Here is a 106,693-nt window from a genome sequence, read left to right on the forward strand (position 1 = left end):
TTGTCCTTTTTAAATTTTTCCAGTGTGTCAAAACAAGCAAAGGCTACATGGAAACGGCAGCCCTGTGTAAATATTTATGATGTAACATCTCCATGTGAATAGACTTTCTTCCCAATCCATCCATCATTACCGGCATATCGTGAAAGCCCACCTCCCGGTGGCGGCTTAGGGCCTTAGGAAGCTCAGACAGGAGCGGCGTGTCCCCCTCTCATTCAAAGTATTTGTTTTTCTTTTGACTTGGGGCAGCCCAGCTGTGAGGGCATTTCATGTGTCAGCCCCTCCATTTTCATTCAGGGCTGACTTCAAAGCCCATTTTGCTCCATTGTTTGTGTGACGTGGCTGCTGGACCTGAAAATGCCCAAACAGAAAAATGCGATGTAGGTCAGGTGCCCCTGGAAAAAAAAAGTGATTCTTATGGTCAAAACATAAAGCCCTGGTTACCGCCTAACACTAGCTCCTCTGCCTGTTGTTGCTCACATTCCTCTTTATTTGTTCACAGAGGAGCTAAATGGAAGTTAAGAGTAAGAATAAAAAGGCTGTACTTCAGAGGGCTTGGCAGAAAATCAATGTTTTAAGTCTAATCCTTTTTTTTTTCTTTTTCTAATTTATAACATTCCACTCAGGAACAAAATGTCAAATAGCTTACTTGCTGAAGATGTTCGCTAAATTATATTAGGTTGGAGATTGCGCTGAAGCTCTGATATTTTTTGGCTTTATTTGCTCCTGCTGCTGCGAGGGAGACTAACAGAGACACACAGAGTATCTGTCGGGGCCTGTGCGTGCACACTTCTTTACCTTGTGCAACGGTCTGAAATGTGAAACATGTCTTCATTTGGTGCAAACAAAGTGGGATGAAGGATCTGCTGTAGTTTTTTCAGGCTCGACAGTCTTTAAGAATGTGAAGGTGCAGTAGATTTATGAGGTTGTGTGTTTGCAGAAGTAGGTAAGTCTACTGCCTTACCTAAGTGGATTACAAGGTTTTAGGCTTTTCTTCTTGCACAACTTATCGGCAGAAAATAGGCGTTGCAGACGTTAGCGAAATATTGCCACCCAGACTCTCATAACATTATCATTAGCCATGGAGGATTGCTGAAATGTGATTAATACATCACCATTTTGACAGAGTGAGGCTGAAAAGGTAATATGGATTATTACAACGGTTGTAGAGCTCAATACCGCCATCCAAGTTTATCCATTTATCTGCAATGATGAGACTCCTTTGTGTTGTATGGCATTGTAACATCTATCTAAATAACAAAAGATATCTCTCCCATACACAATTGTTGTGCTGTTAATATTCAGCCCATGCAACAATGCACATGGGAATGGAGTGCGGAGACAAAACTTGACTCAGAACGGGGAAAAGTCCATAGAACGTTATGAGCATTACGAATCGATGCTCAAGCCTCTAGTACTGGCCACTTTTTCCTTGGCATAGGTATCTGATTACCTTCAAACAAAAATATTGCTCCTGTATTGTTCAATTACAACTGGTTGAGTGCTGGATGATGCAATTCGCTATCTGAGAGCTATTTTTTCTTTCTTTTTGTATACACTTTGTGTGTGTTTCATTTAGTTGGCCTTGGACGATACACGTTGAATAAATGCCATTTTTCTGCCGTTTCAAGTGCCTCTTTTCTCTCTGGATCCATTCAAGCTTTCAATACCTTTTCTCCCCCACTCTTCTCCTGTCTCTTTTTTCCACGAGCAGGAGGGTTTTACTTTACTCCTTTGTCATCCTAATTGATTGCATTAACCTTTTGAGTATTGAATTTCCTGTGCATCACGCCGAGCACAATGTGGAATATTATCATAATCCTTCCAAGTAATGGACACAGGGCAATCAACAATGCTTTAGGAAAAGTACATCTTTGAAAGATGGAGCGTCATATTATTTTCAGCCCAAAGACCTGGATAGAGTAAGACTTTGAGCTTTAAGAAACTTTGTCAATAAGTGAAGTATGCTTGTTTTTAACCAGTTAAAGAGGTTAGGAGGGCTGCTGCCAGTGTTTGTTTTGCAGGAGGTAAAAATGTCTTGGCTTAATGGAAATTACCTGTGTCTAAAGACTTTAGATTCACTTAAACACAGTTTTATCATTTGTTAGTGTGAAAATAATTTTAAAAACAGTTTTTTTTTAATGTCTCAGAAAAGCGTCTTAGCAAAAGAGTTTTGCCAGCAAGAAATAGGATAAACGGTGGGGTATGACTCGAAGACTGACATCATCATGAAATGATCCCAAAATAACAGTATTACAAGGTTATAGTTGGGCTCACCATTAGGCAAAGCACTAGGAGTTCCAAAGTTCCCCTTCCTGTTGGGATCCTGTTATCCAACTATGTGCACAATGTTCCAAACTGAGCAATTATATGTTGGAATTGGAGGGTCACTTGGTGTGTGAACACTGACTGTTGTTTGTCAGTGAGAAACACTAATGTGGACCCAAAAGTCAGAGTTACTGTCACTGTGAATGACCTTCAGCAGTCCCGACTGTTCTCAGAAATCTCCATCTCTTATAGGCTTACTGTCTAAATCTGGAAAGAATTTAATTGTGGCCTAAATAGCACGACAAATTTTGTGCTGGTTCCAGATATCTCGGAACTCGGATGTCACAACTCACTTCAGAGTTAGCGTGTTTCTGATTGGGACACACCATTACATTTAGAAACTGAATGACATGACAGTTATTGCTAACTAGCCAGGTAGCATAACAGTCAGCTTAAGTATATTCGGTACATTCAATTTATTTTTAAGATTTCAAAAGAATTACACATTTTCCCGCTCTTTCTAGCCAAGTTGCTTCTATCTTCTCATCAAATTTACTGTGTCACTGTTGGCTTTCCTCAGGTAGCTCCTCTAACTATAGCGATAATGAACCAGGACGGTGTTTTACTTCAACAAAGTGTCACAAAATGTTTTTTATGATGACACTTTGGTGTGTTGAACCAATGGCAGCTCTTTGAGTGTATGCACTGCCACAGAATGGTTTGCATAGATGTTGAGTGGATGATACTTGTGACACACCTGCCAAACTAGAGCAAAAGTAATACAAGTGCCTATTATTGTGCACTGCTAAGTTTTGAACTTGCTACAATTGAAGTGAAATTAACACGTTATTCAAGGCAAATTATTCACTAATAACTCGAGAACAACAGGCAGACATTTGGAAGAATCAGTCCAAATAGAGTTGGTTTCAAAGCATTATGGGGTCACCTTGGTTTGAAGCAGAATAAGGGAAGACAAACCAACTAATGCAAATGACCTGATGAGTGGAAGTATAGTCAAATCCTTAAATATTAACAGTCAGCCTGTTAAGGAATAAGGGAGCACTTACACAGATGTTTGTTGTTTGTTTATTTGTTTTGTTTTTTTGTTTCTTTTTTTTGCTTGCGTCATCGTCATGGCATTAATCACACATTGATCACAAGGCAAGCTAGCCGAGCTTCACTTAGCAGGTAGCATTAGCAAAGCTAGCTGCCTGAACCAGCGACGTCGCTCCGTGATTTCATTGGCTATCGGCTGCACTGGCATTTTTTTCATTGGCTGACGCCTGACTTCAGAAGTAGAATTTCTCTCAACTTTCAGTGCAAGCAGCAGAGCAAAGTAACGCATCATTATTGTCATTATTCAGTTCAGCAATGTGTGACGTGACACTATTCAAAGTGAATGAGAAGCGAGAGCACTGAAGCCTAAAAAGCATCCGCATGAGTCCGGCTTGTATTTAAATTCATTGTATTTAAATGAAATGCCTTCATTTAAATACAATTTTTGTATTTACAGAACTCATTTGATTGATTTTTTTTTAAAATATCTTTAATTATGATATTAAAATGTTTTTATTTTACAGAGATATTTGAAAAAATACTATAAAAATAAATGCTAAAATATACTATTATACAATATCAAGTTGCATTACATAGTGATTGTTTGTTTGGGAGGTTTGTTAGAGTGACAGTGAATTAAAATGAGGACCCTCACCCTGCATTAAAAAAAGATGTAATCCTATTTTTATGTTTTCATTTTAAAGTTTCATGTTGATGGGTCAACACAGCCAAGCTTTTGTCCCAAGGTAACCCCGTGATTTAACACAGACTTTAATCTCTTTACCTGCTTTACAATAGGCTGTTTTGGTTGTGCGGTGGGGGTGTAAGTTGATTTTCCCTGTTTTCTTTTCCTTCGAACTATCCGGGGCAAATCTTTCCATATTGTGTTATTATTATCTGTCTTATCTGGCCCAGAATGATATAGATAAAAATTTGGGGAGGGACAGTGAGATAAATGTAAATGGACATCATTGTATTCCTTGTATGAAACTGCACCTAGGCTATTTTAATAATATTAAGGCCCCAAGCCTAAAACCTACAGAAGACACTCCAAGGATAACAGTACAATAATTGCCTGTTAACAAGGATGGAGGTAGCCTATTGGCCTATTGAGTTTAATCTGTTGCTTTAGCTATTTTATTTAAACGCTATGGTAAAGGAATAAAAAGTAGTTTATGTTGCAAGACCAATGTAATACCCATAACTGTCTTATAAAGGCTTAATGTCAGAAGGCTTTAGGGGAAGTGTCAGTAGAATAACACTGATCAGCCTTGAGCTTGGGAATTAGCGACAGCAAATCTTAGAGCATAATGTGACAACTGGGAGAGTTTGGAGTGCGCAGAAACTTTTGCTGAACAAGTTATTTTATGTAGCTTATTACAATGTATTGTATTTATTCTGAATATTATACCTGCAAAAGGCCACCACACTTGATGGAGTGTTGCAGAACAAAAGCATGACAGTAACCTGCATTTAGTCAACAGCCGGTATTATGCTGCGTGTAGCTGAACATTAGTGGTAAGCAAAGATATAATTTTTTTCTTGCAGTGGAATGAAATGTTGTTGATCATCTACGGCCCATTCACGTCCCCCATATGTTTATCGCACAAACAGCCTAGTTGTTGTGTTGCTGACTTATACAGAGTGTTGTTTGCTTCTGTGTAAATATCAGCATAAATGCATTAAAGTAATTGATTGTTGAAAAACAGACAAAAACTGTTATCATGTTTCCCTGGTAACGGCAAGTATTATCTGGGCTGTGTTGATGAACTGAAGCAAAACACCCTGTAATTCATATCAACTCTATTATGTTTTTCAGCTCAAATAGGAAAAATCAATTGAAACAAGCTCTTATGCATGGATAGATGCTCGTTATGATCAATACTATTTTCACAGGGATGGTGCCTTTGAGCTTGATTGAGGCCAGCTTATACAAAGCTAGCCAGTGGTGCTCGGGACAAGTGTAGACACGCAGATATTCAGAGGGGATACAGTCACTATTTGGCAACATCTTTTGGTACATCCCACCTGAGTTATATTGATCAAAACAGAATCATGTGATTGAGTGTGGATGTGGGTCAAAACATAAGTCAAGGTCAGTCAGTAGCACAAAGCATAATCCCGGTCCATCTTTTGTATTCCATCAGGCATCAGTGGTATTCCACTGGGAACCTCTGTGCCCTCGGCATATGAAAACTAAAGCCCCCCCCCACAGTTCAATTATACAAACCCATGAGCTTCAGAATATTGACATATCTCTGTATTCTGAAAATGTCATGGATAACGATCAGGCTGTTCACCAGAAAATGTTTCCACAGAAACCAAGATTTTGAGTCAAGATGTAGAACGTATTGAATTTGCAAACCGGCTGTAAGGTCAGGGATACCTGCCTGCAGGTGTGTTTGATAAGCACGAGAGCTTGTTTCTTCCAAGGCTATTGTTATCGCACATCCTTAGCCTCGCACGGCGTTCGCAAAATAATACATATCTTAGTGTAAACCAGGTGTTTTGCAGAAGCTGTGATAAGTGGGTTGAGTGGTGTGTAGAGGTTACATAACAGATCTAGTTATGCTCAGTGATCACTGTTAATTTCCATTATCACCAGCCCGTTGCACAGAGATAGACTTTATCCACAGATATAACAAATTGTAAAACTTGAGAAATGTATTTCAGTTCATTGGTCAGACAGAGCTGTCTAATTGCTGACTATTGTAAAGAGGACAAGGTTGTTAAGTTTTCTGAATCAATTAAGACTTCTCAAATTTAAAAACTAAAATTAAAAAAAAACTACGCCTGACCACAGAACGTGGTCAACCGCTCGTGCAGAAAAAATTTACCGCATGGAAGAAAGTGGCTTATTTCTGTTTTACCTGTTGCACTCCCGTTTGTTAATTTGTGGCGAAGATATGTGGAGAATTTCAAAGACACGGTTTATCCCAGCGTGGAAGCACTTTCTATGAGCTGCCCTTGCAAAAAGAATTGGCTTGGTTATTCACATACCTTAACCTGGCTCATTCACAAAAACATATCAACTCCCCCCAATAAAGTGGACAATGTGGACATTATTTCTCCTGCTTGGTGTTTTGGTTGCTCTGTGTTTACATGTTTAAAGCCTCAGTCTTGCTGTATGCAGCGACAGCTACAAACAGAATCTTAATTGATCTAATCTGGTTACTGCAAGCTATTTTCAACAGTTCCATTAGAAAACTCCCATCCTCCCCCACTCTTTCTCTCTCCCTTCACCTCCCACACTCTCTACCCCCCATCTGCCCTGACCTACATGGTTGTCACATGGCCCCGGCTCCCTGGCTTGGCATTTTATGGAAAATCTGCAGGAGATAAAGCCACAGGGTTTAAAGTGTTATCCCTGCCTGTCCTTTGAGAAGGGCTAAACACTGAATGAGGTGTTATTGCATCAATGCTGTTGGACACACACAGGCACCAAAGAGGATATCTTCCTCCCTCCTTCCCTCTCTCTCGCTCTCCCCGTGTGTGTGTCTCTCCCTCTCTCTCCTCAGTTTGATTGGATTTAGTAGAGTGTCACCACTGTGACTTTGGGGGATTTCTCTTTCCCTGTCACTGTCTTCTGCATGCTTGCTTGGGTTATTTACTTAACTTGTCCAGAAAATGGACTGTGATCTGCAGCTTAACGCCAAAGCTAGGGAGAGACAAGTGCCTCGTGGTAGTTAAGATATGCTTGACAGGCACCTAGACACTCAGTTGACTCTCTGGCTTGCTTTACTCCCTTGCTGGTGCTGAGGGCTTAGTTTTGCATTGTGACCGAGTCCCCTTCACACTGTTGTCTGCCTGTAAATTTTCTGCTGCCCTTGCTATTCAGCCAATTACAGCAAAAGAGCTTTAGTGATTTTTTTCTTCTTCGTTTTTTTCCACCCTTCTCCCCTTCTCATGGTGTTTTTATATATTTATTTTACAAGGGAATGACAAGCATTGCTGAAGGTTAAAAAAATGCTGAATTTCATAGTGCGTATAATGTCATCCTTTTTTATTCTGTAGCCGGACTAATCAATAAAAACCAGCTTCATCTTGTGCGGAACAAACACATACGGCGCAGGTTAATATAACTTCCTGGCCTGTTGCGTTTAAATTTTGAAGCTTTTGTGCTCCTGTCGCTCCTTTAAATGAGTGAAAGAACAACGGGCAGCTTAATACAAATTTCAGTTATTTGTAAGCTTGTAAGCTTTCACTTAATTTAAATATGAAAGATGTCAATATTCATGAATCCCAAAGGTGAAGCACATTCATAAAATAATCAGTTTACTTTTTGGAAAAGTGAAGATGCAAACTTACTGAAAAGTTTCTTTTGTGTGGGACTTGAATGGAAGAAACTGTTCACCTAAAGTAAGTATTTAGTTAAAGTTTAAGTTTGTCAGAGGTTTTTCCATCGGCATATATTTTAACCATTGTTGTCCTCCAAACATTACTCTGCTGTGTCCCTGGCCGCCAACCTTGCTACTCATAGCTATATATTCAGAAAACTGGTTCAGGAATACACACCCTTAAACCTCTCTAAACAATAATGAGGTGTACTGGATTTCAGCGCATACACCATATGTTCCTCTCAGGTAAGGTTTCTAAGTTGTTTAGTCTCTTTGGCACTAGATCGTGCTGCAAGATAAGATGCGTGTTAAAGGCCTCTGAAAGACTATCAATGCAATGTCAAATGTAATGCGGAGCCACAAAGCAGTTAAAGAATGCATCCAGAGTGCTCTGCCATGTTGCATTCTGGTGCTAAAATGACCAGAGCAAATATCTTCCCAAAATACTGGATAAGATAAGGCAGTCGGCACAGCTTTGCATCACTGTGGTGGTTGGTTGTAGTAACGCCGGAGCTATACTTGACGGGGTGAGTGCAGACTTACAACAGTCCCTCAGTGACCAAAAAAGGAACGTCACATAGGTTTTATTGTTCTATCTCTCATAAAAACAAAACCAGAAGTTACACAAGTGATAATTGTGCATAAAAGAAGTGACACCACAAAATGCGCAGTGTTCCAAAACAAGAGAACAGAAGAATAAAAGAGTCTTTCCACCAGTGTAAAATGAGCCACGCCTAGCAGTGGGAACGGAAAGCAAAACTGCTTAATGTGACAAAATAAAGACAGAAACACTCCAAGGGAAAGTTAGAATTAGGATCCTGAAAGATTTATGCCTCCTTTTTATTTATAATTTGTTTTCTTTTCCTTATTGGAATTGAGTTGCAACTGAATATTTGATGAACACAGCCTAGAAGTAAGGATGTTATGTCAGCAAGGAAACAAAAAGTAAAGAGAAACAACCAAGAAATGTATTTTGCAAAGTTTGCACTTTGGAATAAACTAACATGCCTTTGCTTTCACAAGTGGCTTGTTAATTGACTGTGGGTGGGGGGAGGTTTGGGGGGGGAGTTCGCTATCTGCAGGTTGTGCTGAGCCCTAGCGAGGCTAGCTGCGCCTTTCCGTATGCACCGCGCCGAGTGCTGGGTACTCTCCGTGCACAAAACACCATCTGCATTTTGCTGTTAACGCGCCTTCACATCCAAGGGAGGATTAGGAGAAAATCCCCAGGTTTTTTTCAACCAGTTGACAAATATCAGATTTGTCTCTAAAAAATTAGCTCCATCTATATCTCCCACCATATGACACACAAAAAAGATTATCTGTAATACCCAGCCAGCTTGGGTGGGGAAAAAGCAGATTAAAGTTTCAGTTTGGTCATATTTACGCAGCCTCTTCAAGTGCGAGACTGTCTGCAATCCACAGTCGACAGACCTCTTCGCAAAGAGTCCTCCCCTCGTGTGTACACCCACCCCCAAGCTTTACCTTCCAGAAACAAGATGTCTGCCTTGAAACAATTAGACATCATACTTAAATAATTCATCATTTCCCGGTGACTCTTTCTCTTCTACGTGTCCTTTAAACAGAGAGAGTGAGCTGCCAAAAGGGCTAAAGTGAATAACAGCAGCAGGTGCCTTTTCAGATGGAGCTTTGTAGTCTGCAGTGGGTGCTGAGCTGTTATTTTAGTGGCCCACTGGTGAGGAGCAGGGGAGGGCTGGGAAATGGACCTGCTAGCTGACCCCCAGACCCCAGAGCTGTCCTGTTAGCACTCCCCCCTCCGCTCCATGTTACCAGGAGTAACTCCTGGCTTAAGTTGTTCTCACTCCTCGGACGAATCCGAGTTAAAATCTAACAACGCAACATGCAGCTGTGTTCACCTGTGAAGTTTAAGAACCTCGCTTCCTAAAAATAAACTCCTTTGACCCTCAAGGAGGTCGTTTGTGTCTGCAGCGACAGATTGTAAGGCTGGGCGTGCATGATTATAACACATCAGCATGCATCAGAGGGATTTAAGCATACGAGTAAGATGCTCCTCTTTAAGCCTCCACTAAGTCAGTGTGTTCTTCCTGACCATTTCATTATCAAATACATAATCGTCATCTGCCGAGGACAGAACCGAAGGCCTAAGGCCCTACCTGGTGTCCTGGATGCTGACTTCCTTGCTTCCGCTCAAGACCACTGCCCCACCCAGAGGTTGCTTTATGAACACAGGAGCCCCATAAATGAAATTAAGGTGTCAATTAGTCAATTACAGCATAATAACTCTGAGGGCAGACATTTAGAGACAAAGAGAACCTCAGCTAAGTTCATTTCCTCCAGCCCAGGAGCCTAGCGTTTGGCACACGTCACTCCCCACCCAGACTCGCTGAATAAGGGCCCCAGTGCTCTCCCTAATGTTATTTTCCCCTGGATATCTTTTTTGATCAACAATTTCCTTTCATGGGTTTGTTTTTCAGATGCAGGGGATGCACTTTTTCTCTCCCCAATTTGGCTAGGGAGAATTTTATAATTTAGTAATTAAAATCTTTGTTAGGCTTTAGAAATTGCAACTAATTGAATTTAATGGGAAGATGAATTTCAATTTTATTTGATTAGCAAGACCCCTGGCATAGGTATTTATGGAAAAAACTCTACAAAAATATGCTGTGTGGGCTAAGATGGCATAATAGAATTACAGATAATCGGATTTCACTGTCATGAATTTCACTCTAATTTCACTATAATTTTCCATTAGATAGCTGGTTTACAAATATTTGCTCATCTGCGATGGGAAAGGCTATCTGTCTAAAATGATTACCGAGCGAGCCTTCAGAAATATGTCCCTTTTTTTCTCCTCCCTTTTAAAACCAGATTGCGAGGGATCAAAATTAGGAAGATTGCATTATGGATGTCTGCATCCGGGAGAGCAATGGGGGAGATATGATGATTACGGCCGGGGGATGAAAGCGGTGTCAAGAAAAATGTATGACTGAAAAACATAGGCCTATTCTATCTACCGAATCTCTGCTCTCAACACAGTGCCGCCAAGCAACATGCTATATCGTGATTCATGTAATATCAGCGCCCCAAATATACCTTCTACTTTATACACGTTAATTGCTTTCAAGTATGTACCTTTAATGAGATTTTCACTGCGCTTTTCCTAGCGTATGTATGTAGACGCATATACAGCTACACAGCAATTATGAAAATCAAATGAGATTCGAAGGAATCATCGTCATGAGTCATGCAAATGATGATCATCAAAATGTGGTGTGTTGCGATCATCACTGTTGTGGCTGCATCTGTGTGTAAGTTTAATATTCCGCTCCTTCTCCGCTTAAAAAATAAATATATAATGCAATATAAACAGACGTGAGAGGGAATAATATTCCACATCATAGACAACCTCGAGGAACACTGAGGTGAACTCTTGTTGAAAAGCCCCTGCTTCAGAATTAAGCTTTTACACGTTCAATTTCCTGCCAATTTTCAACAACATGACAGTGAATATCAGGAATAAACTTGCTTCATTGTCTGCTGAAAAACACAAACTGTTTTTAATTTGTTGTGTTCAAACTTTAAGGCGCAGAGTCGGAGCGGTTCGCGCCGGACTGTTGCTCCTTCTCTCTCTCACACCCCCACCTGTGCACTCCACCAGTCAGGACAGACCCCTATACCCCACGCCAGCTCACACCCACTCCAGCCTATTCGCTCAGTCACTTTTTTGCCCCCCGAACTGCCAGAGACAGCAAGAGGGGTTCAAAAACACAATCTGACTTTCGGCAAAGGTCAGATTTCTCACTCGGCATGTCTCTGGGCTTTGGGCACAAAAGCCGCTGAATTCACATCTTTCAACTGGGCAATGGCTTTTGTCCTGGGGAATGGAGGACTCGGAGTGGGCCCTGCACCAGACCAGCCCCTCCTGGAGCGCACTGTCAGGGGCAGCCAAACGTCTGGCCCCGGCGGCCCTTTGACTGATGTACCCCTACCATGTCACATGCATAGGAGCGCGCGCACACACGCTCACACGCATACACACTCCACCTTGCCCTCAACATTCTCCCGCATGCACCATACAATACCCTCACGCCACATCAAACGAAAAGCCCCACAGCTCCTTTTGAAAAGTAATGGTTTCGCCCCCAAAGATGGCAGCTCGAGGGTCCAGAAGGCTGTAATGCATGGACGACAGACCCTGCCTCCTGTGGACATTGTTACATGAATAGAATTCACCCTGCACTCGCCCCCTTGATATCAAGTTTTTGAGATACTGTGGAAGTTTTTATTGTTATGCTCCACCTATGTGAGACAAAAAGCATCACAGCGTTAGACCCAGGCAGATGTTCTCACCACTTCAAAAATTTCTACCACATCAGTGGCATGCGTTCATTTTTAGTAACTATTATATTTTCAAGTTTCAATCTAGCAATTCACACGGGGCCACAAATCCATTAAAAACATATATATTTATTTATTTGTATGGAGACTGACACAAAAGATTTTTATCCAGCAACAGAACAAAAGACCGGTCGCCAAGTCAGATCGTGCACAACAAAAACAATTCGATTTCATTAGATCACGAGCTAATAAAAGTAGTATTTACAGTACAAAGTTAAATCGAGGGTGGAACCTTTTGATAGAAACTCTTTTAAGGTCATTTTCCTTTATGTGGGTTAGGAAGGAGGAGACAAAGCCTTATTTTTTTCCATTATTAGCCAGGATGAGTCATCATAATTTCAGAATCAACCAAAACCAGTTTTATGTACATACTTCAGACTAACAGCACTCAGGAACTGAAGCCCGACCTATGTATTATTGTATTATGGTCCAAAGCCATAAAGTTGTTCATTTCCTCTTTTCTGTGTCCAGTAAATGCTAGTTATACAACACCTTTATTCAGAGTAAACCTGCCGTGGAAAACAGGAATATCCAGTTACCTTTGAAAGTTGAGACTTTCTTGTTATTTTGTGTCGCTCTGTAAATTCCACATTCTTGACACACCACCATGTTTACAGTATATGGGCATTATGTACAAATGGTCCCGAGGCGCTTTGCATGCTGCTGCGGAAGAAACTGCCAGGCAAATAAAGGGTTTGTCTTATAAAGTATTCATTGTCACCTGGTAACGGCCGTCGTTTATCATTTCACCTGAAATTACAATGAAAACTGATAGCTTATCAGAGGGAGGGAAGGAGAACCAGAGCGCTCTGAGTGAGAGAGAGAGAGAAGCAAAGAAAGTATACCATGCAGGGCTGAAATGGAGAGGATTGCTATATTGTGAGGGAGCCAAAGAGTTATTCGCTTCAAGCTAAAGGGCTGGAAAATGTATTTTGTGAAATCTTTTTCTAAGCTTAACGCTTCTGTGATAGACATGAGGACAAGCATATTCACCAAATAGAAATGTGCCTGGCTTTATTCTGCCCTTTGACTATGTACACATCAAACATACAGCCTATGATTTAATAAGTGAGGACAAAATTGTGGAAATATTCTTCCACTTGCTGTAGTTGCACTTTATATATAGAACACTAATTAAATATGTGTTTAAAAGCAGCTTTTACATGTAGTCACACTGCATTGGATTTAAATAATTAGCCTCAAAGTATAATATGTTTTAATAAACGTATACTCTTATCCTCTAGAAAGCCCTTTTTCTTTTTTTTTTAAGTGTTGTGTGCCCCCCCCTTTGCTCATTTGAATAGAGGCAGTGGAGGCTCCACCCAAGAGAGTTGAAAGGCTAGAAGACCACAAAGATGGAAAGGCCAGCCCACTGAGGGAGGGAGAAAAAAAACTGCTCCGGTTCCTCTGCCATAATTTCCTATCAGCCTATTCAGACAACATCACCAACAGCTTTGTCTGTGTGTGTGTATGTGTACGGGAGCAAAGCAAGAGAGGGAGGCAGCGCACGAGCGGCAGAGAGAGAGCGCCACAGAGAGAGAGAGAGACAGAGCAGGGAAGGGGGAGGCTCCATATTCTTTCACCTAACCCCCCCACCACCGTCAAACCACAGGAAGGAGGGGCCAGACCCTAAGCTGCCAATCAAATCCGCTCGTGGCAGCCGGCATTATCTCAGCAACAAACTATTGACAGATTACATGTCAAGGAGTTTAGTGCTTGATTGAAGGAAGCCTCTTTTTTTTTTTTTTTTAAATCTAGTTACTTTTCCGCTGTATTCCCCCCCTCCACCAACCAACATTCGAATGACTTTCTAACAGAGTTGAGTAATATTATGAAAGTTACATGTCTGAGAGGATTTAACTTCGACTTCCCTGAATATGGTGAGTACTCTTCTTCTTTTCTGTCTTTGTCAGATGTGTTTTATTAGCTGACAGTTTAAGGTGTGCCTTTATCTCTGACTAAATATACAGAGAGGGGAAGTTGTTCATGATTAAACTATGTGCCAGCTCGTACGTATACCCAAGTGTTGCGACACCATTATTTATAGCTCTTTGACAGTGCCCAAAGGTGACTGCAGTATCAAATATGATTGCCTGTTTCCTCAGCACACGCTTCATGACACTGTGTTACATTCAGTACACATGTGAGGAAAGTTCACACAGCAAGTTTCATTTTCTCTTGACAGAGTACGTTTCTCTTCTAGAGAGCAGCACAACTCCCTGTCAGCCTGTTTTTTCTTCTTCTTCTCTTGCTTATTAGTTCTTTCTTTCAGCTATACTTTTTTTCTTTTTTTGATAAGCCACAGTTTGAGTCTGTAGAAATAAAGATATTGGTTTGGCACACACGCAGGAGCTGGCAATGCCATTAGGGTAACCTGAATGGCCTAAGGGTTTGTTGCTAAGGGGACAAAGCAAACAAACTGTTGTGTTGCTTATGTTGTCCACATGTAAAGGGAACAGGAGCAGTGTTAACACCTTGCCAGGTACTTCTAAATAGTGTACATACAGTGCACGGGCTATTTTCATGCATTAAACAGAGAAATTAAATGCATTAGAGGTGAGGTAAAACTGTAACCAAACGATCAATTCGTTTGAGTGATTTAATACGATGATTCTGATTCATCTCCCTTTCTATACACATACACACACCTGTGAGGCAGGTTTTTTTTATAAAAACCTGTAGCTGCCAGGTTAACATCAGTGATTCTGCGCGTACTTTTAGAAAGATAAACTTGTCCTGTTGTAACTGGATTATACGTGTAAGCGTCACTCTCCTCACCACTTATAAGAAGGGGTTTTTTTAGTGGGATTTAAAAGAAGTCACATTTTATGGTCACATTTAGTTCTTTCTGTTTTGCGCGTGCAGTGTGTTCTCGTGTGTTTTCCATTCGCTTGCACACCAAGTGGTGTCTTCCTTTCATTGTGTGTGTGTGTGTGTGTGTGTGTGTGTGTGTGTGTGTGCGTGTGTGTGTGTGTGTAATAATACTCTCAGTATATTTCATTATTACCACATATAAATGTTACTGCTCGGTAACTGTACAGCAAGTTCTTATAAACTCAATCGGTCCTCTTTGATCAGTCTTATCTACCCTATTTTTGAAACACCTTATTTTAAACTCACACAGTGTGAAAATATTTAGCAGACGTTGTGGTATTTTTTTTGAGTAGGGTATTTTTAAACTGATGTCAGTGTTGTAAATTACAGAAAGGTTACCATGAAAATATATTTATTCTTTTTTTGTCTTTTTTAAAATATTCCCTGAAAAAAAAAAAAAAACTACGCAAGTCATATTTCGAGCGAGCTTTGCACGAGGCTGTTATTTTTAATATGTTTGTCAGTTATGTCTGTTTTTATTTTCATCCTCTTCTTTTTTTTTTTCTTTTCTCCTTTTTTCACGGCGCTGCGTTGCACTTCAGACACTTTTGGCACGACATCGGCTTTGACTTGTGCATCGCAGGATTAATGTAAATTAAAGATGTTTTTTGCCTTATCAAATAAAACGCTGACAGACTGTATAGTAGACCACTGTGACCACAGGGTTTCACAAACACTCAGGAGAGGCAGACGCGAGAGCTCGGTTATTATGTCTGGTTATTTAAGGTGTCCTGCATTATCGTTTGAAATAACAACAAACAAGTTCAACTGTTATTGTGACACACCCTAATTTCAAACTTTTCGTCAGCTTGGAAAATGTTTTTCTCCCCTCTTATGAGTCATAATGTTGATTGCCTTCTCCCTCACTGAGTCGTCTCATTAACCCTTTGTGGCCCTCTCCATCGTTTACGGCCCTCCACAAAACTAGGATGAAATGAGGGAGAAAAAACAAGCCCAGGTCTGAAGGCCTTCAATAACCTTTTATCACAATTTAGCAATAACCCGAATCAATTTGATGTCTTAAGCAATAAAATATGCTGTTGCACTCCTATTTCTGCAGCTCCTTGGATGACAGTAAATTTACATTTTTTAATTAAACTAGCTGGAATTTTTATTAGGGGGCCGGGCTATGCTAATGGAAATGTTGTGTACAGCAGATTAACAGAGTTTTGAAATAAATTTAACAGGGAGACGTTTGGAGGGAAAAAATGCGAGTCATTGTCTTTAACCTCTTTCGTGCCGATTTCTCCTGGGGGATCCTTGTATTCTAAGGAGCCTTGTCAGGGAAGAGTGCTTCTCAGCAACGAGGTGATTAGTATCGCCTTGTCAACCGAGGAAAAACACTCGCATTCTCCACATTTATTTATTTAATAAATGTTTAAAATTATACCAAAATGTGAGATTTTTCTTATCATTCACTTATGTTATTTGAATGAAAGGAGACCTCACTCTCTGCTACTGAATTTAGAAATAGATGTGTGTTGTTGAGGGTTTTTTTAAACGGCATCTGTTTTGTTTTCTTCTCAGTGTTAAAAATGAACATATTTTATTTTAGCATTTTAATGTATATTTAAAAAAAACTTTAAAACAACCAACCCCTTTTATTTTTCCTTACCCTTTAATTCTTTTTAGATCTTCAAATTCATTTTCCCTATTTTGCAAAGTGTCACATGCGGTAGTTAATGGCAGCGTATAGTGTTTGTGTAGTTTTATGGTCCGCTCTCGGTATTTGATTGATGTTATGCGAGGCTGTGTGCGTTATCCCTGGTTTTAGCAGAGTGGCAGGGGTAGAGAAGGGGGGACACAGACAGCAGACAAGGGCAGGGAGGTGTGTGTGTGTGTGTGTGCGCTGGTGTCTGTGCACGTGTATGTGTGTGTGTAAGGGTGGGGGGGGTGAAGAAAAAGAGAGGGACAGCTGAGTCCTGATTGAGCCTGTGCCCAGTCACCAGACACAAACCACCCAACACCATAATTACCTTAACCCCCATCTTTTAATACACAAATCACACCAACTGGCCTTTTTTTTTTTTTTTTTTTTTTCTTGCCTTCACCGACAGGAAGAGGAAACATCAGAGATCAAATGATCAAATAAACTCCAGATGCACGTGGGCTGCTATGCATCTTGCCGCAGTAGCCAAAGTGTTCAGGGCTACTTGATATGGGCCAGGAGTAAGGCAAGTGGCATCACCACCCCCTTTCTTCACTCCTGTGCACTCATGCAGTGGCCAGCACCTAATTAAAACCTCAAAGCTCCCCGTCACCAATCTGGAGTAATGGCCTAATTAATACTTGGTGAAGAAATATTCCAGAATGATAAACAGGTTGCACCTTGGGTCTTCATTGCCTTTATTATCTAAAACATAACTTGCTAAGTTTTTATTGTCACGGATATTGCGTGTTTGTGAAGCTGCTGTACTCAGAATAGGAGTAGTGGAAATGCTGAAATATCCTTCGTAATTATGTTCCCTCAAAATGGAAGGCAGTCACTTATAAATTATACTGTGAATTAGAAAAGCACATAAAAGAAAAAAAAAATTGTTTTTAATATTTCCCCCCACACACACATTTTTATCATCATAACCAGCAGAAAATAAATCTTTTCTTTTTGTCTCTCAGCTGAATGTGCCGTGTCATGTATTCTGGTGCGCAGCAGAGTCAGGAGAGATGCATCCAGTAACTTTTTTTTCCCCCCTAATCTTACATATGAAATTATAATTTCATGCAAAGTGAGGGAGTAGAATAATCTCTGCTTGTTGATATGCTATATAAGAGGGGAAAACGGGGAAAATGAAGAGGTAATTAGCAGAGTGCAAGACTTTGGCGCATTTGTCTGAAAGCATGGTCTCCAATGGCCATGAATGAATTTGCATGCTTCGCTTATCGAAGCGCACTTATTAGGCCAGCTGAAAGAGAGATTAAGCCGGCACAAAATGTGGTGACTAATCCTTTTAAATGTGGCAGGGGGTCTTTAAGGTGTGAAGCAGGCCGTACGTAGGTTAGTGGGCATGGAATGTGGCGGACCGCAACTTCCAGCTGAATGTGTGTGAAAGCAGACAGCAAACATGGGGTTAACTATCTAATGACAAGGACAGTGATTGACATGGATAATAGATTAATTGTCTATCTCCTGACCCTCTTATCTCTGGAATAAATACAGCAGGTGGGGTCAGACTGGTTTGAGATAGTAAAGGAAATACTTTGCGTAGGCCAGTATCAATTGTTTTCCTTTACATATATGTATATTTACCACTGAGTGCAATTGTTGGCAAGTTTAGTCAGTCATACATGTATGGAAAAGAAAAGCAAAGTATAAAGAATAGTAGGTGTTGAAACAAATTGGTCTTCACACCTTGCTGCTGCTTTTTAGTGTTGAGCTTATCTCTCAGTTCTCTCAGTTTCAGTTTTCTGTCACCTTTCTCTTGACAGGAATTCTGGGCCTGCCGGGATATCTCTGATTTTATTTTTGATTGGAGGAAAAGAAAAGAAAAAAACAAACATAACAGGAACAAACATTGAACCTTTTTTTTTTCCTGTCACCTTCACTGCGAGCGACAAAATGTTTGCTCTGCCGGGTTACAGAGCCAATATTCCTGTCCTCAACCATAATTGACTGCAAACAGGAGCGTAGTGACGTTTAAACACTGCCCTGCTCTGTCTTTTGTGTCACCGACGCATCTTCCGCACGGTCCCCAACCCGGCACCCCTCGAATCCGGCTCCCCTTCTGCTGCGCGCGCACGCGCGCGCGCGTGTGTGTTTTCATGTGACATTCTATTCACTTGGGTCAGTAGCAAGCAGCACCAGCAATAATTACTGTCTGTACATGATAAATCTGAAGCCCAGCTGTTCATTTCTGTCACAACAGAAAGAGAGGGGGAAGAGAGAGGGGGAGAGGAGTTCAGGAGTATGCAGTTTGCCGGATTTCTTTCTTTCTTTTTTTTTTTTTTGCTGGGTAACTTGATAGGATTACATGATTCTAGAGTCCACACCTGTTAAGAGGCTGTTAGCAGAACAGTTGGCAGTCCCGTAGTCACAGCTTAGCCTTTTTTCTGTCCATTCTGTATCGCCTTCAGGGGATTTCACCCTGCATGTATGACGAGAGTGTGTTTCTCCAGGCTCCTGCCTCGGGGAGGAGCGAAGAGGGGAGAGCGCTCCTTGTGACACGCGAGCGGTGTATGTTTGATGTTAGAGTGCGTATCCTACGTTTGCGTGTGTGTGTGTGTGTGCGCGCGCGTGTGCGAGACCGGGTCGGCTGACATCTCTTTTTTCCCTCCCTCTCCGGAGAGATGTTGCCTGCCAGCAGTCGTGCTTCCCTCTCCAACCTCAGTCGCACCGGAGCCATCCGGGCAACAATGTATATACAAGTAACACGACAGCAAACAAAGAAAAGAATTCATTTTGGTTTGTTTCTCACAAGGGTGTGGGGGACAGGTGTTGGCGGAGTCGCAAAATGCCCAAATACAGGTTAAACCAGACAATTTAAATGATGATGGGTTAGGTTGAGACGTTTTGTACATATTTTAGGAGTGCCAAAGCCGTGCTGTCAATTAGAAATAGTTTTGGAAGGAGTGGAGAAATGAGTAATGCATAAAAATTGTTGCCTGTTTTCGCTTGTTCGGTTATTATTAAAGTGGGGAAACTGTCCGAAGCAGCACACTCGCGTATAGGGAATACAGTCAGAGGGAGAATTGTTGACAGTCATCAGACTTAGAAAATGACATTACAGTAGGGTGTTTGGTGCTTTGGTGCAACGTGTCTCACTGCCTTATTTGGCATTCAGCAGCTACCCAGCTCTTGGGCTTCGTCACTTTCTGTGGGCCCTCAGCACCTGTTCCCCCTATTGTACCGGAATTTTCTATATTTGGCCAGAAACTGGACTCTCTCAATTTGTGTGTAGATCACTGTCAGTCTGAGAGCAATAAACTCCATAATCTTCAAGGTTGTTTTCTTGTTTTCTTCTGCCGTTTCTCAGTTTTGCTTTGCTTTGTTTTTTTCAGACGACAATAGAAGAAAACATCATTCAACTCGGGAGGACTGCGAAGCGTTTCTCACCAGGGCTTTTAAATGTCATGCTGTCCCCTTGCATGTTATTGACACGTTGCGCTGCCAAAAGTGCAAATTATCTAGCCTCTCGAGCGCAGGAGAAATAAAAAAAGAGCAAAGTTAATAGATATCTCGGGCTAACTTTTAATTGTTCTGATATGTAATCGCTAAATGACAATAAAAAAAAGGAGCAGGGCCACGTTAAAAGCTTTATCTCTCCTGCTCTGTGCCCAAAGTGTCATGTCCATAACAGCACCACCTGATCTACAGAGTAAAATAACCGCTAAGGCTTATTGTTTGGACAATATTGGAGCCCCCCCGCCCCCCCGCCTCCCTCCCTCTTCAACACTCACCCCACCCACCCCCGCTCCCCCCGCTGCTCCTCTCCCCTCTCCCTTGATTCATTTCACCCACTGTCCTCGGCTGCTGGAAAATGGCGTTAATTTTTTTATTACCTGTTTGACTCTCCAGCCTTATTACTGTAGCCCCTTAATGTTCTCTGTAACCGTGGAAACCAGATGAATAAATGTCCGCCAAAGAAAATGAGATGATTAAACAGGTCACCCTTGCAAAACAAATTCGCTTGGTCGAGCGCAATTTGTGTACCAAGCGGCTGTCTTAACAGTTTGCTAACAAGGGGATTGTTTGCCAGACTAACTGACAGAGAAGGGAGGGGCGAGGGGGGGATGAAGATATCGGGGGAAAAGGGTATGATTGAAGAGATAATATTTTAGATCACTGTGTTATTTTGTCTCATCTCTTTATTTTTCATCAGAGTGAGAAGTCTGCAAAACGGGTGAAGTTTAACCTTCCTTTGCCGTGTATTACTTCAATATTAGAGAGACAGTCAGACGCCGCAGAAACGACTGTTTTTTTTCCGGCTCTGCTGTATATTTAACCAGCATTTACAAGTAAGTCTAAAGCAGCCATCCATATTATTGTCAGAGGCATTTGGTCTGTGATCATCCGCAAGTGCACCAGCAAATAGAATTCCCCTCATTTATGTGGCAACCAATCATTACTGCTAATTGTCCTTGAGGCCATCTGTATAGAATGGCTCGTCCTCAATTGGTGTTGGAATGGTACTGGTCATGGATTTACTAGTCCAATAATGATACTTAACTCCTCCATAGTCAGCGCAACCGAGTCGCAACTGCAGTAATAAACATGAAGGAGGTTTTCTTCTCAAATTAAACAGTAGCCCGAACAGCATCCTGGTACAAAGTGTTACTTAGTTTCTTTCCCATGATGCTCCCGCCCTTCCCTTCCCTTGTCCAAGTGTAATGTTCTCATATAACTTGTTTTAAGCAAAGCTCCCTGACAGCCATATGAAACGTCTGGTGTTTTCATCTGGGAAAATAAGAGAGTAGGTCGGGCAGATTTAGCCATGTAAGGATAGGGCAAACATGCAGACTTGGATTAGAATCAGGCCTGCGTTGCCATTCTGACCACAAATCATAAATGTCGGAGACATGGCGGTGGTGTTGTTTATGGAAGGATGCCACGCTGCGCCACTCAAGGGTGTTGCCTGTTTGCATTGATGCACCACCACCACTTACCGCCTCTCGCTTTAAAACAACTTCCGCGTCCCACTCAGCCCAGCCATTTTGTCCCGTTACCAAAGCAGATCCCGACTGTTCGCCGCAGCTTTAGCCTCAAGTTTAAGCGAAGGAGGGGTTGTTGCTCAAAGCGGGACTGTGGCTTCTCTAAGTCGTTTGTGGGACAGAAGATGGCGAGCTAGAAGTTTTTCCACTGACTGAGGGGGTATTTCATCCCAATACGGGGACACTATAGCTCAAAACTGAAAAGCACTTATGCATTATTGATGTTTTAATTTGTGCAAATGCCCAAGTCTTTGTTAAGTGATTATAGTGCTAGGGAGATAACAGGGGAGCTGCTTCTCTATGAAACAAGAGCTCGCTCGCTGGCCGCACTGGGAAGCCATTGGACTAAATCTAACAAGTCCACGCTCCCACTCAGCGGAGGGAGAGAGAGCGAGGCGGGGGTTGGTGAGGGAGTGACAAGAGTTGACTCAAAAATATCAACGTGTCTAAGATAAGGAAAAATTCAGCCGTTGATCTTTTGTCCTTATTTCAGCTACACCTCTCCTGTTTATGATGTTGGGTTTATAGGTCTTTTACATCCCTTATCAAAAATTATTTGATGTAAATACAATGGAACTGACCTGAAAAAGCCCCATGTGTAAATAGTCCTCGTGGCACAGTAGAAACTGACCTTGGGAGAAGAATGCAAAGTTATAATGCTTGCAAAACAAGCCAATAAAATAATACCCCGCTGAAAGAGGGGGAGTTTGGGTAAATATAAAAGAGGAGAGAAGCAATTTTCTTTTGCTGCAATGATTAACTCAGAACAAAGGTTATCAGGGATGACATTTTTTTAAACTCTGTAATTTATGTAATCACCTGCTACACTTACCTGCCAGATAATCAGTGATGGTAGGAAAGGTTGAAATTTTCCCTTTGAAACAAATGTGTGTATATATGCTGCAAGCTGAGCTAAAAGCATTTTTCCCCCCATATCCCTGTTGAGCCAGTCTCCAACTACATCTTAGCTCATTGTCACCAGCACATAGAAACCTATGTTTCCTCTATTGTGCCATTTGGTGTCTGTGATGCTTGTCCAAACTCAGCCTCAGCCTGGCTGCTCCCACACCTGCAGCTGTTCACACAGCTTGCCTTCCTCCAGCACCTAATGCATGTATAACCTGTAAATTATGCTGTATTCATTTAGCTCAGACTGCATTAATATGGGCTCTATGAATGTCAACCCATGAGATAAGTGTCTTACTTTTGGCTTTGGTTTCTGTATTAGTCATTCTCTTTTGTTCTCTGGCTTTATTCTTGCTTTATTCTTTTGGAAAATCTGCTTGAGTGTGTGGAACCAGGCTTTGCCTTCTGCTTTGAGGTCCCTGGTGGAGGTAAAGCACAAGAGCACGCGTGTGCACACGGGCACACACACACATACACCCGTACACAGTAGGCTCTCAGGCTTCCCCAAGCATTTACTGCTTTATTAAGCTGTCTCATGAACCCACTACCAGAACATGAGAATACAGGAAAAAAAAAAAGAAAAGCCCATATTACTTAGATGATTTGATGTCATTTGTGGACTACAAAACACTAGGCTTTATTGTGTGTGCAGGGAGAAAGAGCGGGAGCAGGGAAAAAAGAAGTTGGCTTAGAAATTCAGAATTTCAATTAGGGTACGTAATCTGAACCTGCCGGCTTTGATAGAGGCTTTTTTTTTTTTTTTTTTTTACTAAGAATACAGCAGCACTTGTAAAACATTAATTAAGCAGGCTTGTTTTTTTTAAAGCATGGAGTAAAGTGTGCTTTATGCAGTCCTTTTCACTGAACAAAAGGCAGTTACCTCACACAGAGGCCCGCTTCACCCAAAACCATTTGGAAAAAAGGGCAATTTGAATTGAAGAAAAACACAAAAGACAAAAAAGACAAGCCACTGAGAGTAATGTTCTGAAAGAGATGATATCATATGAGAGCGCGCAGGCTTTTGCTGAAGAATAGAAATGTATCCCTGCCTCAGTGAAACCTAAGCTTGGTACAGGAAAACGAGCCCCTATTTTAATGACTTTCTACCTGACAGATGACTTTAGACTGCCTTTTGGATCACATTGCTCTGACTTTGTCTCTTACATCACCAAATCATTGATTATTAATAGTTTATATGAATTGTTAATTTGTGGTAATGTGAGGTTTTTTTTCTTTTTCTTTTGACGACCGCCTTCTAAATGTAAAGAACCAAAATAGTGTCAAACATACATATATATATATATATTTACTTCATGGTGATGGTTTGTGGCAAAGCCATAGTGCTTCTATTTGTAGAGCATGAGCCCATTTGCAATTTCAACTTTTTTTCTGGTTACTGTGGCTATGTGGAAGTGAAAGCTGACATGAACGCTCTAAACAACACTGATTAGCATTAAAGAGGATTACAGTTCATTCACACGCTTTGGTTTTATTTTCCGTGAATGTATCAAGATAAAAAACAATGCTGTATATTCCCAATAGATCATTTACTAAGTCCTGGAGCAGATAATAACCAAGGTGATTCTTTTTTCCACCTATTATAAAAATATGGTTTTATGGTTTCTGCTTCTTGGAATTTATAATAATAAAAAGAAAAAGCAGCAGAAAAGGATAAAGTCCCTGTCCCACGTTTGCACATGGTGCTGTATATGCATTATCCACAGACTATTGTAAATCCTCTTGCAGAGGGTGATGAGTACACATACAGATGATACATTAAAACTGCCATAACTCGCACACCCAGCAAAGCTAAAAATCAATTGGAATGGATAGTTAAGCTGGCCCCTAAAAATCAATGAGCAATTCATGTCCTTGATCACAGAGTGTCATTCCTCTCAATGTTAGAGGCCGATGAGGGCTGAACATACACACAAGTACCACAAGTACTGACATTCAGCACAGATAGGCAGAAAACATGCACACACATTCTGTGTACTGATACAATGAAGTTTACAGTAAATTAAATGCACCCTTCAAGGACACGATCATTTTAATGTACTTTTTAAAACCAGGTTCCAAATGCGCTCACTGTAAGACAGTGTCGTCCGTTTGAATGTTTAGGCAAACGTGACTTAGTTTTGCAACTTTTTCAAACATATACTGTGATGGCGTTAAATGAGGTTTGGGCCACATATCGAAAATAGCAGGGAGTCAAATATCAAAGCTCATCTTGTTGTTTTTAACCATGCAAAATGTTGCAATCCAACGACATTGTACACCAAGCCTGGAAAATAGAGATGACCTTATAGCCATTACATGGTGGGGGCAGAGACGCACTCACAAACACACACACACACACACACGCACAGTCACAGTCACCGGCTTCCATGTAGGAAGAGTAGAGAGGCGATAAGGTTAGCCAAATGAAGAGGATGAAAATTCTGTTTCAAAATAGCAATTTTGCCCTTATTAATGCCATTAGTGTAACAGTCATAATGGATCAAATCAACGGATGACCGAAACAACTCCCCTGTCTCTTTGCTATGACGGGATCACGTCGAGAACAATTTAGGCATTTTGTGTTGATGAGTGAAGTTTCGAGTGCTGTAGCGTCCTGCAAACCTCCCCTGAATTATGCCCATAGTTGCCCGCTTTATCCGTTTCTCCTTGTATGTCTTCCCCTTACGTCCTTTCATTTTTTTTCTCAGCTCTTTGCGTTCGTTTTGTTTCCCAGTTTTCATTTCTTTAAACATCCGGTTGTTCTTCTCAGCTTTTAATTTGGGCCACATATCAGTAGAAGTGACCCCTTTGTTGGGAACTACTGTATTTTTAACCCTGATTTAGAGAATGACGCTGTGACAGTCATTTTTGCTCCTGGGCCATTTGCTGCTTTGAGGCCTCTCTTGTCACTCACACTTTGTATCCCTTCGTTACCAATTATAGCCACACTGACCAATTCAGAGGAACGCCACAATAGAAGCTGTCTCAGTGCAACACTGTATGTTCAGCTCGGAGTCTTAATTTCTTGTCTTTTTGGACCGTTTTCACTATCCCCTCCCACTGGCTGTGAGTTAGCAGTTGCTTGACCTTAACAGGTGGTCCTCTTTTTTACTCTGGTAACACTGAAAGCGTCATTCAGCCTCAGATTTGGGGGAGAGGGCCTTCGAAACAGTTGTCGCCTGTCAGGGGGAAGCAAAGAGTCATAAGAACCGGTGGAACAGTTGCTCGTCCCCTCGTCGAGGTGGGAAATTTTCCGGCAGCTGTCACTCGACCTCTTTACCTCGAGTTTTTTTAGGAGGGGTATTTTTTTTTCTCTCATTTCCAATAAAGCAGAAATGACTGTTTGTGGCAACTGCAGGGGGGAGGGCGGATTCCAGTGCTGTGTCCTGTCACTCAAAATCTCACTGGTGTGTGTCCTCCTCTACACGTTTCATCAGCCGCCAATCACGACACGCACGTGAGACGTGTCTTCGCTTATATGGTTGGACGGTTTCAGAGGCTCTCCTTTAATGTTGGGTATCATAAAACTCTTGGTGTTTGGCCACGTAAGGGAAGAAAATGATACGTTTATTTGCCTCTGTTTTCCTCTCTTCTCGACTGCACTATGCCTCTCTCTCCCTTTCCCTGTCTCCCTCGCTCCCCCCTTTCTCCGCCTCCCCCCTCAATCCATCTGCATCATGTCGATCTGTCAGACTGCCAGTGTCTGTTCCAATTAGATTCCACTTAATACACGTAACCTCGATTAACACGCAATCAAGCCCAGATAAATCACGTCCTTTAAGTCCCCCCTCTGCCTCTCCTGTGTTGCTTTGCATTACTCAGTTTTTCCCAACAAGCTTGCTTTGCCACAGTCGCCGGTCCCGATGTATAAAATCACACACTGACTGCACGAGCAGGTAACCTTACCAGATGTCTTCAGGGGTGACGCTCCACTTTAGAGACGAGTGATTTTTTTTTTTCTTTTTCTTGCGTCTCACATCTGCCGTTTTCAGTAATGTGGAGTTCCTCCTGCGTTTCCAGCAGACGCTTGTTGGTGCCCTTCTCACCCAGGAAGATGAAGGTGTCTTAATTACATCTTTGGTTAAAAAGCTACAGAAGACACCCTGGGCTTTCTCTACATTGTGGGAGGCTGTGTAGTCTATTGTCTCGGTGACCTTTTTAGCTAGCGGACAATTGGTTTGACTAGATTACAAATTAAGACACAGCACCAGGCACTTAGAAAGCAAGTCTGTTAGAGAGCAGTTCTGTTGCTGCTGGCCTGTGAAAGCCACCAGACCATACATTTTAAGAAGAAGCGGCCACAAAGTCAGGCATCGCGTGCGCATTGTTCCATATCTATAAAATATAAAGTTACATTCGCTTTAATGATGCCTGCAATGCCATTGTGAGTCTTTGCCAGTGGCAGAAAGCGGGCAAAAACACACAAAAGTACTACAGAGCTAAGGATTCATGGCTGATTATAATTCTTTTAACAAAGTTAATAATTTACACTGTTTATGCTAATAGGAGAAAAGAGGACTGTTGAATTACCAAACAGCAAAAACCACTAAAAATACAAACCAAATGAAAACAACCTGGGGCACTGAAAAAGCACACACAGCACTCTTGGGGTCTTCTTTTATTAATCGCAGCTAAAAGTGCTAACATTGACATGTTGAACAGATTAGCCTCTTTAATAACTGGGCGGGTCAACATGGCTACCACTGCTGATCCGCGAGGATATCCTGTTGGGAGGTAGATAGCCTGTGCTTTTCATATTCTGACCCTTGCCTCTGTGGGGTTAGCCGCTGTGCTAAATATACACTAAATTAGGAATAATAATAATAATAACTCCTCTTAATGCATGTGTAGTTTTTACATTTTTCCTCACATTTAAAAAAAAAAAAGGCAGGTTGAGGTATTATCATAATATCCGAGTACCTGATAAGAATTTTGTAGCTACGCTTTGTTTGAAAGTGGAATCTGTAGCAGTTAGACTTCTGGCTTTGCCTCATACAGCAGCAGCTTGTGTCATACAGGTTCAGGCTGCCGCTGTACAGCATTAATGGTTTTAAATATCTCAATGCTAGTTAGAGCTGACAAGGCCTGTCGGTGTGCCATGTGTAAACAGGGCTTGGATTTAAAATAAATTAAGCTATGAGAAAGGCTCACGTTGATCCATTTCTTATCTCCTCCGCTACCTTGCCAGCCCTAAGCCATTACGAGATGTGTGGACAAGTTAAGGGAGCAGCAGTACTCATTCATGCAGTTTCTAGCGTGGTACTGTTACATATTACTAACAAGCAATGCATACATGTAGCCACGCACTTGGAGCTTCCTTGAAATTGTTGTTCTCTGTAGAAGCAGAAAAGAAAAAAGGAAAAAGTGGTGCATGTTTTATGTAATTAGTATTGGGTGCAAACAAATTGAATATTGAATGGATCTCTGATGGGCCCGTCCTGTCTTTTCTAAACTCTGTCCGCAGCCACAACAGTGTCGCCGCTGTCTCTTTAAAAGGGGGTGACAGTTTCGACTATAAGTTGAGCTATTTTCTCTTTCCCAGAGAAAAAAAAATGGGAATAACGCTGATGAGTTTTAACAGCTTCAGCCAGGCGATGGGCAAATATAATAAGTGTTTTCGTAGACGTCACCAGTGATTATCTCATCTGCGCATTTTGGGTGAATGTAGTGGATTTAGAGGCTCGTCTCCCATTGTGCTGACATCACCCTTTAACAAACCAAATTAAATCATGGCTAAAATCATTTGAAACTCTCCCAGAGTCTGTCTCTGTCTGGGAAACTTGTAAAGGGAGCACTGTGTGCATGTGTATGTGTGGGTTTAGTCTCGGGGGATAATGGGGGGGTGTACTGTGGAAATGGGGGCAAATTTACCCGCACGCTGAATAATGGGATAAGAGGAGCTAATATTTAACAAATTCTTCAGAGAATTCAAAGGACGGCCTTTGTGGCGCGGTAACGTGCGCTCGGTGTTTCTTTGGAATCGTGTACTTTATTTTCTGTATTTGATGTATTATTTTATTTAAACTCTAATGGATGTTAAAAAAAAGCTTCAGACAGTTCTCAGTTAGGAAAATTGGAGAAGCCATGCAATACGCAGCCTGAAGTCACTTATGATATGGCTGTAATTGCATGGAAAATATGTTTTGATACAGATACCACTACACACACTATACACACAACAGGAAAGAGAAGACAAAATGAGACCTGTATATTTTATAAACAAATTCTGGTGGCGTGCCATCACAACAGGTGACATGCATACCTGTCTCTTACTGTAACAGCCATCATTAGATGGCCTCTTAAAAACCGATTAGATTGCACGGCAGTGCAAGTTGCATGCAGTCTGTTTGCAAAGAAACCACAGTACTTTTGCTGTTTAAAAAAAATGGAAATATAAAAATATATGGTGATGTCATTAGACATAAGATCACACAGGAACACACAGAGATTCGTCAGCTGTCCCGTCTCATCACTTGCATGCCATAGTCGGCCAAGTGTGACCTTGTTAAATGAAACAAAGGTAAAAGAGAGAGAGAGAGAAAGTGAGTAACAGGAGTCAGTGAAGAAGTGGTGGCAAAGCAGGGAGGTGCATGGAGGTGGTGGTCGTGTGTGTGTGTGTGTGTGTGTGTGTGTGTGTGTGTGTGTGTGTGTGTGTGTGTGTGTGTGTGTTGAGGCGGGGTGGAAGAAAGGCCTCAACTCAGCCAACCTAGCCTGATGTGACAGGATTAGCTAAGCCCCGGTGAACATGGATGGTACTTTGAGCCTGTGTGTGTGTATGTGTCGGTGTTTGCGTGCGGCAGGCAGGAAGTGTGCACAGCAGACTGGAAGCCCAGAACTGCTGCTTGCCACCAGCCGAGCCAAGACAAGACATGGGAGATCAACAGCGCGTCGGCCCATCACTGCCAGCAAGCCTTAGCCCCCATCACCCTCCCCTCCCACCAATGGTAGAGAGCCAGACCATAGAAGATGCAGCCAAAGGAGTCACAGATACACTGGGGGGGGAGACACAGTGGGGGACTAGTAGGCGGGCAGCTGGGGCTAAAGTGAATGTGAGTTGGAAAATGATCCTATTAAATTGAATTAAAGAGGCAGTCTTCATTTACCCCAAGAATGATGGATTTGGATAATTAACAGTGTTAATGGGTACTGGTAAAAGAGGGCAAGGGAAAACCGGTGGTTGCAGACACAGAGTAAAGAGGCCAGGTCAGACCTGCATTGTAGTCAGTCTGCGGGGCCATTATGGATGACACCCCTTCTTCTTCTCTTCTTTTGACTTGCTCCAGCCCATGGTTACTCGTTGGGAATTCTTTTAAGTTCTGAACAGTGTTTCCACACTCCTCATCACCTCTTTCACTTCAAGGTGTTCTCCACCCCCCCGCACATCTCTACCTTTGTAAAAGAAAACCATTCGTGAGATAATATGAGCACAGCAGATCAAACACTGTTGTATTGTGTGGTTTTTCACAGGGCACGGTCAGTAGCATGCACGCGAACAGAGGGGGGAAAAAGCAATAGGAAAGTGTCGCTGATGAGCATCTAGGTTCAGTGTCGATATATTTTGTGGTAGTGTACTGCAGCAGTGAGTGCATTACACCAGTTTAATGTCCTCATCTCAGGACCTAATTATGGCAGTAGTAGCGTGTGCGTGTGTGTATGTGTGTGCACGCACACGTGGTGGTGTGCTTGTGTGTCTGGGTTTTCACTTTGGTCAATGCACAAACCCTATCTGCATGTCCTTAATTCTTGATGATGTGCAGGCCTTAGGCAGTGTGTGTGTGATGGAGAGGATGCCTGTGTGCCAAGTTGAAGCAAGGCAGGGCACGGGCCCTCATCCTGGCGAAAAATCCAGTTGCTTTGCTCACAGCAGCCGACTGTGTCACCAGTGTCCAGAGTCTGGTCAGAGTCTAGTGACACCCTGCCACAAAGGACGCAGATTTATTGGGGACCACTTAGCCTCATTTACATGGACGCTGCCTTAATAATTCAGCTTATCCCTTACGTGAAGCGTATATTTTCCTCCGCTTTCCCGCGCTCGTGCGAGGTCAAACAGTTTCCTTTTGACACGGAGTTTCGCCAGTTGTAGAAGAACCTCGGATGATGTGTAAGACAGCTTACCTGAACCCTGATTAGGCAGGGAATGTCTTAAGTAGGGGGCTCAAATAATTTAATGCTACTTTTCTCCTTTCAAAAAAATTAACACCACAGTCGCATGCGTGTGTGTAACTGAGAGAGTGATAGAGTGTGTGGAAAAAAACAATCTCATCAAGCAGGAGGCCGTTTGCTTAGCAAGAGCTGACAGTCTTTGTGTATGTAAATGAAGAATTTAGACTAATGGAGTTGAACCATTTCTAATTTTGTGATGGCAAGAGGATTTTGATTGAAAGTAATTAAGCAAGCTAGCTGTAAAATTAATTAAAGCAAAAGGAGGGGGGGACTTTTATTGGATTGGATAGCGATATAGCTGCTGTCAGGCAGGGGGACAAATGGGGGTGACCTGGATTCTCTGCCCTCCCTCCTCCCACTCGGGACTTTTATGTCACTTTAATCTCCTTAGAGCGGCTGGTGTGCATTTGTTTGAAATAATCAAGGAAATATGGTCAGAAATTGTCAGCTTTCAGATCTAATTTACCTGACAGCCTCGCGAGTGCGTGTGCACGCGCAGGCATGCATGTGACAGTGGCAGGTCTTTTTTTTTTTTCCTTGGCCTCTCCTCAGCTTTGTGGAAAATGCTTTTGACAGTCTTGAAGCATCTTGGTTGTCGGAGGGCGGGCGGGGGGAGATGAGAAACTTGGGTGGCTTTAAGATGGACATTTCAATGAGGCATGTTTGGCCCAGCTTAGCACCTCTGACACTGTTGTGTGCGTGCACACACACCAAAATGTTTAATTGCCTCTGTAACATATTCCGACTCCATTTGGCCACTGCACCAGCGCTTCTCAGCCTGTGTTGTGTGCAGGTAGCCTAAACAAGCAGAAGCAGATTACAGCCATGACAAAGCCTGTTACAGCTACTTAACCGCTGACAAATAAGATTGACCAATCCCGCACAAATAGAAATGGAACTTATTGATTGGTTAGTTTCGAAAAGTAATAATATCTAAATCATGTTTTGAGTCGCTCCTGATTTCAGAATATTTTTCCTTTGGTGTTTCAGACTGTGGTCTTTTTTTAATATTAGGGGTATAATTGAATAGCTGTGATATTAAAAATATCAACCAACTGTGTAGTTTGTGTTAGGCTAATAACCAGTCATAAAATAGCCCCGCTAATGTTCTGCGACATTTCTATGGCTTTGACCTGCATGGGGTCCATATTACAGGACTGCAGAGTTTCCAGTAATTCCACAGTGGATGAGATGCCACTTCCTCTTTAAGGTGCTGGTGTTTGTGACATAGGTTCTCACTGTGGCCCTCAGTACCCCCTGAAGAGATGGTTAATTAAGGTCTGGGCCCAGTGAACACTGCTGGGACTGTCACCCACCACACCACAGGCTTCCCCTGCTTCCAGCCCTCCTGTGGGAAAGCAGTGCCAGGACAGAGCGCCACCATAGAGGACCCTAACGGGATTAGGAGCCCTCTGAAAATATGACCTCAGTACCAAAAGCCTCTCATCCACCTTCATCTGCCCAACGAACTCCCCCCCCCAGTTCATCCCAGCCCCATTTGCTCCTCCTCCCCCCATAAGATGGCTCCACCCTAGCTCTGTTTTATCAATTAATGTAATAAAAGGTAGAACAAAGAGCTGTCTTTCTCCCACTCTGTAATTAGAGGGGGTGATCTCTTGAGGACTGGCATTCCTTGGGCCTGAAAAACACGATTCTCTCTCTCTCACACACACACACACACACACACACCCCTCCACTCTACCGCCACCACTCAAGTGGAACATGGCTCTTCGATGTATAAGAGTGATAATGTAAATGTAGCGTAGTCTGCCAGGCAAACCCGGCACAACCTATTTTGCAGTAGCTTTATCTAAGTGTGAACAAATGAATGCAACATTTGGAGGAGTGATACATTATTAACTCTAATTGATTCCTCTATAACACTATACATTCACTGTCACCTTCGCTTTGGCTCACATGAGTACGTGCGCTCCGAATCACTCCTGTCGCTGTCCCTATTCTAACACGTTACGTGTCACCACACACTGTTAACAAATGTGATAAAACCACCTGAATTGAGAATATCAGGTATGGCGTTTGCCTATGTGTGTTTTTGTCTGTTAAGGTGAGATGCAGCAGACTGCGCTGTGTGTGTGCGTCTTACGCTCTCCTGTGCTTAACTGTGTCTAGACGGGTGTGAAAGTAAAAGAGAGAGACTTTCACAGTCACTGGAGCTTTCGATTGGAATTAGTTTTACAATATATGCAAATATCCCCCCTTGAAAAAAGGGGTCTTTAAATGACAGGTTGATATGTGATTAAACGACAATTAGAGTGCTGAAAATAAGTGTCGGCAGTAGGTCAAGCACTGGGCGGCTCAGCTAAAAGGTAGCAGACTATTGAGCAGAAAACATTCCCAGGCGGAGGCCGGGAACAAGACCCAAAACAAATTAGAGAGGTGAGGGGGGAAACAAGGGTGGCAGTGTGTTCCAATAAACCCACAACAAAAAAACAAGTTGTGTTTTTGTGCCTGAGTGACAAAAGAGAGACCGTTCACCATTAGATCTGTTTTCAGTGAGCCGTGATGGATGTGGATTCATCCCTGTACTTTAAGTGTGCACAGTGAAGAACCTGCTCTGAGTCCTAACACTGATTCAAAGGGTAAAACTTGAGCAGTGAGATGCAAACCTTTAGTCTGAGGGCTGCACACCTCTGCACTGCCCTTTAAGTTAAAGTACATAGACATGAGGGATTCTCTGTCTTTCTTTCACAAACACACACAGGCACACAAACATAGACGGAGACATAAAAGGGCTCGCGCTTATTCTGGCACCGATGGCAGATGGCCCTGTCCCTATAATCCCCTTTGATGCTGCAGTGGGCAGCAGCTCCTGAACATCTATGAAGCCAAAGCCCCAACAAAACTTGAGCTTCTTTTCCTTTAACTGACCCAAATTGCCAAGGAGCTGTTAGCTGTCAGACCTGGTTAAGAGTGCCTTTACCGGGCAGAGACTGAAGGGCAGAGTTTTCGCTCACTCTGTCCCCACTCCTCTTTCTGCTTCCTGTTTGTTTTCTGCCACAGAAGGTTCATTCCACCTCCACAGCATGGCTGTGAAAGCAGGTTGACTTTGTTACTCTAAGTCACAGACTAGATGACACTTACAGCTTTCTTTCTCATTCGCAAGCTGTATATTAGAGCCACAGATGGTAGGAGGTGAGCTAAGAGGCTTAGATTTTATCAAAGGCTCACCTTACATATTGCCAGTTGCTTAAAAAGGGATATTTTAAGTGCTTGTGTTCAGGTTAAATATAATTACAAAGAAATACAAAAAATGTATCATTTACTTTCTAGTAATTACATTTTAAAAGCAATTTATACATTTTTTACAGATAAAATAAATCTATTGGTTTAGCGTTCGCTACAAATTTGGACTCTTTGATGTTTTTTGAAATTTTTACAGAGAAATAATTTTGAATTTTGTCAGTACTGTCATACTTATTATGAAGGCAGAGAGTTAAGTTAAACACCCCTGATTAAATTGAGGATCGCTCACCCCAATGTAGGAGTGAAACAGCACTACAAAGCACTTTCCTTATTAATTTTGCACTCTAAGTAGACTCGAATGTGGTCTTGTGTTTTAACTTTCACTTAAATCATTTTCTTCACCTAATGTAGGAAACTCCCTGCTCTACCCTCTAACTGGAGGACAGTAGTTTTAACGTATCCTGAGATGCAGAGGCAGCTGTGCTGATCTTGTCTGTTATTTTTTATTTGGAAAGGACCAGATTCTAACCTAAAAGGGGAAACACAAATTAGCTGCGCGATTACAGAGAGGGAAAAAACCCTGTAGCGTTCGATTATGTATTATCATTTGAGAGCTCTGACGGATAATCATCGCTGAGATTTGCTCACGTTTCCAGCAGGTCTGCTGAGATGTACGCTAGCTAATGGGATTGGGGGTTTTTTTTTCCCTAACCCTCTCCTGTGGCGATATGGAGCTGGCAGCTGAACTTGAACGGATGCGCATGGTGCTGAGTCGTGCACAGGACTATTTCAAGACTGAAATGCGATTGTTTTAATACTTTAATCCACCTGTCCTTGGCATTCAGGATGTTGCAGAAGTCGCCTAATTATTTCAGTGCCCTCTATCCTTCCTATTAGAAATACAGCAGAGACAGCAGCACTCTAATATTGATAAATAAGCCCATCGTTAAATGAATTTCTTCTTTTAATGCTTCCGAATTTTTAAAAAAGGTCTATAGCAGGAAAAAAGTTGATAAAATAGAAAAATATACAAGTTCTCTGGGAAAAAAATGCATAACATAATTGAAATTTTAAAAATGCATGTATGCAAAGAGGATTTGAAATACCCCAAATCACTTTAAAGAGCAAGCCATTTAACAGCCAGAATTCTCTGAATTGTTCCAGGTTCCAACAGCGATAGTATGCAAACACAAATATTTTCTTTTAATTAAAAAGGCCTCATCTCTCTGGATCCTCCCCCAAGCCCACTACCAGCTCTCAACATCCGCCTCACCCCCCACGCCCCCCGAAGTGCTCATACACGCACAGACACACACACGCGTGCAGCAGCACAAATGCTTGTGACGCTTCATTCAAATCCAGGATCACTCATAGCCTCATACATTCAGCCAAATCAACTGAGAGCTGGTGACCCTAGCGGTCATGGCTGCCCAGGTCAATAGTAGCCCACCAAACGGGCCCACCCATCCACACAGTCACACACTCACACACACACACCTGAAAAGCAGCTGTTGTTTTATTTTTCAACCATCGGACCCCGAGGTGGCACTAAAAGGTACGGAGCAAGGAGAGGTCTGGGGTGGTGATGTTGGTGTGTTTGGGCCAAAGGGGGCGGGGGGGGGTTGATAGTAATGCATGTTGATGGTTTCTGAGATACTTCATTTCAGAAACAAGGGCCTCATTAACTGTAGTCTTCATCAGGCCAGCAAGCAGCGGGCACATTAGGGGTCCACAGGAAGTTAGAGTACAGCAGGAGAGTGCATTAGGGAGGCCTGGAGAGACACACACTCTCTCTTCCCCTCAGTTTCACTTCCACCTCCAGTGCTTTTCTATATCTTAATGTACCTTTCAGAGGAATTTGGATAGAGGTCAGTAATTATGCTTTTTAAATTATTCAGTCGAGGTCCTCTGTAATTGTGCTTTTTAGAGCTCGGACATTGACAACATGGTTTACTGCACCACTTTTGGGGCACGGTCTGACCGGATGAATGAGTATCGAGTAAGAGGAGCGTCTGAGTGTGTTTCACTGCTCTCACCGACAGTTTGTAGCTGATGTAGGAGTGATCTTTTGAAATGTCAATAAGTGCCAACACCGAATGAACAAAATTAATCCCTTTGCTAACGGACTTTGTCCGCACGTCAAGTTCAGATCCCTTTTCAAAAATTTGGTTAGGCCCAAGCTGTGTGCGGTGGGTATGTTGTGCCGCATGCAGTCAGAGACCCAGCAGACTACCGGCCGCTGTGTGGGAATGTTTAGTTACGAACACAAGCGTGTTATTTTTGTTACATCGACGAGAGAAAAGCCTAAACTGCAAGGGTAGCAGAAAAAAAAATCACCAAACTTTCTCTACAAAGCCAGCTCCGACAACGTTTGACTGCACATGATAACATCGTCCATCCACACAAGTCCTCTTTCAGCCACAGATTATTAACACATCACTGAAAGCGGCACAGACCGTTTCATTGTTGTTACAGGGTCTAATATTTATATTTATCTAGTTGGGTGAGGCACTGACAAACATGTCACACACCTGCAGTTTTGTAGTACGTGCTACTGCAGTTCGGTGTAAGAGAAAGAGCCTGTACAGTAGAGTTTTGTTGGGGCGAGAGGAAGACTGTAATTACTGTCTGGCGATTCATCTAGTCACTGCATAAAATAGTGTTTATCCAGTCGCCCGTGTTTCTGTCGTGGCTGAGGGAGGGGAGGGTCATGTTTTGCAGAACTGAGACAGCTAGGGCAATCAGGAGAAGAATCGTGACTCCAAAACATTCAGCCTTTTCTTTCTTTTCTCTCCCTTTGTCTCCCTCACTTTCCCTCTCTCCCTCCCTCTTTCCAGTTGAGAACTGGTGCCTTAGAAAATGAGATCTGCCCCCCCCTCCAAAACTACCCCCCCACGATACACCCACACACAAATAAACATAAAAAGCTAATTTGTTAGCGCCCTCATTTCAGAGGCATGAGCAGGAGAATATTGTTGGGAGGAAAAGTAATGCTTTGTCAAATGTTGACATGTGTTGCAAACATGAGGCCTTCAGCAGCAGTATTTCGTGGAGAAGCTCAGGCACATTGTCGGCACATGAAGAGGATGCTTTGAAACAAGATTAGCCTCCAAATGCCCTCCCCATCCATACTCCTGTGCCAAATGTGTGTGTGTGTGTGTGTGTGTGCCAGCACTAAGATGCTAAATGATCAGATCCACTGAATATTTGTGGGCCTGTTTTCTCACATAATGAGTGTGCATAACATGCTCTGTATGCCACTGTACAGCTGAAGTTGTGTGTACTCATTTGTCCTGCTGCAAGGCCCCATTGTCTGGTGCGTGGTCTACGCTTGGTTTCGTGGGGCCAGACTGTGGCTACTTCCCCTTGGCTTTGGGTCACGGTGACACCGGGCAGGTGGAGTTTTCAAAAAAAAAAAAAAAATCCATCACCTCCACCCCCATGCAACCCTGCCCCCATAAAAATGAATAAAAATTGGAAAACAACATGCAAGGTCTGCCTAATACAGGAACACTTGCAATATGCTGATGTTTTCTTTTGCACACTGTGTTTGCTAAATTGCCTTTGACTGCGTGCATCAGTAATGAAACTTTATGTCCTTGCGGAGAGGGCAGCAAGTCCGTTCCAGTTAGGACCGGGACCATCTCTCCTGTCTGGCTTTTGTAAGATTTTTTTTCCCTCTAATACACGTCCTTATGAATAAATGAAGCCCATGAAGTCATTTTTTCCATATTTGTGTAAATTGCTTTAAAAGCATTTTATCATGTCATAAAAAAGTGCAATTGATCTGCTGGGCTTAGCCCATTGGACAGCTGTGTGTTTTGTTAATGGCCACTTTGCTCCAAGCAGCTTATTAAAAAATTTATATAGAAATGCTAAAATTGCATAAATTATTTAGATACAGTAAGCATTTTTTTTGTTTTGGTTGGGCAGGGAGGGGCTGTTATCAGTATGGAAATTTACCATAGTATATTATCGGCTGAAATATAGTAATATATCTGCCCAGACACATATGTGTCCTCCTCACTGCACCCCCTCACATGCAGAGGCGCAGGGAAAAAAAGTATATATTTTTTGATGACTTCGTTTCAGCAACCACGGAATGTCACCCATATCCTGGTTGATTGTACTTTCGAGTTTTATGATGTTTTTCCATTGATTTGTTTCCCCGGCGCAGCTGCCGACCTCTATTGAGGGACGAACGTAATCAGCGCTGACGCAAATTAGATGGTTATTCGTTTCGAAAATTGACAGAAAAACAATAAAAAAGATGAAATGCTCCCAAATCAATAGATATAATGAAATTCAAATAATCCGAGAGATGAGGTCTCCATGGCAACTGATAATGTGGAAAAGAAAACAATTTAATAAAGGACAGACACGCTTTGAAAACAGATTGGGGAGGGGGGTGGCTGTAAAGAGGAGAGGAGAGCAGAGCAGAGGAGGTGGGGAGATGGAGGGATAGAGAGAGGGTGGGAGGGTGGTGGTGGTGGTGGAGTGTTTGTGGCTGTAGTGGTTGCTCTATAGCTTGTTTCCCCCGGCGTGTGAAGGATCTGTGTCTGTCCCAAGGACGCCGGAATAATTAGAAAAGCTTTCAGGCCAGAAAGTGCAGATTCAGGTTTTAATACACAAAATTATTTCAGGGGCAGTGAATCGGAAAACCATTTGTTGGTGACCTTCCTGAGAGGCCTCCCCCCCTCCCCGGTACAGGGCAAGATGGAGGCTATGTGGCAGCGCTGCCTGAGTTATGGCATATTTGTGTTTTTATAGAGGCAGGGGGAATGGAGTTGGGGAAGTTGGGAGGGGGACGTGGGGGTAAATGTGTGTGTGTGTGTGTGTGTGTGTGTGTGTGTGTGTGTGTGTGTGTATGTGTGGTTGTGTTTAGGTGTGTGTGTGTGTGTGTGTTTGGGGCAGTGGGGAGGGGGTCATAGGGAGACCTTCATGTCTGTGTATGCGTATGTATGTGTGTGTGTGTGTGTATGTGTGTGTGTGTGTGTGTGTGTGTGTATGTATGTGTGTGTGTGTGTGTGTGTGGATCTGGCAGGAGTTTGGGCAGAGGGAGAGAGAGAGCAAAGAGGAGAAGGGAGAAAGTGAAGCAGCGAGAGAAAGGGGGAAGTTGCAGATCCGGCTGTATTTACAGATCAGTTGTCAAAAGGAGCCATTTAAGGGGAATGCGCCCGTTCCTGTGCTGTGACAGGCGAAGTGGCTGTTTAAAAAGCAAAAGAAACTATGAACCAGAGAGGGAGATAGTCAAACACAGGCTTTTTTTCTGTTGAAGACAGACAGAGCAAGGGGTGGCGAGGGAACGAGTGGGTGTTAAGTGACTTCATTTGTAGTCTATTTAAGGTATGTTTTACTTGTCCTTGTGCTGCTCCTCCAACATTTAATACAGGGGCTGTGTTCTAGTTAGCACAACAAGGGAATAATGATTGAGCGCATCGTTCTTATTTCCTGTAAATACAAATGACTTTCCTTCATGTGCCTAAAAAACTGTATTTGATTTCAGTCTTGCTGTCAAGGGAGATTTGCGACTGATGCAAACAGTGATAAGAGTAAACCAAAAGCACAGCTCTGTTTCCCTCATTAGCTTATCACGACTTTAAGTATGTACACTTTCTGGTGGCTTTATTCAACATCCGTGTCCTGCTCTTTTAACATCCTATTTTCTTTATTGCCCTTTGTCAACGTTTTGAAGGAAGTCTGATTGGGCGTTGGAGGCTTGTCTGTCAAGTCGTGACTATTTTTGTGTCATTAGAAGGCTTTGTTTGACTCAAATAAAGGTGATCCACCCTCTGTTCAAATTATACCTGCGGCAGGTCCGGGATATCGCGTCTTGGGTGCAGGTACCCTTATCCTGTTCCAGGTAGCAATAAATGGAAAAACCTACTCACCTCGACCTGATAATTACTGTTCTGATATTTTAACTGCTAAAGATCCTGATCAAGATCAGGGCTGTTGTACAATATTAACTGTCATAAAAGTTGGGCAATATTTGATAAAATTCTGGGATCAAGTTCCATCCATTGTTAATCTTCTTTCACTTTGTGTCAATTATGACTTAATAAGCGAACAACATTTGAATCGACTCTTCTGTGTACTTTAAGGCGGCAATTTTATATTTGTTTTAGGATAATATTCACTTTTAATTGAGTTGTTAACATGTTGTCGTGCACAAAAGATAATTAAAAGCTTATTTAAACTCGTAGTTATAGTTAGATCTTCGCGTTTTCACCCAGGGGGATTCTGCCCTTATTCAAAGGCAAACGGAGATCTGACATTCTTCAACAGGACAGCTAATATTCTCCAGTATTGATATTGCGATGTGAAAAGTGCCCCACAAGTCGGAGAGAAACTAGAAATTCCCCACTGTACACTAGCTAAGAGCCTTCAAATCTAACATGCCAGTGTCAATGAAGACTGTTTTCTTTTTTTAAAATAAAAAAAAAAAAAGATGGAATAGAGACCTGAAATATGAGAGCCAATAGCCATCTGCTGTGTGTTGAATGTGTGTGTTTATGTGTGCATGTGCGCTGCGACACGCACATAGGGCACAGAGCGCATGTTATCACTGTCAACAGCAGCCGTAGCAAACAGCAGCAGTTGTTCTGTGTGTGTCTGCGTAGCGTACCAGTGAAAGTGTGTGTGCTTGTGCGTGCCCACAATCTCTCGCTGTCTCGCTCCCTCACTGGCTGCTGGCTCCGAGGGACCCACTGTAAGTCAATCTGTGCGCTCATATGCCCATGAGTGTGTTTGCGTGTCTGTGTGTGTGAGGGAGTGCGCTTCTACTGTACTACACTTCAGGAGCCAGGGCCGAGCCTAGCTCAACAGGGCTGGAAAGGGCCAAGGGCCAGCTCCCGGTGCACGCCACCCACTTCATACCTGTCTGTCTCTCACACACGCACTCGCACACACAGACGCACAAACACGTGCACGAGGCTCGTGCAGCCATGCTGCTCTGCAGAGGGCTCTCATAGCAGTGACAGGAGGGCGCCCGTTAAGTGGCTCTCTCTTCCTGGGGCCTGTGTGTGTGTGTGTGTTTTCTTCCCCCATGTGGCTACGGGGTGGAGAAGGGCGCTGAAGGACCCCTACTGGTAAAGTGGGTAAACTCGCACAGCCTCGACATCTGTGAGGAGAGAGGGGGAGGGTAAGGAGGGAGGAGAGATAGACAGCAAGAGAGGAGGACAGAGTGGGAAAGAGGAAAGGAGTGTGAAGGAGAGAGGGAGGGAGAGAGACAGAGGGGGAGAGGGAGAGAGAGAGAGCAGAGCCTTGGCAGAGAGCAGTTGTGGAGAAAATGCCTTGCTTTGTGGAGAGAATTCTTCCAGGGCAGGAGGGAGAGGTGAGACAGAGCGCAGAGGGCGGTTTGCTGCCAGGTAAGACTCACACATACCTTTCTCTCTCTCTCTCTCTCTCTCTCTCTTCCTCCCTCCTCTCTCTCTCTCTCTCTCTCTCTCTCTCTCTCTCTCTCTCTGTCTCTTCCACTCCCCCCTCCCCACACACACACACACACTCACACACAGGAGTTGAGTGCTACCTCGAGATGAACGGGTTTGCTACTATTTGCAGTTGGCATGAGTCAGGCACGCATGTGTAGTGATGTAGTGGGTGGTGTCAAAGTGTGTGCACGTCTGTGTGAGAGACTGAGGAAATAGCAGGTGTACTGTTCATTTTCTGGAAAAAAAAAAAAAAAAAGATTTTCGTTTCCATGTATATTTGTGCGCATTTGCACCCATAGTGCGCTAAATGTCAGTCGTGTATGTAAATTCGTCTTAATGGCATTTTTGCTCGGTCAAAAGTTTTGTCTCTGACTTTTCGTACCAGGCCTTAAAGCACTATGAGCATCAATGGTGGAAAGTTTGTTTAAATTAAAATAATAATTGAATTAAATAATATACACTTTTAAGGGCTTTACATTATATTGTTTTTAATGCTTACATTTGTGTGGTCTTTACTTGCTTTAGAGGGAAATATTGTTAGACTTTATACATTGATATTTATGTGTAAATAAACCTGACTAAAATTAGAAATTGTTTGAAAAGCACGTAAATCCCTCTCCTCTGAAGTCAAGTGCGCCTCTTTCAGATCTGTTGTGAGGTAATTTGCGGTGTTGGTCGAGATTGATTTGGCTGTTTAGATACAGATGTTGTGATGGAGCGGTTTGTCATCGGAGGGATTTTCCACTCTGCTGATGTAAACAGTGTCTGTTGAAGAAAGGCTAAAGAGTCCTTTTTTTCCCTTGTGGAGACACGGTTCTGAGAGCAATAATCCTCCTTGTGTACAATTAGATTTTCTTCTTTTGGTTAAATAAATACTGTGTCTGTGAACATAAACACAGATTTACATGTGGCCCTGTGGGCGTCTGTCTCCCAAGCAGCACACCGCTTGAGCCCGGGCCTGATATTTCTTGTCGAGGCAGAAGTTGGCCGACTCCAACTTCACACTTGCTGTTTATTTGTTTTTATAACAAATGGAAGCAGCAGAGTGAAAGGTGAGGTCAGAATTGAATTTGGCTTGCTTTACCGTAGCGATCTGGCAACCGCTCTGCTCCCATGTCCCATAGGGCTTGCTTTGGTTGTAGTGTTTGTTATTCAACTGATGTGTGCGTGTGCTTGTGTGTGTGTGGGAGCACACATATATGTCTTTGAGTAGTGGGTGGTGGTAGCAGCATTCACGAGAGAGACATTTTACTAAGCAGACATTTCCCCCTCTGTTTTCACTCTGACCTGGTAGGAGATTGATGACTGAATTGTGGAGTACATGTTAACAGTAACTGGTGATTTATGAAGATACTTAGGGTAAGTGAGGCCGCACAGGCTGGAGAGGAAGAAAAAGATATAGCCTTTTAAGTTAATGCAAAAATATTGCCTTTTTAAGTAATAATTGTTATTACTACTGCAGGGGTTTGGAGCGAGGTCTGAGTTAGACTTGGATGTGCACAAAGTGCACTGTTAAGCTTTTCCTTTTCCGTTGGCCAGGCCCCTTCCTTTGTTTCAGGCTTTTCAAGTCTGACTCCTCAGAACACGACAAGTTTGTCTGTGAGATAAAAAATATACGGCTTAGCTAGTTTGGTAGAATAGATTGAGATATATCAAATAATCAAACTGAAAAAAAAAGTCCTACTTTTTTCCTGGGTAAACCAGAATGGAAAACTTTTCTTGGATGAACCCTTGCACTGCAACAAGTGCACTGTGTGTTTTGGCAGCTTCTCTTAGCCAAAGATCCCTCACAAAATCCGCATGCAATTTTAGAAGAATCAGATTCTTTCCCTTTCCTTGGCTCCTGAACTTGGTTGATGTTATGCACACACACACAGAATCCTCTTCTCTATTCAAATATGAGGTTCTGTCCACTTGGATGTGATCTATGGCATTTTTAAGGAATAAAGCAATTTTAGTGAATGTAGACTAGTGCTTCCCCTGAAAGAGGGATGGCTTTCATTTTTTTTCAAGGCACCTCTTAGACTGAGTGAAATGTTTCCCCCGTTCGCTCAGGGACGACTTTATTTCTTACCAGGGATTTAACACTCACTCAGTCCCCTCATAAATACAGCGTCCCTCAGCCCTTCGCTAGCCATAACTCACGCACTAACTCTCTAGCTAACTAAACTCATATAGCAGAGCCAACACTTGTTTGTCTTTTACCTCAGCCTTTCTCCCTCTTACTCTTCCTCTCTGTCTCTTTTCCTCCTCTGTGCTGATTTATACGTGACACAATCGTCTCTGACTACCATCTCACCAGGCTCCTGCACTGATCTCCTTGGCCCACTCGTGGAGTGGGGTTTTAGAAGAAAAGTGCATTTGAATATGAGCTACCCTAATCTCCTCCAGGCTATTTAGAGTCAGCCTAATGCTCCAAGAATGAGCGGGAACAACGCAGGGGAAAACGCGGACATCCCTCTCAGCGTGTCACAACACAGCTCAGGTCTCCGAAGAACAAAACAAGTATTTTGATTGGCTGATGAAAATCTCTCTCTGCGAAGCAAAGAGCATAAAATTCCTGATAAATTATCTCGGGGCACCTGTTGAAGCTTCAGTCTTAAAAAAATGTCTTTCTGCCTTTAAGGCACCTACATGTCGAACTTATCTTATCCTAGTGGTGCAGCTAGAAGAGCTGCCGCCACTAATAAAAAAAAAAGTTATCAAAGGCCACACTGCTTGAAGATACTCCTCCTATCCTCCAGGTTTTATGTAGGTTTGGGGTAATCTTGGTGATAAACAGATAACCAAGCAGGCAAACAAGCAAACAGCTCCCATCACATACAAAGCTGGCATAGAGCAGCTGATAAACTTTTAAGCCATTTAACTTTGAACAGATGAAAGTGCTCAGGTGGGATATTACAGTATGGTGGAAGCCTTTAGTGATCTGGTGCCGACTGGCATTTTGGGAGGAGACGATCTTTCTGGCGTGGTTCCCGTATTGGTTGTTAACAGCCTGCTGGTACCTTCTGTTCTCTCTGTTCAGTCCCACTGGCTCGACACTGACAACTCCTCAAGCATCTGAAGACCCTCTGAAGTCAAAATCGCCCATTTTGATGTCTCGTGGCAGCGCCCCGCGTTTTGTTGTATTTGCCTCTGAAAACAGAGGCCCTGCTTGGAGGAATTACCCTCAGCAGTCGCTGGTGTCAGGCAGGGGAGGAGGATATCATTCCTATTTCCCTCCGTCTCCTCGTTCTCCTCGCTGTCCTTCCTCCCTTTTTGATCTCACCATCAAATCTTCCCCAGTTTTTATGAGTGACGTTTACCCGAGAGCAGCTTGGGAAATGGCTGGCTGAAGAAGACGTTTGAGAAAATGTGCCTGAGCAAGCTATCACCTTTGATAAAGCCATAGTTCCAGTGGGAGAGGAAGAAGAAAGCTATAGAGCGAGAGCATTGTTGGTAATGAAAAATGCCATGAAAGAGGGAACATCTCTCTGATCCCAGCCTGTTACACCAACAATGTATAGTACAACAGATACTGCAGTGGTACATCAAGCAATTTCTCCGTTGCTGTACCACAATGAGCGTTTGCCCCAGCTGACTGATCTGAATCTGGGGTAGCACACTGCGCCTTTATTGCACATCAGCTGGGCATAATCTCATAATACGGCGCTCACACATACATGCGGGGAGTCACACTGGTACTGCCATCAACAGTGGCGTACCTTCAGCTGTGTCATCAGTTGGCAAAAAGCTGGCAAGGCACTTGAGTGCGCTGCATAAAGAGAAAGAAATGATGGGGAAGTGTAGGGTAGGTGGAGGCGCAGAGAGAAAGAAATGTTAGCTTTAGTAATTACTACCTCCACAGAGAAGCAGTGGAGAGGACAGTGAGGCAAGCAAGCGCATGAAGGAGGCCCCGTGTGCAGATAATGAAGGGGTATCATTGTAGCTCTGACAGTGTTAATCTTAGAGCGCTCCACAGTGTGTCTGTGTGTGCGCCTATCAGGTTGCGTGTATGCCCTATGCAGCATATGTAGACACTGCTGGGGTGTATGGAGGTCGTGCTACAGCGCTGTTGACTCTCATCCTACCAGCGAGGCCATCCGGCCCACCTGACAGATTATCCAACCACTGACAGTCGCCGCCTCGCGCAGCTTCTGGAAGCCGATCCCGGAACTCCGCAGCTTCTCGTGTATCCTCGCAAAAAGCGCCGGGGTAGCCTCCCAGCACCCGAACGCCTGAACTTTTTCTTTGCAGGGAAAGGATTAAGAAACAGAGAAAGCCGGGCACAAAGAAAGTTGGACAACTCTTCCCCCATTTCCTTGTTTCCCTTTTCCCCCTCCTTCCCATTTGAAGTTGTGATACACTCATTTAAGCCTCATCGCTCACACACGCGAGAAAGTGTTATGAATATGTATCAACACGGCATATGGCAGCAGTAGCACTGGGACTAGGTGTGTCCAGAAGGTAGAGTGCTGCCGATGCATTATTCTCCATTCAAATTACCACAGTAAGAATGCAGCAGAGAGCTGGGAGGTTTTCACTCCGTCTTTAGACGGGGCAGGAGACAAACCTGGATCGTGCGAAACAGCAGGAACGGAAAAGCTGTGATGAGCACAGTAGTTGGCCATCTGAGTTTCCTTGATTTGTTAGATTTTTTCGGCAGGTTCAAACCCGGCACACTCGCTGACACGAGTGTGATTAAAAGCGATATTTCTGACACATTAGGATGCGCGCAGGAAGTAACCTCCTCTAAAGCGTTCATTATTAGATGCATGACAGACCTGAATATTTATAAAATAGGTTTTAATAATTAATAGCAGCAATCTGCTCCTGTAATTCATCAGATTTGCACTTCAACAGAGTATCCGTTTTCACTTTAAAATAATAATAAGAGGAATATTAATGTTGCAGAAATGTAAAGCGGGCAGCTGGTTGCAGCGCAAATAGGCAACCGCTCCGTGTTGGCTTCCTTTAAACTGTCACTTTTCAAATAAAATTACACTTTAAGCCATCAACACTGCACCATTTTAAAGCCTTCGCTTGTTTGTGCTTGACAATTTACTGAGTGGCTTCTCACAAATGTGGCAAGTCATGAAGATAAAGACGCAGGAAACAAAGTGGGTTTGGTGTAGAATGCAAAAGTAGTTGCTGTGGTTTTATCAAAAGCAAATTTATTTGTTTGAGTCAACTTAGCAGCACTTCCTTTTGTATACTGAGACCCAAAATAGACAGCATTCTTTTTTCCTGTAAAGCAGCTTTGCTTCTTTCATTTTTATTTTTTCCCCTTATTGTGAGTGTTGTTTTATCACACCTTCAAATTCAGTCACAGCACATTCCTCCCTCCACCAAACTCCCAGAAACACAAATGTTCCTGTTTTAAGTGAAAACTGCCACATTTATTTCTGCCTCCAGTTCGTGTTGAACTTTTTTCAGTAAACCACGCTGTTTTTCCCCTGCTGTCACTACTGACACAGTGGAGTATTTATTAAACCCACCGTGGATCAGTTTTTCCTCAGCTCGTTGAAATGTCACTGTGCATTTTCTGTTTTTTTGGACTGTGTGGCATCTCAGTGCAAATGATGTGACCTGCAGCCACGACACATACAGGAGCAGGAGGAGGGCTCAGAGCGCAATGCCCTGCTGTTTACAAACCTGCAAACAGGCATGCAGCACACCAGCACACACTTAATATTGGTTACAACAGTTTTACTTAACATATACAGTATGTTTACAGTGGCTTGTGCACCGAACCACACTTTCCCAACCACACACGGTACAAATAAACGCTTTGAAATGTCTTGTATGATCACAAAACCCTGTAGTCACATCTATGCAGCTTGTCAGAAAAGTAGAGCATAGCAGTTGTGGCAGGAGATTCGCAGTCACATGGGATAAAAAAAAAAAAAAAACAACAAAAATGCAAATTCCTGCAAGCAGGAAGATTCGTTCTTATCACTTCCTCCCTTAAACTGAGAAACAGTGTATTTTGATCAAAATGCAATTGTGCTTCCTACAATTATTTGAAATGCAAAACTGTGAAAAGTGGTAAAAACTTATAGTATAAAAAGGCAGAATTGTTGTTTTTTAGACCGGCTGCAAAAGCTGCCCACGATGACATTTTAACAGGCACCTGTGATTCATTCTGCTGCGTAGAAAGTCCAAAAGACAAAACTCTGTCAGGCAGAGCAAATGTTTTAATGGTAGCCGGGGATCGATGTTGTCAGCGCAGGCATCCTGTCTGGAAATACGTCTTTCTTTTCTATTTTTTTTTTTTTTGTTGCTGTTTTTTTTTTTTTTTTCTTGGGTTAATGTCACCTTCTTTCTTTTTCAAGGAGAGGAGAAAAAAAGGGCAAAAAGGGGGTGGAAGAGGGAAGGAGGTGGGACGAGAGTGGGGTACGGCAGGATCTGAGGCGAGCGGTGTGAAACGGGCCGAATTTAGGGGAATTGATGAAAAACATTGACTCGTGCTCTCATTCGCAAGGCCTCCGTAGCTGAAAAACAAATTTGAAACATAACCTTGGAAATCAATTAAGAAGTCCCTGAGAGCCGGGGGAAAAAAAAGAAAGAAGAGGGAAAGGTCCACCCTTCTCACCCCCCACCCCCTTGTCTTTTCCTTTCCTCCACTTAACAGGAACTTGGGTCTGCCCATCAGAACGCTGCCGTGTGTGAGGAGGCTTTGTCAGCAGGGGCCTTATTTAATTTTTTTTTAACGGCACAGAGCCTTATATGCTGTCAAAATGTCTTAAGAGTCTTATTAAAGAAATGCCACAGCTCATTTCCTTGTAATGCAATTCATATGCTGGTGAAAGGGGGCATGTCTAAAGATCTAAACAGCTTTGCTTTTTAGGCTTCACATTAGGGGTTATCTGTGAGGGCTTGTCATTGATTGACATTATCTGGCCTGACAGGGCCTCATATCAAGGTTAACCTCATGGACAAAAGTGCCACCCGCATGGACACACAAACACACTCTCTCACCCACACTCGTAGTCAAATAAGGCACGCTCTCCTCGACTTCCTGTCGAGACTGGTGCTACGTACATGCGCTGGCTTCGTCGGCGTGTGCATGCCAGGTGGAGATTTCCAGAATTAATTGATAACTAATGGAGCAGCGTGTGCTGAGTTTACCCCGGAGGATTGACACTGGGTGTGTGCGCGCGCCTGCGTGTGTGTCCTGTGGAGAAACGGAGGGTGGTAGGTGATTGTTAGAGGGTGTCGAAGACTTACTTAGCGGCGTACTTTTGGATTCTGGTAAATGAAATACCGCCCCAAAGATAATAATGTGGAGTGACACGCGTCAGTCCAGGGGCGGCTGACCTCTTAGGCGAGCAGATCGTTTACTTCACTGCTGAAGAACGAGCGCAACTAACACTGCGTGAGCGTAATACACACGCTCGGCACACATCTCCCCTGCTCCCTCCCAACAAGCCACAAAGGCAAAGAGAGATCCCCGTGACCAAAATACAACTGAAGCAGTTAATCTGTACAGATATTAGCTCAAGGGCCCTCGAGAGGTGCACCGCTGAGCCCCTTCTGCACTGTACTACCCACACTGCCTTGCTCCCTCACCAAGAACAGCAACCGTGAGGGAGGGACACAGGGGTCGTCTGCTCATTTACCATGGCGGTTGGCTTATCAAATTGCACTCCCGGTGTCTTGAAGCTGAACACGAGCTCCAAAACAAAGCTTCAAGAATAAATTTCCCTTGTTTCAGTCTGTGGAAGCACGGGGCCATGTGCAATTGTGTATTTTTTAAAGCCCATCTTTTTTATTATTTATTTATTTCTCTTTTTTTTTTGCCTCCTGCAACACACTTGCAAATTAAGTCATCATCTGGTGCCAGCTGTGAGTCCAGATTTGATGTACAATTTTAACAAGTTGGCCGTGTGTCCCATGAATTACCCTAAGCAGCAAACTGAATAAAAGTTGGCTGTTTTGGTACGTAGCTGTCAGAATGACTCTTGTCACTCATGTCAGATAGTTTTTTTTTCTCTCCCTTAGACCATTTTAGCTTGCTTGTCCTCTATTCTGGAAAATCCCATAATTACCCTGTTTGTGATGAAGCTGGAGGGCGTATTTGTCCTTAGATCTCAACTTTCCTGCCTGATTGCCCTCAAGTTCAGAGTCTTTCGTCCTCCGTCTACGCTCGTAATATACATTGTTTTCCTCAGCCATTGTCCCGTGCATTTGGCGAGTGTGTGACTGGGGCCGTTTGTGTCCGCCTTTGTCCTGCAGTGTCTTGTTTGTGTTTTACGGCGGTGTGACGGGAGCGTGGCACTTGGCTGAGGGCTTGTGTTAACAGCCTGTGGACTGAACTGAAGTGAAATAGTCCAAACAGGTCCTTCAAGGTCAGCAGCCTCAGAAAGACAGCAGACAATGTGCAAGGTCAAATTCTAGACTAAAAGCAATAAGTGCTTTATTGATAAAAAAAAAAAAAAAAGCAAAAAAAAAAACAAGCAGGCAGATGTGCAACCAACTGATTAATAATAAAATAGATCTGTGAGAGAGAGGGACAGGGGGAGGCAGGGTGGAGAAGAAGAAAGCTACCTCCTGACTTCATGTCAGTGTGTCTTTGCACTGTATGAATGTGTCTGCTGGCTTGCGTGTACAGTAGCTTTGGCAGCAAAAACATTGATCTTGTACTAAACCTAAAAAAAAAAATCCAATAGAAATCCAGTGGTTTATAAAAAGAACAAAATGTGACACATTGGTGCTGGTGGCAGTTTCCCGTGTGCAGCCTCTCTCTTCGTGCCTGAATCATTTCCTATCATTACTGCAGTTTGTGTGATCTGAATAGTACAGTGTGAAAGTACTGTTTCAAAAAAGATCACAAGCAACTCACTTCTCCTGTTTTGACAGTAATCTACATATCATATATATCTCATCAGTATCATGTTTTATGACAGAGACAACGTTCACCACAGGTTCCTTTTTTCCTTTCAGTCACTTTATGAACAATGTGCCTTTTGTATCGTGCCTACCGCGCTATTATCTTTTTATGAAAATAAGCAGAAGGTATTGGACTGTCGTCATCTTTTATGTGCCTTCATCGGTCGTTCACTTGCACTCTCTGTGTGTGTGTTTTTTTTCTCTCCCTCTCTCTCGTCCCCAACCTGGCAAACCTGCCAAGTAAGGAGAGCTCCAAAGTGGATCAGGCAGTGGCAGATTTAGATTTGAGGTGGGGAATGCTAAGTCTCAGTCCCAGCCAAACCTGTTTCCTTAGGAAGACTCTGAGGGACAGAAGGGCTGGGAGATTTCCATATGCTCTGCCACCCCCCTTCACATAACCTGCAGTAGCCCCCACACCCACCCTGCTTGCTCCTTGGTAATATAAAGCCTCCTTTACAGCCCCTTTTGTAAATCTCTACTCTGCATAAACTCCTCAGATGTGCCCACCCCAAACCCCCATCTATCAACTAGTTGGCAATGGCATTGTTTTTAATCATCAGAACCTCAAAATTATTATTATCGCTTCTGATGCGGCAATTAAAACTTCAGGTCAGAGGCACAACGAGCGGTGATCAGCAGCCGAGCTGAGAAGTTTTAATTAGACGATCAGAACCATTAATGCACAAAAAAAGGTGTGCGCTGGGAAATTAACGGGAACGTCTTAATCAGGGTTAGCGACTCCGAAGAGGAGTCAAGTGAACAGAGAGCAAAAAACAAATCATTTCCGCACCACTGGGACAAAACTCAATTAAATATGCATGTGGAAAAATGGAAATTTCTCAGCATCGGCTGCACCGACTGTTAGAAAACTGTGGCAAAATCTCACGGCGGGGTCGGCGACCTGCTTATTGTTATTCTTCTGTAATAAAAATGAGAGAGGGGCCAGATGCTGGGGTCTGGGTGCAATGGCGTAGTTGTCCATCAGTGACTTTCCGCTTGACTTCCTTGCGGCTGCCGCAGCCTCCCTACCATACAGCGGGGCTGGGTGGAGGTGGGTGGGTGGGAGGGGGTTGGAGGGGGAAGAGAGTAGAAGAGGAAAACATTCTCTTCCTGCAAGCCGTAAATTTACAAAAATAAAAACATGGTAATTTTCAAGACTGTCTGCGCGTGTTTGTGTGTGGCTCAGTGATTTCCCTGAAACACACATGCACGCACACTCGCGCATACATCTCCCTTGAGAGCCAGAGACATGAAAGGTTCACTGAGCTACACCCTGGGAGCTGCAGCCTTGTCGATTAATCTGCCATAGGTTCATGAAGTTATAACTAGACTTTTTCCTTTTTTTTCTTTCTTTTTTTTTGAAGAGCTAATGCACCTCTCTGTTGCATATTGTAAAATAATCCTGAGTTGAATAGACATCTCCCAGACCCTGTTTGTATTAATTAACTTGAGATATTGCGGAGGGGTGGGGGGGGGGGGTTGTCCCTGTGTCAGTCATGTTGAAACTCAGCAGGAATCTACAACAGGCCCTGTATCTGTGTTTGATTAGTTGAAGAGATAAGCTTCAGTTTAAACAGGTAATATCTACCTCTCTTATATACAGACCCCTCCTGTGTGCCTGCTCCATACAAACTGAAACGCTGCGGGGAGCTGGGCTGTTTATGGGGGGGCGGAGGGGTTAGCTGCTTTCTGAATTAACAATAAAGTCGAGTTATTCAATTCTCTATATGCTACACTTGTGGCTTTACATCCTCTGTAATATGACTATACACGTATTTTGGAACGAAAGCTGCCCACTCTTTCCTTTTTTGTGTCACAAAGAGGTAAAGCCGTGACCCCGCGCAGTCACGACCATTGTTAACTCCCACACCCTTTTACCCGTAGCAGCCTTGATTACAGTCTGTGCACGTTCACACAAATAATGCACTTCCAACAGCGTTATTAGGATTTGAAACACCACTTGATTGGGCATGATATCATTCTGGCACACAAACAGACACTCTGCATCAAAAAACCAACAAGACCTGTGGGGCTCGGAGCAGAGGAGGAGTTATTCTGTCAGCGCGGAGGGCTAGACTCTAACACAAGCTGTGTCATCCACCTCTGAGAAGAAGCAGGACCCAGCAGAACTTGCGCTTATGCACCACTGCGCTTATTTTTGACTGAAGATGAAAAAGAACCTGACCTTGTCGAAATGTATTCAAAATAGCTTCTTGACTTTTTCCTCAGGTTTTGGCCTTATACAGACACTGCATGGCGCTCCTTTGCGGTCCTGCACTGTTTCCAGTAAAAATAATGTCACCGCTAACATAAGCAGTTGGGAAAAATTAGTTTCAGCTGTTGTGTTCGAATTCAGACCTGCCTATTTTTTCCCCCAACTCCCAGTGCTTACTGAGGTGTCTCCTTCCTTGACAATTAGCACGCCAGGCTAAAACAGACTGTAAATAATGTCCAGTGCATGTGACAGTGTTGTTTTTCTTTCTGATATTCATTAATAAGGCAGAACGCTTACTGGACTCTCAGGGAGGTTGGGGGGAGTTGGTCCCAGAGGGAAAAGTTATTCTTTCATGTAAGTCCCCACAGATTTTATCTCATTGTACGGCATCATGCACACAAACGACTTGAGGTAAACAGCTTAGCGTTACCATAGTGATCCTTATTGTAAGCAATAGCAAAAAAAAAAAAAAAGCTGCTGTGGACACACAAAAAAAACCCACAGCACAAATAATAGTTCAGACTACTTCCATAAAGCACTGAATCGCACCATGTTCTTCCTCGGAGGGAAACTCTGAATATTTAATTTGTTTTAAATCACGCCCTACCTTTAAAAGAAAACACTGAATATGTGCTTAAGATGTCTGATAATTCAGTTTAATGGCCCGCTTAGATACTGAATCAGTAGCACTCGGTGCGCCAGTCATTCTCCTTATTGTTAACACAAAATCATACATAAATAGGCGCTAATGGAAAGAAACAACTGTGTAGGGGTCATTTCCTACAAGGAGCTCGAAATGGCAATACAAAGGAAATCGGTAGTTAAAGCATGAAATACTGAACACAGTAAATAGAAAAAATGACCTCCACAGCAACACCCAAATGACCTCAATCTTCCTTTGGAGAGTATTTCTGAAAAAAAAGAAAGAAAAACTTTAAAATTTATGTCTTCCACTTCCTAATAGTTTTTCCAGCTGATCCCCCCCCCCACCTTCTCAAAGTTGCTGTCTTCTTAAAGGTGACCCTTTCACCCCCCGCCTGCAATTGTCTGACACTAAATTGTAGAGTAATGTGCCTGTGATATACGGGCCCCTCAAAACTACATAATTCCTGAAGTCATTGTTTCAGAGAGGAAGCCCGCAATGTAAATACTGTAACTGAGAAAGCATGTGTGGGTAGCGCGGGGGTGCATTGTCTGGCGACGGGGGTGATCTGTAAACTCCCTCAAATTGCATATCCTCTAATGATTCCACAGCTTTGCAAAAGAAAATGAAAACAGGATTTTATGTTGCACCGATGTGATTTACATAATGCAGGCAATGGCTCACACATGATTGTGCTTGGCTTTATGGCTGAGGGAAAATGAAGAGGCTCGTACTCACTGATACAGAAAGTGAATCGAGTCTTTAAGATAGAACTTTGTTACCTCTGATATCGCGCATTTTTCTCCACTGAAACGGTGTATCCGTAAGTCAATATTGTGCATTATCTTAACAACAGTGTGGCTGAGTTAAGATTCAATACGCCATCACGCAAGAAGAAAGATCTCTGATGTGGTTCGGTCTTTAACTGTTTTTCGCTGAGCTGCAACACGCAGCACAATCCCTGTTATTGTACCACCCTCTTTTTTTATATATATATCATAAATGCTCTTTAGTCACTGCCACCTCAGACTTTTTTTTTTTTATTTAAAAGTCCTTGCAAACTGTCCAGAAATTGCTGCTGGGTGAATGAACTTTTGCTTGCTCTGGAAATAACGCGAAAGGTAACAGAGTGCAGTTTCTGCCCTAAAAAGGTAGCTCTGGATATGGAATGCCACATGCAGCTGTTCCTGCCTCATCACAGGACATGTTATAAAGATAGCCCCACTTGGGTTGAAATAATGCCACCCATTCCTGCCTCAAAGCACATACTATCATGTGCTATTGTTCAGAGAGGCCACACAGGGGAGAAAAATAAAACGCTGAGACTCATTTAGATGCATAATTTCTTCTGAAGTAAAGATGTGCAAGATACAGAGACGGCGTTTTATGCGCGCCGTTTTTCTTTTAGGAAAGAGAAAACGGGACAGTCGCTGAATCTAATCTCGCTTAATAACCGGTAAGAGATCAGGGCTCTGAAAAGGCCAAAAGTGCTCAGCATTTTCACTCCACATCCAGACAGCTTTAATGCTATACAGCTCCCCCCACTCAGTGGCAGGACCACAGCCTCATGAGGTGAGAGTGAAGATAACATTTCACAGTGTCTCTATAGCACTGTCATGTGAAGGATTATGTAGCCGTGTATTTGCAGCTTGTACTACTGTAGGGGGTCTGATATCTATCAGCCTATGGTTTCAGCTGCTTAAGCTTGTTTTTTTCTCTCTTTTTTTTTTTTTTCCAACCACATCGTGCTAAACTCTGAGCTGACCAAAGAACTGTGACTTAGAAAGATATGTACGGTATCTCTGGGTGTCCTTCCAGGCTCGAGCTGTTATTGTTAAGTGCTTTTTATGTTATTAATAGCAGCAGTCCCTGTTGTATATGTCTGTTTATTTTTCCATTGTGATCTTCAAAATCAGTACAAGTTAGTGACAGGAAAAAGTAGGTTCGAACGATGTTTCCGGTGACACTGAAAGCGCGCCCGCTGACGTTCGTTCAGAGAAAAGTAATATTACTCGAGCTGTAACACAGATAGTTGTGGTATTGAGCAACTTCGCTAATCTTTTATTTGTCTTCTTCTCGTTTCCATCAGCTGAAAGGAGTTTATGCACTGAAACGACCTCAGGAAAACCCAAGATGGCCGCCAAAAGAAAAGGTGGCCTAAAACTCAACGCTATCTGTGCCAAGCTGAGCCGCCAGGTGGTGTTCGACAGCAGCTCCCAGAATGCAGAGGGAGACCAGAGTGTAGCAGACAACAGCGAGCGCGGTAGCTCCCACTACGATGACAACGAGACCAACTTCCCCGAGAGCCTGAGCCTAAATCAGAGCCTAGAGGAGGACCAGAAGAGACGCGAGGCCATTGAGAAGTGGGTCAACGGCGAGTACGGCGATGAGCCCCCAGCTCCTGACGACGAGCAGGAGCAAGAACTCAAAGTCAGCAATGACGAAGATGGCCCTCCTGAGGGCGTGTACATGGTACAGCCCAAAGGCTGCAGCGATGAGGAAGACAATGGAGAGGAGGCCGAGCCTGCGGCGGGGTCTCAAGATGGCAGTTACCCTGAAGACAAAGAAGCTGAAGACAGGCCTTCAAAAGATGACGCCTACATGCCGCCGAGTGAAGCCCAAAATCGCCAAGCACCATTCGCCTCCCCAGGTATATCTTCACTGTCCTTTAAGCATCCTCTTTCACACGTCGTCTTCTAAATGACCCTTTCACATACAGTACATCTCAAAGCAACACTACCTTTGGCCTTCAAAGGCTTAGACAGAGGAGAGGTGACATTGCCACATCCACATAAGCTTAAGCATGTCCATTATTGGAAAGGGAAACTCTAGAGTTACATTATGAATAGTCAGTGACATTATTACTCTAAAGAGAGATTCAGCTGGCAGGCCAGCGGGGGGGAAAACATGAACTTAACTGTACGAAGAAATTCATAACTGGAGTAGGCTTACAACGTAAGGCATTTAGGCGTTTATGCATTCTCCCAGCAGCTGAGGGCTAAGAGCGCATGGCAGGGCCAGGCTAAGCTTCATATTACACCCAGGATTACATATTGAGTCTTTGATTTTTTCCCTAAGCTCACTAAACTTAGCCACTGCTTCAAGCTCCTCTATTACACGGAGGAGTCCCGCATGGAGGAGTTTGGCTTTTTTCTTGTCAAATCCAAGAGATCAGTTGTCAAATAAGTCAGAAATGGGGAAGTTATATTGCAGCTCCATATCACACTTAAGTGCAGTATTTTAATACCTTCCCACAAACAACAGTGGCTTCAACAGTGTATTCATTTAATAAATTTCTCAATACTGTGTGCTCTTGTAAATGACTCACAGTAAACCCTGTTTAATATTGACATGATGTTCCCTCGGTATAATTCACTGATTATCAAATAGATAAAGCTGGCAGAGACTTCACACTCTCCCCCGGAATGAGGTTGAGTGCGTGTGTTAACACCACAAACAATCTTTTAAAGAAAGTGCTGTTTGGTGTCATACACTTTGTGACCCTTGAAACTTGACACACACGCACACATTCGGAAACGTTGGCCTTGTAATTGCAGAAGTTGAAAACACGGAGCTGTAAAAAAGGCGAAAAAACAGAGCTCGGTTATATGAATAGATAAAGCTTTCTTCACAGACGCCCGTGGGGGGGGAAGGGGGGGAAAAAGCAATTTGCAGGTGAGACCGGTTGTTGCGGTGCACAAACAAGTCTCGTTTTGTGCGTGCTCACCTCACTTTAACAGTTTTTGAGCTTTCATCTAGGTTTAAGTATGTACCTCAGAGTCGTGTACACATGCTCCTTTTTGTCTTCATTTCTTTTTGTTTTCACCCACTGTACAGCCGTGGCTCTGGCCACACACACACACACTCATTCAGAATTGGGGGCAGGGGCTTCTCAGAAAATGAAGCAGGTTTCATTTCAGAGGCAAATGAAAAAAGGCTTTGTGGTTTTAATTAGTCATTTTGTTTATTTCACGGCCATAAAAAAAGCATGTCTGTAAATATGCATTACTGTTGTATAGAAGGCCTGCACCTTTCCCTTCGCCGGCTCTCTTACTATTTTAAATCTCACAACAAAGCCGATGTTTGAAGACTGCGGGGAGAGCATTCTGCATCAGTTGCAAATCTTGTCTTTAGAGTTTTTTTTTTTCTGAGTTGCTCTTTGTTGATTGTAACTAGGGCATCTATATTGCCATGTTTCTGCTCAGCTCACAATTAAAACATCCCCCCCCTTTCTCTCTCTCTCCCGCTCTCTTTCTGTCTCTCCCTCTCTCCCTTTCCCTCTCTCTCGCCACTGTCTTTCAAAGGCTGATATGGAGTGCACATAATTATGCATATAAACATAGTGGCTTAATTATCTCTCACAACATCAGTGACAATGTAATTAACAAACATTGCAAGATCAATGAGAGAAACTGCGACCTTCAAAACATTTAACTCCTCACATTGAGGCATCGTGCGGATTTCCTATCAGTGCAAAACCCCAGAATACTTTTCCTAGATAATTTAGATGTCGCATTAGAGCCCTCATAAGCCAGTCAATGGAAAAAAAAAAGTCAATGAATAAAAACTTTGAAAGCAATGACAGAGATGCTCGTAGCGATGGATCAAACAGGCTTGACCATGACTTCCATTTGCAATTCTGGGTTCACTGTAAAAGGTTATTGTTCATTTCAAGCTATTTCAAAGCCCTCTCTATTTACTGCCTGTTAATTAACTAACCCAACAGTGAGGAAGTTTGAAGCCTCATAGTTTTTTGTGCGTGCATGCGCATGTGTGTGTGTGTGTGAGAGAGAGAGAGAGAGAGAGTGAGCGTGAGAGAGAGACAAATTACTCCAAACAAATGCACATAATGTCATTTATTCAAAGCTGCTCTTTATTAGCTTAACAGTGTCCATTTAAACAAAACACACTTAAACTCTATGGCATGAACATAAATAGCTCTATTTAAATTATAGTACCTTATGAAAAACCGTGCTTTTCAACATGTTTGCAGATGAAACTGAAAACACTTGTTTTTCAACCTTGTGGCTTACACTATATATTTGTTGTTCGAAACTGACACCGTTCAGAAGGTATCCAGGCTCTAGATTAGTCCATATATAGCTACTAGCATGCATCTTTATCATCAGCAACACCTCTGCCTCTCAGTCCTGCGAGCACTGAAGCTATGCCACACTGATGGCCATGTTTGGTCAGCAAAAGGAGATATAATGCCCATCTGCTATCATATCTGGGAGGGAAAATGCAGCCTAATTGCCTCAAATATAGACAAGGCAGGTCTGTGTCATGTGTTGGCTTTTGTTTGCTTGAAGTGTCAAGATTAGAAACCACTTCTTTGTGGATTTTCCCAGTCCCACAAGCAAGTGCGGACGGAAATGTCAGGCGTGTTAGCGAACAGTGAAACGGATGAAGGTGAAAGAGAGAGGGGGGAGAGTATTTTATTTTTCTTTTAATTTAACGGGGGGGGCGCGCTGTAACATCTCAATCTCGATTCAACCCATACACAGTTTCCCACTCGGCGTCACATGACACGATTAAGAGGCAGCCAGATAGTGTTTGAGTAGAAACCTCATTTACATGGTGTTTTAGAAGGGTTATCTCCTGTCGGTCCCCGTCATAATCCCTTCAAGTCCAATCATTTGCCTTTCATTGATAGCACGTCACGTGGCTGCGCTGATGAACAAAGAGTCTCGGCTCTTTTTTTTTGGGGAGAAGTGGCGATAATACCATGAGGAAATATGAAAATAGGGACGTGGCGCTCTCGTGACGGAAACTACTCTCTTTGCAGTAGTTGCAGGTATCCTCCAAAAGGAATGGTGAACAGGCCTGAACCTCTTTATCTGAGGTGTTATGTAATGTATATTTAACTCGGAAAATTATAGTAACATGCTATTTTTGATTGTCATTCTTCAGTCACGGAAGAAGTGTAGTTAAACTTTGACTTATACTGGTGTGGGTGGCTCTGCCCTAACTTTAGAGCCAAATGGATATGCTGTGACCTGAGACGCTCTCATAAATGAAGTAGCAGTAAAATCCAACAAGTGCTAATTTAGTATATATTCAAATGCCATTTTAATATTTTTAAAGGACTCTTCACTCAGATGTGTTGAACACCTTATTTAAAAACTCAAAAGTATAGAAGAAGTTGTTGTCCTGTGCAGTGACTCTGTGCATACAGCATGTTATTCTGCGGTTTGAGTACATGTGAAAACATGGTAGATTTGATAAAACGATTCAAGGAAAACATGTAGGCATTTCCTCACAAATACCTGATCTATTTCTCTTAAATTTTTCATGCCCCTTCGATCCGTTCAGATACTCTTTCATACTGATCCGCCGAGCAGAGGAACAGCCCCAACACAGTGAATGGAAATTTGGGGATTATTTTACATGCTGCGCAAGAGATGTGAAAAGCAGGGCACGGCGACTGATTTAGCAATAACTGAGAAATACGAGACAAGAGCAGAAATATTTGTGTATTAATTACCTCGGCGGTAGGTGATAGTACCTCTCGCCAGCTCGTGTGTGCTCTGCTGATGAAAACAGCAATAAAATGGTTTTTTAAAAAAAGACTTTGGACCCTGTCCCTGTGACTATGCCAAGCTTGAGTTAAGAAGGCCAAAGGTTTTACATGGCTCAGTTGACATTATCATCTGCATTACTAGCATATCTGTGTTCTGGCCTCCTGTGTAATATGCAAACTGGCACAGCAGCATTTTTTTTTTTAAAAGTTGGATCTGCAAACACAAGTGTTTCCTCCTTCTCCCGTTTTTCTTTTGATTTCTGTCTCACTCGCCTTCTCGCTGCGCCATTTCCTCCCTATCCACGCTCCTCTATTTTAAGGCAGAGCTCGGTCCGTCACTGCTTTCAGGCCAAATCATCTTTGCCTTTTCCCCACTCTCTGACCCCATGCGCTAACTTGGATGAAAGTTAATGGGGCAGAATTAATCTCCACATAATGCAATTAAACTATACATCAACTATATTTCGCCCGTGTCCTTGGGGAAGTTGTCCAATTTAATGGACTCTTAAAATAAAAGTGATGTTTCAGTTTGCAAATGTGTTTTCATTTCTGAAGTTGACTTCAGTAAGCCTGTTATTTTAAAATATGTTATTCCAAGTTTCATAAGGGGATGATATGAAATGCTTATAATATGAGGTTAATAATAGTGAGAATGAGGGATCAGATAAAAATTCAGGGTTAAATGCACTCATAATAAATGCACATTTCTAAGAAGTTATAAACAGATTTCTGTATTTTTTTTAATATTGTGGATGACTCTCAGTATCTAAGTATCTTCTATGCATGATATATATACATGCTTTTTATACCTAATTTTCTAGTTCATTTTTATATCAGGAGCACAGTGATTTTAGAAAATTAGATTTCTCTGTGAATCTGTCCTTTGGTACAGTCCCCTGCAAAATTCTGCAGGACTGGCTTACAGTGCAACCAAAACAGGAAGAGCATTGCCTCAGACTGCTTGTTTGTAGACACATAAATACACGAGCATTTACAGATGCTGTAGGTTGCAGTGCAGAAGCACTTTTCCTGTTGTCAAATTTGCTATCGTTTGAAATAACCAGAAAAATAACATCCAGCTATTTCTAAACATTTATTGTGCAGGAACACATGCACTCGCAGTAGATGCAGTCATATTAATTTAGTCATTTTGCATGACCACAATAGAGCATTATTGTTGACAGAATGTTGTTTCATTAGTTTGCATGACAAAATATATTCTGCTCTTTACCAGATTAATCCATTTGTAACTAGCAAACTTGATGAAAAAATACATTAACACATGTTTTAGCGAGCATCAGTAAGTATGAAGGGAGAGGGAATCATTTCATAGACTGATTGAGTGACCTGAATTAGACTACTGATTAAGATGTCTTGAGCAATGGGTTGACTTGTGATTAATTTCACTGCTCGACAGATCAGTACACATTAAATATATGCTAATGGAAAAACTTTAATTATCGGAATTATACATATTACATAGGAGATCTTTTCTTGTTGTCTTTGTGCAGGAGAAGCGTATGCCCTGCGAGACTATGCAGCCAACACCATGAATGAATTTCTGGGAATGTTCGGTTATGATGACCAGCAGGTAAGGGATGAGCTGACCAAGAAGATCAGCTTTGAAAAGCTCAAAGCTGCTACCTCAGACCCCTCATCCCTCAGCAGCGAGGAGGCCTCACGGCGTGCCCGCTTCTCCAAGTACGAAGAGTACATTCGCAAGCTAAAAGCTGGAGAGACCCTACCTTGGCCCATGCACGCTTCCCCGCCTAAACCAGACGACCTCAACTCAAAACTGGCTCAAGATAAGAGCGCTACCATGCTCCAGACCCCTGGTTGTCTACCAGGAGCCGAGGCACAGATTTACCCCTCCAGCCTGGACCACAAACAGCCAGTAGCACCTCAGCTGGGTAATTCTCAGCCCGCTAATCCCTCTCACATGCAGAACATGGCCTCCCGAGCGTCCAAGTATGACTTCTTTATTCAGAAGCTGAAGATGGGCGAGAGTTTACAGCAGCAGAATGGTAATGCTTACAAGAGACCCTCAAAGTACGACCTGGAGAACATCAAGTTTCTGCTCCCCTTCAAACCCGGTGAGGGCAACCCTGACATGGGCGGTTCCATCGCCTTTAAGACTGGCAAAGTGGGTCGCCCTTCAAAATATGACATCAGAACAATTCCGAAGCTAATGCCAGGAAATCCCGAGGCCTCACTGGTGCCCAGTGTCCTTCCTACGCCACCGGGGAACCCTGCTGCTCCCGGTGTCCCCGCTGTAGGCGCACCTGGAGCCAGCATAGCGCCAGGGCTTACAGTGGACCAGGCGGGCCACATAAGTTTCAATGCCTCTGACTACATGAAGTCCAGCTTTTCCAAGACTGACTCCATCACCACTGGCACTGTGTCCTCTGTTAAGTGAGTGTCCTCAAACTTTATAATTCATAGAAGCTGTAAAAAGAATTTGCAGAAAATGTTTATTTTATATGATGAGATTTGTGTTTCACAGGGCAACTAAGGCAACAAATTGTATATTTCTATTTGGGATCCTTGAGCAACACAACAGAGAACCTTCTGCACCCAGTTAATTCTAAAACTTTATGTCCTTAGTTAACAAAAGATGATAAAATATACAGAGAGTGTTGGATAAGAAATGATAGTAGTTACCCAGTTGCATCTGATTTACAGTCTCCCAATTCCCTGGGAATTTGTTAAATGTGACTAAAATATTGTTTTACATATTGCATGTGTTGTCTTGCACCAAAACAATCCATAACTCTGCTGAAATCTGCTAAAAACTTACATAGCCTGCCGCTGAATTTCTCATTTTAAGTTTGCTGGTGGATACCGCCTTGTCTGCCTTGTACACTCTGAGTCTCTCTCAGTGGAACCCCTTTGGAGCTAATGTGAGGCTCACATACACTTAACTGCTACTGTGAGTCAGTTAGCCTCACGCAAAGGTAATTGCTACCTTCACAGCAGCCAACGGGAATGTAGTGTGAAATGGCGCATAGCGCCCAATAGATCCACGACATGATGAGTTGCGAAGGCGCATGAACTGTTTACTCGCTGTAGCACTCCGTGGAGACTGATTTAGCACAGTCATCGCAAAGTGACTGACTTCCTTCGTTTGGCTAGGGTGTAACAACTCTCCCTTTAATTACTTTGGAGCCATGACTAACCTCCCAGCGAGTCACAGGGGCCGACTCAACACTGCCTGACGAGTGCACTTTAAAGGAACCAAACGAGGGGTTTGGGGAGCTAACCTACAGTTGTGTGCTCTACCAGTAGGAAACAGCTCCCAGAGTCTGTTTGATTGGTTTTGACCTTGTCTCTAGTTAGTCAAGACCTATCAAAGACACTGTTCAAGAGCCCTCAGGCACCCCTCCCTCAGGTTTTGGCCTTTGTCAGGTTAGGGCTCAGTGAAGCTGCAGTCGTGGCTAACTGACCCAGTCTGGTGCTTGTATACAGGGAGGCGATGGGGTACTGGGGAAAATGTCTGGCAGTGTATCTTCCCCTCTGGGCCAGATTAACCTCAGGTCATCCCTGTGTGGAGCTGCTCACATGGAGCTAAATGCCACTTGCTGCGAGGGAGCAAACAGGACCAATACTGTGTTATGACTGTTATTATACAGGCATTACTGCTGCCAGCTTCATAAAGGGAATCAAAACCAACACAGGTGACAAAAAAGCACCGTTCCTTGATTTCCAGCTTTAAAATGAATTCATTTGACTCAAAACCGACGCGGGGAACTTAATCCTGCGCAGTTAAAGCCTCGGTGTTGCCTTACATATTTGTTCGAGTGCAGGCTGATCGGAGACGACTTGACATCAACATTAGAGCCCGAGCCTCTAGAGAGTATCCGAAAAGGCGTTTTCAGAGCTTTTTCTCCACGTGCCCATTATCCCGTTTTGCATATGAGCACTCACCAAAATACCCCCATAAAAGATTAATGTCCTTTTGCTCCTGCATTTTGCCTTTCATTGGTCGGGAGACCATGCATCAAAGTGTGTGTGCTTCCATCCTTGATTCATACTTCGCATGAAAACGCTGTTATGCCACAGGAAAATGTATATTGATAGTCCAAAGTTTGGGAGCGGCTTGTAAGTAAATATTGTGTCAGTTTGTTTTTATTAACAACAGGCAGCCCAACCTCACCATTAATCCTGTCTCTTTTGTGTTTGCTCTTGCATTAGGAATGGTCTGCCACCAGATAAACCCGCCAGCGACGACATCAACCTCTACCAGAAATATATTGCCAGGTATGCAAATCCCTCAATGTGCTGCACCAATGAAAAAAACGCACTGAAAACAGAGGCAACGCTTTTTTTTATTATCCACCTATGGTGCATTTTATTCAGTGGTATGAGAATGTCTGTGCACAGTAAATTAATTAAGAAAAGACTCAAATTTATGTGCTGAGTGGAATCTGAAGGATGAGGGGGTAATGAAAGAGAAATGGCTTGATGATAGCTTACTGGAACTGGCTGAATAAATGCTCACAGTGTGTAAAGCACTAAAACATTAAGAAGAACATAATCCTCGTGCAACTTTGTATTATTAGCTGCGACTGACGTTGAGAGGATATGAGATCAGGCCGCGTTCTTCTCGAGGTTCTGCAGTTTATTGTTGAAAACGCGAGGAAGCGACTGATCTAAAAACTCAGTCATTCACACCAAGAGAGACAAAAGCATCAGGGGAAGGGGGCGGGAGGGTGGGTATCTTATGTTTCAGTGGACACGGAACAATGTCCTCCCAATCTGGATTCATCTTGAGCCGACACTAGAAAGGTGATTATCACTTGTTTGTTTATTCCGTTTAAAAAGAAAGAAAAACAGCATTTGAAAAGCCAAAGTGGCTTTGGCGTTAATGATTACTTCTCCAAGCCATAACATGAAGGGCACAAATCAAAGCCTTGGCACTGACAGACACGCACATACACACATCCTCTTCTGCGTGCACACACACACAAAACCCCTTCCTTGGACTGATTACATTTTGCAAGAAGATTTAATTAAGGAATTTTTAATGAGGCTTCTGCTGGCACTGCCAAGAACTGTTTTGATATTTGCGCTGCATAATGCATAAAATTTGTCTAAACATCTCGGCAGTTGATGCACGGGGAGGTTGCAGATAAGCCCAGATACAGTTTCAATTTCCGTGTTGGGGTTGAGAAAAAAAAAGGGAAAGCAACGAAGAGGAGGGAGGAAAGAAAAAATGGAAAAGGAGGGCTCATAAAAAGGGCAAATGTAGTACCGAGAGGGGAGGTAGAAGCAGGGGAGTGTCCTCTTTAGAGCCAAGGCTAATGAGTGCACAGTAACACTAAAAAGCAGCTTTGTAAATGTGTTTGTATCCACGTGTGTCGCGAAAGGGAGGAGGGGGGGGGTGAAAAAAAAGTTCATCTCTCCGCCACGCTACAGTTTGATGATTTAAAGAGCTTTCGTGGTAGTGTTTAGTTGCAGTTTTCACTCTTTAAATGCTTTCATGCACCAACCATTGCCTCGGCACTTTGATCTGTGTATCTCTATTGTAACTGGAGATGCGCTGCAATCTCTGTATCGTGGCGATATTAATATTTAATCTGCTGCTGAATAGCAGAGGCCCATTAGGCCCCCTGACGCGGCAAGTGGGAATTGTCCAGAGGCAAAGTGATACAGCTGGGCACTGAGCAGAGGGGTGGGCCATAGTCTCAGGGGGATGAGGGGGGGGGGGGGCTTTGTGTGTTCATCGGTGTGAGCGTGCATGTGCGTGTGTGTGTCTGTGAAAGATATAGTATAGAAAAACATTTATAGTTTGGCCATATGTTGCCTAGTTTGTCTTCTGGTTCTGCTTTGAGCTCTTTTAAAAGAGCCATCAGACCTTTCCAAAAGCCGCTGTCTTTCTCCGTCACTGTTTTCCAGCCTCACACACACACGCACGCACGCGCTGCCAACTTAAAAACAGTAGTGGATATGCCGTTCAATTAACTTAATGAACTCAGCAAAGTGATCTGTAAATGCAGCTCTGGGATAATCCTAACAAGGAAAAAACAGAGAGAGAGATGGAAAAAATATTACTTAGCCTCCTTTTCCCCCTCTCCCCTGCACTAACAGATGGAGTTCTTGGCAGCGGCAGCGCAAATGTTTATTTGTGTGTTTTCACTGGTAATTGGAGGATTTTAACAGTCATCATCGTCAGGCTTATAATCACCACCGTAAAAGTGGCTGTACTGTGGCAAGTAGCTGCCTTTTTTTTCTCTTTTTTTTCAAGGTAGAACCAGACTAATACCTGGTTTCTGCACTCCAGATAAAAGAAAGCAAACGGATTTTGAAGAGGGCAAAGCAGACAGAGCCTTTCCTGCTTCTCAGGGTACCTGACCCTTTACCTTGCAGAGCAAAACTGTGGTTAACCTGAAAGAACTGTGCATTGATTTGACAAGCTTTCTCACAGCAATGAGAAATAAAGTAGTCATGGGGCTCTTGGTGATTTAGCGTCTGTGTGTATGTCTGTGAAGGAAAAGGGTTTCGGTGTAATAAGGGTCTCTTACGGCTGCTTTAGAAATAAATGGAGATAATTTGGCTGAAATTGGTGTGACAGACGGGTAAATTGTTGCAAGCAGAAGTCAGTTTGAAGGTTTGAGCTGCGTTACCTTGAAGGTGAAATTGCGACATGAGCCTTTGAAAGCTTCTCCGCCTGTGTTATTTGGTTCTGTTTCAGGTGTTTTATAATAATTTCTTCATTAATTTTTCTTGATTCGCTGGCTATCTTTTTTTTTTTTTTTTTTTTAAATTAAACCAACCTCTTTGGAAGCTTCAGCTTTTTCCTCCTAATGTGTCCCCAGGTTTTGTTGTCACTGCTCCGTGTGGCTCTTAAAATGTGTCCTGTAATTTGGTTTCAGGTTCTCTGGAAGTCAACACTGTGGACACGTGCACTGTGCCTACCAGTACAGAGAGCATTATCACTGTATGGACCCTGACTGTAACTACCAGGTGAGCGTGAGTACCTAATCTCTTTTACACATTAAACATTGCTCAAGCATTCACAGCTATTCACAGCTTAGAAAAGGTCATTTTGTTTTACGGGCCACCATCACTGGTTGAAACCAACTAGTGATGGTAAATTGCACTGACTATTATAGCACTCTTAGATAGGTTAAAGACACACGCTGGTCTGCAGTTTACCAAACAGCCATAGGCTGAATGGGGCATCTATTCAGTTTTCAGGCATCTTCGGGCACAGTTGACCTTTTATTACAAAGGTCAATTGTAAGTGTCCTTAAATATGGCCCCTTTTAAAAAATCTATTTGTTCTTTGTTTTTCCTTTTCTAAAGACACTGCCACCGTAAGGGGCCTGGCTTTAATCCACTTTCACGGTATTAATCTTGCCCCGGTCCCATGAGGTGTCATGTATGGCACAGGAAGGAGAAAAAAAACAACACAAAGCAGATCACGATACAGGCCTCGTGTTTGCTGTAGCATATGGCCCAAAAGAGTTAGACAAACACGGGTAGATTTGTCAAACGATGTAGAAAAAAATCCACGCGCAGCTAGAGCTGTGTGTATTTTCCTTCCTTTCTTAACAAGTTTCTGAATTAAGCCATCTTCAGATGTAATCTCCAGTCTGCTCCCGATCAAGAGAGATTACAGCTTGATAAATATTGTTTATGTGGTGAAAAGCATTACAGATCTAAGCTTTCATTTTCTGCTTGAATCCCACTTCACAGTCTGATGAGACACATTCTTGGAGGAATACAAAGGAAAATCATTTCATGTCATTATTTAGAGTGTTAGTTCAGGTTATCATGGCAATTTCCACGGTCAGGTCCACATTTCTCTGTTGCTACTGCGTCGCATGGAAACACAGATATGCTTTGGAAGCCAGTTCCCGGGATGTCAATACTGAAAAAAACAGGCAGGCAGTGATGAGCAGCCCCCTTTCAAAGCGATAACTCATGAAATGTTACATGACACACACTCCTGGAATATTATCCCACTGCCAGCCTCTGGGCGATTGGCTGAGTCTTAACATTCTCCTTTCATGGGCTTGTACATGGGAGAGAGTGTGCATCTTGCCACACTAGTGGGAATCCTAAAATAAATGTAGCAAGTGGCTCCCAACCTTCATCACCACTCAACTGAAAATGAGATCTTTTTCCCAGTCAGCTCTCTCCATGGCCTATTTTGGACGGCTTGATGGATCGAATGTACCATGACCACAGTTCAACCTGTCATCGTTAGATAACAGAAAAGTGCAGGCTTGAGATCTGTAAAAAAAACAATAAAAATTAGCAAAAAGAGAAAATCTGAGACAATCATCAGCCAGATTAAAAAAAAATTAATTTAGGTGTGTCAGAAATCTGCAGCGGGAAAACACACCAACAACAGGGGAATGAACGGCTGTGAGATCTTGGCTTTTTACTTGTGCGCAAGTGGAACACATGACACAAAGCAATTACCCTACTTTGTACAGCAATTAGTTGCTTTTTAGAGTCGTTCTTTCTGATGTTTTTCCCTCAACTGGAGATAAATATGGATAGAAGACAGAACTGTCTCATTGATTTAAGCTTCTCCTGTTACAGTTTCTGTAACATCAGCTTAAACCCAATTACAGCAGATTTGGTTGCTGCAGGTCTCCGTGGAGTGACTTTTCTGTTTTACCCCCTTGCGGACTCCTGAGTATGGGAGGGATTTTTCCCTTTTCCTTTATAAAAAAAAAAAAAAAATTATTTATTTAGTAATTTTACAAGGCGGGTGTCTTTGCATATTCATTTATATTTACAGGCGAAACCTGCACCAAAAGTGAGTGTTAATGCTTTAATTAAAAATGGAATCATATCTCAGCGAATTGAAAGGGAAACTGTTTTTTGGTTCACTTGTTTGTTTGTTTGTTTTTATTGTCTTCTGTTTTCCCCTGTGCACGTCTGAGAAACCATCTGCATGGAACAGAATTTTTCCAGACACAAAAACATCAGAACTGTTATCTTGCATGTCAATTGATTCATCTTAATTTCTAAAAAACAAAAAAAGAATTGTTGGAAGGCAGGGAAAAAAAACAAAGAACAGAAACAAAGAGTGTATGGGGAACATACTTTATGTTCCATGTGGAAGCATCTGCATTCAGAGAGTCCCGGGGCCTTTAAGTGCTGCATTTGGATAGGGCGCAACTTTGAGATATGCAAAGTAAATTAATAACCACAGAATGCATCGTGTTTAAAGACATCCTGTCCCTTTTTGAGTATCACCCTCTATATTGCCGTGCGCACATCCCTCCCCAACTGCCAATTGGCTCCTGCATGTTGCAGCAGCTGCTTCCACAGAGATAAAGTGACTTGTTGCTGATTCTGTGACTGGTTTAAATAAACACCAACCTGTTGCCGTACATCCCCCCCCCCTCACCCCCCCTCCCCTTTTTGCAGAGGTTTACCAGTAAGCAGGATGTAATCAGGCACTACAACATGCACAAGAAGAGGGACAACTCCCTGCAGCATGGCTTCATGCGCTTCAGCCCTCTGGACGACTGCAGCGTCTACTACCATGGCTGCCACCTCAATGGAAAAAGCACCCATTACCACTGCATGCAGGTACACTACACAGACTCGCTTCTCCTCTTCCACCTACGCACATACCCACAATGAACCCACGAAAGCACATGCACAAACACGGAAACAAATATGCAATTATGGTTCCACGTGTTTAAGCATTACATATAGAGCAAAACAACCACTGCTCACTCTGTTAAAGAACACCAAATATAGATAAATGCAGGTTAATTTACCATTTATGATTCTAATTATATTGCAGAGACACCACATGCTGTCCATAAAGAGTCTAAAAGGCACAGTTTAAAAGCACTGGTTCTGTCCAGTGCCTTTAAACAGCCTTTTAGGAGCAGTGACATCATTTTGTTTAAAACGGGTTAAGTCAGGCAAAAATGAGCAACTCTATATAAATTATGGCCAACTTTGGAAAATCAGGCCACTTGCAAGACGCACGACTTCAGGGTGTTTCAGAGTCACTCGGCTTACCTACATATTTGTGAAGTGGAAACTCACTTTTTCCATTTATACCAGAGTGTCTTCGTAGAGCAGTTTGCAAAACGTGTCCTCGGCTAAATAAAAGAAAACTGAAAAAAAAGGGTGAATACACGTGAGGCTGCTTGTGCTTTCCCCATCTCTTTACTCTCTCACTCCTTAATTGGCATGGCTAAAATTCAGTTAGGTGTTTATATAAACTATACATTTTTCATCTTTTAGTACCAAGCAGCCAGTTGAAGATTATTCCCCCTCTGGATTTGTTTAATTTTTTTCTACATCTGCTTATTTTCAATGTGTCATTGTGCCGAGAGCTTCTCACCAGCAGGGCAGCGGTGCAGCGCAGGATGGCTTGAGATATATTCTTTTTTAAACCCCTGTAACAGAGTAATTGTTATTAGGACATTTCAGCCCTTGTTTTAACAGTCCCTGAGAACCTGCAGATGTTGGCATCGGCTCTCTTGATTTAAGGGGGAAAAGAACCGAGAGGAATTTTTTTCATTGTTTGACTCAATATGGAGAAGTTGCCCGGTTTGCGCGGGTGAAAAGTGCCATGGATGATATACAATTGCTGCTTTTAATTCAAACATTACCTGTTTCCCCCCCCCCCCTTTGTTGGCTCTGAGGGCTCATGTGTACCAGAGCATTTTAAACTAAAGACTTAAGACAGTCATCTTACTCCTGTCTACCCCCTCCACTACTGAAATCCGTTCTCAGAGTTACAGTAAGTTTGTGGCGACTCACCGTTACTCTCCAAATATGAATTTCATTTTCTAAAAGGCTGCTTTGCCAGGAAGGTACTGTACTTTCAGCAGCCTTCTGCGGCCACTGTCTCTTTCAGTCACCTCCTTTTTTTTTACTTTCCAATTGTCACAATGGCAAGATTGTTTCCAATTCACAGGTTTGAGATGAAACTTGTAATGCTCTGGTGTTACCACAAATTAAATCTTGAATGTGAGAAAACATCCTTCTTCTACCCATTTCTAGGCCACTAGCATTTTCTTAACCACAATGAGATCCCTCCTCTACATCTAGTACAGTATATCTGATCTTTTAAAGCATTTTACAAACCATTCTTGCAAACTGAAACTCATGCATGCTTTGGGCCCAGATCTTGCTTTCGATTACCGTGCTCTGACTCTGCTTTTGCAGGTGGGCTGCAGCAAGGTGTACACCAGCACCTCCGATGTCATGACCCATGAAAACTTCCATAAAAAGAACGCCCAGCTGATCAACGATGGCTTCCAGAGGTTTCGCGCGACTGAGGACTGTGGCACGGTCGGATGTCAGTTCTACGGGCAGAAGACGACACACTTCCACTGCAGGTGGATAGACTTAATGTGGTTTCTCCTCAAGATTTTATTTTACAGTATTGAAACCAACTTTTGACAGATATAGTTAAAAAAAAACAGATTCATATATTAAAATGGATCAACTTAAATTTTATTGCATTGTGACTTGCATGTGACAAAAATCATTAGAGCACTTTGCATAAAGAAAATAAAATTAATAATTATGAAAATGCACTTTTTTTAATTCATCATCACCTCTCAAGAATTTAAACCTCCAGCAAAGGTTGGAGGTGGTGATGTGTCACCGAACCGCCCCAGTTATTATTCCACTTCACTGTAAAGTATTTCAATCATGTGGATCCCCTCCATGAATCCACACCTGATCACATTATCCCGTTTGCTTTTCAGGCGCCCGGGCTGCACCTTCACCTTCAAGAACAAGTGTGACATTGAGAAGCACAAGAGCTACCACATCAAGGACGATGCTTATGCCAAAGATGGCTTCAAGAAGTTCTATAAGTATGAGGAATGCAAGTACGAGGGCTGTGTCTACAGCAAAGCCACCAACCACTTCCATTGTATCCGCTCCGGCTGCGGCTTCACCTTTACCTCCACCAGCCAGATGACCTCCCACAAGCGCAAGCACGAACGTAGACACATTCGCTCTTCTGGTGTCATGGGCCTCTCTTCCACCTTCCTGGCACCAAAGGATGAGCCCGAGGAATCCAGCAACGACGACCTAATGGACTTCTCGGCCATCAGCAGCAAGAACTCCAGCCTGAGTGCCTCACCTACAACCCAGCAGTCCACTACTGTACCACACCTCTTGAGCACGCCCACCACTGCTGTCTCCTCCTCATCCACATCGGGCCACGCCCTCAAGCCGACCCCCTCGCTGCCCAGTGCGGGCCAGCGTATGTCCACCCTGCTGTCTCAGACCTTGCCCAGCAACATACCGGTGGCTCTTGCTCTTTCCAACAGCACCTTGGCCACCTCCAACCCGTTCTTCCCCCTTATGTCCAGGCTGCCTCTCCAGCCACCTCCTCAAGCTGCTGGCCTGATATCCGCTGTGTCTTCAGGGGCCCACTCCATGCCCACCGACTCACTGACCCAAGGCTGCTCCACAGTCGGGGCGGATGGAGCCATGCCATCTACCCCAACCTCCTTTGCCACCTCCTCCATCATGGAGAAGATCTCTGCAAGCAAGGGTCTGATTTCACCCATGATGGCCAGACTGGCGGCTGCTGCACTCAAGCCATCCGGCAGCCCAGACACAGGTCAGTGAACAGCCAAGTTTATCTCATATATTAATGATGGATAATATAATGTGAATATAAAGAGTTTAAAAGCAAACTTTAGAGCTACGTCCAAATCCACATGTTTATGATAAGCTGCATGCTTTTTTGCTCTTTGTGGACAAAGAGAGAGCACTCAGAGGTCATCTCTCTAACTGTCCTAGAGCGATGAGAAGGGCAGAAAACCGCTGCTTTCAGGCTTAAAGGGGCATTCCGGAGGCATGGTCCTCTGCTCTCGGCTTGTTATTGTGTTGATCGTTTGTTAGATACCCACAATCCATTTGGAGATAAATGCGCTGACAGGGGAGAGTAGAGCCTGTAAAAGTCTCTTATGATGTTCAGAGTGGGGGCTCCTGGGGGTTGTGTTGAACATGTTTCCTCATCATTGGTCTCTTATCTCTGTCTGCGCCCATTCCAAGCAAATGGAGGTGGAATGAAATTAAGTTCAGAAATTGCGAGAACAAAAAAAAATAATTTTTTTTTCGTATCCTCTATGAAAACTGATAAAAAGAAAAAACAGAAATCACTCAGGCAGAAATGAGTCAATGCAGCAGAGCTAAGAAACAGGCTTTTCTTTTTTCTTTTTTTTTTCACTGATACAAGACCTCAGTCACAGATGCAGTCATCGGCAACGACGCACACTTTTTGAATTTCTGGAAACCTTCTGTTTCCACAAAAACATGTCACCCATAAATTTCAGAGGTAATTGGCTTGTCTATGTTTATCGCATTGCTCTAAACAAAGCCTCTGAATGAAAATGAAGTTAAAGTCTTCAATTGATAATGCACTGCAGCGCATGGTCTCGCATTCAATTGCAGTGCATCCTCCTGCGCTCAGCCTGAGCAGGTGGGGTACGGATTGTAAATGGGACTGCTCCGGATGTTGGGACTGGGAAGGATTACAATTCCTGGTGGTACTCCTGGAGCAGGACAGGCCCTGGGAGAGAGCTGGGGCAGCTGCTCCGAGGAGCCGAGCTGAGCCCGGGCTGTCAGACTGAGCTCCACCTCTGGGCTTCCAGCAGGTAGTCTGGGCCTCCACAGATGGTGCCATCACCACCCCTCTCGATGGCTCACTTAGTTACAGCTCAGATCTCTTTACTGAAAAACAAGTTATTTTAAATAAGCTCTCCTATTTTAATCGCACACATTTTCATAAAAGTTTTAGCGCAGACACAGGATGGGGGGGTTGCTGTGTGGTTTTGTTTCTCATATTTGCTTCATAAAATGTGTGAACAGGACATTTGGGGCTAAAATGAGGAGGAAGTGGTTTGTGCTTCTCTGTCAAAAAGGTGTGAGAAAAGTCACTGTGTTTGTGGCTATTTTTCTCAGTGTTTATTTTTTCTTCGGGTTGTGAAACTTCGCCTCTTTTGCGGTGAATTGTGCATTTTTCCTGTTTCTGCCTTCAGTATTTTCTCAGCTTTTCGTTTCTTTTTTCTTTTCTTTTTTCATTAATGTTCCGCTCTAATTTACCCCTAAGTGTTTTTCCCAGAGATTCAAGCATCTGAAGGGTTTACTAATTAGACACACAGTACAAATGATCTTTCACAAGCTCTGTATCTTATCCGGAGTAATTACATGGTGGTACATTATTCCTGGATAATTTCCAGAAAGAAGCTGCTTTGAGTCAAACTCATTTGTTCTCTCTCTGCTCGCAAAGTGCATGCAAAAAAATAAATAAATTAAAAGAAAAATCACGATGTGCATTGCAGTGAGATTGTTTTGTACTGTGATCTACCTTGAGCAGTCAGCTTATCTTCTGATTGTATTAAAAATATACTTTACTCAGCGTGGCGATCATGTGTGGATCATGTAGTGAGTGGCTGCTCTTGATATAATGTGCTCTCATTTTGTCTGAGAGATGATTTAATTGTCAATGACAAGGCAGGATTTGTCTGGCTAGTTAATTTTGGGTATACTCCTATCAAGTTGGGGGGGGGGGAAGGAAAGCTGGACAGAGACTTGGTAAGCATTCAGTGACCTCAAACCAGCCGCAAAATTGTTTGACTACTGTTTTCCTTTAGCCCCACCCCTGCCCCACCCCCAGCCCCTCCAACCTCGGCCACTGTCAAACTGAACTGACACTGACACTTCCCCATCTCCCAGCTTTCAGCTGACAAGGCCCAAGACTGGCTTTTCCACTTGTATTCTGCCTGATATGTCTCTGGGTCATCTTGTAGCGGAGGGAGGTGGTGGTGTGGGCGGGGAGGGAACTCTGGTTGGTTTCCCCCCTTACGTTGGCTGGTCTTGTTTTCTCTGTAGCAAGTAAAAGGAGAGGATCCCCATCAGGCTCAGGGCCAAGGACACACACTTGGTTGCCCATGACCTTGCCTGTCACAATCCCTCAACACCAGCCCTAATTTTTAAACAACAGATTTCTCACCAAACCAATCGTGGCTGCTGGTGCACTCCAGTTTTAGTGTCTCAGAGGCTACGCTGGGGCTCCCACCCCCTCCCGCTCACATATATATTTTAAAATAAACGACCACTTATTGTCAACCAAAAGCTCTGCTTTCCCTGTATAGCCCCGGGATAAATTAATATTTCAATCCCGCGGGATTGGGAAAGGGGGGGCCAGAATTCACCTTCCTGTCAGCGTTTTTACCTCAGGTCATCCCCTGGTGTTTATTTATTTCAATTCAGCGCTCCTGTCCTCACTCACAGCATTCACTGAATACCTATTTGGAGGCGAATGTGATCGAGGGGTCACGCTATTTGAACCAATCTGATTGGCTGTCAGCTCCAATCTGACCGACATAGCACCCGTGTTCCTTGTGGGTACGCTCAGTGGCATTGGCTGCCGCCCGTTGTCAGGCCAACAAGGAGCCTGGGAAGGTGGGAAGGGAGGGGGTGGCCAATCTGAGACTGCCACTTTCCCTCAGCATTAGCATCTCACTTAATGACCAGTTAAGAGGCAGCCTGGCAAATGAGTTGTGACAAGTGCTGCAGAAAAAGGAGTCTTTTTCCCCCATATCTCCCGCCTCTCAATCACCATTTAAAAGGCTTGACGGCCTGACATAATTTCGCAATAATTATCACTCAGAGTATTCTTTTCGGGCCAGGACAGGAGTCAGATTGGATCTTGTCATAGAGTAATAATGCTGACCAACAATAACTTTGTTGTCTCTTCTCTCATCTGCATCTCTGACTTGATCCTCAGGGAATGGGCAGCCGGCATCAGCCAGCCAGTTCAATCTGGTTCAAGTGAAGCAGGAGCCAGTGGACGTCAACTCCGGGGCTTCCCAAGACTCCACACAGGAGCACAGCCTGGACCTGAGCAAGAAAGAACAGAGGTACAGATGGTAAACTGAGGGTTAATCCAAAGTGAAGGATGGTTAATTAGTGTTTCTTTAACCAATTCAGCCTTATTAATATTGGCAAAATAAAACCCCACAAAAAATCAACAAGAACATCCAGCTTCTCTGAATGATAGATGATGTCTACTAGTTTGGCAGCACTGGTTATATACAAAATATTTAATTTATATAAATGTGCATACAATTAGAAAATCCTCCACATATTTCTCCATTTATTTATTTTTCGTGTGAGTGAGAGAGAGGGATGTTTACATAAACTTTCAACTCCAATCTTCCCTCCAACCCACAGCAGATCTTATTTCTTAAGAAGACAGCATTTTTCTTCTTCATTATACAGGCACACCTTGCGTGATAAATAGTAATATTTACTGTTCTCATGCAAATCTTGACTAAACATTGTTCATTTTCCTTGTTCCAGTAATGAATCAAACGGACACCCTGTACCAGGGAATACATCTCTTTTATCCTCGCTTATGAATAAGGTAAGATCCATCCATCAAACGCCTTTCATCCCAAGACAAATTAGCGGGACACGAAGGGGCCTGTTTGTTTTTTAATGTTTCACGGCTAATAAGATGAGTTTGTATCATTTAAATTTTCCAGCCATTTTTCATAGAGTGTAATTTTCGCTGCACCTCTCACAAATTAATACAATGAAGCAGTAGCTGGGTGCCATGCCAGATATATAGAGATGTTTGTTTTTTGATGAGCTGTTTTGAACTCGCCGTCCAATTTTTCCTCCTCCTTTATACGTTTTCTTCCCCCTGCCTCACTCTACATTTATTCATAGGGTTTATAAATTATTTGATTAAAAAGTCAGCGCAGGAAAAAAAAAAAAAGAAAAGCAGGAAGGCGCTGCCCTCATTTTTTAACAAGTCTAAATGTTAGCGTATGGAAATTTAAATCTGTATATTTTTTTTGTGAAGATTAAAATGGACATTGTCTTAGTCATAAATCTTATCTGACTCGTACAAATATGCCAGGTGGTTTCCATCATGTTGATGATGTAATGGCAGATCAGCCACCATTTATTTACTCTCTCCGACTGATCATGGCTTCCTCCCTCCTTACCCCCGCAAAGCTTCCCGCCTCCGTGCACCTAAGTGCACGTCGTGGTTTTAACCTTTCTCGAAGACACCTTACCTTCACACTTTCAGTCATGGCGCCCAAACGGCGGAGACGAACTGCTGTCTAGCAACTCAACTGTTGTCGTGTCAGCTTTTTGTTGGTTTGCTGCAAGCCACCACATTACACAAAAGGGTTAACAGTAGCTCCCAGAGGATGCTTGGCAAACACGCTTGGCCTGCACTCAAGCAAAAGCCCGGATGTTTGTAAATCTGGCTGCCCTTTTTAGCTTCGCCAAACCATGCGTGTGTGTGTGTGTGTGTGTGTGTGTGTGTGTGTGAGAGAGAGAGAGAGAGAGAAAGAGAATTCATTCTCATACTCTCACTAACATACGAAAGTGCCCAGCTAACCCAGCGCCTGGTGGTTTTTGTGCTGTTTTTTTTGTAGATGTCACAGGTGAACCCTGCCCTCTTCAATGCAATGAACCTGAAGACAGAGCTAGAGGCAGGTGAGGGTGGTGACTCCTCGGAGGCAGCACAGTATCTCAGTAAAGTGCTGAAGAGGCCCCTGGCAGAAAAAGCCACCGAGATCTGGAGGGCATACCTCCGCAGGTATAAAAAACAACAACAACAACAACACACATACACAGGAAGCACATAGAGACACTGGATTCATTATGAGAGTGAGAAAACAGTCAGAGTGTTAAAAAGTAGTGCACGTCCTTGGAAGGTCTTTCCTGTAAATACTATTCCTCACATACTGTATCAGTGGAAACCCCCCCGAAAAATAGAGAACACGTTCTTGCAGGAACTGGAAATGACAGTGCGCTGGTTACAGTATGACGGACCGCAGACATTTACCGTCAGGTGAAGAGTTGAGCCAGGTGTCCTCATAGGTTGCGTTTTCCTTAAACAGCAGTAAATTTACAGTCTTTCTTATCTGTCTCTGTTAAGGTTTGACACGGATGACTTCTGTGAAGCTCAGTGCGACTTCCTTCACAAAGTTCACTTTCACTGCTTGGTAGAGGACTGCGGTGCCCTCTTCAGCACTGTGGATGGGGCTATAAAACATGCTAAGTGAGTGTCACGCTACCCTCGCTCTCTGCATTTTAGTTTTTGGCTTTTATCGATCGGTATAAAAAAGAGCTTCCATCTTGTTTTTCAGCTTCCACCTCCGAGCCACCTTGAAAGTGAAGTCGGAGCCTTCGTTCGGTGAGGGCAAGGACTCCGGTGAGGGCGCCCAGCTGCAGCCTGTTGCCCCCGTCTCTATGGCCAACAACCCCTCCATGGATGTTGCACACCTCTCCTCCTCTGGCGGATACAGCTCTCCTCCCCCCTCCCTGCTGGCCTGGAAGCAGCTGACGGGCAGCATCCCTCAGATGCCAGCATCAATGCCCAACCTGCCATCCAGTTCCCCTCTAGCCACCACCTCTCTGGAGAATGCTAAGCCACAAGTCAAACCTGGTTTCCTGCAGTTCCAAGAAAAGTATGTGGAAACCTCTGGGTTTTGTACACAGCGCCCTGCTTTTCTTCTTACTCTCCACAAGTTGATTAAACGATATCTTCTCTGTTTTTTTCCTCCCCATGCAGTGATCCATGTTTGGCTACTGACTGTAAATACTCCAATAAGTTCCACTTCCACTGCTTGTTTGGAAATTGCAAGTATGTGTGCAAGACCTCTGGAAAGGCAGAATCCCATTGCTTGGACCACATCAACCCGAACAACAACCTGGTCAACGTCCGCGACCAGTTTTCCTACTACTCTCTTCAGTGTCTCTGTCCCAACCAGGTGAGTGTGGCTTGATAACTCAGCCAGGAGCTGAATCACCTACTGTCATCTCCCAGAGGTTTCTAAGCATGAAGTATGCTATCTATTAGACCAGTATTTGAGGTTATTTGACTCAAGGCTTTCACAACCACTGCTCGCCGTCTTCCATCTCTGCTGAGAAAGACAGTCGACTCACCCCAGTAATGCCTGTTTATATGTCAATGATGTCATTTTGACTGCCGCATTCTCCTCTCAGAAAAGGCCAATTTAGCTGATATTACCCAATAAATCATTGTCACTTGCACAGTAAACAAGGCTGTCTGGAATAGGGCAAAAATCAGGGGAATGCTTGGCAAATGAAACCTAAATGGCAGCCCCTGCCTGCTCTCATGAGCCCGTATTTGGAAAACCGTTTAAATGAATTCATTAATGTGTCGAAAATCACCCCTCTCACAAAAGCCCCCTCCTTCTCCTTCTTCTCCCCCCCTCCCCCCTCCCACCCTTAGTCTCCGTCTCCTGAACTGAGAAGATCTTATTTGGCCCGGTCCTTTGGGATCTGGGCCTCGCAAACAGATGGTGGTGTACAGACATGTTAGAGTGGAGGGGTGTTTGTGGGATGCCTGGAAAAGCAAAGTAATTGTACCAAATAACCGGAGAGAAAAAGACTGCGAGGTGTTGATTATGTTTTTTTTCCTTCTTCTTTTTTTGGGGAAGGAACTGTGTGTAGTGTTCGCTTAAACTTTGCACACAAAGAAGGATCAAATAAAAATTAATCAGCTCCTCTGGCTTTCAAACATTCACGACATTTGAGTCATGAAATTGGAAATTATGTGTCTCCACTGCAGCACTGCGAGTTCAGAATGAGGGGCCACTATCACTGTCTGCGGCCCGGCTGCTTCTTTGTCACTAACATCACCACCAAGCTGCCGTGGCACATCAAGAAGCATGAGAAGGCAGAGCGTCGCGCCGCTAATGGCTTCAAATATTTCACCAAGAGGGAGGAGTGCGGGAGGCTGGGTAAGGAAAAAACACTGGAAAAGAAAAAAACTTCTGATCCTGTAAAAGTTTTGTGTCTCGCTGTCTTTGCCTTGCATCAAGCTGTGTCAACCTGAGCGGCTTTTAAAAAATACTTTGCCAGGAGAGATGTGAGGATTAAAGGTGTTACGTTGAGAAAGATGTAGACTAATTTGTGTTGTCTGTTGCAAGAGGATATTCCCCGTGTTTACAAAGGGAGAGAGACCAGTGTTGGCAAACACGGTGTCATGCATTGCGAGTGGTTTAAGAAGCATGAAACAAGTCTGCCTCGTAGGTTTTTGTTGGCGCGTTTTGCATATTCACAATGGCACCTCGACTCCCAGAGGTAGCCTTGCCCGTGCTATATGAGCAATAATGTCAAAGAGGGCAATCACATCCAGGTTGTTTTCTTCTTTCTTTTGCCCCTGTCAGAAATGAGCAATTAGGTTTGTGTTTGTTAATTATCTGGCTTGTCTGGTTTAGCCTGTTTGTGTTGTGAAGCTGCGCCTCACAGCCACCGCTGCCATCACACAGAAATGAATTAAAAGTGATCTGTTTTTTTCAGGCGGTTACACAAGCTTTTCAGAGCGCAGAAACAAAGCAAACAAAACCAGGCCCTAAACAGCTGTTTTTTGTCCCCAGCCTGATCTGCCAAGTGTATTGTTTGGGCTGGAGGGGAAAAAAAACAGAAAGGATTACCACTGCTAGCTCTCCAGTTATAAAGAATTGATGGGTTGCCAGTATCCATGGCAGCAACATTAAACTGAGCACCGCTGCTGATGTTACCTGGTTTCTGTCTCACAAAAGGCCCTCCCGTGTCACGGGGGGTTACTGTTATTTGCTCAACTTTGCGTGTTTAAAGCGTTGTGTGTGCAAAAGCTATTTGATGACACAGACATGTTTTTTTCTCTTAAAGTGGGTGCCATGGTTACTGACATGCTAGCACCTGCCCAGCATGTTACTCTTTCAATTATTTCTGCCTGCTTTTATATAATGGTATTTGATTAACAGGCACAAAACGGCACATTCATTTAATTTGAAATCATAAAGCAATTAGAGCTAGACCGGTTAAAACACTGGAAAAGAGCAGAAGAATATAGAGCAGACAACACCACAGCGGAGAACAAAAGGGGGAAAAATGACAATGGAGATACTTTGAAAAATGAATTTAATATGGGAATAATTGTATATTTACTTTGGTTTGCAGGGGTGTGTGCATTATTGGCCCACAGAAAATGAGAATTTATTTATGTAAATTCCTAATTGAATAAAGCATGTCAGTGTAATAAAAGAGCTCCACAGGTTTAGTGCACAGAAGCCTTGACTTGCTCAGTATGACACCCGAGTGATCTAATATTCCTCCTACATGTACACTCCGAAACACTTTGAAACCCGATCCCTCTTTTGTCACAGCTATATCATGAAATTAAAAAAACCCTAAAAATATTTCACTTGGTGTTTGATGTATCGCGACGCCGTCACACTGATAATATTGCGTGTGGCGCGGGGAGCCTTTTTTTGAACGCCGCACCGGGAGCCAAAGATAAATTAAGCTCTTACTTTATTCTTTTTTATCCTGCAGGTTGTAAGTATAACCAAGTCAACAGCCACTTCCACTGCATCCGCGAGGGTTGCCAGTTCTCCTTCCTCCTCAAACACCAGATGACCTCACACGCACGCAAGCACATGAGGCGGATGCTGGGGAAGAACTTTGACAGAGTCCCATCCCAGGTACAAGCACGCCAACGGCGACATGTGATACATTTTGAAAAGCGGTATTATAAAAATACAGGCTAAACATCTCAACGGTCTGAAGCCTGTGTTGAATAGTTTACTCAAACATATTTTAACAAAGCACACACCCTTTTCCTGGGAGATTAAACAGTGAATAGACTTTCCCTTAACTACTCTACTACTACTCTACTACATATTGTTGTTTTTGCTCATTTACACTGTAAAAACGGAGGAAGGGCTCGATATTGTTCAGTATTCGGGAAACTCGTTTCTTTTTTTTTTAAATAACACTGCATATCAGCTCACCTCTCTTACCTAAACACGGCATTGCACTACCAACTGGGCATATTATGATATCGGTCTTTCTTTTTTCACTATACATTCAGACATATACGGCACAGATCTTTTTTCCTCCCATATTCATTGTGTTGTTCTGCTGATCTGCAGTTCTGCTTTTATTATTCTGCTAATTTCCCTCATGGGATTGATAAAGCATCTGTCTGTCTGTCTGTGTGTCTGTGTTTTTCATCTAAATTTTATGTTCTCACAAACACACCATTGTTTGTGGTTTTTGCTGTAAGAAGATGAAAAAAAAGCTCCCCATCCATTAAGGACTGCTCTTAAAATCTCCCAATATCATAAAATGAAGAGAAAAATAGGGATAAAAACATTTAAAGAAGTGTAAAAACAAATGTTAAGCAGCGGAAGTCCTTTCTCGTTTCGATTTAGTCTTTCTTTTATTCTTTTTAAGGTCATGAATAACAACAGCTGTTAGCGTACTGGTGGTTGCGCCGTCTTTGTAACTTGTGTACCTGGTTTAGTCGGTTTTGTCGGGGTTTTTTTGTTGTATATCTATTTCTTTTTTAACATTCTGTTTCCTTTTTCTGAGTCATATTCAAGGAAAGACTAACAAAGACGTGATGTTCTGTAAAAAAGAGAGTGCCGCTCATATCCTGTCATACCAGTCAATAACAAATCACTCATGGCATTCTTTTGATGAAGTTTCTTTTACACGCAATTTCCTCAGTTAACCTCTGCAGTAGGTGCGGGATGGAGCCTTTGTGGATATAAATGTGGATTTTCTAGTTCTGTTCACACTGTTTTTTTTGTTTTGGCCTTCATATAATAACAAAAGTATGAAGTTCGTTCTTTCAAAAAATACTTCTGACGTCTTGAAATGCTTGGTTGGATGCCAAGAGCCAACACCTGCGCTGATGACTCTTTATAACTCAAGATGTTTGTTTCGTAAGTCTTTGTGTGATAATTTTTTTAAGCTTTTTTTAAAATTTTGTTTTTTAGGTGATGTCACTTGGCCGCAGGGCGGATGAGATGCAGCAGCAGGCATCGGGTATGGTGCACGGGTCCATAACGACCCAGCCTGGCATCAGCTCCAACTTCTCCAACATCACGGATGAGAATGATGACTACATGGACTACATGGGTGGAGGAGGCAGCCCCTTGGGCCTCTCCTCCGAATCCTCTAACCAGGACCGAAGCTGCACCAGCACACCTGTGGGCAATGACAGCTCTCCGGCAGGTAAGCCCACGTGACTCAGACTCTGACACGTCAGCATGTAAGGCCTTTAGCACAGTTTAGTCCACAGGTGTTGTCCACAAAGGTTTTCTACTCGTTGAACATCACGTTTCACTCAGCCCACACGTCACCCAGAAAGCCAGCAAATCATCATCTCATGCATCCTCCAATCACGACTCTGACTTGCAATCAATATACACATTAGTTATAATATATGTGGTTGATGACAATGCTATATTCTTATGTTGGGAGCTGTGGACAAGACCGTTTCCAGTTTGCCCGGTCATCCTCATAAAACCTCCATTTTGTACATCAGTGGTTTGAGATATTGCACTGTATGTAGCTTATTACATTTTCCTCTGGCCAGAGATCATCCCTGTGGCTTTATGTCTACTTTAGCACTTTTAGTGGTTGGAGTTTTGGGAGAAAGGAAATGAGAAACAGCCTCTTTTTCCTCAAACTTATTGAATAAACGGGTTCTCCTCTATATTTTTTCCTAAATCTTAGCCTGTCTCTGATTTTCACATTTCTCCATGTGTTGCCAGAAATATCCACTACTCTCATCGTTGTTGTTTTGGCTGGGTTACTTTGTCTTGAATGGGCCTCATTTTGTATCATTCTCTTATCTTTTATCTTTCCCTTTTTGCCTCCCATCCCTCTGTGTGTGTGTGTGTGTGTGTGTGTGTGCGTGTGTGTGTGCGATGTGGCCCCCGTGTTTGTCTTTGTTCCCGTCTGTGTGTGTTTTCTCCCTCTTGCCTGTCCTTCACCCTCTCTGGTCAACCTGTCTCTCCAGGACAAGGCTGCCCCACCACCACTTCTGCTCCTACCACCCCTGCTGACACTAGCGCTACCCAGAATGCACCTCCTTCTTCCTCTCCTCCTCCTCCACCACCACCACCGCCACCTCCTCTTCCTCCTCCTCCTTCCGCTCTTCAGCCTGGCCTGCAGTCCCAGGCCCCATCCCTCTCTCCTGCTCTCCTCCGACCCCCTCTCCCCTCACTCCCATACCTCCTCTCTCCATCCTGTCTGTCATACTCTCTGCTCAGCGCCTCTCTGGGAGCCACTCGGAGTGTTGTCATGCCAACCAACACACCAGCTTTCAGCCCCATCATTGCCACTCCGTCTCCGGTTAAAAATGACGTCCCTATAGTGCAGGATGCTGCAGGTACTTATCCCCGGCGCAAACCAACACTGCAGCTGTCATTCTCAATTACTGAGTCCTGTGCAGCATTTAACTGTGTGATCCAGCCTTTCTCACTCTGTATTGTTGTTATGAAAAGACTGAAAAAAAAAAGAAAGCATGCAAAAACATATGTGTTGAAATGCTGAAACTTGCATGCTTACTGTGTGGGTACAGTAACAGGAAAAAAAAATGTCTGTAATCACTTGACTTGCACCTTTGTGCGTAATTTCCCTTTTAGTATCACTAGGATTTAGCAAGAGACAGCAGTAAATTTGGCACCTGTTCTGTGAACCCTGGGCCCTGTTTAGCTTCCATTAACAAGGCTGCATCAGCAAGCTCTTATTTAATCTTGCCCCAAGTTTTATCGAGGCCCACCGCTTCCTGTCTTGCAGAACAGGGAGCACATCATTAGCAGTGACCCCAGGGTGTTGCAAAAAGGTGGGTGCCCCTCATAAAACAAACATGGAGATAAGAGGGTTGGTTAAAACTCCCAGCTCCGCCTCTCTTTGGAGGCCCGAGACACCCTGTAAAAGTGTCATGTCTTACAGTCAATCTATCATCCCCCCCCTCCTCCTTCTTTAATCATTCTGGAAATTAGGGATTAAAAAACTAGTGGCTAGCTGTGCTTACTCAGCTGTGAACAACTTCTGGCTGAGCGGGGTCGGACATTAGGGTTTTAACCAGGACAGTCACTTGTTTGTAAGTCTGTGGAGTTTATTATTTATTTAGGATTATTTTTGTTAATGTCCTTATCTCTTGTTTTTAGGCAACACCATCTCCATTCCCACGGCCACTGGTGCAAAGAAGCGCTTCTGGATCATCGAGGACATGTCTCCGTTTGGCAAGCGCCGAAAGACCGCATCGTCACGTAAGATGCTGGACGAGGGGATGATGCTGGACGGATTCCGGCGCTACGACCTCTACGAGAACTGCAAGGACTCCAGCTGCCAGTTTTCTCTAAAGGTCACCCACTACCACTGCACTCGTGAGAACTGTGGCTACAAGTTCTGCGGCCGCACCCACATGTACAAGCACGCCCAGCACCACGACCGCGTAGACAACCTGGTCCTGGACGACTTCAAGCGCTTCAAGTCTTCGCTCAGCTGCAACTTTCCTGACTGCCAGTTTTCAGGCAACAGCACCCACTTCCACTGTCTGCGCTGTGGTTTCCGCTGCACCGACAGCACCAAGGTGACGGCCCACCGCAAGCACCACGGCAAGCAAGACGTGATCAGCGCTGCTGGCTTCTGCCAGTTCAGCTCCAGCGCGGACTGCGAGGTTCCTGACTGCAAGTATAAGCTCAAGTGCTCACACTTCCACTGCACCTTCCCCGAGTGTAAGCACACAGTGGTTGGCATGTCCCAGATGGATTCCCACAAGAGAAAGCATGAGAAGCAGGAGCGAGGCGAGATTCCGTCTGTGTCGCCGAAGCAGGAAGCGGCGCACCACCTGGGAGGAAATGTGGCGGCAGTCCCTCCATCCTCCATGGGTCTGTCTACTTCCTCACACGGTGGCCTCCATGGTTTGTCCCACAACATCAACACCAGTACTCCTTCCATGATCTACCAGACAGGCGGCATTGCTTCTGACTATAACCACTCATACCCGCCATCCTCCATCAACTTGGACAGCTCCCTCAACCTGGGCACAGACACCAGCAGCTCACTGTTTTTCCTGAAGAACGCCGCCGGTCTGGGCCTCAGCGACTCCCTGGACCTCAGCAAGAAGATCCACCACGACGCAGTGCGATCAGCCCACAACCTCTCAACCCAGCTGGGCCTACCGGCAGCTCAGGACGACACCACGGGAACATCCGGGGAGGCCGAAGATGACATGTCACCAGAGGAGGAGGTGCAGGCGGAGGAAGAGGACGAAGAAGAAGAGGAGGAGGATGAGGAGGAAGAGGAGGCAGAGGACGATCTCAACACTGACTCAAACGATGATTCGATGGCGGAGCCTGACGGCGAAAAAGACAATGGCCAGAGTTTCGATGCTTCCGTTAACCACACTGATGCTTCCCAACTGGAAAAGCAAGAAGATGCTGACCCATAAAAAAAAAAAAAAAAAAACACAAAAAAACAACCAAACTGAGTTTAAGAACTGCAGAAAAGTTCTGTGTACTATGAATAAACGAAAAATGAAAGTGGCCTCATTTATCATGTCGAGAGACTTCGGACGACGACAAAAAACAACGAGAGCGTGACGAGAATGATGGCCCAAAACGATTTATTATGATGTTTACAAGATGACCAACATTATTAATTCAATTATGCATTAAAGGAAAAAAAAGATTACGAATGGAGACACACAGAGTTAGGGCCCTGTTTCACACATGGGACAGCAATGTAAAGCATTTTACTACACATCAGTCTTTTTGTGTGCGTGCATGTTTGACTTTAATTTATTTTCATTTTTTCACTTTTTTTGTGTGTGGACAAAAAAGAAAAAAAAAAACACGTTAGAAAAACAAAAACAAATCTCTCTATATAACTATATATGTAAGTGTGTGTGTGTGCGTGCGTGCGCGTGTGTGTGGAAGATAATATACAAAGGAAATTGCTGGCACAGGCGACATGAACTGCAGAGCCGTGGATACATAGAAAAGGGACATGAATCACTAAGGGAAAAGGATGTGTTTCAAACGTTTGATCTTTTTTCTGTATTATTTTATTATTAATTATTATTATTATTATTATTATTAGACACTGAGAGAAAGGGGTTACATTTTGCTTGTTCCCATCTCTTTGGTATTTTTTTTTTCTCCTTTGTTCTCAATGATACGTGGACTCGACCTGTAGCTGTTCGGTCGGTCTCAGCTGCAGTCAGGCGTCCTTTCAAGCCGCCAACCTCGACAGTTCTCTCTGACATTCTGCTAGAAGTGTTTTCAACTAGCACCGACTCCAAGCTTAACCCTTTGTAATTTTTAGCCCCAATGTGCAGGAATCAAGTTTGTGCGTGGGTAGTGCACTTTTCTATTAGCTGACCATGATGATAGATAAGTCATAAGTATATTTAAAAAAAAATATTTTTGTTACCATTTGCATCTTTGCATTAAAAAAAAAATTGTCCTTTTTGTTGTGTTGTTATAGTCAGAAGCATATCGTTCTGTAAGCCGGAGAGGTCTTGATTAACGCCCGGCAAGTCACGCGGGGGATGTTTGGTTGTTGGAGGGGCGGGTGGGGGCTTCAAGACTGACCAGAGGAAATGATGAGTCACTCAGATGCAGCAGCGGGAGGGGTCGGGGTGGGGGTGGGATATAGAGGAAGTGTCAGGGAGTGTGTTTTATGTTGAAACTGTACAGACCGAAAATGTCTCAAAAAAAAAAAACTGAAAAAAAAAAAAAAACGGCATTTTTGTTTTCCATTCACTATGGCTGTGGTTGAGCTCCTGTTGTAATGGTTTTTATTTAATATTTATGTGACCTTCCAAATGAGAAATTTTTAGAGTGTTATTGCACTTTTTAGGTTCATTTTTACCGTCTGGGGAATGAAAAAAAGGAAAAAAAAGAATGATATATATCTTTTAACAGGGAATTTGCTTTAAAGATGTTGTTTTAGTTCACTTTTTTTTTTTTTTTTTTGCTTTGATGCACAAATAGATGTTAGTGTGACAAAGAACTGTTGTTCTGTGGTTTATTTAAAGATTGGTTTTTATTTTTTGCTTCTTCTGTGATTGGACAGTACAAGAATTTTAAAAAAAGGAAAAAAAGCAACGACAACATAAAAAAAAGGAAGGAAACGCGGTGCGTCGGGGAAACGGCGCCCCTGTATGAAACACTAATACGGACTGTGATTTCAATTAATTCTTAAGGAGTTCATAGCAATGCTCACTTACTGTAGTACTAAATTATAAACCTGTCTAAACCACCCTCTGGTTTTTATTGAGCGAATATGTACGACTGAGGAGTGGACACACTGATCATGAATTATCTCCTGAGCTTAGCATTGGATATAAATGATCACAATATAGGGATAAATAATGTGTGTAGATGATATTCCTCCAGATATTGTTTTGAGAAGAAGAAGAAGAAGAAGAAAAAAATAAGGTTGTACAGTATTTTCCTCTGTAAAAAATGACTATATATGAACAAAATGCTCTTTGATGAACAGCTTCCTTTAAAAAGAAAACGGTAAAAAAGGAGAAATGAATAATAAAAAGTTAAAAATTCAAATAGCCTCATCATAGTTTGCTTGTGTGCGTGACCTCTTAATTAGAAGTTGTTCATATTATAGCGGCGGCGGGATGCCGTTACTTGCCGTCTATTTTATTTCTTTTCTCTCAAACTAAAAATACACTGATTTGAATTCATTCATGGATGTTTCTCTCTTATTTATTGATTCATTTGATTCATTGTCATTTTTCTGTGCATGATTCCCCCCACCCCCCGCTCACACACACACAAACACACACACCCACCCCTCCAATCCCTCTCATTAACTGAAAATCTTGGTTTGTATTTACTTTGCTGTGGGCGCAGACTGAACTGTCTCCCGGGACTCTGTTGCAGAGCAGAGGCATTTACTACGTTTGTTTTGTTTTCTCTTCATTTGCTGAGATAACTGCAGGGGCTGGGAGATGTTGTGTACTTGAATTCAGTTTAGTGTGTGTGCAGGTGTGTGTGTGGGTGTGAAATTTTGTTAAAAAAGAAAAAAAAAAGTAAGAAAATAAAGACGCTGTAATTATTATGACGCATGATTGGTAATGCTTCAGCCTGAGGTCATTTTTAGTCACGTGTAGGGGGAAAGCTGCTGCTGCTGGACAACAGCAGGGCAAAAGCAGCACTCCTTTTTTCCCCTCTGTGTCAGTGATACTACTGAAGTGTGTGTGTGTGTGTGTGTGTGTGTGTGTCCTACTGAGAGAGACTGATAAGCTGTGACTGTTCTGTCCCACCTACTCAAACCTGCAGTTCAATCCATAACCTCATTTTCCTGCTTGTTCCTCTATAAACTCAACTTTTTTTTCACCAAAATAGATGAAAACACACACATAAAAAGAAAGAAAAAACATCTGCATTCATGCAGGTAGAGGAATCAACAATATTTGTTGTCAGGGTTGTTCATTCTTCACATTCTGGTGTGAGAACAGGATCAGAGCGAGGACCATTACTGAGATTTAGAGGTCTGCTACTGCTAACAAGATGGCTCTCTGTGTCTTGCTCACTGGTAACAGGGCACATTTATTATTATTACTTTTTTTTTCTCTCTTTAAGCCATGTGCTGGTGTCTCCTCCCAATCCTTCATGTCACCCAGTGGCCAGTGACTCTGTCTGTCCCCTCGTCTACAGCTGTTCCTGTCCTTCCTCCTTCTCTTCCTTGTGATGTTTTTTTTTTTTAATAAAAAAAGAGAAAAAAAAGCACGGGTAAAGGCATCACCATCTGTCAGCCAGCTGGTATCCTGTATATAATCTACCAGGGAAAAAAAAAAAAAAAAAGAATAAACATGAAAATTATATTACACAAAAACCAGACGGAAACGACCTCCAAATCCTGCATAGGCTGCTGCTGAAACGACAGATCGTTTTACTGTTTTAATTAACAGAGTAAAAAGGATGGTATAAAAAATGTGTGTGTGTGGGGGGGTAAACAGAGATGTATTTCCACTGCTGGAAAAATGTAATATGAAAGCAGCCTTCTTACTGCAGAGTAGTGGATAAACAGAGCAACAATTTAGACTTTGTAAAATATATTGCACTTTTGGACTAAAAGCCATCTCCCGTTAGCGTTCAATTTGGCTCGATTTATGAGACGTTTTATATGAAAAGTAGACAATGAAGCAATTTTTTAAAAAGTCTCTACTTGAATTTGTTGCCCTCAGCGCTACTATTCATTCTCGTCGTGTTGCTTATTTCCACTTGGATACAGTGCTGTTCATCTTCATTGTTCTATATTTATGTTTTTGCATGTCTTATGCAAACATTGAGCTTTTCACTCAGTGAAATAAAAAAACCCATACTGAATAACTATAGGCCTGTTTCCGGTGTCAGTGTGTTTTTGAATTAAAAAAAAAAGAAAGAACATGTGTATGACACATCTTTGAGCAGATTCATACCTTCTGCTTTCACACAAAACAACCTCGAGTTTTATGTTTTATAAGCCTCAACTGTGTGTTTGTGTGTGTGTTATTGTGCCAGGCAACACTGACAAGCATTTGGTTGATATGCCAGGAACAGGTTGAGTGAGTGTATGTGTGTGTGTGTGTGTGTGTGTGTGTGTGTGTGTGTGAGCAGCGTGGAGAGGCAACAGTTGAGATGGGAACATACACGACAGGTGTGCACTGCATATGTGGTCACATGATGCCTATAAGGCAGATTAGGGCCCAAACAGATGAAGCGCTGCTTAATGGCAGCTTTTATTAAGTTCACAAAGCGTGGGGGGTGGGAGGGGGGTTGAGCAGAGGAAAAGCAGGTGGCTGGGCCTGTGCACTCGTAAGATGAAGACAGATATTGTACAGTGTAGTCAGAAGAGGGTAGCCACTGTGGAAGGATTTATGGAGATTTGCCTGTCCTGCACTCACTGCCTGCCTGTTCCCCAGTCCTGCAGCAAAAGACAACGAGGGAGAGCTGGGAGAGAAAAAGACTAGCTAGCAGCTAACCATGAAACCAAAGTGGGTGAACATGCATAATGAGAATAAAGTATAATAATAATAAAGGTCAGCCACTGTAACCACACAGAAGGCTCAGAAAGCAAGAAAAAATGTGCAGCATGTTAAATATCAGTCCCAGGAAAACTGACTGACAGCATGGTATTCACAAACTAAGTTAACATTTGAGAATATCCATGCACTTCAGAGAAATGCCAGCTGATTAGGGCAACTAACAGATAACACAATCTACTGTATATACACATACCTGCCACTTCATTAGGGACACCTGTAGCTCATTAAAGCAAACAGCTAATCCGCCAATCACATGGCTGAAACTCATTTAGTGCATGCATAAGCAGGGATGTAGCCACATTTAAAGCTTAACGGAAAGTGTGGTCACATGAACACATGCGCTGTAGTGAAGAGTAAATATCGTGCGCGTTCAAGTGCATTTACAAAATTAGCCTAAAATGTCAAAAGAGCAGGTACTTATAGTGTGAGATATAGATTCGTACTCTTTTAGGTGCAGCTGAAAAAAAAGGTGTTGATGTGCATAATCGTGTCAGTTCTCACTTTGAGTGTACTGCACTGAGGTAAAGTAAAGGTGTGAAATCCACAGAAAACTTTAGATCAGTAAGGCCAACGAAGGCACACAAGATTGGTTGTCTTGAGTGTTTGCACTGTATGCACTTTGTGCGACGACTGCTGACATGAAAGAGCATCCACAGCGCCTTGTGTTACGACTTCAAACGTGGGTACAGTGAGAAAGTGTCCACAGTACATTTCAGTTAAGTCCACATCCCTTTGCCAAAACTGCCTCCAGGCACATGTCACTGAAACAAACAGTGTTCCTGGTCTGCTCTGCCTGTCTCCACCTTTGTTGCTTCCTGTTACTGTAAAGCCACATATGAGTTACTGTAAACTAACTGGCAAATGTTGATTTATTGGAGTGGAAAAATAAAGAAGAATTAAGCCATCATTATCAGGATTTTAATTTTAACAAAGGATAATGTGGATCAACTAGACAGTCATAATGATGAACTTATTATTGCTGACTAAACTCTGCAGTTCCACTTCTTTCCATTTTAGCCTTTATTTGCCTCGATTTTTTGGCTTTAACTGGCCTGTTTTGGTTGTGTCTCCAGGATCATTTCTGGCTCGACATGGCATCATTTACCGCTGAACACCAAGCAAATGGTGGAGACCAAAACAGAACATAAATTCTGCTCCTGTAGAAACCACAAGTTACTAGCCACGTTTTTCGCATTGTACTTACAATGTTGTGGAGAAGAACTACTCTACCCACAATCAGAAATTGAAACCAACCAAGCAGTGATTGTAGAAAGCAATAACAAAGCTATTCTTCACTAAACACACTGGATACTACAAAAGATATTTAAACCTATTGTTATAGCAGAACACACAGTAATGAAAAAGATTGATATAAATGTTAACTAATTTAATCTGTGATTATCTTGAATCGTGAATTTGGGGTGTATTACGGAATATATATATATGTGTGTGTGTGTGTGTGTGTGTGTGTGTGTGTGTGTGTGTGTGTGTGTGTATAAAAAAATCCCAATCAAGTCTTTTGTATGATCATGATTCATTTCAATCCTGGTTAGCTTGGTTCAAAGCTAAAAACTCTTAATCTAAGGATTTTTTCATAACGTCAAGAGTGGAAATGAATCATTTCGAGAACCACAGCCCATAAAAACGCGGGGGATCACTGTTGAGCTTTATAGGGTATGGTTTGGCGTAGTCAAATCCACCCCTCGCTTGTCTTAGCTCGAGGCTTCGAGCCAGGACCAGCTAACCAGCGGTTGACGTCATGGATGGATGGTGACTACGTCCATTTTTTTTCGCACACAATCAATAGTATAAATAGGTAGCTGTGTATTTGTTTCCACTGTGTGCAGTTGGAAAAAGAAAATCAGGTGAAGCAGTTTTGATGACAATTTTATTTCTGGTTACTTGCTAGTTAGCATGCCCGCTACTTAGCTTGTTGATGCTAGTGCTTCTGGGCATCTTTAACAAGTAAAACCTTTCATCTTGGTCTTATTAGGGGAAAAAAGGAACATGTTGTTGGGGTTTTCTGTAGATTAGCTTACTTAGCCATGTACTTGCTTCTGCGGTTTAAAAATTTCCTTGTGACATCAAGCGAGAAAACACAAAAAATTGATTTGTCATGGGAGCTTTTTGTTTGAACGTAATAGTAAAAGTGAAGTAACAAATACATATTTACTCATTCTTTAAAACCAATCTGGTTGAACCACTGAAAACAACGTCACGTGGTAATGAATACTTATAAAATCTTTTCTTCACCTGAGTTGATTTATAACACAAAAGAAAAAATTCACATTAACAACCACACTAAGGTAGTTTTTATTTAAAATAAAGACCTAACAATATCTTAGAGAGTAACTCAACAATTCCAGGTAGCGAAATTTGTTACATTCAGCCGGTTAACAGAATTCAGACAATGGACCTTGGGAGATTACGATCCTGGAAGAGTACATCTACTCAGAACTGGCACGCAGGACCTTGAGAACACCCAAAGTGCAAAAGAGGAGAACTGACTCAGCGATAGTCACTCAAGTGGTATATTTAATACAAACTTTTCGACAGTGTAATTACACTGAGAAGCATAACTGTCAGTGTACTCTTTTACATCACCTGACAGATGATGTCAATGCAACATAGGTAAAGAGAAACTGCAGTAGAGTATCATGGTTTTTATATGTAGATGCAAGTAGCACGGTTTGTTCTCACATATTTGTGCAGTTTGAAGTCCAGTGGCACCATCTTTTTTTCTTCAGAGCCAGACTACACGATACTCATGTCTGAAATATATGGTCACCATGTCAGTATAGTTGTAAATTCTTCCTGTGACTTGGCTGAGACACATATCAGGCAACAATATTGATCTACCAGTCATAAATCCAGTCTATCACCACTTATGTGACACAGGATCAGCAGGGAGGAGCTATGAGTTGAAACCTTTAAAAACCTGCAAAGAAATACACAAAATTATACACCACACAAGGCACATTGGAGCACGTGTTTCATGAGAGCTTAACAGCAGACGGATTTAGACTGTGACATACTTTCAGCTACACCAGTTGACGTCCGCCTTAAATGTAGCAAGAAAAGTTATTATAAGCAAATCCTGAAGCTGCAAAATTGAGCTATGGCCACAAATAGAGGAACATTTTGCATAAAATGAATGACCCGTCTTGAGTCACATTGTGTCATAAGAGCAGCTTCCTGTTGATAGGGCCCACAGGTATATAATATATTGTGTGTCGTGTATGTATGACATGTCTGCTCCTCTCATTTTACTGCTTCATTGGCCCATTTATAGTTTACGTTTTTGGATGAGATGTTTCCGTCATCTCTTTCAGCACTGTGCCCCGGTTAGACCTCTCTTTAAATCCGCTGCCCTTTGCAATAGATGTTCATTTATCTATTTTTGCATGTGTATGAGCTTATTTTGGAAAGACCCCAGTCACATTGCAGAAAAGGGGGCTGTGTGAAAAACACTGCTTTGCCATTGGTAGCAGCTGTTGCTGCTGAGACACCTCTGAGGAAATGGAGAATTGGACACACACTCATCCAATTTACCATTAACAAGACCTTATTGGATGCATGGCCTTAGAAACATGTGGCTTTGCCTTATGTGGCTCTGTTTAGATATGCTGCTGTTGCTCTTGAATGTTAGGTCTGTGATATTATTGGCATCAAAAGTTAAACCAGTGCAGAAATCTCAAGTCTGTCATTCAGCTTCAAGAATAAATAATGTGCAGGAAGAAAAACATTGAATGTGTTGTCATCAGCTGACGGCAGCTCCTCTTGTATTTTCCCTTCAATGTCTTGTGGCATAGATTCAGAAAGCTGCTGGAAACATTGGTTTATTTTTACATGATACCTGCACATTGTGCATGCATGGTGCCAATTTCCCGTTCCACCGCATCCCGACGGTGCGCCACTGGATTGAGACCTGTTTGAGTACAGCGAACTCATTGTCATCTTTAAAAAAAACAGTTTGAGATTAATAGAGATTTGTGACATGATACTTCCTGCTGGAAGCAGCCCTCAGAAGATGGGTTCGCAGATGTAGATGGTCACAAAAGGATGGACAGGAGCAACGCTCAGGTAGGTGTTGTGTTTAAACAATGCTAACCCTTTAAAGCGTGCCATGAAAATATCCTCAACATCTTCACACCAGCACCAACAGCCTGAAACACTGATACAAGGCAGATGGATCCAGGCTTTCATGTTGTTTATGCCAAATTCTGTTACAGCAGAAGTCAAGACTAACATTTTTCCGATCTTCTGTTGTCTAATTTTGGTGAGCATGTGGAAATTGTAGCCTTAGTTTCCTTTACTAGCTAACATGAGTAGCGCTTGGTGTGGTCTTCTGCTGTTGTTGCTTATCAGCTTCAAGGATCAGCGTGTTTTCAGAGATGCTCTTCTGTATATCTTGTTAGTAACAAGTGGTTATTTGAATAACTGTTGCCTCAAACCAGTCCGGCCATGCTCCTCTGACTTCTGGTGTTTTCTCCCACTCACTGAATATTTTCTCTTTTTCAGATATTCTCTTTTGTGTGGGAAAATCCCAGTGTATCAGTTCATCAGTGCAGCTGTTTCTGGCACCAACAATCTCACGTTCAAAGTCACCTTTATTCCCCATTCTGCTCGGTTTAAACTTTAGCACGCTGTCTTGAACATGCCTGCACGACTGCATGCATCGAGTTGCTGTTGTGTGATTGGTTGGTTGATTGAGACCGTAGAAAGAAACAACTGCTCACAAGATTTGAGTTGATTTTTGTATTTTTTTTGTAATTATTATTTAACAGGTCATATTATCTGGAATGAGACTGCTGTTATTTTCATATGTATTTTTGGCACTTACCATCCATCTGTGCCATTATGTTCAAAGGAAAGAAAACATTTTCACAGCTGATATCGCCATCAAAACGATCTAGATGGACAAACAAGCCACAGCAAAACACGCAGCTTTGATTTTGTGATTTTCTGCTAATCTGTCCCTTTAAGAGTAAGACTTCAAGAACAGAACCGGAGCCAAGAGTGAAGTTTCCATGTGTACAGAAGAATCACTATTAAAGGCATTCATAGGAAAGTCTGACTTGTAACATGAGATAGTTTCAAACATCAAACACCAAAGCTGTTCTACAAAGATCTGCAAAAATCAAGTGATTTCCATTCGTTTTATATTTTCCACATTTATAGCCAACCACACAAAGAGAACTAGGATGTTTTTAAGCTCTTCAACATAGCAACCACTAGTCAAACAAGCGTTGACTTCATCCTCCTACTCCATGATTTCATGCACTAACAAATATATAATTATCTTTTAAAGATCCTATCCAGCACGCAGCTCTTATGTACTTCCCTATATGCTCAGCAGATCTGAACTATCGCTCCTCTTGCACAACACCTATGTGTTTTTGTTTCTGGTCTGGTAACATTTTTTTTCCACTTTTTTTTTTTCCATAAACAGATCGCACATTCTTCTGAGGGCGGAGTATCTAGAAAACTTCTTCTTTAAACACTTTTTTTTTTGTGTAAGGACCTACAGATAACAAACTATTCTTTTCTCACAGTTTTGATGGAACATTCAGTTAGTAAAAACAAACAAATGGTGGTATGTTATTAACATCAAAAACCAGAAAAACTGGATTCAAGTTTGGCCAGTTCACACAAAAAGTGGAACAAACTGCCCGGAAACTGCTGATTCGATCTTCATGGTCATGAACCAGATAATTTTTCTTCTTTTTTTTCCCTCTTTCTTTCTTTGAAAAGCTTCATTCCTTTTAGTTTCTCTTATTGAGGGTGTGTCACAGGCATGAATTCAGTGTTTTGTCTAAGAGCTTTTGAATATAAAAAAAACAAAGTAGATTGAAACTTCATTGGCGATAGATAAATGTTGCAGATTAGCCGAGCTTTTGTTAGCCTTTAAATGAAGTTTCTCCAAAAATGTTTGCGTCTATGTGTTTTGATGTGACTCATCAAAACCAGCCAGGTGCTTCCACCAGTGATGCATTTTACATGCTTAAAATGATTTTTTTTTTTTTTTTTTTTTAATAGCTGAAGCGTTCATGTCTTCGATTGCAAGTTCAGATGTGACTGTCATGGTCAGAATTAAACGTGGTCACAGCGCTTAGCTGGGAACAAAAGCACTTCCCATATTTCTGCGAGCTCTGTTTGAAGTGAACACATTTTCACAAAGGGAGTTGGGGGGGGTGGGGGGGTTGTGGAGGGTGGAGTGATGGTGTAACGTTACATGGGACATGTTATTTGGTAAACATGCAGTTGTCATCTTACAAACACAAACAGAATCCAGTGGAAAGATTAGCGTTGAGGCCCTTTAAACAGCTTGTGAAAAACGAGCCTCCTGTCAGGCCTGTTACATAAATGTTTACTAAGAAATACCAAACATTGTGTTCTATTTGTTTTACTTTGCCTCGAGTTTGCCCATCGCCACAGATTAGTCATCCGCAGAGTTAAACACAACTTTGCCAGCAGAGCAAACAACTAGTAGCAGACAGCGACCAGAAACAAGTGCGTAAAACGGTTGATCCGGGCTGGCTCGCCGCCACGCGGCCATTACCCTTCAAGTAGTTCGCTTCAAAATTGGACAAGAGGTCTCCGGAGTTGAGTGGGAGCCTTTCATCACTCTATAATTCTGATCCAAAAGGAGAGAGCTCACAGCAAAAAAGAAAAAAGAAAAAGAAAAGTCAAATGGACCGGCGCTCTCTCTCTCTCTCAGAAGCTAGAGCAATTCTCATTCCACTTCATTTGCCACAGCGAAGCGCTGCTAACTGGCAACCGAGGCCTGCTGCTGCTGCTGCTTTCTTGGCAAATGGAGAAGTTCTTAAGTGCTAAGCTGTAAATTTAGTTAATTTGACGTGAGTCCGAGGGGAACGGGATCATTTTCTTTCAGGGAAAAAGCCTGGCATATTGGCTGACAATAAGCTGGAATGGTCCAACATGGTGTTTCTGCTCAGCGATGATGGCTGGAACACAGAACAGACAGCGTTCGACAGAGCTGTAAAACCGTTTGACTCTGGCACCGGCACAGTGTGACTCATTTTTATGTTAATAATGTGAAAGCCTTTCAGCGGTAATTTCAGCAGAAAGAAAATGATGATGAAAGCGGCTTAAAGTGGTTTGTCTGTTTGTACATACAAGAGCGTTAGAAGTTATTGGGCGTGCATGTGCACCTGCATCGTTTTCGCCTTAATAATTGCTCTCGCTGCGAGCCGCGCAGTCTGAAACGATGTGAAGAAAACGGACAAAGTCATGTGGTCGCACGATGCAGGAAGTGTCGCTTGTTTCTCAGTTTTGAAAATGAGCAGTTGTAGGTCAAGCTGAAAAAAGAAAAAAAAAACCCAACAAAAAAAGATGAAGTTTTGGTCAGAGATGTGGAACCAAAACAGAAAATGTGTTTGTGTGAGAGAACTGGTTGAACTGCTGTACTAATCTCCGACTTAAAAGAGAGCAGAAAAGGTTGAAATAAAACTATGACGAGAAAATCCGGCGGCCTCCGTGCATGAATTACAGTCAATGGCGAGAACTTTTGGTCTAAATCCTTCACAATGACGAATAAACGGCACAGTAAAAAGCAGTCATCGCTTTTCTTTTTTTTTCTTTTGTTTTAACTGCAGGGAAGAAGCAACAACACCGCTGCGCTCAACATTTCCCTCATTCAGCATAAACATAAGACCAAAACTGAAAGACTTGCAGCATGCTGGCAGTAGGCCGCAGATGGTGAATGATTGCCAAAAGATGTGTTAGTGTAGTTAGGCTTAGTTAATGTATAATATCCCTCTCAGACACAGGACTGAACATTAGTTTTGTTTGCCCTATTTTGACTACCTGACTGCATCTTAAGTTCCGTGACCTTCTTTGGGGGCTTTTTTTAAGCCTATTTGCTATGAAAACAGGGGAAATGTACCATTAAGGTCACTTCTCTCATGTGGTCCACACTGGCTGGTTGCGGGGTCACGCTAAACTTGAAATAGCTCGGTTGAGCAGATATGTGACAACTGTCGCGTGTGGTGGAATCTGTTTTTAAAGATTTAAACGAGACTCGGTGGGTTTCAGTGGGTTCGAGTTTGAGAGTTTCGTGCCGTGTCTTGCCGGTGACACTGTAGCACAAGTGTTGGGGGAGATTTAAAATTAACATGTCACAATCAGCTTTATTTCTGTTGAATGACTCTTGAATATCAGCAGCCCCGTATGAACATCACGAGAGCCTTTAAAAAGACCGGTTTCAGTATCACAGCTGCGACCTTCATAAAACAGAGCTGGGCAACAGGTGGGCATCATGTGTGTGCTAATCTTCCACATTATGGTTGTTGATAACAGACACTGCTCAGCACAGCTCAGTTAAAACTCAGTAATTTAATATGGAATACATCAGCAACGTGATATTTGCAGCATGGAAGAAGCAAAGGTTGGGAAGATTCTGCTGATGCTAATAATAGAAAACGTCCATCATTCACTTTGGGTTTCTGTTACCAGAAGAATTCGGAGTACCGCAGACCCTCCAAAACAAGACATTGGGTGTCCACTGAGGGATTTTGGGATTATTTTTTTTCACTCGCTCTCCTCCCCTCTAAGGGCATGGAAATGTGGATTGTATTTCGCTGTGACAATCCATGCCAATTTTGGAGGACAAGGTCGATGAATGTACGGCCTTCCCCCTTTTTCGCAGACCCCATTTACTCATTACTACTCACACGTGTCTGGTGGGTGAACACTTAGGCCTCTGGAAAACTCTGGAAGTAATTCAGCGCATACAGCTTGAAAGCTATAGGACTTGATCTTATGAATCGTAAGTGTAGACTTTTGAAAGTTCTGCTTTTAATAGTACACACTAGCCTTCAAGAAAGTAGAAAAATAAAGTCTATTTTAAAGTAGTTACAGCAAACAGAAAAAAACTTCTTAAAAATGTGGAAGCTCTGTGTGACAAAACTGATGATTCAGTCTTGTTGTGGTGTGTTATCTAACCTGACTGAAAAGCTTCAGCTACCCTCTTTTCTTTATAGGTTGTGTTTACTCATATGCAAGACGTGGTAAATTCCCGCCAACTTCTGTGGTAATTCGGTGGAGTAGTTACATTAGCCAGATTTTCTTTGTGTGGTTGGCCACTGCTGCACACCATTATTCTTGCGACCAAGTGCAATGCATTTGTGATCTTGTTGTTTACCACTCGCCATTCACAGTCAGTTTCCATCTTCACAGCGATTTGGGTGGGTTAAGACGGCAATAAAACGGTGATAAGATCGAGTCAGACTGCTATCAGTTTACGGTTGGATGGGGTCAAGTGGGCAGCTACATGCAACGATAATATGATGATTAACTGTGATAAATCGGCAAGAAATGTGACGCGTTTCATCTACATACCCACAATTTCACTTTTTAATTCAGCCAGAGCCTCACAGATTTAAAACTTAAAAATTCCTCTTTAAGCAGGCTAGTTGTTGAAAGCAACGTTGCCTTTACAACTAAAAAAAACAGCTGGCATCCAGTTAAGTCCCCTACTGCAAAGATATGTGTCCCAGACAAGTTGCACTCATTGGTGCAGACTCACCTTCAGTGTTGCCAACTCCTCAGTGAGGAAAATCGCTATTGGCTGTCCTAAAAATCGCTAGAAGTCACCAAATGACGTCATCGCCTAATTTGCATAATTGGTCATGCTAATGTAATTGTAACTTAAGCTGTTGGAGAGAGAAATAACATCGTGGAAGAGACATAAAGTAAGTAAAAAATACCATAAATGCATTTAGAATTTATTTAGAACTACAAATTAAATTTCTTTTAGCGATTATGTTTTTTTAATGTCACAATTCCAACCCTGCACCTTTATCCGGGCTTGGACCGGCAAAAGTGACCCGAAATAGGCACTCTGGTGGAGTTACTTTCTTTGTGTGTGTGTGTTTATAAGTAGTTTTAAACCTTGTGATCCACAAAACAGCATAACAGTAAAAGAAGAACTGACTCCGTTACAGTCAGTGCTGGAGCAGCGGCTTCGCTCATGTGCGATTCATTTGCAGTTTGGACACATAGGTGTGAACATCTACTACCCTGATAGCAGCAGCGCGAGGACTATCCTTCGCCTGTGAGCGCTTTGGCACGGGCGAGGTGCCCATGGCAGCACCCGGTGCTTGTTGAGAGTAGGAGCGATACGCGCTTTCACGTCAAAAAAGTCGTCATAAATAAGTCTCCAATAACACCAGAAAAAGTCGCCAGATTTGTCGCTAGTCGCTTTTTAGAAAAAAAGTCGCTAAGGGGGTCTGAAAACTCGCTAAATATGGCGACAAAGTCGCTAAGTTGGCAACACTGCTCACCTTAACTGTAGCCGACTTTGCATGCTAATTAGCAAGTGTATTATTTTTAGCATGATGAAGATGCTAAAATGGCATACATGGTTTCTGTTTTGATTGCAGTTTTCCAAATGCATATTCCCCGACTGGTTGGTGAGTGATTCCGCGAGGTTGTAGCCTGTCGCTAGCTTAAATCAGTTGCAGTGAAGGTGCTGCACCAAAAACCTCCTTGTTATTGCTTTGATCGCTAACAGATTTCCGTGACCGCTGCAAACTACTAGCATTCGGGACCATGAAGGTATGTTCCCTGCTAGTGTCCAAAGCAGTCGTGGGGAGGTTGCCGCTAACCAGTCAGAGAATACACACCTTTTCCTCATAACTGGTGGTTGCAAGGTGGTCTTGGAGCGGTCTTTAGACCTCTGTGGCTAAGGTCTGATTCACTATTTTGTCACACATCCAAAATGGCAGACAAGTTAACACCATGTGGTTAGTAGTCACCTGACTGCAGAACTTCAATAGGCATGAACAAGTGTCAGTTAAAATACTTGAATTTTCTTCAACAGGCTCTTCTTACACCTAACAAATCATATAATTTGTCAAGAAAGTTTAATTTAAAATGTTTGAAAGCAGCAGATTGCTACCCCCAAAGCCTGTGTCAGCACAATCACAGTGGCTGTCTCTAATCTTTACAAAAGTCTGTAAATGGTAGAAAATCCAAACAGTCAAGTTGCAAAAAGCAAAAATTCCCCCCGTACTGAAATTAGTTAGAGAGAGCAAAGCCATATTTTTACCAGGCTGTAAACCTGTTAATTTTATAGCTGAAGATGGGAATTCCATTCCATTTTATGGGGATGGACTCACTTTTTGGAGTTAGCTTCAAGTAGCCATTCAAGGAATTGCAGTTTTTGGCATTTCCTCATTGGTTTAAATTTTCAGCCTTGAAGGCTGCTGCTTGTGAAAATGTGAAAATGCGCTATAAGCTCATTTTCCCATCCATGACAGCTAGTAAAGCTAATGAGCATTCATCACTCAAACCTATCACTTTGAGCTCTTTCAAGGCTTAAAGTTATGCATTCTTGGAGTCCAGGGCTGCTTTAAGTAACAGTTTGGTGCTGTTTTGACTTGTTTAGAGTTTTACTAAAAGGTTTCACTGTTTTTTCTATTTGCATCTTTTTTTTTGTCATATTTAATAGACTGGATCATGTGCGGCGTTATGTTTAACTTTTAACTCCCTGGTTTTTGTCTAAACATGGTCATAAACACTTTTTTTTTTTTTTAAAAAACACTAACTAGAGGGTTTCAAAACTTTACGCACCAATAAGCAAGGTCACGGTGGCTTTGTCCCTCTGTTACGAGCACTCTGTGGTCTTTGTCTGCAGCTTTACAGATTAACCACAGTCAGTGTTTAAATGCTAAGAGAAATGCTGTATAAAGTTAAATAGCTGTGCTAACAGAACGCAAGGCCCATTGTGATTGCAAAAACTGGAAGCCAGTGCTGAACACTCCCCCTTCATTTTCTTTTTCGTTCCACTTCTCCCCCCTCTTTCCCCTGCCTGGTCACTAGCATGCTTCAGGTGTTCCACAGTCAGGCCCTGTGATTAGTCTAATTTGCACAAACGCTAGCAAGCGTCGCACCTGTTGCCCCTGCGCCGCCTCCAGCCGCGGTCCCTCAGCCGGCTGACAGGCCTTCCCTTGGATAATCCAATCTCTCTACGAGTGCAGGACAAGGGCATTTGTTTTTTCTACCTCTTGTCTCCCCTCATGTTCTCATGGCCACCACGCTCCTGATGGCTCATTATTGGACCATTCATAAATACTGCCAGCCAGTACCCACCTCCCTGTTCTTTTAACAGCTTGCTGCTGTTTTCCCTCATTGCTCCTTACCAGCGCCTTCCTTTACCTGTCAGTGAAGTGACTAAAGCTTTCCTTCAGGTTCAAAAGAGGCCCCACAGCCTTATACATGACAGCCCTCCAGTATCCACGTACTCCATTTGGATTTGAAACAGCGCCAGGAGAAAATCAAGTGACACGGGCCACACAAAGTGGGAGGGTGGGAGGCAGGGAATGTGATCCCACTTGATTGTTGAGAGTTTATATAGCGAGTGATGACAAAGTGCTTTATGACTTTGCGGTGTTCGCTGGGCTCCGCGATTGAAGCCTTATACAGGCAAAGCCCCCTGGTGACCTTGGCTTGTCAAATGTTCTCATTTTCACCAGGAAGGAGCCAGTGTTCAGCGGCCGCTCAGAGCTGGTAAGCTGCTTTTAGAGGGACAGCCACAGAGAGCTTTTGGAGGTGACCTATGCTTCCTCATATTTATTGCTGAAGCACTTTTGAGGAAATGTATCATTCAGAGAAAAACCACTAACCTATAAGAAAATGTAGATTATAAAATACAAACAGTACAGCCAGCAGCTCAGAGAGTCTGAACTTACTCCAGAGCTTTGAGGTGAATGCTAACATGCTCACACTGGTAAAGTTTTATCATGTTTCCTTTTTAGTTTAGCACAGTAGCATGTGATCCCTCATGAACAGGCAATAAACATAATGCATGATGATGATGGGAATCTGGAAAAGTTGCCGCCTGTATTTGTTGAAACAGCAGCTACTACACAAGTAGACATTTTTAAATCGATGCCGCCTTACAGGAAAAGTCCGAATATCACTGAAGTCCAGTTTGTAATGAGGGGGAACATGAACGTATGTACGAAAATCTGATGTTAATCCACTGAACAGCTTTTAAGACCAATCCATATTATAGAATATTCTCTAATACTTATGGAAGCTTGATTCTGACACTTCATTCTGATATAATTTGACGTTTTAAATGTAGAGATACCTACTGTAACTTGAAATTTCAAGTTATGAAGTCCAAGTTTTAGAGAGACATAACTAACCCAAGTATTTGACTTACGGATGGCAAACAGTTGAAAAAATCATCAGGGTTCATTTGCATGATCAACAGTGCGTCAACATGCAGATCAGAGGAGTCAGGGATCAAACCACCAACCTTCTGATAGGTAGAAAAAATAAAGCTAATATACTCCATTTATATTTTGTGTGTATTTATTATATATATTATATATATATTATATATAAGATATCTGAATAATGTTCTCCTTACAAACTAGTATGGAGCCTGAAAGTCCAGCCTGAGCCCATTCCAAATTTGGACTTCAGTATGGGTCAAAGCACCAGACCAATCAGACGGATCAATTTGATGAACTTTGATGAAAACATCTTGAAATAATTAGGGTACATCAGATGCCGTAAACACCAGCAGAAACATGAATTTCTGTGGAGAAATTGGACATTTCCAGGGGGTAAATCAACCAGTTTTGTTTCCAAAGGTCTGATAACGCATCAAGTACTGCTGTAGATTGCTCCCAGATACATACAGCGTTCATGCTATCTCACAGGGAAGAGGAAGTGTCAGGTTTTCATCCTCTTCGGGAATTGTCCGTGACCTTTCCTATGCAAATCACAGAACGCTTCCCGTTGGAAGCAGATGTTTGGATACTGGGCGGAGCTTGATGCTTGAAGAACTGGATCTGTGTTGCTAGGATGTAAATTACCCCAAATCACTGTGATGCAAAAACAAAAACTGAGCCAGGATCAACACTCAGGTAGTCAAGGAGTTTTAAATGAGTGGAGATGATGTGCGCACGTGTGTGTGTGTGATGCTGACAGAGCCACGGTAGCCCTCTGCTGCTGCAATGGGCTAACAGCCCTTGCATTGATCCAAGGAGACACTCAGCCCTCTAACCTGCTGAGTGCTCAGTTCCAGTGAACAATGGAGTTCAGAGCGCGTCGATACACTATCCTATTGAGTGCTCTCCGTTTAGCAGCAAGATTGATGAGGTTAAGGCTCCCAACCGGGGAGCCAAATGGTGTCAAAACCAAGGTGTTGCTTTGGACAACCAATCCTTCACAGCTCTACCACACTGAGAGGCTCTGGTTAGTGGCTAACATGCTATCCCTAACCAGGGAATACATTTAAACAGTCACAAGGTTTCTGAAAGGGAATGCAAATTGTTTCGGATGTTGTTGAAGCTGTTAAAATGCAGATGAGAATATGAGGGTAGGATAGATGGTGCTTTCTCGCCTGGAATGCACTGCAAAATCCCCAAGACACAAAATGATGTACAAGTGGATTTATTACTGTAGGTCCCTATAAATCTAAGGTTGGCCTGAACTCCAGGGAGAGGTTAATGGATTACAAAGGGATGTGGTATCAAGCCTCGGAGAAGTTTATACACCTCATCAATATGTGAAATGCTATTGATCATTTAGACTATGATAAATTAAATTCATACACTCGATAACATATGGCAATAAGTAGAATGCCTTGTGTAGGTGGAAAAATGCTTTTTTTTTTTTTTTTTTCCCAGCCCATCCACAGAAAACTACACATTGAGAAAATAAACTGTGGCAGCGATTTGATCTGTGATGTCAGCTTAGAAGGCCACGTATTCATCAGCAGCCTGAGCTGTACATTTGAAGGAAATGAAGGTTCACTGAATTGTTTCCAAAGATTGTCAAAAGTTTACTACAGAAAGATATGACAATAACCTAAAATGACTTTAGGAAACAGCAGTTGTGAACCTTGTGTCTCACATAGGAGACTGCTAACTCAACAACTGACATTCATACACAGCTTAAAAAAAATAAAATAAAAAAATGCTGTAAAATCCAGTCCGGCTTCATCCGTTTGAAATATGGCGGCAAGTAGAAGCAGTGAGTCCAATACTTTTCTGCTGTGAATGTGATAAATATCGGATTGCCTTCAATTAAAGGGGAACTCCACCAAAGTCTGTAAAGGAGCACTTCTGCAAATGTGGAAAAGGAAGAAAAGGTTTTACAAAATCTTTGAAGCTCCAGAGGAAGCAGCATGAAATGTGATGATAGCACAGCAAGTCAAGTCTACATTAGCCACTACTTACACACTCTTAATGCCAGCTATGGTGTCTGCTGATGATTTGCAGTGTAGGTAATGTAGGCACCAGGTTTTGACAAGGAATAACAACATGTGGAAAACCTCTTGGTTTAGTCTGACAGCGTAAAGCTGAGCGCTCAGATCTGCTAAAATAAACCTTTATGGTTTTAGATAACAGAAGTCCCCTCCTCCGGTGTTACCTCAGGTCATCCCTGGCATTTTGTGCCCCGTTTTTGCTCTGATCTTGAAAACCTCTCAAGACTTACTGTGTGGTAACAAACTCTGCGGTCATCATGCAGCAACCTCCAGGACTGAAAAAAAGTGCCAAAATCTGCAGTTCCTTGAGTCTGGCTCCAAAAGTGAGTCAAGCCATGTGTTAAAATGCCCAACTTAACAGCGGAAATAAATCTGCTTGCATCCAGATCCAAAAATTTTTTCTCTACAGCAAATTTCCTCCATCATGACAACTGTACATGGGGTCATTTTTCCTAACAAGTTTTAAAGTTACAGGCGTGGCCGCTTTGACTGACACGTGGATGGGCTTTCACTGCTGCAGACTTCTTTGTCGTGTTTGTGCTCTTTTTTTAACCTCTGATTACAAAAAACCCATGATGGTGATGGCAATAATAAAAAAACAAAACAAAAAAGGGGCTTTAAAAACCAATGAGCATCATCACAGTGGGTTTTTCCATCTTTCACATACAGCCTAGTCTCGGAAAAGGAAATCAGACTTTTTGTAGAACACCCAGACCATTATGAATAATCAAAATTTACTATTACCAATATATTGCCAAACTGGTTGCAATATTAGTTTATATTGTTAGAAAGGGGATTCTGAAACCCTTGACCTCCAGGCAGGGGACATGCCATACCACCCACAATGGAGGACTGGTTTTGGCCAGTGGTGGTGGCGAACTCAATCGACCCCTCTGAACTGGGCTCTGAACTTTTTTGCACCGTTTGATGTCACCGAGATTGGGCACGTACTTATCAATATAGGTGGTTGGAGTGCTTTGCTGTTTGTTGACTGTGTGTTTGGTAAGTAAGTAAAACAAATGAGAAAACTCTGTTTTTGACTAAAAAATGATAGCAAAATAAAAGTCTGTCA

General features: G+C 42.8%; 1 protein-coding gene across 4 annotated transcripts; it reads left to right on the forward strand.

The window, feature by feature from the left end:
• The first annotated feature begins 13,394 nt into the window (after positions 1-13,394).
• On the forward strand, positions 13,395-88,022 carry casz1 (castor zinc finger 1). 4 transcript variants are annotated; one of them, XM_039604600.1, is made up of 19 exons: positions 13,395-13,915; positions 55,079-55,639; positions 61,024-61,924; positions 63,704-63,769; positions 66,385-66,481; positions 68,903-69,067; positions 70,670-70,842; positions 71,218-72,086; positions 75,261-75,393; positions 75,836-75,899; positions 76,930-77,093; positions 77,436-77,558; positions 77,647-77,967; positions 78,072-78,270; positions 79,095-79,266; positions 80,846-80,994; positions 82,297-82,534; positions 83,325-83,696; positions 84,481-88,022. In XM_039604600.1, the coding sequence occupies exons 1-19, from the start codon at positions 13,867-13,869 to the stop codon at positions 85,764-85,766; spliced, it is 6,102 nt and encodes a 2,033-aa protein (XP_039460534.1). In that variant the 5' UTR covers positions 13,395-13,866; the 3' UTR covers positions 85,767-88,022. The 4 variants fall into 4 exon arrangements, with proteins under 4 accessions (XP_039460534.1, XP_039460535.1, XP_039460536.1 ...); XM_039604601.1 differs by having other exon boundaries at positions 66,385-66,475; XM_039604602.1 differs by lacking the exon at positions 83,325-83,696 and having other exon boundaries at positions 13,398-13,915.
• Positions 88,023-106,693: the final 18,671 nt, after the last annotated feature.

The sequence above is a fragment of the Oreochromis aureus genome, linkage group 20, assembly GCF_013358895.1.
Source record: "Oreochromis aureus strain Israel breed Guangdong linkage group 20, ZZ_aureus, whole genome shotgun sequence".
Classification (NCBI taxonomy): domain Eukaryota; kingdom Metazoa; phylum Chordata; class Actinopteri; order Cichliformes; family Cichlidae; genus Oreochromis; species Oreochromis aureus.

Excerpts from the sequence above, each read along its gene's own strand:
- casz1 (XM_039604600.1), top strand. The coding sequence starts at position 13,867 with ATGAAAGTTACATGTCTGAGAGGATTTAACTTCGACTTCCCTGAATAT. Across the intron at positions 63,770-66,384 it reads TACCAGAAATATATTGCCAG|GTTCTCTGGAAGTCAACACT; the intron begins GTATGCAAATCC and ends ATTTGGTTTCAG. Across the intron at positions 80,995-82,296 it reads TTGACAGAGTCCCATCCCAG|GTGATGTCACTTGGCCGCAG; the intron begins GTACAAGCACGC and ends TTTGTTTTTTAG.